The sequence below is a fragment of the Lygodium microphyllum genome, chromosome 15, assembly GCF_053477565.2.
Source record: "Lygodium microphyllum isolate KBCC chromosome 15, Lygodium_microphyllum_v1.1.10, whole genome shotgun sequence".
Lineage (NCBI taxonomy): Eukaryota > Viridiplantae > Streptophyta > Polypodiopsida > Schizaeales > Lygodiaceae > Lygodium > Lygodium microphyllum.
The window spans coordinates 8,030,253-8,174,431 of record NC_141149.1 but is presented as its reverse complement, the minus strand read 5'-3'; positions in this window follow the sequence as shown (position 1 = coordinate 8,174,431).

Sequence of the window (144,179 nt, the reverse complement as noted above, 5' to 3'; positions counted from 1 at the left end):
AAATAGTCCCAAAAGCTCAAAGAGCATAGACCTCATGCTCAATGGCTGTAAGCATCCAAAGACGCTCCCACTAGCACAAAAGTCATAAATATCAAGCAACAAAGCTCGGACAAAGCATGTACAAGCACCAGTGATAAGTGTCCAAGATCAAGCATCAATGGTACATCCTAGACATGTAGGCGGTAGAGCATTCATATGTAGCATGCATAAGCATGTAAGAAATCAAGTACATCCCAAGATACAACTCTGGCAAGCCAATAAATAGCTCAAGTAAGCTCTGGGAATCCAAGGTCAAGCCAAGACTGAGCTCCAGTAGCAATAGGCTCCAAACAATGTAACTAGCATGTAGTAATGGCATAGGCTAAGCATGTGAAGACCGGTCAGACATAAGCAACATAGATGCCATAAGTACATCCAAGATGGAGCATCCAAATTTTTTGCAAAGCAATCTCAAAAACCAAGCTCTATGTCTAGCCCCAAGTGTCAATACATCACCACATATGCTCGAAACATAGCCCGAAAAGCATAGGCATAAGTATACATGAGTAAAATGACTTTAGCTCAACTATGTATAGTAGTGATTTACTGTTCAAAACTGAGAATTTCAACACCAAAATCAGCTCCAAATGGGTACCAAACGATAGGCATGCATTCTCCTAACATCCGGCTATCAAATGGGACCAACCGGGCATCAAATGACAATGCCAAACAAGATGTAGCATCAAATGTCAGTGTAACACTGTCATAAACTGCATGTGGACTATTATGAGAGTCCCAAAACAGTGTTAAATCATTCCAAATGCTATGCCAACACATCAACCATCAAAATCAAGCATCAAAGCATGTTCATATGCCCAAAATGGAGCCTTTCCAAGTGCCAATGGAGGGGGGAGAGCTGTTGTTGTGATTGTCAATGTTGAAGACACATATGGGAGGGCCGCGTGATTGCGCCAATTGTAAATGTTGGTCCTAGGGTTGCAAAAAATGGTGGCCAAGCTTCGAAGGGGTACGGTTAAAGCCAAGGAAGGCCTCAAATAAGCTCCAGCAAGGGGAGAGCAGCCCACATATGAAATGAGAGCTGGGAGTGTAATGGCTGCCCTGTTTCAAAAGGGCTGAAAACTGAGGTAAGCCCTATAAAGAGTGAAGTAATACCTCTATGTGAATGCCTTGAGGGTGCCCAAAGGGGCCGGGAAGGTGCTCGGGAAGTCGAGGAGTGACGAGAGCTCAAAGGAGTCGTATATGGCTACCGAGAAGGAGACCCAATGCGAATGGGGAGTTGATGGGAAGCTCAAAATGCCACGAACCAAGCTCAAGAGTCGGGAAGCTGAGCTCTAATACCAGTTGAAAGGTGAGAAGGATCAAAGCTTGCACTCAAGAGCTATGGCAGGAAAGCAAGAGCAAGAAAGAGAGAGACAAGAAATGGAAACTCCAACAGTCACAATGTGTGACGGGGCCTTCCTTTATTTAAACTATCACTAAAAGAATAAATAATAAAGTGACGGTGAACGGGCACCCGCCACCTGCAATGTGTAGTGGCGGTGACTGTCAGTGTAGTAATACACGGGCGGCTAAGTGGAGGCGCCTTTACCCCCAACAAAATATCCTTGTCTGTGAATTTTTCTTGAATAAAACATAACCATTTTCTATTCAATCTGTAAATAATCCCTTTATATTACACCCTTTTGTATGTAAAAAATGTATAAAATTTGTATTTTAAAAATACGCTATTTTGAATCCACATGATGCACATATATATTCATGAGTAACTTACCCAAGAAAATCATCCCACCTGAAAGAACCACACATCCCAAATTATTTAAATCACTCTCTATACAACCTATTAAATTAGATTTTCTTTATGTAGAGGCCCAAAGTAAGGCCAAATAGGCTACATATTGCCAATGACCTTTGCCAATTCAATCTTTTACCCTTTAGGTACACAAATAAATTATTAACAAGGGAATGTCTATGACATGCCCACTTAGAGACATCCCCAACATCATGATTTGGTGGTCCATCAAGATGATTTTCTAGGTGACGCTACTTGTGTTGGTACTCTTTTGAATAACATGACGTTTGCTACCTAGACTCTCTCGAATCCACTTGACAACAAAAGGTCTTAGTCGTTATCATGAGTATCGACCTTAATTTTGAGCTCTAAGTAAACTAAGGTCTTATATTCAGATTAACTAATGTTGGTCTTCAAACATCTTCTTGTGCTAGATTGTCCGAACTGAAGTTGACTCATATCGAGTGAGAAATGAGGGGATTATGGTTACGTCAATCTCTTCGTTCCTCTAAAACGATATGGAATCAAGGTTCTAACTGATTCTAAGTGGTCAATATTCCCTATACTATAATACATCAAAACATAGAGAAACTCTTGGTTTACCGAGACTACATTGCCTTAGGGTGGATTCGTCAGGAATCTTGCCCTCCCACTTCTCTTAGTTGAATAGTTTAATTGTCTACTTACTTAACACATTTAAGCTGTACAAATAAAATTACCTTCCTCAATTAGTCCTTTATCAGAGTATTTATTTATGTAATTTAAGTCACAACACACAAACAATGAAAACAATCCATTGAAATACAAATTTTTCATTTATAGAGAATTTTATACAAGTGTTTGCCTTATTCAGATGGAAGAATGACCCAAAGGCCTTTATTTTACCAATATTTATGTCCCGAACTAGTACCAGGACCCTCAAGAAGTCCATCCTGAGTCATTCAAGGGTTTGACCATTCCTAGATCCTAAGAGTTTACTGGTTCAAGTCCCCCTCTAGCACTCTCAACTCCTCCTATCCACCAAGGATCCCCTATGGAGTGACCTCTTGCCACCACCATGTTTGGTCTAACCTCTCTAGAGGTAGTAAAAACCAATTCCCCTTTACTGAAGGGATCCATATCAAAATTCTATTTTTTATAATTTTCATAATTTATAAATTCCAAAAACAACATTGTTGATGCAATTCTAAATTAAAAATGTATTTTGATGCACATTGTTTATATGTAGCTAAAGAACACTTTAATTCAAAGCATTGCAAGTGGTGAAATTTATCCTACATTTCCAAAATTAAAATCTAAATTAATAGTTCCACTTTATTCTATCATTCCTTTCTTGTCAAATTATCATTTTAAACTATTTTTTAAGCTACAGATTCTTCCTCAAATATTGAGAGACCTGTTATTTATATTCCTAATCCTTGTAATAAATGAGCATTAACATATGGAAGAACTTGGGTTTGTGTTGCGTGCGACTGTGTGTTGTCCACATTTGCCACCACATTCATAACTCCCACACTCCCCACTCCAGAGTATCATCTCTTCAAGGTCATCACAAATAAGGTCCTTGTACACTAACCTTTCGAGGTTCATCAGTCTTGAAGATATCGTTGGAAACCTTGAGCATCTAGGTGGATTCCTTGTGAGATATGGAGACTTTGTAGAAGAGAGAAGGAATTGTTTCGAAATCCTAGAGGCAAGAGGGTGCACGAAGTTTCTACAAGACAGAGTGGTGCTCTCTTACATAATAGTTGTCGATGATGATGGTCTCCTATCATTATTCCCATTTCTTTACTATTCCCGCTCTTTCTCTTTTATCTTTCTTCTCCTCCTACTATTCTTCTCTCTTACTTTTCTTTTTCTTTCCTCCTACCTTCTCCTTCTTTTCTCTTCATCTCACTCCTATCTTCTTCTTCTCTCTAAGAAGTAAAAATGGGTCCGCAAAGTTAAAAAAACTAGCATTTTCCTAAGCCTTTTGGATAAGGCTTGTTAGCCTTAGCTTCGGGTAAGTCTCTCATGAATATATGTGTGCATCACGTGGGTTCAAAATAATGTATTTTTAAAATACCATTTTTATACATTTTTTACATACAAATGGGTGTAATATAAAGGGATTATTTACAGATTGAATAGAAAATGGTTACATTTTATTCAAGAAAATTTCACAAATAAGGATATTTATAAATAGGCCTTGAACGTATTTGATATAGAGGATATACATATAGTAACTTCCCTGAGGCCTTAGCTAAGGCTAATAGTGGTATTATTATCACATACTTGATTGGGTAATTTCTTCGAGCAAATGGGTGAACGCATGATTGGTTCAATTCCATTAATAAGTGATTGATAATTATATAGATCACTTGAGCAGATAGTCGAGATAAGATCAAAATGGATGTTGTAATCGATGCTGGCATGATCAATCAGTAGTTCGACAGTTGCTTTTTTCCCTTCCCAAAGCACTAAGGTTTAAATCTTTTATTTACCTCATCCTCTTAAGCCCCCTTCAAATGTAGTTTTTTGGGAATATTACATCATTTTTCCCTTAGAGGGTTTGAGATGTTCTCACCTCAAAATTATGAAATATGTTGAATTGTAGGATTTGTGGGTTAGGACCCATCATGATTCTATTGCGCTACTTTGACTACATACAATATTAAAAATTCAAAGGAATATAATTATTACAAGGATAAGGTAAAATAGCCATTGCAAGGTAGTTCTTATTACAAGTGTAGGCCTTATTGCATCTCATGAGGTTCTTTCTAATATTTCTTATCATCTTCAAAGTTTTGAGTAGCTTTAGTCATTCATCACAAAAGAAACTAGGGATGTTGTCTACATAGAGTATCTTCATCCATCCAAGTGGCATCCTTTTCAAGATAGTCCTTCCACTAGATGAGATATTCTTTGAGGATTATGGTTTTAAGTATGTGTTCCATTACATCAATTATTCTATAACATTGAAGTGTAGGGACTTCTTGGCTTGGCATTACAACCTGCTGATCATCAAGAACATAATTAAGATTGGGCACATGACCTTTTAGTAGGCTAACATGAAATACATTTTGAGCTTTCAAGTGTTCAAGAAGTTGTAACTTGTAAGGATTGAGTCCGAGACACTTGAGAATTTTGTATGGCCCACAATATTCTTGGGCTTAACTTCTTGAATCACCCCAAGGATAAAGAACTCTTTTTAGGAGGGACATGAACAAAACCCATACCTCATTTCTTGAAGACCCATTCTCATCTTCCTAGATTAGCTTATGCTTTTTGCCAATCCTTGGAAGCCATAATATCTTGTTTGATAGCCATATCTTGTTTATCCATCTCTACCAATATCTTCTTGGAAGCTTCTACCTTTAGGATAGGGTCAGAAACATTCAATGGGGTAAGGCATTCTTACCCATACAAAGCTTAGAATGGCATCATTTGAATGCTTTGGTGATAGGATGCATTGTAGGAAAACTCTACCAAAGGTAGATATTGTATCTACCACTTAGGTTTCCTAAAATAGTAAGCTCTAAGTATGTCTTCAATGGCTTGGTCAACCCATCCAAGTTTTCCATTAGTTTATGGATGATAATCAATGCTAAAACAAAGTTAGGTATCTAAAGCCTTGTAATTGTTTTTAACTGTCATAAGGTGAGAAACCTTAGTTAACATATCCCCACAATCACTAGGATTGAATTGTATCCTCCTTGGACACAAGGTAATCCCACTACAAAATCCATGTTGATAAATTCCCACTTCATTTGTGGGATGTGGTTGTAGCTTTCTTGGCATCTTAATGCCTTTACCCATTGGCAACTCAGGCATTCAATGACATATTTAAGCATATTTCCTTTGATATTTTCCCTATGGAAGCTTCTTCTTATAGCGTTAAGAGTCTTTGCATAGCCTGGATACCTTGAGAGAAAGGGAAATCATGGCCTTCCCAAAGTATCTTCTTCTTGAGATCTTGACTCCTTTAGAGTGCACAGTCTTGTCTAGAAGTAGAAAACTCCTCCCTTTGTAGAGAAGTTTAGATACTTGAATTTGTACTTAGGATTTATCTCCTTGGATAGGATCTCTTTTATCATTTATTCATGCCTTGGATCTTTACATGTTTCTTCTTTGGTCATTTCTATGATCGGGTTATTGGGCATTGATACCATTCCTACTAGCGATCTTTCCTTAGAGGGTTCCTCTAAGATAAGGGCATTGAGAAATGATTTGTAGCTTAGGGCATCCACAATGGCATTCTCCTTACCCATATGTACTTTCTCTCAAAGGCACACTCTTGCAAGACTTGAATCCATCATTGTTGCCTCATTTTTAGGTCTTTGGTTTAGTGAAGATCCATTTGAGACTCTTATAGTTGGTGACTAAAGTGAGCTTGTTGCCAAGCAAATGGTATCTCCAAAGTTTGAGAGCATGAATTATAGCAAGTAGCTCTAGATCATGGGCAACGTAATTCTTCCCATGATTCTTTGGCTTCCTACAAGAATAGGCAATCAGATTGCTTTCTTGTATGAGTACATAACCTAATGCAAGAGAGCTTGCATTAGTGACAACTTTGAATTCTTGGTTCGAGTCACGTAGTTTCAAGATAGGATTTGTGATCAAGCTTTTTTAGGTTTTTCAAAGCTAGATTGTTCTGTGTGGCCACACAATAGCAGTCTACTTCTTGAATAAATCAATTAATGATGTGGCAATCAAGGCATAGTCCTTGACAAAAATCTTGTATCATCTTGTCAAGCCCAAAAAACTTCAGACTTCCTTAACCATTGTTGGGGGTTACCATTCTTGCATATCTTTAACATTGATAGGAACTACCACAATCCCTTCGTTAGAGACTATAAATCCAAGATACTCATGCTATGTCTTAAAGAAGGCACATTTCTTCTTCTTGGCATAAAGCTTGTGAATGCTCATTGTTTCAAAGACAACTCATACTTGGGTCTCATGATTCTCAACTTTCTTTGAGTAGGTTAGGTGATGGGACCTAAACTGGGCTGGCACTGGCTCATGCACTAGCTGGACCTCTATCATGTGCTCAACAACCCCATGGCCTCGCAGCCAGGAGCGTTGATGACACATACATCATTTTCCTAAACATCTTGCGTTTGTATCACGTCTCGTAGTCCAACTCTAACCTAATTAACACTCCTCAGAGGGAGTCCCAGCACATTGCCAAATGGTACGAAGTACAAGCATAAGAGGTCCTCCCACGGCGGCTGACTGCCGCTACCTCACTGCGACTCTCTTACACCTTGGGAATTGGCCCCTCGATGCGTCGCTAAACATATATAACACTATATCGCACATAGTTCCACTCAAGGTACCAATTGATCGTATCTAGGAATGTACCATTTTCCTCACTTTCTTTCCCCTAGGACCCACGTCTACCTACAGCTTGGGATATCCTGTCTCTCACTCAACACGGGTCGTGTTCCTCTAGAAAGCAATTGCCATGCATCCAAGAGGTATTGTCTGATACCTTTTATCATTTTATACTTCATGCAAATTGTGAATGTCCATGTGCTCAAACAATTAAGAAAATCAGCATTTGTGCTTAGTGCAAAAGCATTCTTTCAATGAATTTAACTATCGCTCGTATACGGCGTTGCATGAACCTAGCACCGAGAAACCCTCATGCTATTAGGTTCTTAATCTAAATTAACCACCGCTCTATATGATATGTATAAAAACCAGAAATCTTTTCATCATTCCATTCAGTATTTAAACACTTTTCATACACTCTATCCCCCCACCCGTTTAGGTTGTGCATTATTGATCGGTTTAGGGTTCATTTCCATGTTTTTTGTTGTACGAAAAGCAATAAAAACTCACTAGAACATAAAAGTAAGGCTGAACTGAGGCTAAACCTCATACTTCAGACCCCCCATACATCCACAAACATGAATCTTATTTTTCCCTAATTTTTGGCACTCAAAATCCATTTTTTTCCTATTTTTTTCCCATTTCCCCTATTTTTCTTGTATTTTTTACAATATTAAATGACTGAAAATATAAAGTGAGTTGTGGGCTATGGTCTTTAGGTTCATTTGCAGTAAAAACACAAGTTTAGTTGGTCTGTCTTATTATATTTTTCATTTATATCTCAAAAACACCCAATTTCCCCATATTTCACGTGTTTTACGGGTTTTATACTATTAATTTCATCCACAACACTTATGATTTTTTAATTTTCTGGTTTAAAACAGTTGGAAGACATTGCAAACAACATTATAATGCATAATCATCCCATGGGAACAAATATTCATGAAGCAAATTGCATAAAAACACCATTTCCTTTGTAAAAATGAGATTACTGTTCTTTGCGGGTTGCGGGTTTGTACTTGCCATATCTCGGGACTGATTTCCAGCCATCATTAATGCTCATGACAGTCCACAATCAGCAAATCTTCCATCTTCTTACACCACAAGGCAATCCTGTCTTCATTGGACAAGCATCCATCATCCATTCTTCTTCTTCCTCTTCACCACATGAATCTGCCTTTAGGGGAGAGAGAGGGAGGAGAGAGAAATACTGAAATCAGAATTCTTCACAGAGACCACCATTTCTCGGGCGAGAGGCGGTGATAGAGTCAGCATCCAGGGGGGATTGAAGCCCGATGATCATTGATGTGGGTTGTATTGAGGCTGAAGATTGCCTCCTCCTCTCCCTAGCGCATTTTTCGGCGCCTGTTGATGGCACCTTCTTCTCCTTCATCTCACGTTTTTTTTCATGCCCTCTTGTCAAATGGCATAAAATATTGGGCTCCCAAGAGGCACTTGCCCATTTGGCCACTCTAATGTCCACCTCTTCGCATCTTGACCGATTTCTTGGCCATTTCCCTGTCCGGACTCGAAATTGAGCTCTGAAAAATCCTGGGTGTCCGGCTTGGCATACCGCATTGGCCAGTAGCTCTTGTCAACCCGCAGGACTGTCTGAAAAATTATGAAAAATCAACGAGTATCGCTCGGGCACCTTTAAAGCACTTTGGCGCTTAAAATCGTCCTAGATCGAGCCGCCGCCTTCGACGTTGAATATTTTTTCCTTGATATTCATAATTTTTAGCTATTTTTAAGCACTTCTCGGGACCAAAATTCCGCTCTCATTGGTGACCACGGGATAGGGCGACTCAGCCTGTCGAATCCACGAACATATCTACACATAAACAACCAAAGGAAGCATCAAGCTGATACAAAACAAATATGCAATAAAACACAGCACAATGCTCACCCCACCCTCTGACAAAACCAACGCATGACATCCACAAGGAGTAGGCCTAGCATGATCTGATAGAAGATCTGAAGCTAGACACTAACCAACTGCTCCAACACGGCCAAACTAAAAGGAACTGTCAAAGAGGTTGCCCTAAGTGGTGGTCTGAACTACCTACCTAACTAAGGACAACACAACTAGGAGCTCCTCCTAGGCGAGGACTCCTATACCCTGATCAAGAAGTATTTTCTTGTAACACATCTCTTCTTTTAAGGTTTTTATTGCATACTTGGGCATGTAAAAGGGAGGGAGCTAAGTGTAGTGACCCAAGGAGAACAGGGCATCGGCCTCAGGACCTGTCTCGGTACCTAAGAACCTACCAAGCCCTCGCAAGGCGACACTTAATCCTTTTTTGACGCTCACTTTTATTTTCGATCCAACCTTCCTTCATTTTTTTTTCCAGCAAGATGCCACCCCTAGGAAGACAAGGCATCGGCCCTGGGTCTAACTCGTCCCGAGGAACCTACCAAGCCTTTGCAAAGCAATGATCAGCTGCTTATAAATTTTTGTTTCTTTTCTTTTATTTGATAGAGGTTAGAACCCCTTTTTACACACCTTTGTATCTATATTTATTATCTTGTCAGATATTCAGGGTTTTTTCTCCTTTATCATCATTATTTTTCTTCTGGTAGACTTCTCTAACTTCCTCACAACTAACAAGAACTCCTAGAACGGCTGCCTAGCAGGCTAGCAAAACAAGGTCACTAGAACTCCCTTCTAAAACAGGTCTTCCAATGCCTGACAATATCTTGACAGGAGGCAATGACTACTCAGACCTCCCTCAAACATACTAAATCGAAACCTCGGAACTTCATGCCTTGGACATCGGTCCCCAACAACAAACGAAAAACCCCTTTAACAAGTACACAAACACATATAGCATAAAAACCATAGTACTCATAAAGGAAAGATATCACCTGGATAGGGCCACGAGAAGCTTCCACGCAACAAAAGGCTCCTTCCAAGCTCTTCTTCAAACCTGTCTAGCATAGAACTCAAACAAGAAAACATTAACTACACCTGCACTAAACAGTCAACTGGCCTGCTTGGCCTAATGAAATAAAACACTTCACTACCAAACTGAATCGGCCCTCTTGGCCTAAGGAGATCAAACAGAATAACACCTACACATCCTTCCCTGGAAAAATCCAGATATACAATAATAAGCTCCTTTCCAAGGAGGAAAACCAGGCTCGTAGCCCTAAACTAAATGCATGAGGCTATGACCCATCCCTCCTGTATAGATAGCAAGAGGCGTACGCATAATATGATATCTAATCAACCTATGGGTCCCATATAATAACGGTAAATTGGTCTCGGCTACTCTTTGCATCACCCATATCAACCATCGTCTGCCATATATTGCATGTTCTAATAACATACCCCACAAGCGACCGGGTCCTATTTCATCATTGATCACAATATCCAAACTAGGACCACAATTAAAGAAGAGGTCTTCTTCATAAGCAAGATTTGCCAATGAGTCCGCAAACTGATTCCAGTAATGTGGAATTAGCTGAAAAGATACTCTCTCAAATTCCTCTAGTAGGGTCATCGCAGTCTGATGATACATACAAAGAATGGGATTCCGCACTGTGTATGTCCCATCTAGCTGATTCAGGATCAACTGGGAATCCCCTTTTACTAACAATCGATGAGTACCACCTTGTTTGGCAATATACAGTCCCATAATCAAGGCTTTATACTCTGCCATATTGTTAGTGAATCCTACCCCGAGATAAGTAGCTAACTTCATCGTAACTCTTCGTCGGGGGTCTCGGTTTACTACTCCAATACTCCCTTTTTTATTAGGGCCCCTGGACGCTCCATCAAAATATAGTGTATACATCCACAATGGGCTTACACAACCGGCCATCACGAACTCCTCTATTCATAATTGTGGTAATCAAAGTTTAGCATGTTGAGAGGATGAACTGACGACTGCATCCCACCTTCTTCATTGAAGTCAACAGGGATACTCGTCAATAGTCGTAGGCACTGATGGCAGAAGACTTTGATCTCCCACACAAAGGTTCCATCTTCTTGCTCAATCACTTTATATCCTTTGCTCCACCAGATGAGTTTTCCCTGATGGTATCTTTTCTCCTGATATGGGTGCTCCAAATAAGGGATTAACTGACCCATCAACCAGCTTTAAGCTCTTCCGCAGGTCTCAGATCATTCCTAGCATGGACCTGCAATGCATTTCTTTGTATTAGCAAACTTAGAAATAGTAAGGCTTAATCTTATTAAGATTAACCTTAGTCTTAAACTCTACTCCCTGTAAATCAGCTAATAGGGCTGTAGACCTGTTCTTTCCTAACCTGACGATCTTGTGGGGACCATCCCATTTAGGTTCCCATTTCCCTGGGAACAGCTCCCTATGCGCATCATAATATAAAACCAGTTGTACTTTCTTAAAGGTGTACTTCTTCACTTTCAGGTCATGCAACTGTTTCATGTGACATTTAGCCACCTCTTGATGTAATAGACTTTGTAACTTAAGTTCATCTAGGTGTGCTAAGGTCGTAAATCGCTCTAATAGGGCGTCTTCACTACCCCCAGAATGGTTTATTGCGAACCTAATGGTCGGCAACTCAATTTCTAAGGGTAAAACACACTCCTCACCATAAACTAGTTTGAACGGCGTGTGGCCAGTGGCGCTTGAACGTGGTATTATATGCCCATACTCCCACATACAGCTTCTTATCCCAGTCTTGTTTCTTTTCAGATACGACTTTCGATAGGATACCCACAAGCTGCTTGTTGGTACTTTCAACCTGCCCATTTGTCTGCGGATTATAAGGGGTCGTTTTATTGTGCTTGATTTGCCAAGCCTCAGTCAAGCTTTTGATCACCTTATTCAAGAAATGGGTTCCACGGTTCGACACTAATTCTTTCGGGGGACCAAAATGGCATATTATCTGCTCTAAAAGGAAACTAGCAGTTTCTTTAGCATCATCTTTCCTTGTTGCACGTGCTTTTGACCACTTTGTGAAGTAGTCAGTTGCTACAATAACATACCTCTTTTGCGCAGTCGACGACGGAGTAATAGGACCCACAAAGTCTATTCCCCACTTCTCAAATGGAAGTATCACCATAATAGGGGTGAGTGGTCTTTTCCTATTCTCTCGACTATCATGTCGTTGACAAATATCGCATCTCTTAACATACGCAAATGCATCCTGGAAGATGGCAGGCCACCAATATCCTACTCTTAAAGCCTTTTATGCTGTAAGCTGTCCAGCAAAATGACCTCCGCAAGAGGAATCATGGCACTCTTCCAAAATGAATGGCACCTCGTCAAGCATCACACATCGGCGATAGATGTCATCAACCCCTTGCCGATATAATGTACCTACGATCAAGGCAAACTTTAATGCCTACTGCTTAATTTTCCTTGTCTCAGCTTTAGATAGTTCGGATCCAGCCTCTCCTGTCGATAAATAATGCGTTATTGCAGCGTACGAGGAGGGAATAGATGCCGTATCTATTTTAAATAACAACTCCATGTCACTACCTTCAGCCACAGATTCTTTTGGCTCCCCAAAGTCCACAAGACATTCCACGATGCCTTGCAACCTTGGTGGCTTACTCCTAATTTCATAATCAAACTCTTGCAAAGTGATTAACCACTTCGCTAGACGATCAGGCGGTTGCAGCTTATTCATTAATAATCGAAGACCCTTCGCTTTCGTATAAAGCACAAATTTCTCATAGAGAATATAATGCCGGAATTTCTTGGTCCCAAAGACCATTGCCAGACACAAGCTCTCCATGTAGGTATAATTGATCTCTAAAATGCCCAATTTTCGACTAGCAAAGGCTATTGGATGATACCACTTTTCCTCCCAAATTTGGGCTAAATAGCAACTGGTACTGTGCATGGTGGCTGCTGAAAATATATAGAACACCTCACCTCTTTTAGAGGCTTTTAAAACGGGAGCTTTTACTAGCTCCTGCTTCACATCCTCGAATGCTACCTTACAAGGGTCACTCCATACAAACAAACAGCTAAAGGACAATAGATTTGTAAGCGGCAACATTCTTTCTGCCAAGCCATTTATGAATCTACAGTAATAACCAACCGAAGACAGAAAGCTATGAACTTCTTTCGAAGTGCGTGGTGGACCCATGGCAACTATGACTTTGACTTTCTTGGGATCTGTCGCAATTCCTACCGAATTGACCACATGGCCCAGCAATAGCCCATAAGGTACACCAAAAACACACTTCCGTGGCTTTAGAGCGATACAAAATTGTCTGTAGTGCTCAAAGCATTTTCTTAAAATGATCAACTGCCTTTCTCTCATAGTGGCCGCCCCTAAGTCATCAATAAACACCTTCAACTCTTCAGGGGATATGTCACCGAATGTCTTATCTGTTGTTTGTTGCCACGAACCAGGCGCATTGCATAAATCAAAGGCCATCACATGGTACGCAAAAGTACCAAAGACAATAATAAAAGTTGTTTTCAACTTGTCTTCTTCTGCAATTGCCATCTGGTTATATCCTGCAAAGCAATCCATAAACGAATATATCTCCCTACCCCTAATTGATCCAAAATTTGGTCAATAAATGGCAACGGGTAGTAGTTCTTAATTGTCTACTTATTCAGCTCTCTAAAATCCACACATAATCGAATCTGATTATTTTTATTCTTCCTAATCACAACTGGTGAACACCATTCTGTGTATTGCACAGGAAAAATCAAACCCGCTTTTCGAAGCTTCTGTAACTCTTCAAAGAGCCCGTCCCTCAGTTTGAAAGGCATACGCCTTACTTTCTGTCGTACAAGGGGGCTTCCTTCCTTCAACGGAATTGTATGGACGGCAAGACTAGGAGGAATGCCCCTCAACTCATCATAACTCTAGGCAAAGATATCACGGAACTCTTGAATCAAGGACACATAGTCCTCCCTTTCTGCTGAACTGAACATAGAACCTAATTTGATTGGTCGCCACTCATCTGGCGTGCGAAGGTCTAGCTCGATAACATCTGCATCTCTTATACGATCTTGGGCCTCTATCGGCTCGTTCAAACTGATCTGATAGATGTCTTCCGTGGTGGATCCCTCTTTGGACTCATCACTCGATGATGTCTCACTGGCAGATAAATTCTCTAATGTCTCCAATTCTGTGGAAGATGGAGGAGCTCTCTCACTTTGCGGGGAATCAGGATAGGCATCAATCACCACACGCTGAGCACCTCTGCCGAATATCAGCTGATCGGCAGGTATATCCACTTGGCAGTCCGCTTGCAAGATCCAAAGTCGTCCAAGTAATACTTGGTAACTTGGATGCCCTGCAAAACGAATTACCCTAAAGTCCAATAGGCATTCTACATTTGCAACAGTGACATGGACCTTAGTAATGCAGCCTTCCGGCTATCTCAAACTATCATCCGCCATTCTGAGAATTGTGGAGGTATCTTTCTGGATCGAAAGACCCAACCTTTCCATTAGTTCAGAACTCATAATGTTAACAGATGATCCCGTGTCGACAATGGCATAATCTACTAACATTCCATCGACATAGGCTACAACCCTTGGGCAATGCTTCTCAGCATGCTCGAACCAGTCATCACCAACTCGCGCAATACCCAAAGGTTCTACGATATACCCGGTATGCAGGATCTTTCTAAATTCCTTGTGTACTCCTAGAGAAAGCTTAATAAGCTGTAAAAGATTCACATTCGGCTTGACTTCGCAAAGAGAGCTCGCCAAATGGAATTCACAATAGTTCAACAAAGTTCGCTTTTCATGCCAAACCATCCGCTCTTTAGGTCACTGAACCGGCTTTATTGCCTCTTTTTTAACTTTCACCTTCTTCCTCGGTGGTTCCTTATCCTTCTTAGCATCAACTTTACTCTCCACAGGCTTCAGAGGTCCCCCTTCCATGGCAGGATCCAGAACTTGCGTTCCTTTGTCACCCTTTTTAGGGTTCCCGTCGAGACTGGCTTATCCTTGTTGGCCTCTCTACCCTTTTGACCTCTTGTAAGGACAGCTCGCAGATTAGAGGTTTCAGCGTCATTAACGTGCACAGCCTCAATCAAACTAACCCCACTACCACTAGGCAGCTCCTCCACTGTAGTCTTTGGTCGTTGGAGTATTTGTTTAGGCATGTCTTCTCGCTGGGAATCATTTCCTTGCGCACCATGATTAACAGGCCCTGGTTGCCAACTACCTCGCTGGAGGGAACTAATCTTACTCGAGAAAGTGGCTGCTAAATGGCCGGATTTTCCACAGATGCCGCACTTGACATTTGGGCAATTTCTTGGATAGTGTTGCCCACCACACCATTTGCAGCTAAACCTCGAAGGTGCACCCTAATCTGGGTATCTACTTCCTATCAAATTTTGTTTTTTTAAAAGAAAGTTGACATCAACGGCTATTTGTCGATACTGCTCCGTAATCATGTCGGTATAATGCTTCATCATGTCCTTAACCTCGCCAAGAACATTGGAAGCACTCGACTCGTAGCCTTGATCATTACCTTATCATTCCATCAGCCTAACCATTCGATTAGGCACTAGTTGTTGAACCACAGGCATGGTATTAGGATTAACCACCTGGCTTCCACCATTTGGAGCCATTTGACTGCCTGTAGGCATCGACATGCTAGGGGGAGCTAGTAATAAAGGCACATTCTGCATCATGTTCCCTCTCCCATTAGGATTAGCCATTGCTATCCCTTGGCTACCACTGCCATTAGCCATCGCCATATTATTTCCCAATGCTAGATCCATATTCGAATTGCCACGAGAGGCATAGGCTACTTGTAGTCGGGATTCCACTTCTTGTGCTCGTGTAATGGCAGTATCTATATCCCCCAAAGGGACACTACTCAGCTGCAATTGAATATTAAAGTCCAAGCCATGCAGAAAATATTGCAATTGGGCAGCTGCGGGGATAGGAATAGAGGTGTCCAATTTATGAAAAACCTCTTTTAGTTTCTTCGCATAAGTACGAATATCCTCGTGTGGTTCTTGGCGGGTCACGTTAAGTATACGCAACCAATATTGCCCACCCCTTTCAGGGGCAAACTCCCTTCGAAAAGCTCCATAAAATGCATCAATATTCAATATGGTTCCGGCTTCTAAACCATGATACCATATGGCAGCTCTTCCTTTGAGAGTCATGTTGAAGAACATCATTAAATGTCCTTCTTCTTGGATGCGATAGTTAAACATCACCTTTTGAAACTCCCTGATGTGGAGTTCCGCATCTTCCTCAACTAGCCCATTAAAAATGGGTAGCGGGTAACCTAGAGCTAGCAAATCCGTCATTCCCGCAGGAATTGCAATAGGCTGCGCCATGACGGAAATTGGATTTGCACTAGGAATAGGAGACGGTGAGGTTACACCTCCCGCACTTGATGTCGACTGCCTTATGGAAGGAAGGGAAGCACTAGAGCTTCCACCTTCTCCTAACTTACTGCTTGTGGCACCAAGCCCACTAGATCCACTCCCTCGTAAGGGTTCAGTACCACTACGCTTAGGGGAATATCTCCTAAAAATTTCAGCACGTCGTCGCCTAGCTCTTTCGTCTCTCTCTTGCTTTTGGATTTCGACTAGACGATGCTTATCGATGAATAACGGATCAATCTCAAAATCCTCTGGCATAAATTGCTAACTGGTCCCTAGACAACCAGGATTCGAGGACCGCCACTTCTAAGTGGCTCCCGGCAAACGCACCACTGATGGGACCTAAACTGGGCTGGCACTGGCTCATGCACTAGTCGGACCTCTATCATGCACTCAACAACCCCACGGCCTCACGGCAAGGAGCGTTGATGACACATATATCACTTTCCTAAACATCTTGCGTTTGTATCACGTCTCGTAGTCCAACTCTAACCCAATTAACACTCCTCAGAGGGAGTCCCAGCACATTGCCAAATGGCACGAAGTACAAGCATAGGAGGTCCTCCCACGGTTGACTGCTGCTACCTCACTGCAACTCTCCTACACCTTGGGGATTGGCCCCTCGATGCGTCGCTAAACATATATAACACTATATCGCACATAGTTCCACTCAAGGTACCAATTGATCGTATCCAGGAATGTGCCATTTTCCTCACTTTCTTTCCCCTAGGACCCACGTCTACCTACAGCTTGGGATATCCTGTCTCTCACTCAACGTGGGTCGTGTTCCTCTAGAAAGCAATTGCCATGCATCCAGGAGGTATTGTCTGATACATTTTATCATTTTATGCTTCATGCGAATTGTGAATGTCCATATGCTCAAACAATTAAGAAAATCAGCATTTGTGCTTAGTGCAAAAGCATTCTTTCAATGAATTTAACTATCCCTCGTATATGGCGTTGCATGAACCTAGCACCGAGAAACCCTCGTGCTACTAGGTTCTTAATCTAAATTAACGACCGGTCTATATGATATGTATAAAAACCAGCAAGCTTTTCATCATTCCATTCAGCATTTAAACACTTTTCATACACTCTACCCCCTCACCCGTTTAGGTTGTGCATTATTGATCGATTTAGGGTTCATTTCTATGTTTTTTGTTGTATGAAAAGCAATTAAAACTCACTGGAACATAAAGGTAGGGCTGAACTGAGGCTAAACCTCATACTTCAGACCCCCCATACATCCACAAACATGAATCTTATTTTTTCCTAATTGTCGGCACTCAAAATCCATTTTTCCCCTATTTTTTTCCCATTTTCCCTATTTTTCTTGGATTTTTTGCAATATTAAATGACTAAAAATACAAAGTGAGTTGTGGGCTGTAGGCTTTAGGTTCATTTGCAGCAAAAACATAAGTTTAGTTGGTCTGTCTTATTCTATTTTCCATTTATATCTCAAAAACACCCAATTTCTCCATATTTCACGTGTTTTACGGGTTTACACTATTAATTTCATCCACAACACTTATGATTTTCTGATTTTCTAGTTTCAAATAGTTGAAAGACATTGCAAACAACATTATAATGCATAATCATCCCATGGGAACAAATATTCATGAAGCAAATTGCATAAAAACACCATTTCCTTTGTAAAAATGAGATTACCGTTCTTTGCGGGTTGCGGGTTGCAGGTTTGTACTTGCCATATCTCGGGACTGATTTCCAGCCACCATTAATGCTCATGACAGTCCACAATCAGCAATCTTCCATCTTCTTATACCATGGAGCAATCCGGTCTTCATTGGACAAGCATCCATCATCCATTCTTCTTCTTCCTCTTCACCACATGAATCTGCCTTTAGGGGAGAGAGAGGGAGGAGAGAGAAAGACTGAAATCAGAATTCTTCACAGAGACCACCATTTCTCGGGCGAGAGGCGGCGATAGAGTCAGCATCCAGGGGGGGTTGAAGCCCCATGATCATTGATGTGGGTTGTATTGAGGCTAAAGATTGCCTCCTCTCCCTAGCGCATTTTTCTACGCCTGTTGATGGCACCTTCTTCTCCTTCATCTCACGTTTTTTTTCATGCCCTCTTGTCAAATGGCATAAAATGTTGGGCTCCCAAGAGGCACTTGCCCATTTGGCCACTCTAATGTCCACCTCTTCGCATCTTGACAGGTTTCTTGGCCATTTCCCTGTCCGGACTAGAAATTGAGCTCTGAAAAATCCTGGGCGTCTCGCTTGGCATCCCACATTGGCCAGTAGCTCTTGTCAACCCGCATGATTGTCTGAAAAATTATGAAAAATCAACGAGTATCGCTCGGGCGCCTTTAAAGCACTTTGGCGCTTAAAATCGTCCTAGATCGAGCTGCCGCCTTCGACATTGAATATTTTCCCTTTATATTCATATTTTTTAGCTATTTTAAAGCACTTCTCGGCACCAAAATTCCGCTCTCATTAGGATACCATCGAAGAAGACAAGTATAAAGTTGTCAAGGTAGGGGAAAAAAATGTTTTGCATTAGCCTATTAAAGGGTTGTAGGTGCATTGGTTAATCCAAAAGACATCACGACGATGAATTCGTAATGGTTGTACCTTGTGTTAAATGTAGTTTTTGGAATGTTTTCTTCTTTGATTCTTATCTAATAATATCCTTATCTTAGATCAATTTTTGAAAATATATTTGTACCTTGGATATGGTCAAGTAATTTCCAAAGTGGAAATGTGTTCTTGTTGAGAGTGGAAAAAGACTGAATTTTTGACTGATTTTTGTTGTTTTTGAGGACTGAATGATTGATTTTTGATGGATTTAGAGTGATGTATGGTTGTTAAAGGAAGTGTTTGAGAGTGTTTTGGATGATATTGATTATGTTTTGGAAGTTCATGATGATTTTTAGTGGAGATATGAAGCTCTGTGATGTTCTGATAGGTTCTGTTAAGGTTCTGATTAGTTCTAATATCTTTTGTAAAGCCTCTATCTCTGCTCTGTCTCTGTTCTGTATCTGCTCTGGTCCTGTACTGTACTGTTCTGTAGATATTTTGTAAGTGTTTTGTAGAAATTATGTGTGACTTTGGGAAAGTTTTCTAACTTTTGGAAAGGATGAATCTAAGTTCAAAAGAGCTAAAACAAATGGAAGAAGCAGCTGCTGATGAAGACTGAAGAGAAGACTGGAGTGACAGTGACAGTAGTGAGCTATGAAGAGACACTGTAGTGGCTCTGGTACCTCTTCACATCAAACATACCTCTTGGGAGGTGTATCCACGACCTAAGGACTATTGAGAGTTATTATTAAGTATTGTAGTGAGAAGATGATGTATTATTGTGTGTGTGTGTGTGTGTGTGTGAGAGAGAGAGAGAGAGAGAGAGAGAGAGAGAGATAGTCAATTTCTATCAAAACAGTGTATTTGTATATGAGAGATTGAGAGAGAAAACTATGAAGACATTGAAGATGAATACTATGTGATTGATTTCCATTCAAAATGGTGTATTATTTTATGTTCTTTGTTCTATTGATGGATTCTATGAAGATGTTGAAGATTATGGTTGATTCTTGTAACATTTCCCCCCCGTGCTCCCCCCCTTAGAGAAGTTTTTTTCAAAAAATAAAAATAAAAAATTCCTCCCTCTCTCTTCCTGCCGTTTGCATGGTGGGGAGAGAGAGAGAGAGAGAGGGTGAGTAATGGGGGAAAGGGGCCATGCAGCCCCAGGTGGGTGGCGGCAGACAGCCGACCCCTCCCCCCAACCCTATAAAGGGGAGAAGCTCCCCCCCCTCCCGGGCAACTGTCAGAGCGCCCCCCCCTCTACGTCATCCTCCTCCTTGCAACAGTGGCAGTGGCCTCCCTATGAAACCTCCCCCTCCTCCCTCCTTCAGAGGCAGTGGCCCCCTCCTCTAGCCCAAGCGTAGGCGCCCCCCCTCCAGCTCGTCGTTCGACATAGGCCCCCATCTCCTATGCAGGTGGCCCTTCCCCTTGCTGGCGAATTACCACCCCCCTTCATTGTTCGATCAAGTAGTCCCCCTTTTTCAGAGGAAAGGGGGGGAAGTTTGAGCTGGGCCTACGAGAGGCTTGTGTAGAGCTGCGATCAGAGGGCGGCACCCTGTGCGTGTGTGAGCTGGGCTTGGGAAAGGCTCGCGAGGAGCTGCAATCAGAGGGCGGCACCCTGCACATGTGGATCGAGCACATTGAGGCTTTCCAGAAAGAAGGAGAAGAAGAGGGAGAGAGAGAGAAGGAAAGAAGAGAGAAGAAGTGAGGAGGGAGAAGAGAGGAGAAGGAGAAGGGAGAGAAGGGAGAAGAGAGGAGAAGGGAGAGAAGGAGAAGGAGGAGAAGAAGAAGGAGGGGAAGAGGGAGAGAGAGAGAAGGTGAAGAAGGAGAAGAAGAGGGAGAGAGAGAAGGAGAGAAGAGAGAAGAAGTGAGGAGGGAGAAGAGAGGAGAAGGGAGAGAAGGAGAAGGAGGAGAAGAAGAAGGAGGAGAAGAGGGAGAGAGAGAAGGTGAAGAAGGAGAAGAAGAGGGAGAGAGAGAAGGAAAGAAGAGAGAAGAAGTGAGGAGGGAGAAGAGAGGAGAAGGGAGAGAAGGAGAAGGAGGAGAAGAAGGAGGGGAAGAGAGAGAAGGTGAAGAAGGAGAAGAAGAGGGAGAGAGAGAAGGAGAGAAGAGAGAAGAAGTGAGGAGGGAGAAGAGAGGAGAAGGGAGAGAAGGAGAAGGAGGAGGAGGGGAAGAGGGAGAGAAAAGAGAAGTAGAAGGAGAAGAAGAGGGAGAGAGAGAATGAGTGAAGAGAGAATAAAAATAGGCAATAGAAAAAGGAGTAAGAAAGAAGAAGAAGAGAGTAGGAGAGTAGAAGAAGAAGAGAGGGAGAAAGAAAAGAGGAGAGGAGAAGAAGAAGAAGAAGAGAGAGAAAGGGAGTAACCGCCATAAGTCACCCAAACCATTCTCTCAGCAACAAACCCCATCCAGCGGTCTTTCCCAACCAAACATATCTACCGAAACCCGTCAGGACTGCCCAATCTCCGCAAGGCGAATGGCTCCCAAGAAGAAAGTCGTGGAAAGCCAAGCCACCAGTAATGCTGGAGGGATGAGCGGAACGACCAACGCAGCACACACGAATTAGGCCCAAGTTCTAAGTGTTAAAAAAATTAATTTAAGATCTTACATTCATTTAAGGAAACATGAGAGTAGACTTACATGATAGGATATTGATAAGCTTGCATATATGAAATAATGAGAAATGGATTTTGGCATAAGTTTACACACATGAAATGATAGGGTTTTTTCAATATTTCACATAGAATAATAGGCTTCCACCCAATCTAGTACATGAACGGTTATCTAGGATTCATGGTTCGCGCCCGTGATTACAATAGACACATGAAATGATAGCTCTCGTTCTTAGCATGCAAATGCACAAATGCATGGAAATTTAGGGTTTCATATACTTAAGCCACACAAATACGTACATATTAAGATTAAAAAAGTCATCAACTAAATGTGAAGGGAGTTAAGGATCGTAGATTGTGTCAGTTTCTTAAACGACCCTTGTGCACGGAAGATGAGTTTGATGGCGAAATTCTGCATAGCATCGCACTAAGAGAGGATGGAAAGAATGTATGACAAGTCTTACAATATATTTAATGTGTTTTAAAAATTACCAGGTATGTTAAAAGACGTGCAAGAAATCGAGGATTCACAACTTAGAACCCTAGGATAAAACCCAATGGGAAGAGAGATTCAAAAGAAGCTGAGTGATTAAACACACGTGCTTGTGAGTTGTTTTTAATTATCTTGTCTTAAATTATTGCAAGTGGATATCCTCCTAGTTTAAGCTAGGCTAGTAAGCTGACTCTAAATGGAATGTTGATCAAGGTTTATGCTTGGTTGTTTTAAAAATGATATTTCTAAGTGAATTGGCTGGTTGCCTTGGTAAGAGGAGATCCTACTAAGGACAAGTGGTTTATAAGAAAAGTGATTGCTTGATGAAGAAAATGATATTTTCTTGATTGAAAATGAAAAGGATGTTTTTCCTAGAAATTGTTTCTATGATGGTTGCTTCAACTGTGGTTGATTTCCCTAAGGAATAATTAAGGAAGGATGACGCTAGCTACCCCCGCGAACCACCAAACCCTAACCAAGGGGGTTGTGATTCTGCACCAGGAATGTGGACCAAACCCACTGCGAGAGGTCTCTCCATAGAAATTACTTGGCGTAGGAGGACGCTTGGGTGCCAGTGGGGGTTCTGGCTATAAATCCCAATACCTCCGGGCCCTACACAAGTGTTCTATGTGACTCGAGATGGGGTCTCAAGGCCTTGATACAAGTTACAAGGCAAAATCTAAACCTTCAGGTGTTGTGCCGAAAACTGCGGGCTGCATCCTACTCAGGCCCATACTACTTTTTGACTTACGTAGGTCACTTGCTGGTCACATTAGTCCATAACTTCAGGTCCCTCATGAACCTAGTGGACTTTTGGCATTTTTCTTGAGTTCTAACCATATTTTTGCACTTGAATCAATATGATTTATCCTACAGATTGTCAATTACTTCTAGCTGACCAAGTTTTAGGTTCCCATAGACTTATTTTTTAATTAATATATATGGTACAGCTAAACATTATATGCTAAATACAAAAGAACTTATGTAACTAGGTTGGTTATTGGGTAACAATGACTGAATTTTGTATGTAAATTCCTCATATAACTCCCAGTGAAGTACTTTTGTGTTCATAAGAATTCCATGATTTATATTATGAACAATAAACTCTTTGACAACATGGGATGTTTGGTGCACTAAAAATCTTATGTTTGTCCAATTAGCAACCCACTGGAAGTTGGTAGACAGAGTGTTTATCACAACATACACTGTTGAAACCCTCGGAAGCGGGCATTATTATAATGGCACAACAATGATCTTAAGAAGAATGAGTTTTGATACTTTTAGAATGGAATATCTCCCTCTCAGTAGTGGTTTGAAAGCCGAATTCAAAGATGTTGAAAAGAAGGAAGTAGAAGAGATCTTGGCCAAAGAATTCCCCAGAGACTGAAGCCATCTCTGATGCTATCCTGTTGAGTACAGACCCACTGGTTGGAGCCAAGCCCTTGATGAATGATGCAATCAAGAGGCAAGCGTTAGAACGAGTCTAGAGGTACGTAAGAAGAGAGAAGGCAAAAATTAAGGCTGAGAACGAGCTCACATCAGAAGCCTCCTTTGACGCCCTAAAAGCACTCTTAACAGAAGTCACCATGGCGACTCAATGTCCCCTTCCTAGTCAGATTTGTCCTGGAAATATTGATGATAGGTCAACAAATGTAGTCCCCTGCCAGTTTTTAAGGGAGAGTACAATGAAGACCTTGATCTTCATGTAGCAGAATTCATGGTAGCATGTGTGGCTAACAATGCGAGAACCCTTGAGCATTGGTTAGCAATATTCCCTTCCACTTTCAAGGGCGCGACATTTCAGTGGTATGAGAGACAAGCAGCAATAACTTTTGGCACTTGGGATGACCTAAAGTTAGCATTTCTCATTAAATTCAGACGTGAAGGTTTTGAAGAGCGGATGCAAGAGGAGTTCATGAACCTAAGTTAGTCCTTTGGAGAAAGAGTAGAAGCTTATGTCTCACGAATGGAATCCATCCTCAAGAGATGGACTAACCATCATTTGGACAAAGGTATCCAGAAAGGAGTTTTTCTCAGAGGCCTACAACAAGAAGTTCGCAAGTTTGTGGAATTGAGAAGACTAGTCAATCTGCAAGCTGCAGTGGAACGTGCAAGATTGTATGATGAAGTTGAAGTAAGGCTGTCAATGACTCCAAAAAGAGGAGTCTTACCTCCTCCCATGCCAGGAATGGTATACCCACCAAATGCAGTTCCAGGGACAGTTCCCTATCCCTATCCCTAGATACAAACAATGCCGTAGTATAATGCACCTAATCCACTGTGGTCACCATAGATGATAGTGCCTGAAATGATGGTTCAACCACAACAACAGTGGCCTCAAACAGTTCCTCCAATGGCAACTCAACAACAGTGGAACCCTACCAACTGGAATCAACAACCCCAAGTCTCAGCAAGAGCTCTGAATCAGAACCAAAACAGAGAATCTTTTGGATCGACCGAACCAGTGTATGCAGTAATTACATAAGCTTCCCGAAACCCTACTATATGTACTTCAGGAGGTGAAAATCTGAAGGACTACTTATCCAACTCAGTTGCAAGTATCAAGAAAGAGCTTATGGATGTGATCACAAAACAGCTATAGACGTTGAAGGTGAATACCTCCAATATATCCAACCCTATGGGAGCTGGAAGAGATGTGATGCGCTCTAATACATGGTGTGGAAAGTGTCATCAAGCGGGACATTTAGCCACCGAATGTACCTGAAAACCAACCATTCCTGGAGCCTTCTGTTCCTACTGTTTGCAGAAGAACCATACAGAGGATATTTGCTCTCTGAAAGAGATGCACAAACGAAGATAGAAGCATGAAAATGCACGATTCAACTTGCTAGAATCCAAAATGACAACACAGGATATTGGACCAAAGCCTAGGAAGTTTGGTCCTAATTTTGGTCCAAGGAGGTTCCCCTCTCAAAGTTACAGAGGACGACAGTCTAGCGGTGGTTAGAGATCAGAAGTGAAATGTTACAGGTGTGGAGAAAAGGGTTATATCTCCCCGAATTGTCCAAACCCTGGATAATCTGTGGATTACAAGTCCTTATGCAGCCGATGCAAAGGAGAAGGCCACACTGCAAAGGACTGTCCAAGTCCAACCCCTATAAAGGCCAATGCCACTGATAGCCAACAGAAGATACAAGAGCCTGCCTCCAATTTGGTAGAGTTGGAAGTTGCCGTTGTCACAGGCGCTAAGAAGAAGGGACCATTTGTGCAAGAAGAGAATAATTCTCCTGTCAAGACTATGAAGTTCAACCTACCAACAGAGGGACAAAGCAGTACAGAACAGAACAATCTAGTACAGAGCACTGTAGTGCTACAGAGAGTCACTGAGAGTCCATAGGGTTAGAGGTCCAGGAGATAGATGATGCAAAATCACCTCTAGAAATAGAGGAAGTATCAATGCTTCCATTAGTAGAAGAAAAAGAAAAGATGAAACTGGGTATAGCCCCATTTCCCAGCACGCTGGAGAAGCCTGTGGATCCTATCAAAGATTATGATTTGGTAAAAGACCTAGACACTTTTAAACCAAATTTAACATTCAGACAGTTACTGATATTATCTCCCAGCTGTCGAAAGAAATTCAAAAGCATCTTGACAAGAATATGTGGACTAACGATAGCTCCTTCAATAGCGATCAACACCAATAAGGCCCCATAGCCTGTAAAGGAAGTAGATGTGGCTAACGCCTTCCTAGATCCTGGAACCCCAAAGATTAGTGTATGGATAGAAGGATGCTTTATTTCACATGCATTGATTGATGGAGGCTCATTAGTAAACATAATTATAGATGTGACAATGAAGGACTTAGGGTTGCAAGGAATTCAACCTACACAGTGGCTTATCACATTGGCATACCAAAGCAGAATTAAACCGTTGGGCATCCTCCCATATGTAAAAACAACCCTTGCAGGAAAAGATTACCGGGGCTGACATACTTGGTGGTCAAACCAAATTCTTATGGGACCTTATATCCTCTGTTGTTGGGAAGACCTTGGCTTTTTGAAGCAAGAGCCAGGATGAACTGGTTTAAAGGAACCCTGACCCTAGGCAGAGGGCCCAACGAAGTGGTTTTGAAGTTCTATGGATCGCAAAAAGGCAATGGATCCGCATCCATTGAAGTCATAACAGATTCCTCCAACGAGGTAACAGATGGTACATCAGGAGATGAAGAGGCTGTTAAACAGATCTTTCCCAAGAAAACAAAGGCACAATCCCTAACCGTGGGCACTATAAGCCAACTACCAAGGGAGGTAAAGTCCTTGTCCATGGGAGAATACCTCCTGCCTCAACTTGAATTAACTTCTGAAATCACCTCTAACAGTGAAATAGAAGCATGGATGTACTGTTCTCCCTGTTATAATAACAGATACAGAGACACTCACAGAAGCAGTAACAAAGACAGAACAGTCACAGAGCAGATATAGAGCAGAGACAGAACTAGAGACAATCACAAAAACAAAGATAGAAGCAGAAGCAGAAGCATATGCAAAGGTAGAAGATCTATTCTTCTCCTACAGAGCCTCTACAGAAGTAGAGACAGAGCCTCCAGAGGAAGAGGATGAAAATGATGAGGAAGAAAATAAAGTAGGTTGCGAAAGTACAGATGAAGAATTTCCTCTGATAGCGGATGATCTTGTTGATGCCTCTACAGAGATCTCAGAGGCCGAAGATCTCAGGGTGCTGGATGGAATGACCATGGTTCCATTTGGGTTGGCCAATGGACCACAAAGTATGCAGAATCTATATAAGTAATGGATTAAAAGCATAAAAATTAAGTTCACCAATGGCTCCTGTCACCCTGACCATTCAGTCCAGAGAAAAGATGATGATGATGCCCCTTGTCAACAGAAGCCAGAGCTATCAAAGCCACGGCCTCTAGAAGGTCCGTGCTATGTGAAATTCTTGGACACATCCTTTGAAGATGAATCCCTAAGTCCAGAAGAAATTACCACTCCCACAGAAGCATACCCTTCCAGCAATCTAAACAAACAAGTGAGTCATCTGTTCAAAAGGAGGACTCTGGTTCTAGCGGAACATCAGACGAGGACACTACTCCCTTGAAAGAGTCGGATCTCTATCCAGAAGCAATTCGTGGGACATTCATCCATGAAGTGGAAGGTGAAAGACAATTAAAATTCTTAGATACTGACGGTATTGAACGTCACCTGAAAGTGGGTCTCAATCTTCCAGAAGAGGAACTAGTGGTCCTGCGAGACTTATTAAAGGAGAACTTAGATATATTTGCTTGGTCATATAAATATTTAAAGGAGATTTATCCCACAATATGCCAACATCACATTGACCTAGAGCTCGATGCCAAACCTGTGAGGCAAAGACAAAGGCGTATGAATCCTAATTATTCTACTTTGGTGAAGGCTGAATTATTGAAGTTTCTTGAAGTGGAATTCATTTATCCCATGGCTAACAATGAATGGGTTTCGCCCATTGTGGTTGTACCCAAAAAGAATGGAAAACTTAGAATATGTGTGTACTTTCGAAAGATCAATTCGAAGACGAAGAAGGATCATTTCCCTATCCCTTTTACAGACCAACTGTTGGACACAGTGGCAGGTCATGAGCTGTATTCCCTCTTGGATGGATTCAACAGAAATAACCAAGTCCAAATTGTAGAAGAGGACCAATCCAAAACAACCTTCACCATAGAATGGGAGACCTATGCCTACAGAGTGATGCCATTTGAGCTCTATAATGCTCCTGCCACTTTCCAAGAGTAATGATGGCTGCCTTCCAGAATCATTTGCATGATTTCATTAAGGTGTATCTTGATGACTTTTGTGTCTATAGTTTGATCCGAGAGCACTCGGGACACCTAGAGCAATGTTTTGACAGATGCCGAGAGTATGGGATTTCTCTCAACCCCGACAAATGTATCTTTGACATCTCATCAAGAGTTCTTTTGGGCCATATTGTTTCCGCACAAGGGATTGCAACAGACCGTTGAAGATTGAGAAGATTTCAGTCTTGGCAGCACCAACAAACCTCAAGCAATTGACAGGATTTATTGGCCATGTGGGCTACTACAGAAGATTTATTGCACATTTTGCAACCAAGGCAGCCCCTCTGCACAAGCTCCTAAGGAAAGATGTGAATTTTCTTTGGACTAATGACTGTGAAGAAGCCTTTAATACCCTAAAATAGTGCCTTATCCAAGCACCTATCTTACAGCCTCCTAACTGGACGAAGGAGTTCCATGTGCACAAAGATGCATCGGTTGAAGGGCTAGGTGATGTTCTATATTAAAAGGCCCCTCTAAATTAGATCAACCAATATATTATGCAATCCGGAAGGTCACTGATAGGGAATAGAACTATACAGTGATAGAGCTTGAGTGCTTGGCAATGGTGTTTGCACTAGAGAAGTTTCAACACTATCTAGTGTCAACGCATTTCAAGTTCTACGTGGATCATGAAGCCCTGTCCTTCCTGATGAACAAAGAAGATGTTAAAGGACGACTGATGAGATGGTTACTCCTATTCCAAGAGTTCAACTTCGAAGTGGTCGCTAAGCTTGGCTGTTCTCATGTCCTAGCTAATCATCTATCACGGATCCCTCCAAACAAAAGAAGAGGAATATGATGATCTTGACCTTCCTGATGCTTCCTTGTTTCTAGTTGAAACAGTTACTCCCTAGTATGCAGACATAGCCAACCTCCTGGCAACTCAATAGTATCCTCCTGGCATCTCAAGCCATGAGAAGAAGAAGCTTCTGTTAGAATCAGCCCTCTACACCTTGCTAGGCGGTACACTGTACAAGAGAGGCAAAGATGAAGTGCTGTGAATATGTGTTGCAGGGGATGAAATCTGTACAGTATTGAAAGCATGCCATGACAAACCATGTGGTGGACACTTTGCAGGAGAAGCGATAGCTAGGAAGGCTCTGTTAGCAGGATACTGGTGGTCGACCCTCCACAAGGATGCATATGACTATTGTAAGAGATGTGATGCTTATCAGCAAATGGAGAAACCCACCAAAAAAAGTGCCATGCCACTACAACCTATTCTTCCCCTAAGGCCGTTCGAGAAGTGGGGGATTGATTTTGTGGGTCCCATTGATCCACCTATCAGACGAAAGCAGAACAGATACATCTTAGTATGTATGGATTATGTCACAAAGTGGTGTGAAGCTAAAGCCCTGAAGTGGGATGATGGTAACAGCGTAGCCCTGTTCATGTACAAGAATATTATCACCTGTTTTGGCAGTCCCCTCGAGCTGGTAAGTGATAGAGGTACTCATTTTCTTAACAAAATCATGGAGGAGTTGATAGAGCTGTATAAGATCTGCCATCGTAAGTCCACTCCCTATTACCCTAGAGCCAATGGCCAAGTTGAAGTCACCAATCGCATCGTCTGCTGGATATTGACAAGAATGATTGCCGTACATCGTCTCGATTGGGACGATCGACTTACAGAGGCCCTCTGGGGCATACAGAACCTCCCATAAGGCAGCTACAGGACAGACCCCTTTCCAGCTAGTGTATGGTACAGAAGCCATCTTCCTTGTTGAGCTGGAATTGTCCTCTTTGTGAGTGGCAGTTAAAGAACGCTTGGCAGATGCCGAGTCACTGCAATGCCATCTCCTGTACTTGGAATGCTTGGATGAGATACGGTAGATGGCCCTACAGTGTATGGAAACCACTCAGGTGCAACGCAAGGCCTATCATGACAATTTCATCAAGTATAAGGAGTTCAAAGAAGGTGATCTTGTCCTAGCCTATGATTCAAGGTTTGGAAAGTTTCCTGGCAAGCTTCAACAACGGTGGATGGTCCCATACAAGGTATTTGCTGTCAATCCTAACAGCTCTGTTTAGATGCAGACCGTTGATGCCTCTGATGATGATCCTTTCCTAATCAATGGCTATCGTCTGAAAAAGTACTTTCCTCCCTCGGGATCTTGACAATCATAGTCGACCTCTTTTGGGCATCGCACTGCCCTTCTCTTCCTGCTTCTGATAGCCCTTATGATTCTCCTCATGAGGGGTTTCGTTCTGCTAACCCCTCGCAGATACATCTCAACCCAACCTTATTTTCTTCTCGTCTGATCCAACAACGGTGGCGAGATTGGTCTTGACACATGGTATATTCTCTTTCTTAACGAAAAAAAAAGAAAAAGAAAAAAAATAGACAAAACTGTCATGGGAGAAAAGGAAGAAATTCATTGTCATAACAGGTCTCGTTCCAAGAAAAGGTGGAAACACCCTTGGACGGGAAGCTGACTGTGGAAAAGGTGGTAACACCCCGCAGTTCAGGATAGCTCACTCACCAGCAGCAAACCTTTTCAGCAAGTCATTTGAAGCCACCTCCCTTGGTGCACTATCTCTGCAATATCAGTTCGTCTATCCTTTCTAACAGACGACCTTTCTTACAAATCATTGAAGTATGCGACTTGTTGGTGGCTGCCTCCCTAGGTACGCCTCATCCTCAAGATCCTAATGATAACAACAGCTGGCATGATTTTCATCACCAATCCCCTGAGTGATGCGAGCTTTCATCCTAACATGATGGGGATGTGAGCATGGGCTATCCTCTGTATCTATCAGTGAGTGTGAGATAGAGGGTGGGGTGAGTGACCAGTCTTTTCCTTCAAATCAAATGAGAGGTGAGATGTGTGAAAGGAGTATTGCACGCATGGGTTGGGCCTCTCAATGCACAATGCACGATCTGTTCCTATGCACTGCACCATAAGGCTCTCTGGCCTTCCTTCTTGCATTGTATGCCGGCACAGGGTAGGATGCACAGTTGCACCATCAAAAGTGCACAAGGCATACAACCTCTGCACAAGTGACGGTGAGGATTACATCAATGGGGTTTAGGAATGGGCTACCCTTTATATCTTTCAACAGAGCGTGAGACAGAGGGTGGGTTGAGTGTGATTGGTATTTCTTCAATCAATTATCGAGAGGTGAGGATTAAGGGATGTTACGACCATTGGAGTCAGGTACTTTTATGTTTCCCTATGCACCCATGAGATGGGTCTCTGCCATCAGCACAGGACACATCACTCTATTCTGTACACTGCACTACAAGGCTCCTTGGCCTTCCTGCTTGCACCTATGCCAAATGGGTTGGATGCACTGATGCACCATCAATTGTGCACCCTGGCATACTCTCTCTGCACCATTCCCTTGTCGATTCCTAAACCGGGTGTAAGCTATGGGTTTCATCATTATTTCCTCGACTGATGTTAGTAATGGGTCGAGTGACTTTCATCATTATTTCCTCGACTGATGTTAGTAATGGGTCGAGTGACTGCTCTTTCATTCGATCGTGAGTTGAGTGCATATCCCTCATCATCGACGAATTTCTTGCGATTCCTTCAATCAACTCCCTTCCTGGGTGCTGTCGTGTGGTCCCTGCCATGAAGGATGTTGGATGTGTGCTGTGAAGACACTTGGGTACCTCCTGCACAGCCGACAATGATACAAGACGCAACCTTCATAGTCGACATTACTCCTTGGCAATATGGGCCAAGTTCTTCTAACACTACATCTTCTGTTTCTCAATGACGGTCATGTCCTAACTGTGAAGACGTTCGTGGTTGGTTTGATGTGTGGTACTAGGTCCTTGTTGTTCGGTTTACCCTTCCTACTAAGGTTTCAAGTGTGGGGACGCATCCCTGCGTGTCTATGTTGCATACCCCTATGCTATACCTTGCTATGATCATGCATCTATTCCATGACTTCATTTTACCCTAATGGGGTAAAATTCCCCACTCCGTTCTATTTCACCCTGTCCTCGAGGTTGTTCCTTGACCGTTTGCCTTTATCCTTTGTTTTGCAATTTTTTCATGTGAACGCACCCTACGTTCACTGATAATCACATCCAACCTTACAGTCGTGTTCCTCCCTTTCTGCCCATTTTTCCTTTTTACCAACCCCTATTTCGACAGACGGCTCTAAAGTTATTAAATTTTGAAGCAATTCCCGTAAATTTGTTATTTTCCATGTGAATGTGTCTTTATTACTTCGGAACCCTCATCTAATGTGCTCATCATGTCCTACCCATTCCCCCTGATATTTTTCCTTTTTACTCCATGTCATTCTGATGCACAGTTTATTCGTTATTAATTTTTGTAGGTTTTCGGGCCCTTTTCGTGCCTAATTTTCACATTTTCCCATGTGAACATGCCCTATTCTCATCAGAATTCCCGTTTCATTTGACAGGTGTGTCCCACCAGCCTTTCCCCCACTTTTTCCTTTTTCCTCCCCCCTCTCCCGACTACTGGATTTTTAGTTATTAATTTTTCAGAGTGTTTTTGGGTGTGTTTTTCCCATGTGAACCCCTCCTAATTTCCCCCAACCTAAGTTTTGATGCATCAGCCCTATGAATCCCTTTCTTCTGGACAGTTTTCCTTTTTACTACCCTCTATTTCATTGCACGGTTTTTTCCATATTAATTTCAGAGTCCATTTTTGGGTATGATTTTGGTATTTTTTCCATATGAACGCGCTCTATATTGATCAGAACAGTGTTTTGCCACGATAGCTTGTTGGATACATTATTTGGCACATTTTTTATTCTTTCTGCACTTCATTCTGATGTGCGGATTTTTCAGTATTAATACACGTACGTGTTTTCGGGTCTATTTTTGCGTTTTTTCCATGTGAATATCTTGATTTGGCTCCGAAACCCATGTCATATTTTTCTATCCTCTTCCCCTCGTCTCCGAGCACATTTCTCATTTTTACGATTTTTCGATCTGACGTGCGGTTTGAGTTTTATTAAAATTTCTTCCTTTTTACCGTGTGGCCGCGTTTCTCGTGTCTCGGTGAACGCCCTTGTTTTTTGTTTTATGTACCTCAGGACGCCCCCGTGGCCTTTGTGACTTGCACGTCGCCGTCTCCGCTCCATCTGATCCTGTCGTTGCAAAAATTTTTTACCTTGGCCCCATGCATGTATGCGGGACGGGGGTGCACTCATTTTTCCTAACCATAATTTTAAAACAAAAAAAAACAAAAAAGAATTAAAAAAAACAAACAAATAATCAGAACAATTAACAACTCCAAACAAATCCCAACACAAATAACACATTTATTATTATTAAAAAAACCATAACCAACACACCAAAATATAACAAAAACAAAAACTAAATAATAATAATCTACTTAAACACAAAAAAAAAACACACAAACAAAAACAAAACACAAAACATTTAAAAAAAACATACACACCCCCCAAAGAAAAAAAAAACAACACGAAATTACCAACCACATAAAAATACACATCACACATAATTCAAAATAATTATTATTTTAAACCAAAAACCATTAAAAAGAAAAACAAACAACAGAAAAAAAGAAAAAAACGAAAAAAAGAAAAAAACAACCGTCGTACCTGTTCTCCTGGCACGCCCGTGATCTCCTTCGACTCCTTCCCTCCTGCGCCATCTCATCTCCCTCGACCCTCTCCCTCTTCGCGCCCCCCCCCCCCCCCTGAGCCCGCCTTCGCTTCCTCGACCCTCTCCCTCTTCATGTCCCCCCCGCTCGCCTTTGCCTCCTCGACTCCCTCCCTCTTCGTGCCCCGCCGTCCGCCTTCCCCTCCTCTACCCTACGCCCGTCTCGCCCCCTACTCGCCTCCTGCGCTCTTCTCCTGCGCTCCTCCACCACCTCCCCTCCTTCTCCTCGTCGCCCCTCCTGTGGGCCGCCTGCCCACCTGCCTATCTTTGCCGCCCCCCCCCCCCCCACTATTTTACCCCCCCCTTCTAGATTTGGTCCAACCCTCCTTGGGTCCCCCACCCCACCCTACCCCACCTAATCCCGGTTCCACTAACCCTACCCCACCTAGCCCCGGTTCCACTAACCCTATCCCACCTAACCCCGGTTCCACTAACCCTACCCCCCTACCCGTGGGCACTCTAACCCTACCCTACCTAACCATGGTTACCCCTCCCCTAGCCCCCCTTCCCACCCACACCCCTCTCTACTTGCAGAAACCCTCCCCTCTCCCTCCCATGTTCCCACGTTGTGCAGCTCTTACGGTGTGCGTGTGTGTACGGATGTGGCTAGTGGGCATTCATGCGTGAGGACGCGCCTTCGACTAATTCGTGAGGTGGTGTGTTGCAGTTAGTCACTCACACGCAGTCATTTTTTGCTGTTCACATGCAGCTCGAGTACCGACTTTTAATTTCAAAACCCGAAACACACAACACATAAAAATAAACATAAAACACCAACAAACTTCAAAAATTCATTAAAATTCATTTAAAATCCAAATAAATTGCAAAAAAAGTCCTAATTTTTTTCCAACATTGCTCCAATCCTTTGCAATATTTTCTAAAGTGGAAATTCAAGAAAATAAATTGCAAAAAATTCAAAACTTCAAAATTCTGTCAAAAATACATGTAAAATGAGAAAAATTCATTAAAATTTGGTAAAAATTCAAAAATATTTTCAAAAAATTTCACAAATACCCTTGCCCCTTTTGCCAACAATTTCTCAATTGAAAATGCTTCCATAAATGGCTAAAGTATTATTTGAAGCCAAAACCCTACTTTTAATACTTCACCTCATGAATATTCATTTTAAATTCCAAAAATCAACTGAAAAATCATGGATAAATTTCAACACATTGTTGACACTTGTTGGATTGCTAAAATTTCACCCTTACACTTCACAACATATTCATGTGTCCTATATCCCGTTTTAATCATTTAAAAAAAAGAGAAAGTAAAAGAATTAAAAAAAACCAAAAAATATACACAATACAAACACACCTAGCTTACAATTTTAAAAAAACAAAAATAAAAAAAGTAAAAATAGAAATAAAACAAACACACTAAGGTGCTTTATTTTTTTCAAGTTAGTGGTTTTTTCTTTTTTGATTGGATTCCTTGCCTTTGGGACTACTCAGTGTGCTCTCAGTATTTTGCATACACACCCCTACCAAGTATTTATTTTTTTGTGCTTTATTCATTTTGATCATCCCTTAACCACAGTAAATTGTTAAAATGAAATTTATTCACCCACTTTTTTATGCACGCTCGCGCTAAATACACATTTTTCTAATAATTTAAAATCAACCGACCGTTCACTTTGCATGCGCTATATGCACTTGAGAGGCACTTTATTTTTTAATAAAAAATAAACCAGTCATCACAAAAAAGCACGCGTTAGCAAAAAAGTGCTCCACATCACCATTAATTTCTAATTAATGAATTTGCATTTAGAGATCCCAGTCTAGGTATCGCAATCGGAGTTTTGTTTAAACACCATTTCACCCTAATAATTTGTAATTAAAATTTTAAGAAGGAACTGTCATTTTCTTATTAAGGTTTATAACCTAATAAAATTTCACCCATTATTAATAATTTCTTAAAATGAACCCTTTATTAAATCATTCCCCTCACTGCACTTTTTTTTTCCTTTTTTTGAATAGCCACGCTTCGTGGGATGGGCACGTAAAGTCCTCTTAGTTGAAGTTGTTGGTCAAAGTTACGGTTAGGTCGTGAGTATGTTTTTAAGGTATTATGGTTTACTTATGTGATACGATTACGGGTACGGTTTGTAGTTTTTTCTCTTTTTTGCCTGATACGGGGTCTTGGGTGCCTACTTGTTGCATCACATGAAGTTTTCGGTCGCGTATGAGTAGAGGTCATGTCAATTTTTTTCTAGGGTGTGGGTTGTTTGGGGTGGTCAATTGGTTAGTTACGTCTATGTGTGTACTTCTTTTGATCGATTTCTTTTTTATAGTTATTTGGTTGTTTTGCAGGCATTCTTTGTGATTGTCTATGTTTGTGGTGTGTGTTTTCCATATGAATGGCGCCCCACGCTCCTCCTCCTATCTAGTATGTCCTGTTGATCAGTAGGGATTATTCTTCCCTACTGCCTTTTGAGCCTATAGCAAAAGTAGGACTTGCAACTTTCGTGGCTGCTGCACTCCCTTTAATTCTAGACGATCCATCCCTATGTGGTGAATTTTTTGCACCATATAGTAAGAAATCGGGCCTGGTTCGTGGTGCTTCCATGGTATTGACACCCCGAAGGTTAGGGAAGGCTTTGTCTCTTCCCTATGAAGAAGAACCCTTTGTTACAGCCAGACAATTATTCTCCAATGATGAGATTCTCAAGCTATTACAGAAGTAGATCAAAGAGGTTCTGGATGTTAACACTTCAGGAGTGTCTTTTTCCATGATCACTAATCCTCTCTGGAAGTTAGTCTGCCAATTCCTCCAATACAGGTTTATGCCTGCCAAAACACTAAGGAGTACTTACGTGCTTACGAAGATGGACCAACATTTTGTCAAAGTGACCCGAGGGAATGTCACAAATGTCACTTATGGTTCCTATTTATATGCTTTCTTGACATACTTAGGCCTTAAGAGGGTGTGCTACCACCTCCTCCATCTGATCCAGTTTCTCCCCCTCCACCTTCAGAGGATTCAGAACCTATTGACATGGAGGATCTTGATTTCCCTCCTCCATTGGTCATTTAGCAGAAGTGCTTGAAGCGTGTGGTAGATAAAACTCTCTCAATCAGTCCTTCAGTCACAGTTCCTGCTACTTTTGGCAGTGACCTCCCTGCCTACCTCACATGCAACAATTTATTCAGGGCACATCGAGAGGGTTCTTTGGAAATATCAGTCCCTTCCTTGAACAGTTTAGTGTCAAGAGATACTATTCCATTCCTTTGTAATGATATCCAGAGTTCGATTGAGCTCTCAATGACAGCTTGTGTTCGACAGTTATATGCTTCTTTCTATGAAGAATTGATGCAGTCCAAAGACCAGTTGCATAAGGCAACTGTAGAGTTAGCCTCTGCTAAAGACACTCTTGCTGATCTATTTAAGAAGATGGAGCAGCAAACACAAATGATTGAGACCCAGAGAGAAGAAATATCTTCTTTGAAGATTCAATTAACAAAAGCTCTGTCTCAGTGGTGCACAGATCGGACGTCGTATGTGCGTGTAGTGAGCGTCAGAAGGTCCCCAAGAACAAAAAAACTCTACTTTTTACACAAAAACCAATGAAGAAATCTTGCATGACATGAACAAGAGACCAATTGGGTGCAATCTCCCCCCATGCCTTGTGTGAGCGCTCCACAAAGCATGCATTTTATATATTATTCATCTTCAAGCTCAAATAATAGCCCAATTTACAAAATAACACGCTTTAGCTTTTGAGTTTGCTTTTGTGCCAATAAAGAATTAAAGTGAATGGGCGCCCAAGAAGTCAGGCGGTACCCAAATACAATGTCCAATACAAGTATTTAAATCGTGTGCCCATGCGCATACAAAAATAATAAATAAATATCAAGCGCTTTAATAAATAAGGGCAACAAGATATAAGCACTATGCCTAAGATATGCGCACATCAACAATTGACGATAATTTGAATACACACTATCCTCCAATGCTTCCCACTGCCACTGCTGCTTGCTCTACACATCAACTGAAGCATTCACATTTGTTAGAAAAATAATATAATTAAACCGATAAAAGTGAATACCTAGCAATCTTCAGCTACATAAATAAATTGGTTAGAAATCAATCCTAACCTTAATTTATTACGAGTGCGCACTCTAAACTCATAAACGTTTATTAATTTAAATATGTATTTTGCGAAATCACCCGCTATAGAATTATCCATGTACACATAAAATTAACAAAGCACCCGAAAAGGATAGGCGTCCCCATCAACTTTTCGCACAAAGAATCCACTTTATGTATGAGCCTTGGTAATAAAATTTTACAGAATCCACCGCAAAACCTCACGGAATCCACCGTGGCACGGAATCCACCATGGAATATGCCTCCTGACATCATACCCTCAAAGTGGGATAGCAATTGACCTTAATTGCTATTAGCTCAATGTGGAGCTAGCAGTGTGGGGAAAGCATTTAGGTCTCTAGGGTGCATCCATTGGGCCTATTCAACAGGATGGTTTTTAAACTTGACCAAATATCTAGAATATCTACGGCCAGTTCTAGTGGGGTCAGAAAGTCAGTATCTATAATAGTTTCAGGCTCAAGGATTTCAGTTTCATCTTCTAGCAAAGGAGGGTTTTCATAGATAGGGTGTACAGGTAGTTAGCCTCTAAAAGGTCGTAATAAACTGATATGGAAAGTGTGGATTTTTCAATGTTGTGGTAATTCTAGTTTAAATGCATTGTCATTGATTTGTGTATGATCTTGAATGGTCCATAAAATCTAGGTGCTAATTTCACTACTGGGTGCTTATCTACACTTTGTAATCTTCGTTTTTCTATTCGTAACCAAACATAATCATCAACTTTAAAATTCATAGCCTATCTTTTCTTATTTGCTTGTTTTGTATATAATTGCTAGGCTTTGGCAATCATATATTTAACTTTATAAAAAATAGTAGCATGCATGTTAGCAATATCATCAATAGTTTGAATTTTGTTTGATAATGATGCAACAGGTGTAGGCAATCGATATCCATAAATAACTTCAAATGGTGCTTTCTTTGTAGCTGTATATGGTGTATTATTATATGCAAAATGAAGTAAATGTAGATATGTATCCCATGTGTGTGGTTTTGAAATGGTGTAAGCACGCAAAAGATCTAAAATAGTACTGTTAGTAGCTTTTGTTTGACCGTTTGTTTCAGGATGAAATGCAGATGAAAAATCAATCTTTGTTCCTAAGTTATTGCAGAATCTAGAATCATGATCAGAAATAATAACTTTTGATAAACCATGGTTAGTGAAAACAGTTTTCAAAAACATTTGAGCAGCTTGAGATGCAGTTAAAGTTTTCTTGCATGGAATAAAATATGCTTGTTTGCTAAACCTACCTACAACAGTCTAAATCATATCATGATTAGCTTTAGTGCTAGGTAAACCAGTGATAAAATCCATTGAAATCTGTTCCCATGGTCGTGATGGAATAGATAATGGCATTAGTAAACCATATAGTTTACCATGGTGTCTTTTAACTCGTTGACAAATTAAACATTCAAATACAAAGTTAGATACATCAGTGTCCATATGTGGCCAATAAAAATCTTCAATCAATATACGCAAAGTAGATATAATTCCTCTATGACCTTGATATGGAGGACAATGAATTTCATGCAAAACAAATGATCGAAATGGAACAGTCACACATAATCTTTTTTCATAAAACATGAATCCATTAGTATAAGACAGTGAATCAATAGGAATCCAATTATTTGCAACTAGTTTATTCCAATTAGCTTGAAAAGTAGAATCCTGATGATAAGTATCTTTCATAGGGATAAGGGAATCAAATGATATCACAGAAATATTTTGAATTGTCGGTCTTCTACTCGAAGCATCAGCTACAACATTCTCTTTTCCAGATTGATATTGTATAAGGGGATGAAAACTTTGAATAAAAGCAACCCATTTAATGTGTTGGTCAGATATTTGTGGTTGACTAAGGAGATGTCTAATGCTTTGTTGGTCAGTTTTGATCATAAATTTAGATCCCATTAAATAATGTTTCCATTGACGTAAGGCTTATACTACAGCTAGCAATTCCTTGTCATAGGTAGAATATTTAAGTTCAGATGGTTTGAGTTTACAGTTAGAGTAGGCTATGGGATGAGAATCTTGCATAAGGACGGCTCCTATTCCAGATCCACTAGCGTCAGTAACTACTAAGAAGAATGGTCTATTGAAATCAGATAGTTGTAATACAGGAGCATGAGTTAAAGCATGTTTCAATAAATCAAAGGATTTTTGTTGATTATTAGACAAGTTATACATAATACCCTTCTTTAAAAGTCTTGTTAAAGGTAATGCAAGTAATGAGAAATTCCTCACAAATTTTTTGTAAAAGATAGCAAGACCTAGAAAAGAACATAATTCATGCACATTTTTGGATATGGGCCAATTTAAAATTGCTTCTATCTTTTTAGGGTCGACTTTAATACCTTCTGATGAAATAATATGTCCTAGATATTCAATTTCTGTTTGGAAGAATTCACTCTTTTTGGGATTAGCATATAATTGATTGTCTTTTAACAACTTAAAAACTAAAGACAAATGTTCATAATGCTTATTCTCATTTTTACTGAAAACTAATATGTCATCAAAGAAAACTATGACATAATGCTGATGTTTCAGAAATATGCGATTCATCATACGACTAAATGTGGCTGGTGCATTAGTTAAACCAAAAGATATAACTAGAAATTCATAGTGTCCAAATTGTGTTCTAAATGCAGTTTTGAATATATCAGATTTGTCCAATCTCACTTGATGATATCTAGATTTAAGATCTATCTTACTGAATATGGCAGATCCTTGTAGCTTATCCATAAGATCATCTACCCTAGGAATCGGATATCTATTCTTAACAGTAATTTTATTTAGGCCACGATAATCAATGCACATGCGATAAGTATTATTTTTCTTCTTCACTAATAAGACAGGTGCACCAAATGGAGAACTACTAGGTCTAATTAATCCTCTGTTAAGTAATTCTTCTATTTGATTTTGAATTTCTTTCTATTCAATTTGGTTGTGTCTATATGGTGCTTTACATGGTGGTTGTGTTCTGGGAATTAAATCTATTTTGTGATCTTCAGGACGTAAAGATGGTAGTCCAGGTGGTAAATCAACAGCAAAACAATCTTGAAATTGGGCAAGAACTTGTGTATGCCTAGGATGCATCTGTTTTTCTTTAGCTTGAATTTCATTCACCCATATTAAATAAGATTTGCTATTTTTACGTAATGCATGTTTAGCCTGAGTATGAGTAAGCAATGAAAATTTATTGGAAGCGTGCATACCATGCAATGTGATTTGTTTTCCTTGAAAATAAATTTTAATTGAATGCGTAGAATAATCTATATCAGGATTGTATTGATGACGCCAAGGCATTCCTAAGATAATGTCACTAGACTGTAAAGGTACAACTAAGAAATTTCTTCATTTAGTATATTCACCAATTTTAATTTCTAAATTATGCATCTCCTGTGTTCCATTATATATCATTCCTAGGAATGTAGCCTTGATGCGATAATGTGTAGAAACAGTGTGTAAATTCAATTCTTTGACTAATTTTGCTAAGATAAAGTCATGTGTGCTCCCATCATCATGTAAAATAGTTTTTTCTTTACCATGCACAAAACATTTCATTGTTAATAAAGAATGGGGAGTTGGCATACCTGGCAAAGTATCCGAAGTAGTACCAATGTCGTCATCATCTTCCGTAAAGTCCGGCATTTCCTCACGTTCTTCTTATTCTATTGCTCCCAGATAATTGATATGTACAGATGGCTTTTTGGATTGGCAATTGGCTACTAGATATCCAGGTTAATGGCATTTGTAACAAACTATGGGTTTTGCTTTAGATACATTATTGGTAATGGCAAGAAGTTTAGGAATGTTGGGATTTGACTGTGGGGATGGCTTAGGGTTTGGATTGGTGTTTGATGGCAAGGTAGGTGGTCGTGTCCAAGATTTACGGAATGAAGATAGAAGAAAACGACTTTGATTGAATCTTCAAAAATTTGAATTGAATTGTTTGGAACCAAAGTTACCATTAGTTGGGAATTGTTGTGGTTACTTGTCTCGTCTGCGAATCTTGTCTTCAGTGTCATGGGCCAAGGAAATTGCATCTTCAAGGGTTGTTGGCTTGAATATATTGACTTCCGCATAGAAATTTCCAAGTAGGCCAAACATAAACTTGCGTTTATGAGTTGCTTCAGGTACATCTTCGAGTATTCGTAGTTGTAGTAGAGCATTCCAGAAACGTTCAGTGTATTGGGAAATAGGTTCGCGACCTCCTTGTTGTAGAAGATCCCATTGCTTGATGGCTTTTTCATGGAATTGAGGAGGAAGGAAATTCTGCAAAAATTTCTCCCAAGTAGTGGAACAATCAACGCTCTTGCGGACCACAGTCCACCATAAGGATGCTCGATCAACTAAATGGTTTATTGACACATTTAATTTTATCTTTCTCAACATATGTCTCTTCATGGAAGTAATCATCAAATTTACTGATAAAAGCAAGTACAGTCTTTCCATCACGTGATCCATTGAAAGTATGAAATTTGAAGTTTCTTTTACTTATCTTTGTTTCTTTGCGAATGGATTGGGCTTCAAGTGTTGCATCGATGGTATGTCGTATAAGATCTTTGGGTTGCGATCCATCTTGGTCGGTGGTAGATCGTTGCAAATTGGCCAACTGAACTTGCAAAGCTTGTCGGGCTCTTCGTTCTTCTTCAAGCTGCATCAAAATCAAATCCAACTTTTGCTCCATCATTGGTTCGGATAAATCACCTTCAAAGATCATCCATGTTTTGTTCAGTCATCTTGCAAAATTCCAAAAGACCTCACACTCTCAAAATCTTATTAGCGGGATGAGCGTAGCTCAAAGGTGGGTATACAAGGCTTGTATAGTTTGTTTGGCTTTTGTAGTATCTCTCCTTTATGATTGCGGAATTCGTTGTCACAACCGTCTTCCAAGAGAATAGTGTTGCGTATAGACTGCATATGAACTTCTATTCTTGGCTGAAACTAGTTCAGCAAGTCTGCACGTGTGAACAGGGACTTCCAGAGAGCAATAGACTGATTCGTGTGCTTCTGAGTACAAAGTGCCTCTAAGGTAGTTTTTGAGGAAGTCTTTAATGACCTTTGTGACTTGTATTGCTTAGAAGACTTGGAGTATTACAAATCTTTAGTGATTGAAACTAATCATGATTTTGAGGTGAAAAAATTCATGTTGTAAAGCTTTTAAATAAGCTTATTGTTAAGCTTAATAGGCTTAGTCTTAAAGCTTTGAAAGCTTGAGCTATGGAAGATTTCCTTATTTGTATCACGACAACTTGATGAAGGAAGTATCCGCGTGGTCCTCCGCCTACAGAGGCTGGTCTCTCGCGATCAGAGGATGCAGAATGGGGTTCTTGACTGCCAGGAATACGCTGGTATTGACCGTTCGCGAAGAGACTGACTGTAGAGCTCGATCATTCTAGGAGCTCTGCCTTCGCGCGAGATGGTAATTGATTGGAAGCTCTCGATCTCAGCTTCGCTCTAATACCACTGGTGCACAGATCGAACGCCGTATGCACGCGTAGTGAGCGTCAGAAGGTCCCCAAGAACAAAAGAACTCTACTTTTTACACAAAAACCAATGAAGAAAGCTTGCACGACATGAACAAGATACCAATTGGGTGCAATCTCCCCCCATGCCTTGTGTGAGTGCTCCACAAAGCACGTATTTTATATATTATTCATCTTCAAGCTCAAATAATAGTCCAATTATTCAAGCTCAAATATATTATTCATCTTCAAGCTCAAATAATAGTTTAATTTACAAAATAGCACACTTTAGCTTTTGAGTTTGCTTTTGTGCCAATAAAGAATTAAAGCTAATGGGCGCCCAAGAAGTCAAGTGGTACCTAAATACAATGTCCAATACAAGTATTTAAATCGTGTGTCCATGCACATACAAAAATAATAAATAAATATCAAGCGCTTTAATAAATAAGCGCAACAAGATATAGACGCTATGCCTAAGATATGCGCCCATCAACAATTGACAATAATTTGAATACACGCTATCCTCCAATGCTTCCCACTACCACCACTGCTTGCTCTACACATCAATTGAAGCATTCACATTTGTTAGAAAAATAATACAATTAAACTGAAAAAGGTGAATACCTAGCAATCTTTAACTACATAAATAAATTGGTTAGAAATCAATCCTAACCTTAATTTATTACGAGTGCGCACTCTAAACTCATAAATGTTTATTAATTTAAATATGTATTTTGCGGAATCACCCGCTATGGAATCACCCATGTACACATAAAATTAACAAAACTCCCGAAAAGGATAGGCGTCCCCATCGACTTTTCTCACAAAGAATCCACTTTATGTATGAGCCCCGGTAATAAAATTTTACAGAATCCACCGCAAAACCTTACGGAATCCACAGTGGCACAGAATCCACTGTGGAATATGCCTCCTGGCATCAGTCAGAGGTCACTAGAGTCTCGGAGGAGAAAGAGAGAATGTCCACAGAAGCTCAAGAGTTTCAAACTCTTTTACATGTGAAATTGTCAGCTTTGCAGACTGCTCATAATACATTGGAATCACAAGCTTCCTAGATTAAGTAGTTGCAAGACCAACTGGCACAGTCACGATCCATTCCTCCAAAATCCAATGTCCCTATGATTCCTTCTGTATCTCAGCAGGACTTGACAGTTCTCCAGAGACATGCCACATTATGTCCGTTGTTTCAAGATAAAGTGGAAAGATTGCAGTCCAGGATGGATTTGTTATGGTCTACATTTGAGCACTTTCAGGAGTATGTTCTTCCAGACCATTCCTTTTTTGTCCACTATCAGTTGTTGCGGAAGTTGGCCTTCTATATGAAGCTTTCAATGATGGATCTTCTCTTCCAGAGGATGGTTGGAGTGGGGCTTGGCCTTTTGATTTGCTGACAGAAGTTTTTCGTACGGTCTTTGAAGATTCTGTGACGATGGATACCATGTTGCTATCTTACATGTATCTACGAGGTGAACTGTTGATTTCAAATGATGTAGATTTAGCTTGGTATGTGGGGGATGTGGTTTTGCAAGCTATTTTATATGTCAACTATTTGGAGTTGAGGATAGATGACATGTTCTAGTGCTATTCTTCTAAAGTGGCTACTTGCCCTGACACTTCATGGCATTCAATGATTGATTCTGTGGTCCTGAATCAACGTCAGAATATAGCTTCTACTTATGTGCACAACACTAACCAACTGAGGGTGGATCTCCTAGCTTATCTTTCTAAGAACCATCCATTTGATTCATCCTTCTTTGATGCCTACCATAAATGATCTGTTTTAGGTCCCTCTATTCCTAGCCTATTATACTATCAACAAATGGCCCATCGCTATGATACTTATCTTTCCCTTTATCAAACCAACTCAGCAACTATCTTACCTCTCCTTTTACAACCTCAGGGTTTTCCTCAAATTCCTATCTTTACCTATTGTTCTTTTTTTTGAAGATCGAGTTTTTTCCCCTTCTCTGCCATGCCCTTCTCCATCTATCCATATACCTTGTACTTTTCCTACTTATCAATTGACACCTTTCCTAACTCATTCACTTAAATTTTCAGCCACTCCTTCTTTAGCTTATTCATCATTTTATGATTTTTCCTATCCATCTCTTCATCCTCTTTTACTTATTCCACTTCCATCTCCTGCCACTTCTATTTCTCAACCCCCTCAGTTGGTTAGTGGGTATGAAGGATTTGATCAATAGATTCCGAGAAGAAGAGGATGGAGCTCAACTGATTCTCTCACAGGACCACAGATTAACTGGCCATTAATTCCAAGGGACTGGACCACTCCTAGTCAAGCATACCAGAATTACCACCATTTTGCTCACAAATATTCACAATCTCTAGATCCTTCAGTGAGATTGACAGCTCATTTTGCTTGTACTTAGCATATATGCATAGGCATTCCCATAACTATCAAAAGGCCATTCCAAAGCTTTGTATGAATGTCAATATGAACATTGATTTCCAACATTTGGATGTCCTATATTTTCATGCCCTATGTCTATCTAGCAGATACCTTGTTTTGCTAGACAAGATGTGCTGCCTTCAATTCTTTCAAAATCCTCCTAAGACATTTGTGGATGAGTCCTTCTCCATGGATCGTTTTTGTAATCACCAAGCCTTTAAAAGGGATCACCTTCATTGATGCCTTTGCAATGTATTTTTGATGTTTCTTAATGATATATATCTCTTTTTGAAGGTGTCATTCAGATAGTTTTTTTGTGTTTAGTGTTTGTGTTGTGGGTTAATTTTATGTCATGAGATCGTGATGGTTGCCTATTCAATTTGCTTTCAAGAGATACATTTTTGGAGAATTGCAGTGATGGTGATGTTGGTTGGATAGTTTGAGATGATGAAGAAGAGCCTCTTATATCCTTTACAAATTTGTTATGACTTTCAATTGATTATTAGATGTGTTAATAAATAACGGAGTTTTCCTTTAGAAGTACTTTTTTGGAGATACAGGTGATAAGTTGGGGTTGTGCTTTGGCGAGATTGTTGAAGATACTACAGAAGATAAAATTGAGCTCTTTAATGAACTTATATTCTTCTTTTCCTTAGGTCGCGAGGACACTTCCTTTCTAAGTGTGGGGATATGTTGAGAGTGGAAAAAGACTAAATTTTGATTGATTTTTGTTGTTTTTGAGGTTTGAATGATTGATTTTTGATGGATTTAGAGTGATGTATGGTTGTTAAAGGAAGTGTTTAAGAGTGTTTTGGATGATATTGATTATGTTTTGGAAGTTCATGATGATTTTTAGTGGAGATATGAAGCTTTGTGATGTTCTGATTGGTTCTGATTGGTTCTAATACCTTCTGCAGAGCCTCTGTCTCTGCTCTGTCTCTATTCTGTATCTGCTCTGGTATTGTACTATACTGTTCTATACATCTTCTGTAAGTGTTTTGTAGAAAGTATGTGTGAATTTGGGAAAGTTTTCTACATTTTGAAAAGGATGAATCTAACTTCAAAAGAGCTAAAAGAAATGGAAAAATCAGCTGCTAAGGACTAAAGAGAAGACTGGAGTGACAGTGATAGTAGTGAGCTATGAAGAGACATTGTAGTGGCTCTGGTGCCTCTTCACATCAGACATACCTCTTGGGAGGTGGATCCACGACCTAAGAAGGACTATTGAGAGTTATTATTAAGTACTGTAGTGAGGAGATGATGTATTATTAAGAGAGAGAGAGAGAGAGAGAGAGAGAGAGAGAGAGAGAGAGAGCCAAAGATAGTCAATTTCTATCAAAACAGTGTATCTGTATATGAGAGATTGAGAGAGAAAACTATGAAGACATTGAAGATGAATACTATGTGATTGATTTCCATTTAAAAATGGTGTATTCTTTTATATTCTTTGTTCTATTGATGGATTCTATGAAGATGTTGAAGATTATGGTTGATTCTATCAAATCTGTGGGAGATATCTACTATGATGCTGCGTGAAGAATTGTTGTTTTCCTATTTTGGTTATCAAAAGAATGAAATAAAAGCTTGTTGATGTTACAAGATAGATTTTCTTGCAGTAGAATCCCCTTTTCCTTGGTGTTCCTCTTGGGAATCCAGTTCTTGCTTCTCACTTAGTTTAGTCCATGGTAGTCGATACAGAGATGAAGGGCTCCATCCTTCTTGTTTTGGAATAGTAGTAGGGCTTCCTATTGTGAAATACTTGGTCTGATGTATCCTTGGTCCAAAAGTTACTTGAATTATTCTTTCAACTCAATGGCTTCTGGAATAGATGTACGATAGGGTCTTTTGTACTACAACAACTCCTAGTATTAGCTTAATCTCATGATCAATTTCTCTTGTGGGAGAAGTTCTATCAACTCTTTTAAAGACATCTTTGTATTCTTTTAACTAGGATGGTTCTTCTTGAGCTTCCTTTCCTTGTTCTGTTTTATCAAGTTTGATTGGGTAGATAGGCAATCCTTTTCTTAGCCCTTTCAAAAATTGAGAAGCTTTTGCTAGTTGGATTCTAGGGTTTTCGGCTTCTCCTTGAGTGGTTCCTAACTCTCCTTTTTTATCTTGGAATGTGATTTGACCTTCCTTACAATGAATATGAGCATCATTGGGAATTAGCCAATCCATTTCTAGTAAACACTCGTAAGCCCCTAGATTCATAACTCTGAACCCCCTGTTGAAAAGGTTGCCCCCTAAGTTAAATTCCACACTTCTAGTCTATTGAGTAGAAGTTTCCTCTTTTCCATTTGCTAATTTTATTAATAACTTAGATGCAGGTACAATGTATATTCCTAGCCTTTTTACACACATCAGTGAGATAAGTGAGTGGCCACTTCCACATTCAATCAAAACCTTAAAGGCTTTACCTTGATATTTTACGAGTGTTTGAACCAGCAAGAATTGGAAATTGGGGCTCTTCTTGTTGAGAGCTACATGTATTGTTACTCTTTCCATGTCTGCTTCTAAAGTGGGGTCTTCACCTTCATCTACTCCTTTGTCCCCTCTCTTGAAGGCTAATATGATAACTTTTCATTTTTTTATTAAAATTTCTTGATTATAGCCATGAAAGTGTCCTTGATGGATTGCTTAGACTAACTTTGGGTATTATCTTTTGAAATGGTTAGGTTCCTTGCAATGGAAACACCTTGGTGTCTCTTTGTTGCCAATTGCACGTACAAAGTTTTCAACTACACTTGTCTTGGCCTTCTTCCTTTGACTAGTTTGGTACTATCCTTGGATCCTTTTGACATATCCATGTAGTCCTTTGTATGGATAACTTTTCCCCAAAATTTGCCCCTCTCAGATATTGTCTATAGCTCTTGGATAATGGGTCTTTCTCAAGTGCATCTATAAGTTGGATGGGTGCATTGTTTTGAGATGGGTATCCAATGGGGGGTTTAGTCAATGACAAAACTAACATATGCTGGTGATATGTATGGGTTAGGCATACTTCAAAAGGGATATAAATTCAAAATACTAGGCTTCCAATATCAATCCAAATTTCTTGAAACTAAAAAAATTATTTATCTTTAAGGTCCGGGATATTGATGGGAGGTATCACCCATGTATAACTTCCTTCAATTTTTTCCAAGTAATGGTTACTTCCAAAACCCCTTAGTCCTTACTTCCACCAAAGTCAAGCTTCACTTTTCAACTTTATCTTAGCTATCATTGCCTAATTTGGAGGAGTCCTACCTGCAACAATGAAGTAATTTCTATAGATTCAATCAAAATTTTTGCTTCCAAATCAATATCCTTTTCTTTAACGTCAAACTTAGATAGTTTGATTTGGTTGAGAATGAATTTTTTCTCTTGTGCTTTAGCTAAGGTAAACATATCCATGGAAGGTGTAATATCCTAGGACTATTAACATTTGCATAATAAGATATACATTTTATATGGTTGCAATTTTTGTCTCTCTTTAAGGTTTTCAATAATTGAATCCACAAATGTTAAATTTATAGCATAAATCTAGTACGAAAGTACATGGTCTTACAAGGAATTCAAGACTCTTTTATTATTCACGATTACAATAGTGCTAACTTGATTTTTTATTACATCAAGTAGAGATAATTGGGATCAAGCTAGGAAGATATTTAGTTACAACCGTTCTAATTGTGAAGTTCACATACATCCATAATTTTGTAGGTTGGAGGCTCATCAAATATATTTAGAAATTAGTATTTATGGAAAATATTTGGAAAACCATATTTACAATAATTATTGCGGCATGAGAACCCTAAAATGAAAACATGCTCAACTCGAAGAATGTGGAGCACTTGGTCATAAAGATAACAATTTTAGCGAATCTGTTTTTTGCCTATATTGAGGATGGGATTGAGGCATGATTCCTCAAAGACAAATAGCTTAACTAGTTTAAGGTCTTCCATCCACTTCATTCTTTTGAGGTTGTTTTGAAGATGGGCATGTTGATTGGCATTGATGAAGTAATTGACTTTGCTCCACATCCTTCAATGCTCCCCATACAATGGAGAGGAATTATATATATGCTCCAAGATTCTCATGAAGCGATCTTGCCAATCAAAATCAAGGGAATGCATCATGGAGGTAAACATCTCTCAAAACACCAAGAATTTTTATCAATCTTTGTTATTTTGAAAGAGACTCTAATGATTATTAAAGAGTGAATTATATTTGCATCGAATTTTTTCTTAAACAAGATTGCAAATAAATATTCAATGCATTGATTCAGTTTTCGCTCCTATGATACCATGTATGATGTGCCCACTCTAAGATATTTACAAAGCATGGTTTACTGGTCCATCAAGATGACTTTCTAGGCGACACTACTTGGTACTCTTTCAAATAACACAAGGTTTGCTACCTAGACTCTCTCAAGTCTACTTTGTAGTGGAAGGTTTTAGTCATTCCCATGAGAATTGATCTAAAATTTGGATTCTAAGTAAACTAAGGTCTCCTATTTATATTAAGTAGCATCGATATTCAAACATCTACTTGTTCTACATTGTTCGAATCGAAGCTCACTCGTATCACACTTGGTTCAAGGAGAGTGAGAAATGAGAGAGAACATGGTTGTGTCTATCATGGACAAGCAAGAGTACATATTAATTCTTGCTTATGCTATATGAATCCATACCCCATGCGATTGTGTGAAGACCCTTGCCATGTTATCATAGAACCTTCTAGAAGGTATGCCATTTCATCATCTACATCATCAATGATGTCATCATGGAACATTTTAGAAGATCTTTAGCCACCCTCCAACACTTTAAAAGGAGGGGTTCTCCATCAAGCTTCTCGGTCTTGTCAATGCCAAAGTCTTGGGAGCTCAAGGAGTCAAGGCCTCCAAGTAAGTAACTTTGAAGTCTAGTTCTAGTTCTTCTCTAGTCATGGTATCTAGTCTTGTCTTGTCTTCCATTTATACTCTTGTTGTCTTGTTAGTTTGTAATCTTGTAGTATGAGATCTTGTCTAGTACTATCTTGTATCTTGTTCATCCTTGTCGATGGAGATCTTGTAATTTTAATATCTTGTATCCATGACCACGATCCCAAGTTGTGGGATCCTTCATATTCTATCGAGTCTTATTGTCTATACCTACAGTCTCAAGTTGTGGGATTTTTCATATCTTGTTATCATTATACCTTGTGCCCCTACATGGGATTATCTTGTAATCAAAATCCTTGTAACAAATCTTGCATCTAGTCTAGTCCCTCAAGCAGAGTTTAGTGCTCCCGTAACAGTTTTGCAACACTACTTTCTAGCCCTACTGAGCACCATGGAGGTGACCCTTGAAGGAATTGTGGCCTTCCTTTAAGACCTCCAACAACAAATTCAAAACTTGAATGAACGACAAGTAAAAATTAAAATAGAATACCCTATGCATCTAATCCATGTGCGCTTCAAGAGATGCAAGACCAAATTCAAGAATTAGAACAATAGAGGAAGTGATCACATGATTTCGCATGTTTATCAATCCCCACCAACAAGAGAACCCAAGATTAGCATGCTAAAGAAGTTCAATGGTGACTGTTCGAAGTTCAGGGGATTCATGTAACAAGTAAATTAAAGCTCTATATTTTCATGCAACCAGATAAATATCCAGATGATGCTTCCAAGGTGAGATTAATTGGGAATTTTCTTTGTGGTTAAGCTTTATCATGGTTCACCCCAATCTTGGAAAAGAATATGTCAGTACTTCATAACTATGAGGCATTTCTTCGCAAGCTCACTTCCGCATTTGGAGATGCAGAAATTGTGGTTGAGTAGTAGAAACAAAACTTTGGAAGCTATGACTAGCCCTGCCTTTGCTTACACATCTGAATTGTGGTCGAGTAGTAGAAACAAAACTTTGGAAGCTATGACTAGCCCTGCCTTTGCTTACACATCTGAATTTAGGCAATTAATCTATGACCTCACTTGGCATGAGGAGTATTTTACTAGCCAATTTAGATGAGGCCTTCGAGATGACATTAAGGATTTCATGCTCACTATGCTGCTTGAGGCAAAAACACTCAATGATTATATCATGCAAGTCATCTAATGTGATAATAGATTGTTCAAGAGGAAGCAAGAAAAACGAGAAGAATTAATGCCTTGTTAATAGAACCCAACCCCAATTAGAGACCCAACCAGAGAAGAAACCAAGCCTGAACCAATGTAAATAGATGATACCAAATTCCATCTCTTGATCCCACAAGAAAAGCAAAGACAAAGAGAGAATCATCCATGCCTATACTGTGGAAACCCTAGATACATCACCCTAAATTGACCAAATAAGAGGGAAAGAACCCCAAGAGTTGTTGCAACCATCCTTGAGCAGGAAAACAAGGATGTCCAATTGTAAATGAGACCTACAATCGGACTTTGATATAAGAAAGGGTCTCTTGATCGCCAACCACACCCATGGAAACTTTCATTGGCATAGTCTAGATGAACCTACCAAGAAAGACCCTTTCCCTCAAAGCCCTGGTCAAGTCTAGGGCCCCTGTGTTCAAAGAGAGAGAGAGACATGGAAACAACATATCCATGAGCCTTCAGGCTCTCAAAGTCTTTTCTTCATATACACACATTACTAAAAAGCACACAATACAATGTAAAGTAACCTAGTCTTAATGTTGACTAGACTGACTAACTCTAGTTAGGTCACCTACTAACACAAACCCGACTTATTCACTGTAGTCACATGGAGACAGCACACACATAGCTGTCACAGATGTCGGTTACACACCAAGACAATCTGACAGGTGGAGCTTGATTTCTAACACTCCCCCTCAAGCTCAAACCAAAAACTCAAACCATCTGCATCACTCCAAGTAGCTGTCTAAAGTGAGTGAACTTATCTTTACCAAGTGATTTGGTAAAGATGTCTGCTACCTGGTCTTCAGTCTTCACATGCTCCAAGTAAATCTGATCTGCTAAAACCATTTCCCTGATGAGATGGTAGTGAACCTCAATGTGTTTCGATCTTGCATGATATACAAGATTGCTTGCTAACACGACATTGCTCAAATTGTCATAGTACAGCTTGACTTTGCTGTCCAAGTGTACTCCCAAGTCATTCAGCAACTTTTGTAACCACTTAGCTTCATAGGCTGCTAAGGTCGCACCACAATACTCTGCTTTCGTATTGGACAATGCAACTGTAGGCTGTTTCTTACTCTGCCACAACTGATCATGCTACTACCCAATCCAAATGCATAGCCGCTGGTTGACCTCCTATCATACATGCAACCAGCCCAGTCAGCATCAGTGTACCCCATCAAGTCAAGGGGTTTTCCATCTGCATAAAACAACCCATGATTTGTGGTACTCTTTACATATCTCAGAATTCTCCTGACCACATCGAAGTGTGGTTTGCGAGGCTTCTGTATGAACTGATTGATCAGCCCCACAGCATAACTAAAGTCAAGTCTAGTGATCATGAGATAGATCAAGCTGCCTACCATCTGTCTGTACATAGTAACATTCTCAATCTCTATCCCAACATCAATCTGCAGCTTGACATTCTACTCTAAAGGCGTATCCATAGGCTTCCAATCAGCCATACCATATTTCTGTAACATGTCATGAGCATACTGCTTCTATAGCAGCCATATGCCTTGAGGTGTAGAGACAACCTCAATCCCCAAAAAATATTTCAGCTCTTCAAGGTCCTTGACCTTAAACTCAGCTTGTAAACATGTCTTTATTTCAGCAATCCCATTTTCATCATCTCCTGTAATGATTAAGTCATCAACATAGACAACTAGGAAAACATAGCCACTATCTGTCTTCTTCACAAACAGACTATGATCAGCATCTCCCAATCGGAAACCATGTTGCTGCAAATAATTGCTGATGCGAGCATTCCATGCTCTGGGTGCCTATTTCAGCCCATATAATGCCTTTTTCAGCCGACATACATGTGCTGGAAATTCTGGAAGCACATAGCCTTCAGGCTATTCCATGTAAACCTCTTCCTGTAATTCTCCATTGAGAAAGGCATTATTTACGTCCATCTGCCATAGTTTCCAGCCTCTAGCTGTTGCTGCCAAAGCAATCACAGTTCTAACTGTAGCCATCTTTGCTATAGGGTTGAAAGTCTCCTCATAATCAAGACCATACTGCTGTGCATACCCTTTTGCAACTAGCCTGGCCTTGTATCTTTCCAATGATCCATCTGATTTACATTTCACCTTATACACCCACTTGCATCCAATAGGTGTTTTGCCCTCAGGAAACTGTACCAAATCCCATGTACCATTTTCAGCCAAAGCTGAATATTCCTCATCCACAGCAATACGCCAATTCTCATCTGCAAACAACTGCCTCATCAAACTTACTTGGTTCTCTAAAACCTGTTACTTTCGTCATATAAGCATAATGACAGGCTGAATATCTAGTGTAAGTATACTTGTCAACAGGTCGTCTGACCCTCTCTGATCTCCTGAGCTGTGGCTCACTGTGAGCTTGCCTCTCATGAGGCGGCACATAATGGCTCTGCCTAGCACCTGGCATCATAACAGACGGAATCCCCAATTCACTGTCTAAGCTGTCACTGCTAGATGAATCATAATCTGCAGTGAGTGGACCTGCTACATCTTCAAAAACCTTTTCTTTTCCCTTATCTATTCTCCCCCTCACTGACATATCCGTGTCAGTGGATGTAGTAGTGCGACTTCGCAATCGTCCTGTCCAAGGACTCACTGTAGATGATACATCACCTATCTGACCACTCATGGAAGTACTCTCTGCATGAGTATTTTCAGTATGACTCATATTGGGTGAGCCATCAGTAGGCACTGCAACATGATTCCCATACTAGGATGCTAACTCATCAAATACCACATCTCTGCTTATGAGTGTCTCATGCGAAGAAGGTACATAACACTTATAAGCTTTCTGTTCCTGTGCATATCCTATAAACACACTTTTCACTGCCTTAGGATCCAATTTCTTCCTCTTCTCATCCGGTATATGCACATACGCAATGCTTCCAAATACCTTCAAGTGCGAAATATCAGGTTTATGACCATACAGCTGCTCATACGGAGTGACATCATGAATCCCTGCTGTAGGGGTTTGATTCAGCACATAGGCAGCAGTCATCACTGCTTCAGTCCAATAACCATTTGGCAGACATTTTTCATTCAGCATAGCTCTAGCTGACTCAATCAAAACCTTGTTTTTCCTCTCTGCAACATCGTTTTGCTACGGTGTATAACTACATGTGAGCTGTCTTCTGATCCCATATTTAGCAAGATACCTGTCAAAGTAATTTGAGACATATTCACCTCCTCCATCTAATCTAAAAAACATGATATGTAACAGCCCAATTCATTTTCAGCATGCTTCTTGAAGTCTTTGAATGCATCAAACACATCATCCTTATGCTTCAAAATATAAAGTCAAGTGTACCTACTGAAATCATCAATGAATGAGACATAATACCGTGCATCGCCAAAAGAAGCATTATGTGAAGGACCCCAGACATCGAAGTGCACCAAATGTAAAGGCCTAGTGCTATTTTTTTACATGTCTCATGAAAGGAAATCGTGCCTGCTTCCCAAACTGACATGCAAGGCATACATGACCAAAATCATCATACTTGAATTTAGGTAATCCAAGTACTACTTCCTTCTACTGCATAGATTTCAGCTTTTGTACATTGACATGTCCAATCCGCTTGTGCCAAATCTCTACATCCCGAATGGCACTCTCATCATGAGCAAACATGGCTGCCTTAAGTCCCGGAATGGTTGCATCCAATGTAAACATCCTGCCATCCCTTCTGCCCTTGGCAATTAACTTGCAGCCATTTCCATACTCCTCAATGAAACACACATCTTTGTTAAACCTCACTTGCAAATTCTGTTCTGCCATTTGACCCACAGACAACAGATTCTTTGTTATGGTCGATACATGTAACACATCATGCAGGTCTTTCTTCTTGCCATCAGGCATCATAAGAGGAACAATCCCTTTATGCTTTATGTCATGTTGGGTGTCATCCCCAGTACATACATGACCATGTGTACCTGCAACCATCTCATCAAATCACTCTCCATGCGGTGTCATGTGGTTTGATGCTCCAGAGTCAATGTACCATCTGTCATCTCTATCATGTCTCGATGCATTTCTAGATACATGCTGCATGGCAAAGAGTCTATCAATTGGCTCATCATGAGCACCACTGGAAGATGCATAGTGCCCATGCTGTCTGCCCTTTGCCTTCATATCTCCCTGCTTATTGTAACAATCCTTTGCAATATGCCCATACCGGCCACAATAATGGTAATAGTTGTCCCTGTTGGACTGATCAGATGACTGCCATGAACCAGATTCAACACCTCTACCTCGGGGTGATCTCCCCCTGCCTCTAAACCCGCCAGATCCACGTTGGCCTTGTGTATTTGCACCATGCCAATTACTATGCTACTGCTGCTGTCCATAAGCATTACGAGTGTCACCATGACCTCGAAATGAACCACGACCTCTAGATCCTCTGCCACGCTGGCTAGAGTATAACACAGTGTCTCTACTCTGAGATGCACTGGAACCTATATTCAAACCAAGTTTGACTTCCTCATGCAGCAACAAGGCAACTAGCTCTTCCCAGCTAGGGGGCTCTTCTCTGACAGAAATGGAAGTGTCAAAAGCTTTGTACTCTTTTCCTATGACATTCAAGGCAACAACAATCATATCATCTTCTAATACACTTGAGCCAATGGTGGCAAGTTGATCAGCTATGGTCTTAATCTCCGTGGTATACACCTGGATGCTCTTGCCATTCCTAGACATGTTGTTGAACTGCTGTTTCAACTGGATCTTCCTTGCATGTGTCATGGTTCCATAATTTTTCATCAGTATGTCCCAAGCATCCTTCGGAGTCTCACATCTAGTGATTTGAATTACCATAGCATCAGATATACATAGAGAAAACCAATGCAGCACCTTGTATGTTCTTTCATTCCATAGCTCGTAAGCTCTTTTCTGTTCATTAGTTGGATTCTGTGCAGGCAACTCAGGAGCAGCCTCATCTCCTGTACATAGATCCCAATAACCTTTGCCAACTAGAAAGTTTTTCATTCTGAATTTCCATAATGCAAAGTTCTTGTTGTCCAACTTCTCTCCAACTATCTGAGTGATATTGTCAGTCCCATGTGCATTAGCCATGATGCAATAGACTGTCTCTCAAGTGCCTAACTCCCTGCAGACCAATAAGTATGACTGACCAAGTTTAGTCAATAACAGTTTATGACAGTTTTTTACACTAAATTGCAGGAAAAAACAGGGTATTTTAGCCCACTGACACCTCACAAACAACCCACAAACAAGTGGTCTCAACTGTAGGTATAATTGTCAATACATAAGCTATGTGTTTGCTTCAGCTTAAGCTTCTGTAACCTCACTGCCAGGATACATAGATGCAGTCTGAAAATTGTAAACTGTGAGTAACCAGCAGCAATTTCAAGTCCAAAACTGAGTGGTAATCATGTCATACATGTTCCAAAACCTCCCAGATAGCTGCTAGTACATTTGGCAATCAAGACATGAGTATAGAGGCACAGAACAGTGCATAACCAACACATACAAGTGTCAACAAATTTAGTTACAGGTTGCAGTCAACCAAAATTCAGCATAACAAGCTCCAAGCAGCTCCAAAATGCCTTCCAATCATGTCATACATTTACTTTGTAGTGGCAAGTTCAATACATGAGCATCTGAGTAGACATAGACAACTTGTCTTCATTGACCAATGGCATAAACTTCATGAACTGTTTGTAATTAACCAAGACAGTGTGATTGCATTTACTTCAGCTTCAGGATTCAGTTTTCAATGATGCTCATTACTTGCTTCAATCCTCCATACATTCAGCATGTATAGGTCAGTTCATATAGATGATAGAACCCCCAAGATGATCTGTATTGCTTCAGTAATACACAATGCTTGTCATTGACTGTGTATGATAGTTTTCAGCCACTAACATACTTCAGATCTGAGTGATTTCAGTGAGAAACTTCAGCTCAAATGCATTACACCCGGTACATATGGTTTCTTGACATACATCTTGGCTCTAGTGATGCTTCTGGGTATGTATGAGTGCTTCAAGCTCATGCTAGACAAGTAATGCTTTGTGTGGCTGTATACAACAGGCCACTGTTTATGATAGACCTGTGATCTCTATTTTCGGCTCATAAGTGAGCTCTCACATAAGCATTCACACCTTGTACTCTTCAAGTACTTTCCACTAGTCTCTGTCAGGCATTTAGCCACTTCACATCACTTGCATATGATGTTTCTAGCCATGATGATGTCTGCAGAAACAAGCGCAGTTTGCACAGATCTGTCCTCTGCTCCAGCAGCTCGATTTGATGATGGTGATGATGATGGAGCACACACTAGTGCTTAATACCCCCTTCACAAGACTCTAAACAAGCCACAAATTGTAGCTTGAACCATAGAGTAGGCAATCACCCAATGCCTACCTTCCATCACAATGACAACTTGTTTTATCTTTGAGAACTTTTGATCTTCCACTCCTGCAAGTCTTCTTGACTTCCTCCTACTCTAGAGAGCTCAACCTGGCAAGGCTCTGATACCATGTTCAAAGAGAGAGAGAGATAGGGAAACACCATATCCATGAGCCTTCAGGCTCTCAAAGTCTTTTCTTCATATCCACACATTACTGAAAAGCACACAATACAATGTAAAGTAACCTAGTCTTAGTGTTGACTAGACTGACTAACTCTAGTCAAGTCACCTACTAACACAAACCCGACTTATTCATTGTAGTCACATGGAGACAACACACACCTAGCTGTCACAGATGTCGGTTACACACCAAGACAAACTAACGCGTGAATATGATTTCTAACACCCTGCATATTTCATTGATGATGGTTTTGTGAATAGATACCAAAGTATAGTACTCCAAAAGATCAATCCTATAATAGCCGAAGTTTTGGATGGAAGACATCTAGCATCTAAAAAATTTACCAAGGAAACCAAATCACTCACGGTAACTCTTGGCAATCACAAATCTCATGTATGCTTTAATGTCATATCCCATCCTACAAATCCAATCATCCTTGGGATGACTTGTCTAAAGAAACACAACCCAAAAATTGATTGGGTTAAGCAAAAGATTTCACATTGTGAAAATCAAGGAAAGTCAGTATATCTTGGAGCCAAAGCCTTTATGCACACAGAAAGGCAGGAATCAACCTACATGATATATCATATATCAGCTCAAGAATCTAGTAAGGATGAGTCAGTCAATATCAAGAATTCCAAGATGTCTTTGAAAAATAGAATGCAAAATCTTGCCCAAACCTAGATCATATGATTCTGCTATAGAACTCCATGAGGGGGCTCGACCACCTTTTGGACCCATCTACAATCTGAACTAGCTAAACTATGCAAGAACATTGATGAGAACTTAGCCAAGGGGTTCATTAGGCACTCGAAGTCTCCTACTACAGCCCCAATTCTATTCATGAAGAAGAAAGACATGCCACTTTGAATGTATGTAGATTATCGAGGACTCAACAAGATAATAGTCAAGAATCGATACCCTTTGCCGTTGATACCAGAGCTCTTGGAACACCTTGGAAAAGCCAACATTTTCACAAAGATTGATCTACGAGGGGCTTGCAATCTTGTACAAAGTAGAGAAGGAGATAAATGGAAAATAGCCTTCTGCACAAGGTATGGTCACTTTGAGTATGTTTCCATGCCATCATTCAGTCTCACCAATGCTCCTACAATGTTTCAACATATGATGAATGATATCTTCCTAGAGCATCTAGATGATTTTGTAGTTATATACTTGGATGATATCTTGATATTCCCAAAAGATCCAAAGGAGCATGAGCACCATGTAAAATTAGTTTTGGAAAAGCTCAAATAAAAATTACTATATGCAAAACTTGAGAAGTGTTTTTTCCATCAGATAGAAGAGGAAATCTTGGGGTCAATGTCTCCCAAAGAGAAATCTTCATGGACCCCAAGAAGATCAAGACTATTCTTGAGTGGCAGACACCCATATGTATCTATGATGTCCAATGTTTTCTTGACTTTGACAACTTCTATAAGATATTTATCAAACATTACTCAAAGATAGTCACACCACTCACCAGACTCATAGGAAACTCAAAGTTCTCATGGACCCCAAAAGCTAAGAAGGCCTTCCAGACCCTGAACACCGCTTTCACCACACTGCCCCAATCCTAGTCCACCCAGATCCTACCAAGCCATTTTTCTTGGAGACCAATGCATCAGACTATAACTTAGAAGTTATCTTGTCCCAGCATGGAGATGATAGTCATATGCATCCAATGGCATTCCACTCAAGGAAGTTCTCCCCTTTAGAGATAAATTATGAGATCCATGACAAAGAATTCCTTGCCATTATAGATGCCTTTTATACTTGGTGTCATCATGTAGAGGGTGCAGCCATAAATTTATCCTCTATACAGATGAGAAAAATCTAGAATATTTTATGGCAATTTGCATCCTCAATCAAAGATAATCCCATTGGATTAGCTTTTTATCTAGATTTGACTTTGTCATCACCTATCATCCAGGAGGCCAACAATGCCAATAAGAAGTTTTATCAAGAAGATTCTATTTGTCACCTAAGAAGGGAGACAAAGCTTTTGATCAACAATGAGAAATACTACTCAAGCCAGAGTACCCTAGCTAGTAGCCATCTCCAATTATCACTAAGATGACCCTACCTTGATCTAGTTAATCCATGAAGCCCTAATGCATAATGATTTGGCCAACAATGCCAAGAGAAAAATCAAGAGAAAAAGAAAATAAAGTTTGTAAGTTTCAAGAAACAAATGGATTTTTATACTATAAGGATCTACTTTACATCCCTTTAGGAAAGCCGAGACTCCAAGTACTCCAACAATGCCATGACATCCTAGCAACAGGAGACTTTGGAGTTAATAAGACCTTAGAGCTTATTTCAAGAGATTTTTGGTGGCCCTAGATGTGGAAAGAAGTTAAGGAATATATAAAGTCATGTGATACCTACAACAAGGCCAAGGTATCTCATCACAAACCACATGGCCTCCTACAACCCTTGCTTATTTTAGCACGATCTTGGTATTCTCTAGCCATAGATTTCATAACAAATCTTCCCAAATAAGACAAATATGACTCTATTTTGTTGTGGTAGATAGGTTCATAAAAATGGCACATTTCATCCCTACCATCAAGACCATCAAACGAGGGCAGCTCTACCACTAGACTCTTCCTCAAATATTTTTAGATTACATGGACTCCTGAGATGATATCATTCGGGTTCCCAATGTTAGTTTGTGCTGGAAATTCCATAGGCAGGCAAGAGTAGTAGGAGCAGCTCATTAGTAGGTGATAAGTGTAGGAGGAATGCCACATGGTAGGCACTGTCATCCAGTCGCGCAAGCAGTCGGCCAGTTTTTTACAACAATCGAATAGTAGTCAATTGCATTTAATGTAGCTCGCCTACATTATTTTTTGTGTTTTTCTTGGCCTATTTATAGGCCCTGATTTTACTAGTCTTTCTCAATTGGTTTTCATAGATTTTAAGTTGTAGACCCTAGAGAGATTACTCTTAGGGCTTACGGAGACTGAGATCTTTGAGAAGGAGACATATGAAGATATTCTCTCTACACCCATGTATATTTTTGCATCCTTATACCACATTTCTCACTACAGATTTTGTGTATTTCACTGTCTTTCTCTCTCTCTCTCTCTCTCCTCTCTCTATTCACTCTTTATCTTGGCCATTCACTTCTATATTCCTTCACTTTGACATGGTATCAAAGCATTGAAGGAACCCATCTGAAGAGGAGATTTCAGTGCGACACAAGGTTGTGTTTTCAGCATTCAAGTGCAACCAGGAGGACTATGCATTAGAACAAGACTGAGGAAAGCTTGGGCATGCAAGAAATAAGAAGATTTACTGAAGCTACTAGTTTTTGCTATTAGAGAAGAAAGATGGTTGCATTTTGGGCCTTCAAGTGCAGATTTTACATTTTCACCACCTCCGATGGGTGAAGAAAGAGTGAGATGAGTGAATAAGAGCCCTATCAAGTTGTATTTTCATAGTTAGAGGAGGCTGCTTTTTGTGTTTTGTGAAGGCATTGTAGATGAAGATGTCTTTTGAAGCCGAGACAAAAGTGATCATGGACTGGAAGATGTCCATCTTACTGACTCTTCCATAAGATCAAAAGTTCAATGGGAGAATTACCACATCTAGTGAGTCATGATGCTTGCCATTCTAGTGTCCTATGATCTGGCAGAGCTTGTTGTAGAGGTCCAAACTCTCTTTTAGTGATAAGGTGGAGTTGGCAAAGACTTAGGCACATTAGGATAAACTCAATTCTTGCATTTGCTCATTTTTATTTCTCTCATATACTATAGCTATTATCTCTCATATTAAGCATTTGGCGGTGACTTGGGAAATATGGATAGAGCTTATCAAATGTATAATTGGATGACCGTCATGAACCAAGTTCCTTTGGAAGTGCAGATGCAGACCATGAGTGTCAACAAGTCATCTTCTATATGCGGGAGCATATCAACAAGCTAAGGCAGCTTCAGATACAGATTTAAAATGCAAGGAAGGTGATCGCTTTTGAAGACATGGTGATAAATCTTCTGTCACAATTACTGCCCTCTTTCAGTTGTTTTTATTCTACCTTGATTACTTTAGGGAGGTCTGAGACTCTTCGGTGGGAAGAGTTGGTTTCTATGGTCTTGTACTAAGAGGAGAAATTGAAAGGTACCAATGCTTTGACATCTAAGGCCTTGGTTGGTTAATCCTCTTAGAAGAAGAGGAAGGACCAAAAGAAGAAGAAGAAGGACAAAGAAAAGAAGTCTACTTGTCACATTTGTGGAAAAATAGGTCAATAGAAGAAGGATTGTTGCGACAAGGAGAAGAAGGAGAAGGAAAAATCTTCAAAGGATTCCAGAGTGGTGGTAGCTCCCTCATTAGCTACTTTCCTCCACTTAGAGGTGGTTGAAGATTCAACCATGATAGCTTTTGATGCTACATTGATGACCCCATTCACTCAAGAGTGGATTATTGTGATAGTGATGCCTCTTAGCACATGACTCCTTCTTCTGCAAGTGTTTCTCATGCAACCTTTGCATGGTCAGATTCTCATTGGTGATAGTTCATCTATTTCTATCCAAGGATGGGGAAACATGCATCTTATTCCAGATGGATGTGGTGATGCCTATACATTTGAGGTACTTTATGCGCTAGCCTTGGGGTACCATCTACTTTCGGTACACAAGATTTGTGCCCTTGACCTTTTGGCCAAATTTGATGAGGATTCTTTTTTAATTCTTGATCGTGGATCGAGATAAGTTCTTTCTTCAGGTTATGAGAAGAATGGAGTCTACAAGTTGCAATCTTCTTTTGCCTTAACTTCTCTTCTTCTTATCTCCCAAACTCAGTCTGAGCTTTGGTATGCTTGGTTTGGCTACCTCAATTATGATTACCTTTGAAAGAAGTCAAAGGGACATCTTGTTTGAGGCTTGTGTGATATTGTGGTGAGCAACCTTGTGTATCTTCACCATCCTTGGAGCTTGTTTCTATCGATCTTTGTGGATTGATGAGGATGAGTCCCTTCAAGGGAGCTTGTATTTCATGCTAATTGTGGATGACTATAGCAAGATGACATGGGCTTATTCTTGATGGTGAAGTTGGAGGATGTCTCCAACTTTAAGGATTGGTTGCTCTTTTGAGGAGAATTGCTTGGGCTAAAACTGAAAGACCTTACAACCAAATAAGGGCAGAGATTTTGCTTCTAATGAGTTTGCTCATTTTTGTGTAGATCATGGTATTCACCAAGAGTTTGCCAATACAAACACCCCCTCAAGAGAATGGCATCTTGGAGTGAAAGAATCATAGTGTGATAGAGATGGCCCATATCATGATGGAGCATCATCAAACACTTTAGTGTCTATGGGCTAAGGATGTGGCTACCACAATTCACATCCTTAATCATTCCCCTATTACCGCTATTGTTGGTGTGACTCCGTATGAGGCATACTTTAGGTCTAAGCCAAACATTTCTTATTTCAAGGTCTCTAGGTGTAATGCCTATGTTCACATCCCGAAGACACAATTTCATAAATTTGAAGTAGCTTACAAAAGATAGGTGTTTATGGGTTATAGCTCAAAGTCTCAAGGCTATCCATTGAATGAATCTATTAAGTGGAATGTCTACACGATCTGTGATGTTCGGTCCCAATTCATATCTAGTTTTTGGAAGAGCCTTTGCAACCTCCTTGGAGTCTAAGTTTTCCATAGCCAATCATCCAGAGACTAATGGTCAAATAGAATGCATAAATCAAGTCTTGAAACAATATATCCACTACACAATCAACTACTATTAGAATGATTGATTTGAGCTCTTTCCCTTTACAAAGTTTTCTTATAATAATAGTATCCATGCATCTACCAAGTAAACTCCTTTCTTTGCAAACTATGGCCAGCATCTAAGAATGGATGTACATCTCTCCAATCAAGTAAAGAACCCTATCTCTTGAGATAAAGCTCAACACCTAGCAGATATACACAAAGAACTCAAGAAACAAATTCAAAAGGCTTAGAATTAGTACAAGCACTATGTAGACTAGCATAGTCATACAAAGTTGGTGATAAATCATGGTTACTCATGCATAACCTCTAGACAACAAGGCCCTCCACCAAGCTAGACCACCAAAGATTTAACCCTTCACTATCATAGCCCAAATCAACCCAATTTCTTACTGATTCTAGCTCCCCCAACACCATGAAGATCCACCCAGCCTTCCATGTTTCCTTGCTTAATCCATTCCATACCTCACCACTGAGGGGGAGAGATGTAATCCCCTACCACCTATCTAGATTGAAGATGATGAAGATTTCAAGGATCTTGAGGTCGATTGGAATACCTTATTCATTGGAAAGGATATGATATCAATGATATTCGGACTTGGGAACCTACAAAATATCTCCAAAGAGCGCCTCTCAAAGTTAGACAATTTCACAATAGGAATCCAATGAAACTTGGACCAAACCACCAAGCCAATCCATGTGGAACTCGTCACTAGAGGAGGGGGTGATGTCATAGATATGCCATGATCAAGACTATAGATTAGTTCTTGCTCATGCCATGTGAATCCACACCCCATGCAAACACACCCTTAACAAGACATCCTTAAGCCAACCATGAGAACACTCCCTTGCCATGTCATCATAGAACCTTCTAGAAGGTATGCCATACCATCACCTCCATCATCAATGATGTTATCATATGTAACTTTCTAGAAGATCTTTATTTTCACTCCAATACTTATAGAAGGAGGGGCTCACCATAAAGCTCCTCAATCTTGCCAATGCCAATCTTGGGAGCTCAAGGAGTCGATACCTCCAAGTAAGTAACTTTGAATTCTAGTTCTAGTTCTTGTCTAGTCATGGTATCTAATCTTGTCTTATCTTCTATTATATTCATGTTGTCTTGTCACTTTGTAATCTCGTAATACAAGATCTTGTCTATTATTATCTTGTATCTTGTTCATCACCTTTGAGGGAGATCTTGTAATTTTGATATCTTGTATCCATACCTGTGGTCCCACATTGTGGGACTTTTTGAATCTTATTAAGTTATCATTGTATCTTGTGCCCCTACATGGGATTATCTTGTAATCAGAATTCTTGTATAACAAATCTTGCATCTAGTCTAGTTTCTCAAACACAGTCTAGTGCTCCCGTAGCAATGCCAATCTTTTTGCCCATAGGGAAAAGTCTCGCTCTGTTCCCCTAAAATGATAGAGAGCGAAGGTTTCAACTAATTCTATGTTGTCAATATCCCCTATACTATAACACATCAAAATGTAGAGAAACTCTTGACTTATCGAGACTACCCTCATTGGGGAGGATTTGTCAAGAATCTCACCCTCCCGCTTCTCTCAGTGGGATAGTTTCAATTGTATATTTATCTAATACATTTAAGTTATATAGATAAAATTGGTTTCCTTAATTAGTCCTTTTAGCCACACTTCTCATTCATGTAACTTAAGTCTTAATAGACAAACAATGAAAACAATCCTTTGAAATACAAAATTTTTATTTATAGAGAATCTTGTACAAGTGTTCACCTTCCACTCATATGGAAGAACAATCCAAAGGCCTTTATTTTACCAAGATTTCCAACCCCTAACTAGTTTTGGGCCCCTAGGAAGTCCATCCTGAGTTACGCATGGGTTGGAATAGTTCCTAGGAGCCAAGAGTTTATTGGTCAAAGCCCCTCTAGCACCCTCAACTCCTCTTATCCAAGGATCCTCTATAGAGTGACCTTTCACCATCGGGATCAGTCCGAATTCTTTGAGGTAGAAAAAACCAATCCCCCTTTTGTTGGTGAAAGGATCCGTAGCTAGCATTGGGAGAGGTCTATCATGCTTTGCTTTTTTCATGTTGTAAATTTGGTATAATAGGGTTTTGACTAATTCAATCAAACTTCTTAAGTGCATCATGTAGACTTGTATGCTTTTTTTGCAACCAGCAATATTTCTACACAAAATACGAAGGTAATTAGAGTAAGGTTTTAACTTAGTAGCAATTCTTTCAAACTTGGTTATATCCCCTCCTTGAATTTTTCCTAATTTTCCTTTGGATTTTTCTAGGTTCCCTTTGAGATCTTGATCCCAATTAGTCCTCTTCATTGGATCTTTCCTTGAATTTTATTAAATTTTTCAACGTGTTTTGAACTTTTCTTGCAATATTTATCGACCTTAACCTTTGTTAAAGATTGGCCAATTGATCTTATTATGAGTCTTGATTGTTTCTCTATACTTCTATGTATTGGAATATGGTTAAATTTTGTCTTAATTTGTGGGAACTAAGTTGGAACCTTGGAATATTTATTTCCACATTAGAAGCTATGTAAGTCAACAATGTAGGTATTTTTCCTATGAGTTTTAGGCTTCTATTTTCTCAAAGAAAAATTACATTAGTTTTTGGATTATTTATGAACTAGGGTTCATACTCTAATTTATTATGTTGTCAAAGCAAGTCAATTGGAATATAGTAGGATTCTAAGGGCTATGTATACAATTTAATAATTTCAAATGAACTAATAATAGTGGAATTTTCTCTATTAAAAAATGTGCTTCTACTCAACAAATTTAATGACCTACTTTTAACTAACTTAATTCACTTTTTTCTATTTTTACATGATTTGTAAATGCTAAAGAAAAATATATCTCTATGTTTACATAATTTGTAAATGCCAAAAATATATTTCTCTATTTTTAAATAATTTTTAAATGCCAAGAAAATTATTATTGATGTAATCACTTAGCTTCTAATTTATTATGGATTTTTCTAATGGACCTTTTTAAAGTAAAAATTGATTCATTTTGATACATTTTGTTTATCTACAACTAAAGAAGATTTTAATTCAATGCATTGTGATATCATGAAATTTATCCTAATCTTTAAAAATTAAAATCTAAATTAATAGATTCACTTTATTCTATCATTCCTTTCTTGTTGAATTCTCATTTTTTCCTATTTGTTAAGCTATATATTCTTCATCAAACATTGAAAGACCTTTTATTTATATTCCTAATTCTTGTAATAAATGAGCATTAACCTACAAAAGAACCTAGATTTGTGTTGTGTGCAATGATGTGTTGTCCACATCTCGGGGAAGTTACTATATGTATATCCTTTACATCACGTGTGTTCAAGGCCTATTTATAAATATCCTTATCTGTGAATTTTTCATGAATAAAACATAGACTTTTTCTATTCAATATATAAATAACCCCCTTATATTATACCCTTCTATATGTAAAAAATGTATAAAAATGATATTTTAAAAATACCTTATTTTGAACCTACATGATGCACACATATATTCATGAATAACTTACCCGAGCTCCACGTTTGGGACCACATTTGTAACTTCCATACTTCCTGCTCTAGAGTATCATCTCTTGGGGCTATCACAAATAAGGTCATCATATCCTAACCCTCTAAGCTTCGTCGATCTTGAAGATATGGTTGGAAACACTAGAAGAAAGAGGGGGTGTTAGAGACACATAAAAAAATGAAGGGCGTTGCTTATGCAAAGAATTTTTTAATTTTAATTTTAATTTTTAGTACACATTATCTAAGTGAAATTCAAAGTGTCATATAAGCGATGCGATCTTACATCGCAAATGAAGTCGCTTAAACGGTGAGTAATTGCCACATGTTTAATGACATTTGCAATATGGATGTCGTCAATTAAGCAACAACGTCGCTTAAGAGACATTGTGAAAATTTAAATTTCTTCAGGGGTTGGGTTAATTCCTAACCCGAGAGAGAGAGAGAGAGAGCCCGAGCCCTACCCTCTTACCCCTCCCCCACACATACACACTCACACACATATCCACCCATACACTCTTCCCCCTTTCTCCCCCCTTCCACCCCACACACACACACACATACACATTGAGAGAGAGAGAGAGCGAGGGGTACTCTCCCCTCCCCCCCACACACATACATTGAGAGAGAGAGAGAGAGAGAGAGAGAGAGAGAGAGAGAGAGAGAGAGAGATTTTCTCACTCGGACCATGCCCCACGTCTAACAAGCGTCGCCTCGAATACGTCACTCCGCAATCACCTCTGACGAGCACCTTAGAGACATTCCATGTAAGTGTCTTCTCACAAGAACATTACAACATACTATGGTTGAACACCCTAGGATCCATAACCTGATACCAATTGGAGAGAGAGAGAGAGAGAGAGAGAAGAGATAAGATAAGGTAATATCTATTAATGTCTCTAAAAGGCCAGAATGGCCTATAAGACCATAAGCAATAAAACCCATAACTAATACAACTGGTCATCATCTCTCATTAGAGAAGAAGAGATAGAGATAAATGTCTAGGTCTACATGGTGTTAAAAGATGCAGATCTAGAGCACGACAAAAGCTATGGTGGATGAAATATGAAGACCAAACTCATGATGACATGGACAAGTAGAGACAAATAGTTACACAAGTGAATTAGGTTCCAAGATGGAAGCTTGGAATCATAAACACAATCTTGCGTGGGACTAACAAGGACAAGGCACTTAACTAAAAGTACAAAGTATCATGACATTGTATTCATTCATATGAAAGTGATAGTCACATACAATGCTTTTATAGAGGTTGGGTTGTTCCACTCTCCTCATTGTGCATATGGGATTCAGTAGAACTCTTCCTGGAGCATACATCATTTGTCTATTTCTCAACACCTCCCCTCAAATGATGAGTTCCTACCCTTTCTGGCTTTTTCCCCCCTTGCATGTAAACATGGACCAAGAGACTAGCTCTTTGGAAACCTAGTCAAGTTAAGGCTTGAAACTTTACATCTTGGTAGGGTTTGTTACATAAGTAGATCCACTATGGGAACAAATTCTTTAGAACAATCTGTCAAAGTTGTTGATAGTAGCGGAAGCATCTTCTTCTTCTCCTTCATACATGAATTAGTTTTGGTGGTGGTCATTTTGCATTTGTTGTGCTCTTCTCTTATGGAAACATTCACTGGTAATATGGCCAGTCACAATAATGACATGTCATCTGACTTTTTTTTTCAGTGTTGAATCCTAGACCTCTTCCTTTGGATCCAGTAGCTCCTTTAGTGTATAGGAGATTTTCCCTTGATCTAGTCTCTTTTATATCTTTGCTTTTAAATTTGCTTTCTCCATCAAGCAGTGAGTGTTCAATGTCTTTGAGTGAGAGACTAGGAACATTGCTTAGGGTGGACACAAGGTTTACATATGGATCCTTATTTATATTTGCAAGCAGTATGGCTATTGCTTCATCTTCATCAATATTCTTCTTAAGAGTTGCAAGCTATGTTTTTAGTCTCTTGAACTTGTTAACGTGTGCGGTCATAGAAGCATTGTCTTTGATATCTAGTTTATAAAACTGTATGAGTAATTTTACCTTTGAATTCTTTGCTTGGGTACCAAACATCCTATCAAGTTCCTCCCAAGCAGTTCTAGCATCTCTAATGCTAGAGATATGATGTACCACATCATCACTTAGTCCCCAGGCAATGATGCCTAGTGCCTTGTTAATCATCTTCTTCCATTCTTTGGTTTTGAGCTAGTCTTCTTCAATGAACCCATCTTCATCATCTTCCTTCTTGCCATCTGCATCATCTTCAAATAGGTCCCACAAGTCCTTTCACATAAGGTGATACATGGTCTTCTCCTTCTAGGCATGAAAACCTCCATTGAATTTAGCTATTTGCTCAAGCTCTTCCATGTTGATAAGCTTCAATTAACTAGAAAAAAGTTTGTATTTTAATGTGTCAAGAGACACATTAAGATCCGTGTCAAATTGACAATAGTTGAGCATTAATGGATACTAGTTGGTACTTGATCTATTTTCTCTCACGAACTTTGTGGATGACTTCTGAGCTTCCTCGGGCAGTTCCAAAACTGTAATGAGCTTCAAAGAGTGTTGCTCCACTGATTAAAATCACTATTGACAACTTCAATGAGAAGAAATAGTGAAAAATGTCAAACTTTGAAGCTTTGGCCCATTGGGATGGCAATTAGGGTTTCACTGATTGTGATGGATAGAGGGAAATTTTTGGGAAACCCTTTTAGCTTGAGAATTCCCACTTGGGGGGCTTCAAATTTCCCCAAAGATTTGGAGGATTGCGTGTTGTGCTGGTCGTTGGATCAAGTCAATTCTCTGCCTATGAATTCTGCACTTGTTTCATGTTTTCTTGCAATGCCTGGTCCTATAGAGCATAATGTTGACTTCTGATGTGATGGGAAGAAGTGTCTTCAATCAAGGAACAACTCTCTTGAAGAGAGCTAGGGATGAGATGCCTTAGTTAGCTCACACAACTTTCTCCAAGGTCAGTAGGTATAGCATTCTACAGACATAGTCAGGACAACAAGCACTAGTTTGGGATATAGTTTCCCAATGTCAATGATTGATGTACCAGGAAGAAGCTCTAGAAGTAGAAAATCACTTATTCATAAGGAAGCTTGGTAAGATTTGGCCGGTAGAGAGATATATGAGAGCTTCAAGTAGGCAGGGTATTGTTAGCTATCGCTGTCACAAGATTAAGTGGAGAAGGAGTGGGAGATGAGGTCCTGGACATTGATCTCAAGCTGAGCTAGGTGAGAGAAAAATGGAGTTGTGCCTTGCTCAACTGTGCTTTGATACCATGTTAAAAGATGCGGATCTAGAGCATGACAAAAGCTATGGCGGATGAAAGATGAAGACCAAAATCATGATGACATGGACAAGTAGAGACAAACTATTACACAACTGAAATAGGTTCCAAGTTGGAAGCTTCGACTCATAAACACAATCTTGTGTGGGACTAACAAGGCACGTAGCTGAAATCACAAAGCATCATGACATTGTATTCATTCATATGAAAGTGATAGTCAAATACAATGCTTTATAGAAGTTGGGTTGTTACACTCTCTTCACTGTGCATATGGGATTTAGTGTAGCTCTTCCTGGAGCATACATCATTTGTCGATTTCTCAACACATGGTGAATTGGGATGAGAGGTATGAGAAGTATGGAGAACTGAAAAAACTGAAAAAAATTTGAAAAAACTAGTTTTACAAAAATTAAAAGAGTGTAAAGTATCTCCTCCTAAGTCTATGGAATCCACCAAGACTCTGCAAGCTACCTCTGACTGCGTCAGCACACCAATTTGCATGTGTGACAAGAAATTGTGTTGCAAATGTGACACATATGGGCATGCCTATGTCAACAAGCAGGTACTCCAGGGTGTCATTCTTTGCATAATGCTGTAGCTCTGTCAACTATGATGCTGCCTGATAATGTCCCTCAATGACGTCTATCAGTAGGAGATGTAGTGTTTGGGGTGGCAGCGGCTGGGGGTTCGCTACACTGAAAAAGTCTGTAACTGCTCTCTAGAGGGGTGGATGAGGTTGGGGTTGCCTCCTATCCTGTAATAATACTACTTTGCACTGCAGGAGCTCCAATAAGAAAAGACTTAAACATTTTTGGTCCTCATAGTCCATCACCCGTCTTAATGGTCCAAAGCCCTCCTAAAAGAGGCAATGATAGTGGCCTCGGATATCATAGTATATAGTACATTTGCAAATGTAGTGCTCTCTTGCATTTCTGGCTCCCATCCATAAAGCTGGCAAATCCTCTCATTGGTTGCAATATGGCTCCATCGACCTATCTCAATCAACAACTAATATGATGAGGTGCGAATCTGTCCAGTAACAACTAAGAGTCCATGGGAGAGTTTAGCATCCATGTATCTCGGCCTCACTATGAAACCATTGTCAAGAATCATGTGGTGAGGGGACTTGCTTGAGCTGCTGCGCCAAACACACACTGTATACACAAGAGGAAGCTCACTCAAGAACACAAGAAGAGAGATGGAGGCCAAAACGTTTTCTTTCTGGTTTATTCTTCTTCTTCCACACACTATACAATGTACACAAAGTATAGATAAGATACAACATAAAGGAAAGTGGCCTTCTAAGTCAAACAGTGTATAATCGACTACACTAATCGACTGGCGTTATATCTTTGCCAGCTGTAGGTAGGTGTAACAAACTAAATATAATAAGTGATAAGTCAGTGACCATGTGAGTATTATAATGACCACCAACGTGCTAAGTGTAGACGTGCAGACTCATCTAGCCAGGAGGCCCGTCATCAATGTCCACACGTGTTGAGCTTGCCATCTCAACACTCCCCCTCAAGCTCAACTCTATCTCTGTAACTCCAAGTAACCTTTGAAACTTTCGAAGCTTCTCTACACCCAATGACTTTGTGAAAATGTCAGCTATGTGATCCTGTGTGCTGACATATACCAAGTCAATCTCTCCTGCAACAAGTACCTTCTCTCTCACAAAGTGGTAGTGCACCTCCATGTGTTTTGTCCTAGCATGGAACATTGGATTCCTAGCTAGCTGTATGCTACAACTAGACCATCTCTCTGCATGTCCAAATCACCTAATAACTTTTGCAGCCATACCACCTCATATGCTGCCATAACAGCACCTCTATACTCAGCCTCTGTACTCGATAAAACAACTGTAGGTTGCTTTTTGTTGCTCCATATAACTACTGCACTACCAAGGCAAAACATGAATCCACTCGTAGATCTTCTGTCTGACATGGTACCAACCCAATCTGCATCTGTGTATCCAAAGACTTGTACGTCCTTACCTGCCTCATAAAAAAGTCCATAATGTAAAGTGGACTTCACATATCTCAATATACGTCTAACTGCATCCAAATGAGGCTTTCTAGGCATCTGCATAAACTGACTGACAAGGCCAACAGCATAGCTCAAGTCTGGCCTTGTGATAGTCATGTAAATAAAACTCCCTATTATCTTCCTGAACATAGTAGGGTCTTGTATCTTATCCCCAACATAACACTTAACTTCACATTTTGCTCCAATGGTACTAAAAGAGGCTTAGATGCTATCATAACATACTTGGATAACATATCCAAGCCACATTGCCTTTGAGATAGCCATATACCATCATCACATATGATCACCTCAATACCAAGAAAGTATCTTAGCTCACCTAAATCTTTCATCTCAAACTAATTCTTCAAGAAGTCCTTAACTTCAGCAATCCCATTGTCACTATCACCTGTAATAATCAAGTCATCCACATAGATGACTATGATGACCAAACCAACATCTCCCTTTCTCACATAAAGTGAGTGATCAGCATCAGAAATACAAAATCCAATATTGACAAGATACTCTCCAATCTTGTCAGACTATGCTCTAGGTGCTTGCTTCAACCCATAGAGCACCTTTTTAACCTGCACACATGTGTGGGATGCTCTAAATCCTCATAACCTGCTGGCTGCTCCATATACACTTCTTCTTGCAATTCACCATGCAAGAAGGCATTCTTAACATCCATTTGCTGCAACCTCCAAGCTTTGGCTGCTGCCAAGGCAATCACACATCTAACAATTGCTATGCTAGCAACTAGACTGAATGTCTCTTCATAATATATGCCATATGTTTGAGCATAGCCTTTTGCAACCAGCCTAGCTTTATAAATGCTAACTGAACCATCTGCATTATGCTTGACTTTGTAAACCCATTTACAGCCAATAGCTTTCTTATCCTTAGGTAAGGGTACCAAATTCCAAGTCTTATTGGCTTCTAATGCAGCCATCTCCTCATCCATTGCTGCATCCCAATGAGCATAACCAATATCGTCCTCAAAACAAGTGGGCTCAACATCCTCAACTAGTTTCACCATATAAGCATAATGATGAGCTGCATAACCTTGAAAACCAAATCTTTTAACATGGTATTTGACCCTGCTAGATCTACGTACCACCGGATCACTCAATGGAGCCTTTACATTACTATGAGCTCTTTGTACAGCTAGTGTCCTGACCGAAGGAATGCCAAGCTCATCATCCAAATTCTCCAAACCACTAGAATCTCCATCAAATCCCAAATGACAGGTAGATGCATCATTACCATCCAGCACTTTCTTCTTTCCTTTATCCTTCCCTGCAACACTTATAGATCTACCTGAAGATGTGGGGCTACTCCTTAGTCTCCCAGACCAAGGGCTCACTATAGGTATAGTGCCAAATGATGTTTCTGGTCCACTAAGACTTTGTGATTCTTGTTTTTCTTTCTACACATACCTATCTTGATCATTATCATAATCTAATACATCACTAGTAGGTGCATATCAGCTACCCATCTCATCAAAGATAACATCCCTGCTCACTCTGAACTCACCTGTGACAGGGTTATAACAGCGATACCCTTTCTGCTCTAAAGAGCACCCGATAAAAATACATTTTTCAACCTTTGGATCAAGCTTCTTCCGTAGCTCATCTGGCATCTTGCTAGATTTTTGACCTTTTTGTCTTCTTTGTGCATTGCAAACTACTTCATGGTACTCTTCAACAAATTTTTCCATACACTATGAGTTGTGAATAACAAATGTGGACAAGTTCCTACGTTCCTCGTATGAGGCCTTGAAAGGAACGCCCTTACCACATAATACCTCATCTAATATAGTAGCATCATCCACTATCCATCGACGAGGAGCATCCTCATCAACACGCTCAAGGTACTCGAAAAATTAGTACATGCACTCTCTGAGCAACCATCCCTCCGATATTGAGCCATCTGGAGGGGCTCTCTGGTGAACAAGCCCCTTCATGACTCCCATGAACCTCTCTACCCGAAACATCCAAACGAGTGCTTACAATACCTGCAATCTGTATCTCATCCACCAAATGGATTAGTAGTGGACTTGAATGTCAAAAAAAGAAGTTGGTAGCTCCTTCTCCATCAGGCAAATGAGCTCAATGCATTCTCTTTTCTTTTGCGCTATTGACAACACATCTATCTCCTTAGATGTGATCCATCTGAAAAATTAGATGAATACTAAGTGAAATCCCATTCCAACCATAGATATAGCATGTGCAAAGTGAAGACATATCTTGCGAGCTTCCCCAAGCAATAGATAACATCGCAAACACCATTCATCAAACAACCATCGATGACAAGAGGGGGGACATGCTACATACGTCCATTTTACAATACACTCAGATGACTTCTCAAGAGAACAACGAGCTGCGGACCAAAAAAAGTAAGAGTTACCTTGATGAAATTATGCCAATCATGTGTTTTCAAGTTGGAAAGACTCGTGTCATCCACAGTAAATATGTTTTGCAATGATGCACCATATCCTATGGGTGTTTTAATAGACCATATCCCGTTCAAATCTTCGTGGGGGTTAACACCCATGTTGCATGTGCATACTCTTATCTTCCTGCCTCTTCATCAACTCGAGGCCATAAAACACGCTTGCAATTTTACTCCTTTAAGTCTTTTCTAGCTTACTCTATGTCCTTCAAACCAACGAGCTGTTTCCATAAAGAGTGTCCTGTTAGATATGATCAATGCCCCACCCTCATTAGGTGCTACCAATGATCCATGGTGCTCAAAGTTGTAAGGCCCCCATTATGAGGAGAAGCCAAGTGTGAGCCCGGACATTAGTGGAGTCCTGACTTGTATATCAGATGAGGTGACCATTGTGGGTCTAATCTTTGGGTTAGACGGAGTGGTTAAGCTGGTAGCAACTCAGGCGCATTGCATCGAGTTGCGGTGTAAGGGAGTTAAAAGGGGCCCCTATTGTGGGGTTCGGGGGCCGCAGAAGCAGTCCCCCCTGGCGGGGGTCCGGGGGTAGCGCCCCCGGCCTGATGGTAAAGGGAATATTCCCTGGCCGACTAGTGGAGGCTCATATGGTAGGTTCGACCTAACGACCTTCGCGGGCTATAAAAGCTAAACCCCTTCGTAGCCATCACTCACTCATCTTTCACCCAGTCAGAGTTGTTGTTCCAGCTAGCCTTAAGCTCTTCACCTATCTTCTGTCTAGATTTCCATCTAAGCTTCACACAGTGGAAGTGCACGGGTGGACAGAGCCATCTTTGTATCAGTTGTTTGGAGTTAAAGAATTTACTGATTCTCCTCTTATCTGTTGTGTACTCTCTATCTCTTTCTCAGATTTTGTTCGCTGCGCCGTGTAATATTTTACATGGTATCAGAGCCCAGGGGGCTCTAGAGATCGGAGAGCGTGCAAGAGGCAAAGGCTTCAACACCAAAGAGAAACTATGTCGACTCCGGGAAGCGGTTCTCGTGCATCAGGAAGCAATGTAGGAGGTGGTGTTGCTGTACCGGCTATTCAAACACTGAGGATTGGTCCACCAACCTTCAGCAAAGGCAAGTTAGATGGTACAAACTACACCTTGTGGAAGTTCAAAATTACAAGTATCCTTGATTCTTATGAGCTTTTGGAGACTATGCTGGGGACTGACGCAGAACCACAGCCTACCCCGACCCATCAAATCCTAGTGTGATGATTCCTCCGAATGTAGATCTTCTACGAGCTTGGAAACAAAGGAATGCAGATGCATTGTGTGCCTTAGTTACAAGCTGTTCTGACAGTGTTTTGACTTTGATTCAGCATACAACCAAAGCGTCAGAGGCTTGGAATGTACTAAGGAGTCAGTATGAAACACGAAACCAAACAAGGATTCAAAACTTGGAGAATCAACTAGCAGCAGAGAAGTTTGCTGAAGGAGAGACGGTTGAAGCATTCATCACTCGGATTAAGAATCTGCGCGACCAGATGGCTGGTGCTGGGATACAAAAGACTAGCGAAGAGCTAGCTCGGAGGTGTCTTCGGATTTGTCCACAAAAGTTTGATGGACTAGTAACTGCCCTTAATACTCAGGTGAGACCTCAAGCTTTGACTTTTGAGGAGTTTTGTGCATTATTAATGGAGGAGGAGTTGAGGCTGAAAGCGCAAGAAGGAAGCAACAATGGAGATGCTGCATTCTCTGCCAATGCAAAAGGCAAAGGTGTTTCCTCCACCAAAAATGATGGTGACAAAAAGAAAAAGGGCGGCAAGAAGAAGTTTCAAGGAGAGTGCTTCTACTGCAAGAAGAAAGGACATGCAATTGTAGATTGTCGTGTCAAGAAGGCAGATGAAAAGAATGGTACCCTTAAAAGTAAAGGGAAAGAGACAGCCAATACGGCTGAAGTAGAGTTGGAATTATTCATGGTGACCATTGAGGAAGTGTGCTCCTCGGCGCAAGAAGAATCTACCACTGACTCATGGGTGTTGGATAGTGGGGCCTCCCGTCACATGACCAACAAGAAAGGTCTATACAGTTCTATGCAGCCTCTACAAGAATCCATCACTGTGACGGTTGGAAATGATGCTAAATGCCCTGCTGCAGGCACAGGTACTATTTCTTTTGTTGCTGCAAATGGTGAAGTCAAAAAGCTTTCAAATGTGTTGTTTGTTCCCGAAATCAGGAGAAATCTCTTATCAGTTGCTGCCATAACTGATCTTGGTCATGAAGTGAGGTTCAAAAAGACAAGTGCAAAAATTATTGATAGTGCTAGCACAATTATTGGCAAAGGAGAAAGAAGGAACAACATGTATGAGCTAAGTGCTCTTATAGCCACTGCTGGAATGGGCACAAGCAAGCTTTGGCATGAAAGGTTTGGACACATCGGATTTGCAGTATTGAAGGAGATGCAAAAGCAAGGTATGGTTGCTCACCTACCTACAATAACTGAATTGAAGGAACCATGTGAAGCTTGTTTGATGGGCAAGCAACAGAGAAAGGCATTTCCACAAGAAAGCAAGAATAGAGCACATGCTCCTCTAGAGTTGGTGCATGCTGACTTGTGTGGTAAGATGCCTACACAGGCCTTGGGGGGATCTTCTTATTTTATGTTGATTGTCAACGACTACAGTAGGAAGATGTGGGTGTACTTCCTTCGTGATAAGGCTCAAGCTTTTGGTAAGTTTAAAGAATGGCTAATACTTGTTGAGAATGAAACATGGAAAAGTGTGAAGAAATTTAGAACAGATGGTGGTGGTGAGTTCAACTCAAAGGAGTTTGAAGGCTTTTGCAAGAGCAAAGGGATCAAGCGTCAATTGACGACGCCTCACACACCTCAGCAAAACGCTGTTGTGAAACGTAGGAATCGCACCATTGTGGAGATGGCAAGATGCATGCTAAAGGGCAAGGGATTGCCTAACCATTTTTGGGCTGAAGCTATTAATACTGCAGTCTACATTCTAAATCGAAGCTATACAAAGGCTCTCAAGGGAAAAACACCTCATGAGGCTTACACTGGTAAGAAACCATCTGTCTCACATTTCAGAATTTTTGGATGTGAATGTTATGCACATGTTCCAGATGAGAAGAGAAACAAGTTACAACCAAAAAGCAGAAAATGTATCTTCTTGGGTTATAGTGATGAGCAGAAGGCTTACAAATTATATGACCAAGAGGCAAAGAAGATCATCGCGAGCTGTGATGTGGTGTTCAAGGAGGAGCCGCATATAGTGGAGGAGGAGAAGGCAAGTTCTTCCACTTTATCATCAAGCGAAGAAGTAGTCCACTATGAACCTGTCCCGAGAGCTATCCCTATCCTTAAGGAGGAGGAAGCATCATCTTCAGATGATGAGGAAAAAGTTCACCAACCTAACATCACCCCACCGGAAAAGCCATTGCCGTGCTGGGTGAAGCAGCTCTATGACCACAATAATCCTATGCATGCATCTATTGAGGAGAAGGCAAACGGACCAAGGAGGTCTCAGAGAATAGAGGAGCAAAGGAAGGCTTCTACTCACATAGTCAATATGGCCTTGATGGTTGAGATTATGAGAGAAGTAAAGGAGCCAACTGACTTAGAAGAAGCACTTGCAGATCCATCATGGAAGGCTACTATGAAGGCGGAGTATGACAGCATAATGAAGAATGACACTTGGGAGCTAGTGGATCGACCAGCAAAGCGGAAGGTTATTGGCACCAAGTGGATCTGGAAGGTAAAGTACAAGGCTGATGGTACCTTAGAAAAGTACAAAGCTAGACTGGCTGCCCAAGGATTTTCACAAGTTGAAGGGTTTGATTTTCAAGAGTCATTTGCCCCAACTGCCAGAATGACCACTATTCGCATGGTACTTGCAGTGGCTGCCCATGAGAAGTGGCCAGTGTACCAAATGGATGTTAAGTCAGCGTTCTTAAATGGTGACCTCAAGGAGGAGGTGTACGTGGCTCAGCCACCAGGGTTTGAGGCCCCCCATTCTGAGAACAAAGTGTGTAAACTGAAGAAGGCATTGTATGGGCTGAAACAAGCCCCCAGAGCATGGTACCAGCGGATAGATAGGTTCTTTTTAAACCTAAACTTCAAAAGATGTGCCTCAGATGCTAACTTGTATGTTTACAGGGATGGTAAAAAGTCTGTAGTGATTGTCCTATATGTGGACGACCTTCTTATTACAGGTGACTATGAAGATATGATCAACCAAACTCGAAAGGCTTTGAGTTCTGAGTTTGAAATGACAGACTTGGGCTTGTTGCACTATTGTTTGGGGATTGAAGTCTGGCAAGAGCCAGGAAAGATCTTCATCTCTCAGAAGAAGTATGCATGGGAGATCTTGAAGGCATTTGGCATGACCGAGTGCAAGGAGATAGCTACACCTATGGAGGTGAATGTAAAGTTATCCGTTGAGGATACATCAGCACTAGCAGACAACAGACATTGGGAGGTATAGGAGGTTGGTCGGCATTCTGATCTACTTGTGCAACACCAGACCATATATCAGTTTTGTTGTTGGTGTTTTGAGCAGGTTCTCAAACAAACCTCATGAGAGTCATTGGAAGGCTGGGATGCGGGTGCTCAGATACTTGAAGAAAACTCTTGACTATGGTATCACATACAGTTTCAGAACTTCTCTTGTGGGGAACTGTGACTCAGATTGGGCAGGAGACATTGATTCCAGGAAGTCAGTTTCTGGTTATTGTTTCTCTTTGGGTTCAGGAATTTTCTCTTGGATTAGTAAGAAGCAACCAACAGTGGCATTGTCTTCTACCGAAGCAGAGTACAAGGCAGGTTGTTTTGCTGCATGTGAGGCTGTATGGTTGAGAAGGATTCTATGGCATATGGGAGTGCAGGATGAAGAACCAACTGTGCTAAGATGTGACAATCAGAGTTGCATCGCCATTGCCAAAAATCCAGTGTTTCATGCATGCACCAAACATATAGAGATCCAGTATCACTATGTGCGTGATTTGATGGAGGATGGGATAGTGGAATTGGTCTACTTTCCAACAGAGGAGAATGGAGCAGATATCTTCACCAAAGCACTTATGAAGGATCTGCTTCAAGTTCATCTTCAGAGACTCGGCATTGGGCCGAGGAGATAGTTCACCTATGGGTGGACATTGAGGGGGGGTGTTAGATATGATCAATGCCCCACCCTCATTAGGTGCTACCAATGATCCATGGTGCTCAAAGTTGTAAGGCCCCCATTATGAGGAGAAGCCAAGTGTGAGCCCGGACATTGGTGGAGTCCTGACTTGTATATCAGATGAGGTGACCATTGTGGGTCTAATCTTTGGGTTAGACGGAGTGGTTAAGTTGGTAGCAACTCAGGCGTATTGCATCGAGTTGCGGTGTAAGGGAGTTAAAAGGGGCCCCTATTGTGGGGTCCGGGGGCAGCGCCCCCGGCCTGATGGTAAAGGGAATATTCCCTGGAATATTCCCTGGCCGACTAGTGGAGGCTCATATGGTAGGTCGACCTAACGACCTTCGCGGGCTATAAAAGCTAAACCCCTTCGCAGCCATCACTCACTCATCTTTCACCCAGTCAGAGTTGTTGTTCCAGCTAGCCTTAAGCTCTTCACCTATCTTCTGTCTAGATCGCCATCTAAGCTTCACACAGTGGAAGCGCACGGGTGGACAGAGCCATCTTTGTATCAGTTGTTTGGAGTTAAAGAATTTATTGATTCTTCTCTTATCTGTTGTGTACTCTCTATCTCTTTTTGAGATTCTGTTCGCTGCGCCGTGTAATATTTTACATGTCCTATGTTCTTAAATACATGCATAGGATCAAGAAGATGACAAATCTTCAGATCCTTCCAATACTCTAGACGAAACCATATAGAGATAGAGGGAGCTAGAGAACTTCGTCCTCAACCATGTTCATCATCTTCATTGCTTGCAAGCTCTGATTGTGAATCGATGATAGGTTCTTCCGTCCACTTTTTGTACCAATCTATAGGCATCATCGGTATTTTGTATTGGACATCAACCACTCTCAACCTTTCCATTGAAGTGTCTAGCTTGTGTCTTTCGATGTAGGGAGTGATCTTTAGGCATGCCGAAGATATATGTTCTTGTTGAGATGCTTACTATATGTAGATTTCAACCAATCACCGCATAGGGAACAAGCTTTATAACCCTTGGTTGAACACCATGCATCCATAACAAAACATTTAGCATGAGCATGAAAGATTAAATTGAAATGAAAATACTCCCACATGTGCTACTCAAATCACAATTGAATACCTGAACAAAATCCATATCCAAGAAATTAGTTTATAGTCCATGCTAGAATTCCACGAACTTGAAACCTTCTTTTATCATCTTGTTTTGTCACGTCAAGCACGTCTATGCTCTCCATAACTCTAGGAGATCATCAGTAAGAAGAGCCAAATAAATATTAAGGTATTTGACTTGACATTTTCTTGGGATTATAAGGGACAAAATTAGGTGTTGTTTCTTTAAAAAAATAAATGGTTGCAAGTTGTAGTTCAGAAGAACTACTAGCCAAGTGGACCATTTACTTAAACGTGTGGAGAAAGGATTCACACCATCCAATCCAACGCCCATCTTAATGTGTCATGGCTCTTGTTCAAATTCTGGCCACTTTGAATTGATATGCTTGAAGACAAGCTAGTCTAAGGGAATTCGCATAATCCCATCCACACTTACATTCTTTGCTCCCTAATCCATAAGTCTTGCTAACTCTAGGGTCCTATATATATGTTGTATACAAGGGGGAGCCAATGGAAAATATCAAAGCACCTTACGAGGGATCTTTCTGCTTGCATCTTTGTAACGTGATGTTTCACATTTTAGGCATTTCTCCTCGTTCTTGTATTCACCTCTATATAAAATACATTCATTGGGACATGCATGAATCATGTAGTAGTCCAATCCAAGCTTGGTGATCATCTTCTTTGCCTCGTCTCTTGATGTAGAAAGGACATTGTTTGTAGGTGAAAACTTTTGTGATAGTAGCATGCAACATTTCAAGCACACACAACTCTTAGATTTTGTTAAATAATACACTCACATTGACATGGGAGAAGTAGCTTACTTTAATAGTGCTAAAACGGATGCATTACTCCAAGAACAACGACTTTGGAGGTTCAAGATAAGTAAATTCGAACTTAATCATGATAATTTTGAGCCTTCATTGATTTGTTGAAGTGCTTTAGCTCTAAGAAAGTGTAACGTGTCTGCTCGTATGCTTGTGGGACATGTCTTAGTAGCCCATCGGGAAGAGAGTCTAGAAAGCGCCGCCTGGCACTTGCAAGGAATGTCACAAGGTTTGCGATCTAGGTCTTCCCGAGTCTCCTCCGCGAGGAAGTATCTGGCCTCTTAGTGGGAACGGCCTGATACTTCCGCGCAGGGCTGACTCAAGAAGACCTAGATTGCAAACCCTATGACATTCCTTGCGAGTGCCAGGCAGCACTTTCTAGACTCTCTTACCGATGGGCTGCTAAGACGTGTCCCACAAGCGGATGAGAGGACACGTTATAGTTGGTATCAGAGCAAAACTTCATGATGATACATGATTGGTTAATGTTCGGTTCATAGACATATCCTAACTAGAAATAACTTGAGTCATATAGCTTGATTGTCAGGCACCTTCTGCACCCACGAATGCTGACATGCAAGAGAAGAAATTTCTTCTCAAGCAATTTAAGGCACCCGAGTTTGATGGAGAACGGTTAAACGTCACAGTAGAAGCGGAGATATGGATTGAGACGATGGATGACTATTTCTCTACTTCGAAAACTACCTCCACGAATCAAGCAATGATTGGAAAACTGAAGTTAGTTGACTAGGCTCGGTTATGGTGGAAGCAATGGTGCAAACATCAAGGTATTTTTGAAGCTGATGTTACGTGGACTCAGTTAAAAGATGCTGTATGCGAATGATACCTTCCGCCAACCTACCAAACCTTGAAGATGAATGAATTCTTCAATTTCAAGCAGCTGGAATTAACCTTGGAAGCTTATTACTCAAAGTTTGTAATCCTACTAAAATATGTGCCACCTATGGATATTGCACAGAAAGTACCCAAGTTTTGCCATGGCCTGAACACTCCTCTGAACCACCATCTTGAAGCAATGTGTCCAACAGACTTGCAAGACGCATTACTTCGAGCGAATCCAATTGTCCAAGAACTTAAATCGGGCAATTGTAGCAAAGATGACTATGGAGATCATGATAAGAGATGCCATACGTGCGGAGAGATAGGGCACATCCATAGGAGATGTCCCTACCATCAATGCTTCCATTGTAATGAGCTAGGAACATCCAAGCAAACTGCCCTGATCTAAGTCCAAAAGACATTGAGCCTCTAAGAAAACAAAGCTACATAGGTGCAGTCTATGGATATATAGATGAATCAGATGAAAACAAGATCTAGAGCCTAGTAAACCTTATTAGCATGACTAAAATTCCTAGAAGCTTAATCGACATGTAACACAATTGAGAATAAATCCTACTCTTGTACCTATGGTTAATTTGAATAATATGAGTGTACTACTTGAAACATTCAGAGTAGCGCAGTGGATGCATGGTGGGTCTTAACCCACAGGTCATAAGCCACAATAGTGCTTGTCTTCCCTAGGTCTTCTTGAGATGAGGACATCTAGATTCCTCTAAGAGGGAGAAGATGTAATATTCCCCTCCCCCCCCCCTCCCAATGCTTCCCCCGTGCCTCCCCCCCAGTGGGTTGAAATGAAACCCCCCTTCAAAAAATTTTGAAATTTTTTGAAATTTTTTTACTCTCCCTCTCTCTCCCCCTACCATGTGCATGGCGGGGAGAGAGAGGGAGAGAGAGAGAGTAAGTAATAAGAGGGGGGAATGCAACCCCCCAGGTGGGAGGGGTGGCGGCCACTAGACGGCCGTCTCCCCCCCCCCCCCCCATACCACCTCCCTCCCTCCCCCATTATAAAGGGGATCAGCAACTCCCCCTCTCCTACTCGTCGTCAGTCCGTAGAGCCCCCCCCCCCTCCCTCGGCTAGAAAACAACCCCCTCCCCCCCGCGGCCTCTAGTAGGCGCCATCCCCCTTGGCCGTGACAGAAGGGGGGGAGAGAGAGAGAGAGGGAGAGGGAGAGAGAGAGAGAGAGAGAGAGAGAGAGAGAGAGAGAGAGAGAGAGAGAGAGAGAGAGAGAGAGAGAGAGAGAGAGAGAGAGAGAGAGAGAGAGTAGAATAGGAAGAGAGAGAAGGAGAAGAAGAGGGAGAGAGAGAATGAGAAGAAGAGAAGAAGAAGAAGAAGAGGGAGAGAGAGAGAAGAAGAAGAAGAGAAGAAGGAGAAGAAGAGAAGAAGAAGAAGAAGGAAGAGAGAGAAGGAGAAGAGGGAGAGAGAGAAGGAGAAGAAGAGAAGAAGAGAAGAAGAAGAGGGCTGTGTTTGAGGAGCCATTTTCAACAAGACTCATCCATTGCCACACCCATGAAGGGACCTCCTTTCAGCCACCCCCTCATCTGCAAAGGTCACCTTAATCATGGCCTTTCCTTTCCCAAGCCTATCATCTTGAAGGTCCTTTAAGGTCAAGACTATCCAAATTTTGTGTGGTGAATGGCTCCCAAAGGGAGAGTAATGGGAAGTGTAAGTGCCAAAGCTACCAATGGTACCGGTAATGTAGGAAAGGCGAGCAGAGCGACCAACGCAACAAATGTCCCTACGATCATGAATCAAACCCAGGTCCTTTTGATATCCTAGGCTTTATGATTAATTTTGGTTAAGCATATTCTGTATCATTTCAAGAAGAAATAAAGGGGTAGTTACATGCATGGAACAAGAATGAGCCTTAGGATTTTTGTTTACTCCAAGTGATAGGTCACATGCATGAAATGGTAGAGCATGGAGTTTGCATAAGTTTATATGCATAGAATGATAGCTTTTACACACATGGAATTTCACAAAAATTTATAGTTTTTAAACCAATTCAATGCATGAATAGTCATTTAGAATTCATGCTTCGCAATTGTGATTAAAATAAACACATGAAATGTTAGTTTCCGTTCATAGGATGCAATTGCACCGATGGATAGGAACCTAGACTTTCATATACGCAAGTCACATGAGATCTGATGCATTAGGAATAAGTATTCGTTGCTAGTATGAAGAGAGTTAAAGGTCGTTTAGGATGTACTAATATATTAAACACACCATGTGCATGATGGGTAAGTTTGATTGGAGAATTCTGCATAGTACCGAACTAAGAGAGATGGAAGGGACGCATGCATCTAGACTTTATCCTGAAGGCCTAGATGAAAATTCTTGTGTTGCCAAGTGTTTTAACGGAACCTGGTTAGAGGGAGATGAGTAAAGAACTAGAAGAAAAAAGACCCTTGGTTGGGTTGTGAATAAGTCTTGTCCGTTGCCTTGGTTGACTTGTTAATGCTTTGAGTTAGGGTTAAGATACCATAAGGTAAAACCCAAGGGGAAGAGCAAGTCAAGATAAGTTAACTTACCAAGAACATTTTCTTGCATAATCTTATTTGAGATTATTGGGATCTTGCCAAGTCGCGAACGATCCAGGATCGGATGTTGGGAGCATCTGGAAAAAAGGAATCACGCCTTAGCAGTTGGTCATCCAAACGGCCTTCGAAATGATCGTGATTGTAGACTTAGGTACATTGTTTGAACTTATTTGCTCAAGGAACTAATTCAAGGCAAAACACTTAATGCTTCAGGTTAAAAGCCTGGAGGGAGAGGCAGGATCAGTTACCTTTGACTATTTGCTTGGCCCTATCCAAGGGGGTCGTTAGCCATGCTGGGTATATGGACCTAACTCACCATGAGAGGTCTCTCCGTGGGTGTTGCTTGGAGCGGGATGATGCTTGGGTGATAGGGGAGGCTCTGGCTATAGATTCCTTGCCTCCGAATCCCACATAAGAGGCCAATGTGACTCGAGATGGGATCTTGAGGCCCGTGTACTAGTCTACGGACGGCGGAACTTGGAGCAGCAATCCTGTAGATTGCTAGGATAGCCTTCTAACATGATATTTAATGTATTCCGAGATACGGATTATTTCTGCGGAGGTAGAAAGAGACACTTAATTCTCCTGTATGGGAGGGAGACAAACATTAACATGAAGATAAGTTAAGGAACTGTTTGATCTTGTTTTATCTTGTCTTTGTGTCCGTGCCCTAAATTATGTAAAGGAACTTGTGATTAATGGGTTAATTAATGAAGTTGTTTTTATATGTCAAACATAATGTGCTGTAGGTAATTAGATAACTAAAACAACCCCCAAGGAAAGCCATGTGGATGAGACCCCGATGGGTCTATCTTAGGGAAGGGTGGTCTCGGTTAGCGAAGAGCTCTCCTCAAAGGAAATGTTAACGAGAAATGTTAGGAAAAGTCGGACTATGACCTTAGACAATGTTGGTTAGAACCCTGATTCATACGGTTTTAGGGGACCGGAATGGGACTATGCCCCACGGGCAGAGAGGTCGGGTGATGTATCCCTCTCGTTTCCCATTACCTTTGAACCAAGTGCGGTATGAGTCTGCTTTGGTCAAGTTGTATCTGTACAAAGTGAAGCAGTTGTAGACTGATGCTAGAAGGATATTAGAAAGACCCAACTACGAGGAACTCAGACTTCAGGTCGATCCTAGTGGAAACGGTCAGATACTTCCGTGCGGGGCAGACTTGGGAAGACCTAGATTTCAAACCGTGTGACATTCCTTGCGAGTGCGAGGCGGCGCTTTCTAGACTCTCTTCCCGATGGGTTGCTAAGATGTGTCCCACAAGCGGACGAGTGGACACGTTACAGAAAGCTTTCATTCTCACCTGCTTCACCTTCTTCATACAAATAATTGATAAAATCGTCCATGTCATCGTTGTTGAAGTCTTCGTGTGCTTTTCTGAAATTCGTGTCATAAAGTTTCTTCAAACTATCATTACTTTTTGGATCACTCTTGCGAAGGAGTCTCATGTACTCATTTGGCATTTGAGAGGTGCCATGAGAGGGTAGATGCACATCATTTCTATATCATAAGCCGGAACCTATCACATCATTCTCTATATTCATCATTAAGCAAGGAGACAATCTAATTAAACAAGGATCTCGTTATTATCAAATATAATGTAAAGATTGAGGAAATTGGAAAAAACAAAGAACACAATTCATGCTTCCATATATAGAGAGTTGAATGAGTATAGATTTTTTTTTTTGTAAATATAGTGTGGCTAACTATATTACTTCATAAAAAATTAAATACAACAAAGTGCTCATACTCGACAGACTAGCTTTTGCATCCAAAGAAAAGTAATGTTGTATTCATGTATCTTAGAAATGAGTATACATGGAAAGGGATGATCCAAGGAAAAGGACAGTCCTAAGAGAAGTAAATCATCTAAACTTCAATCCAAAGGTGGAGATGCTCTTGCAAGTCTGTGAAATCCATAGTTCGCCAATAGTTCATCACTGGCACGCAATGATCTAATGGCATTGAAAATAATATATCTTGGAACATCTCTACTCATGTATCGTAGTTCATGACCATTTTCACCTTCCGTAAATGTGCAATTGATTCTTGCACTTCTTCCTGGATTACTATTAATTAGACCTTTTATGTTTCCTTGTGTGTATGGTCTCCCATCTACATAAATTCTCTATTCTTAAGCATGAATGATGCCTCTATTTGAAAGAGAGGTTGCATTGAGGCATATACCATAAGTGCTCATGCTCAAAGTATACCGCACTAGTTGGTGCCATGGACCCCATCCATATATGGATTCGCAAAAGCACATAAGTGTCACCTAAGAATCGAGTGGAACTTGTGTTGAGATGGCAAGCTCAACACATGCAGACATTGATGATGGACCGCCTAGCTAGATGATTCGACACATCTACACTTAGCACATTGGTGTTCATTATGATACTCACATGGCCATTGACTTATCACTTATTATATTTAGTTTTTTACACCTACCTACAAGTAGCAAAGATATAACACCAGTCAATTGGTGTAGTCGATTATGCACTATTTGACTTAGTAGACCACTTTCCTTTATGTTGTATCTTATCTATACTTTGTGTACATTGTATAGTGTGTGGAAAAAGAAGAAAAAATCAGAAAGAAAACGTTTTTTCCTCCATCTATGTTCTTGTGTTCTTGAGTGAGCTTTCTCTTATGTACATAGTGTGTGTTCGGTGCAGCAGCTCAAGAAACTCCCTTCACATGCTATTCTTGACATGGTATCAGAGTCGCACTACTGAGAGAGACTGATGTTGAAGGCTAAAGTGAAGGAGAAGAAGCAAGGTTTCGAGCTAGCAATCAATGGGTAAGAAGCTCTCCCATTCTTCCACACTCTCTCTTGGATACTACTTGTGGAGGCACCAGAAGCAGGGTAGAGTGAAAATCTTAGATTTTTGTGAGATTTTGTGTGCAAGCAGAGCACTGTATATTTTGTAGAAACGCCCTTTATGGTTTTGTCACAGTTCTTTTTGACATCTGAGGCCGTTTCAGGTCCCGTTTTTGAGCCACAAAGTTGCATACAACAATTTCAAGGTACACTATGATTTTCACTGTATTGACCAAAAGTGGGTGCACATGTTATAGATTTTGAATCTATAATTTTTTAGGTGTTTTCTAGGAAGTAAATATAATGTTCATATGCAAATAAGTTGCAGATTACATGTACTATTGAGCAATTAGTGAAAAAGTTTGCTTGGTGTATTGTTGTGCACTTATTGTGAAAGGCTGCAGAAGACTAGCTTGATGTGTTGTGTCCTTTTTTGTGATAATGGCAAACAATAGTGGAAATCCCATTATTGAGAAGCTCGACAAGAACAACTACCCTTCATGGAAGTTTTGTGTGACAAACTTTCTCATTGGAAAGGGCCTTTATGAGTTTATTTTAGGGGAAGAAAAGGAGCTAGAGTTGGGTATCCCTCCGATTGCAAATGAATTAAAGGCATGGAAAGAGTGGAATGCAAAAGACAAAAAGGTTATGTACTGGATATCTGGAGTCATTGATAATACTATGCTGGGACATATCAGGAATGTAAAAACTTCACATGCAGCTTGGACAATTTTTGAGAACATGTTTTCACAAAGGCACAAAAGATTCAACTCAAGCAAGAGTTAAATATATTAAAGAAAGGAAAAATGTCTATCAATGAGTATATGTTGAAGGTGAGGAGCATTGCAGATGCTTTAGCAGTGATTGATGCAATGCATGATGATGATGATGATTTGGTTTCATCCACTTTGAGTGGAATCAATAATGAGAAGGCATGGAAATCATTTGTTACTTCAGTATACATACGGAAGCCATTTTCATATTTTGATGAGTTGGTCTCTCTCATGATTACAGAGAAGAGATCAATATGCGGGGTGACTCATCTGAAAGAAATGGTGAACAAGTCCAAGCATTTTACTCAAGTTCAAGAAGGGGACGGGGTGGATCCTCTTCGAGAGGCCGTGGTATGGGACGTGCTGGCGATAACTAGCAAAATAGGTTCAATCAACAATTTGGTGAAATGCAAGTTTTAGGAGGTCGAGGAAACTTTAGAGGCAGGGGGAGCTCTAGAGGAAGAGGTGGATGGTAGAATAGAGGTTCTAGAAATTTTGCTATTGTTTGCCATTATTGTGGCAAGACATGTCATATTGCATCCCATTGTTATGCTAAAAAGGATGATATTCACAGTGGTAAATTGTAGCAAGGAAACTATGCATCGTCTTCACGATAGAATGAAGACAAAAATAAGCGCTTGTTTGTTATGCAACATATGACAAATGTAGTTACAAGAAAGGGGACACATGATGATGTATGGTATGTCAATTCATGTGCATCTAATCATATGATCGTTCATGTTGAATGGTTTGGAGAGATGCATGACTTACAAAATCCAGGTTATGTGCAAATAGGTGATGATTCATGCCACCCAATTTCACACATTGGAAAGGTTTACTTATCCTTGCATGATGGCCAGACAAAGAGTCTGATAGATGTATTACATGTGGCATCAATCACAAAGAATCTAGTGTCTATTGGCCAAATGGTAGAGCATGGGTTATAGGTCCGATTCAATGCAAAATGTTATTTTGTAGAAGACTTTAATGATAAGCGTAGGTTGGTCATAAAAGGAAGTAGAGTTGGCCACACGTTTACTTTAGATGCTAGAATTTCTACAATGGATGTTGCTATGTATGCTAAAGGAAAAGGAGTAGTTGCAGATACTGAAATATGGCATAAACGTATTGGACATGCAAATGTGTAAACACTAAAATTAATGCAGTCCAGAGGATTGGTTACAGGGTTTTCTTCTATTAGAGTTGCAGAATTGCATAAAGTCTGTGAAGCATGCCAGTTTGGTAAGCAGGCAAGACAACCCTTCTCGCATGAGAAAGAAGTGAGCAGAAATATACTTGATATAGTGCATAGAGATGTTTGGGAGACCTACACAGAATGTATCTCTTGGGGCACCAAATACTTTGTCACATTTATTGATGACAGTTCAAGGAAGCTATGGGTATATTTAATGAAGAAAAAGAGTGATGTATTTGAGCACTTCAAATCTTTCAAGGCAGCTGTTGAAATAGAAACAAGCTTGAAAGTGAAGTGCTTGAGATCAAATGGAGGGGGAGAGTACCTCTCTAATGAGTTTAGTGGCATCTTGAAGACTCAAGGGATAAAGAGGCATTTTACTTGTAGGTATACCCCATAGCAAAATGGGGTTGTAGAAAGAAAAATTATGTATATTACAGAAGTTGCATGGGCATTGATGGCTGAAAAGAATATGCCAAAATTTTTTTGGTCTAAAGCTATCCATACTGCTATCTATATTATGAACAGAACCCCCACTGTTGATGCAGTTCATGGGATGACTCCTGAAGAATGCTTTACTGGCAAGAAGCCTGGCATATCACACTTGAAGGTATTTGGATGTGTTGCATATGTCCATGTGCCAGATGAGCTATGAAAGAAGCTTGATCCAAAGGCTGAAAAATGCATTTTTATTGGATACTCTTTAGAGAAGAAATGTATCGTTGTTATAACCCTATCTCACAGGTGAGTTCAGAGTGAGCATGGATGTTGTTTTTGATGAGATGAACAATTGGTATGCACCTGCTAGTGATGTATTAGATGATGATAATGATAATGATAGCTATGTGCAAAAAGAAAAGCAAGAATCACGGAGTCTTAGTGGACCAGAAACATCATCTGGTACTACACCTACAGTGAGCCCTTGGTCTAGGAGACTAAGGAGTAGCCCTACATCTTCAGGTGTATCTATAAGTATTGCAAGCAAAAACAAAGGAAAGAAGAAAGTGATGGATGGTAATGATGTATCTACTAGTCATTTGGGATTCAATGGATATTCTAGTGGTTTACAAAGTTTGGATGATGAGCTTGGCATTCCTTCAGTTAGGACACCAGGTGTACAGAGAACTCATAGTAATATAAAGGCTCCATTGAGTGATCTAGTGGTAAGTAGGTCTAGCAGGGTCAGAAACACTGTTAAATTTTTTTTCTTTGAAGGTTATGCAGCTCACCATTATGCTTATATGGTGAAACTAGTTGAGGATGTTGAGCCCACTTGTTTTGAGGATGTTGTTGGTCATGCTCATTGGGATGCATCAATGGATGAGGAGATGGCTGCATTGGAAGCCAATAAGACTTGGGATTCGGTACCCTTGCCTAAGGGTAAGAAAGCTATTGGTTGTAAGTGGGATTACAAATTCAAGCATAATGTAGATGGTTTAGTTAGTAGGTATATAGCTAGGCTGGTTATTGCAAAAGGCTATGCTCAAACATATGGCATAGATTATGAAGAGGCATTTAGTCCAGTTGCTAGGATGGCAACTGTTAGGTATGCGATTGCCTTGGCAGCAACCAAAGGTTGGAATTTGTAGAAAATGGATGTTAAGAATGCCTTCTTTCATGGTGAATTGCAAGAAGAAGTGTATATGGAGCAGCCAGGAGGTTATGAGGATTTAGAGCATTCCGCATATGTGTGCAGGTTAAAGAAGGTGCTCTATGGGTTGAAGCAAGCACCTAGAGCATGGTCTGACAAGATTGGAGAGTATTTTGTCAATATTGGATTTTTTATTTATGATGCTGATCACTCACTTTATGTGAGAAAGGGAGATGCAGGTTTGGTCATCATAGTCATCTATGTGGATGACTTGATTATTACAGGTGACAGTGACAATGGGATTGCTGAAGTTAAGGACTTCTTGAAGAAGAAGTTTGAGATGAAGGATTTGGGTGAGTTGAGATACTTTCTTGGTATTGATATGTGAAGTCCACTTTACATTATGGACTTTTTTATGAGGGAGGTAAGGATGTACAAGTCTTTGGATACACAGATGCAGATTGGACTGGTAGCATGTCAGACAGAAGATCTACTAGTGGATTCATGTTTTCCCTTGGTAATGCAGTAGTTACATGGAGCAGCAAAAAGAAACCTACAATTGCTTTATTGATTACGGAGGCTGAGTATAGAGGCGTTGCTATGGCAACATGTGAGATGGCATGGCTACAAAAGTGATTAGGTGATTTGGATGTGTAGAGAGATGGTCCAGTTGTCATTCATTGTGATAACATGAGCAACATATAGTTAGCTAGGAATCCAGTGTTTCATGCTGGGACAAAACACATTGAGGTGCACTACCACTTTGTGAGAGAGAAGGTACTTACAGGAGAGATTGACTTGGTATATGTCAGCACATAGAATCAAATAGCTAACATTTTCACAAAGGCATTGGGTGCAGAGAAGCTTCAAAAGTTTCAAAGCTTACTTGGAGTTGCAGAGATAGAGTTGAGCTTGAGGGGGAGTGTTGAGATGGTAAGCTCAACACATGCGAACATTGATGATGGGCCTCTTGGCTAGATGAGTCTACATGTCTACACTTAGCACGTTGGTGGTCATTATGATACTCACATAGCCACTAACTTATCACTTATTATATTTAGTTTGTTACACCTACCTATAGCTAGCAAAGATATAGCACCAGTCAATTAGTGTAGTCGGTTATGCACTGTTTGACTTAGTAGGTCACTTTCCTTTATGTTGTATCTTATCTATACTTTGTGTACATTGTATAGTGTGTGGAAGAAGAAGAAAAAATTAGCAAGAAAAAGTTTTGGCCTCCATCTCTGTTCTTGTGTTCTTGAGTGAGGTTCCTCTTGTGTATACAGTGTGTGTTTGGCACAACAGCTTAAGCAAGTCCCTCCACCACAGAATTCTTGACAACTTGTAGGTCTTGTGCAATGAAGAGGCCACATAGCGAGCACCCCAAAAGCTAAAAGTCTCTCCATCTCTAGGAAGTGATCCTCCTTGCCATCCTCCATAGAGCCTATTAAGAGAGAGGGAGAGAAAGTGTAGAGGAACAGAGAGCTCAGTCATACTCTCTACCTTCCATTCATTATTCTATTATCCTTATTAACTTACTAAAGAGTAAGTTATACATATCAACTAACCCAACTTATTGAATGTCCAACACAAATATAGATGGACATAACTAAGACACTATTGGCATCACACACAGGATAATGAGCTTGAAGTCTCAACACTCCCCCTCAAGCTCAAGACAAAACATGTATACCAAGTAGCTACCGGAATCGACTGAACTTATCTTTACCCAAAGACTTGGTTAAGATATCTGCAACATGTTCATCAGTCTGCACATGCATAAGATTTACTTTCCCTACAAGAGCCATCTCTCTGATAAAATGGTAGTGTATCTCAATGTGTTTAGTCTTGGCATGATAAATTGGATTTGTTGCTAGTAGTACACTACTAAGATTGTCACAAAAAAAGGTCAATGGAGCATCCACCTATATGTCTAAATAAGCCATAAGCTTGAACAACCATGCAATCTCACATATTGTTAATGTAGCATCCCTTTACTTTGCCTCGGTGCTAAACAATGCAACTATTGGTTGCTTCTTACTGCTCCAACTAATCATCCCACTTCCAAATCCAAAGGCATAACCACTTGTAGATCTACAGTCATATGAGCATCCTACCCAATCTGCATCCATGTATCCAACTAGTGTCTAGGGCTCATCTTTCACATAAAACAACCCATAATCTATAGTGGACTTTACATATTTCATGATCTTCCTAACAAATCCAAGTGTGTTTTTCTAGGCTTTTTCATGAACTCACTTATGAGCCCAACTACATAACTCAAGTCCGATCTAGTGATAATCAAGTAGATTAGTCTACCAACCATCTACCTGTACATAGTCACATCATTAATTTCAGCTCCAGTGCTAATGTCCAACTTGACATTCTGAACAAGAGGTGTATCCAGTGGTTTACATTCAACCATGCCACATTTATTCAGCATGTTTATGGCATAGTGTTTCTGCATTAGCCATAAACCATTTTCAGCTTTGATCACCTCAATACCCAAGAAATACTTTAGTTTACCTAAGTCTTTCATGTTAAATTCAGATTTCAACATCTACATAACATGCCGTATCCCCAAGTCATCATCACCTGTTATTATCAAGTCATCAACATAGATGACTAGCACTACCATGCCTTTGCTTGTCTTTTTTGTAAACAGAGTGTGATCAGCCTTTCCAACAGTAAATCCCAAACTCTACAAGTAAATACTGATCCTTGCATGCCAGACTCTCAGATCCTGATTTAGCCCATCCAACACTTTTCTTATCTTACATACATAATGCTAAATATCAGGGTGTACATACCCTTTAGACAGATCCATATAAACATCCTCTTCTAAGTCACCATTGAGGAAAGCATTCTTCACGTCAATCTGTTGTAATTTCCAACCTTTAGCAGCAGCGAATGCGATCATTGTTCTTATGGTTGCCATCTTGGCAATAGGGCTGAATTTTTCCTCATAGTCTAACCCATACTATTGGGCATATCTCTTTGTGACCAGCTTGGCTTTGTACCTCTCTACACTGCCATCCGTCTTGTATTTAATCTTGTAGACCCATTTGCAACCAATGGCCTTCTTTCCTTTTGGTAGTGGCACAAGATTCCAAGTACGATTTTTAGCCAAAGCATCTATATTCTTATCCATCATTGTGCACCAATATTTATCCATCATTACTTGATCAAATGTAGCAGGCTCTTTGACCTCTATCACCTTTTTCATATAAGCAAAATGCTTCCTAGAAAAAACACTATAAGTCAACCTATCCACAGGGTACCTGACTCTCTGTGATCATCTAAGCTGTGGTGCACTACTCGATTCCCCTCTCCCATGAGGCGGAATATACCTACTCTGCCTAGTGCCAAGCGTATACATTGTCGAAATACCAAGCTCACTATTTAGACTATCAGCTGAGTCATAATGTGAAGTCATCCTACCTGGTGTCATCATACCAGATGCATCATCAAAAGCTTTTTATTTCCCTTTTCTATCCATCACATCATATCTCTCCCTCACTGACATACTGGTGTTAAAGGACAATGAGCCAGAGCTCCGTAATTTCCATGTCCATGGATATACTGTCGGACGGCTAGGACCTATCGAAGTAGTACTTTGCTATGAATCAATTGTAGATACATGTGTAGAATGCATATTTGATGGCACTGCAGAGCCGATGATGCATACCAAGAGGCCATCTCATCAAAGATGAAATCTCTGCTCACTAATGTATCTTATGTAGAGGGATCATAGCATTTGTATGCCTTCTTCTCTTGCAAATATCCAATAAAGATACACTTATGTGCTTTTGGATCTACCTTTTTCCTTTTCTCATCAGGTATATGCACATAAGCAAGACAGCCAAATACTTCATGTGACTAACATCAGGCTTGTAGCCATATAGTTTCTCAAATGGTGTCATCTCATAAATACCTACAGTGGGAGTCATGTGACTAACATCATGCTTGTAGCCATATAGTTTCTCAAATGGTGTCATCTCATAAATACCTATAGTGGGAGTCTTGTTCTAGATATACATGGCTATCATAACAGCCTCAACCCAATAATGGAGCGGCATAAACTTCTCATCCATCATTGCCCAAGTAGCTTCCATCAATACCATGTTCTTTCGTTCAGTTGCCCCATTCTACAGTGTAGCTGCAGGTAAGCTACTTATCAGTTGGTGTGTATACTAGAGCAGACTCAGCAACAACAAATCCAAATATTACAACAACAACAACAAAGGCAAGACGAAGAGAAGATTGATTCCACAACGATCAAGGCCCTAGAGGAAGTTGGATGAGAATTAAAACAATTTAATGGTCAAAATGTCTCTGTTTTCATTCGCTTGTATGTTGAGAAAATGCTCTTCTTTGGTTTACTGCAACATGCATGAAGTTGCTATTTTGCCAGACTAGCCAAGCATGGTCTCCAAGAAAGAATCCATGGTCTTTTTCAGCAAGATGTGGATTGGGCTGCATTCAAAAAATCCCTACGCGAAGAATTCTTCTAAGAAGACTCTGGCCAATGGTATAGCATTATTCCACCATTCTTTACAACTAAATCTTCTAAGAAGACTCTGGTCCATAGGTCACAAAATGGTATAGCATTAAGTACAATAAGAACAAGAAAAGGTATTGCTATAAATCAACATACATCAACAAAAATCAAAGGTTTATCTATGAAAGAAGGGTGGTCAACTAGAAGCTAGCATGCTCATTGCATTGCTCAAGTTCTAGTTCATTTCCTTGAAGAAGATTATGAAGAAGATTCAGCCAATATTTGAGCACAATGAAGAAGAAAGAGACTTGGTCTAATGAAGAGTTCAAGCATATTAAGAGGAACACTTATGGCTTCTTTCTTAAAAATGGGCATCTATGGAAGCATACAAAGAAGAAGAAAGGAGCACCTGTCCGAGTTCTAGTTAATAAAAGGTTGCAACTATAGGTAATGAAGTTTTTTCATGAAAGCTTGTGGACTGGCCATTGAGGTATATGGGAAACCTTTATTATATTCAAAGAAAAATACTAGTGGTGGTAGAATATGTATTGAGATATAGAGCATTTTGTTGAAACGTATTATGTATGTCAGATGTATTCTATGGTCAAGCATTGAGATGGGTTACAACTGACTTATCCCTTGTCTATACATTATAGATGTGTTATTGATCTTCTAATCATACCTACAGGGATATGGAATATGCAGTATTTAGTGCTTGCAAGAGAATATCTAACCAATCAAGTTGAAGATGAAGATTTAACAACCAAGATCACTCAAGCTGTTTGTCACTTTTTGCTTGAAGAAGTATTTTGCAGATATGGTTGTGTTGGCAAGGTAACTACAGATAGAGGAGAGTTGGATGCCAATGAGGCATGCAACTTCTTTGCTCAATTGGGTATCAAGTTGGCTTTGACATGAGCCTAATCCTAAAGGCAATGGAAAGAGTGAGAGAGGACATCAACCTATTCTCAAAGCTCTAGCAAAGTCTTGTAGAGGAAAGATCAAAGAATGGCCTAAAATGCTACCTTTTGCATTATGGGCTAACCGGACTACTCATAGTACAGTGAGACTGGCTATATGCCAGCTGAACTTATGCATGGACAACAACCAATTATGCCAATTGAAGAATCTATTCTCACATGGAGTATTCTACCTTGGGAGGAAGGCACCAGTAGAGAAGAGTTGTTGACTTTGTGCATATGGTAGGTAGAAAGAAGGCCTAAAGATGTTCAAGCAACTATTAAGAAGTTAAAAACAACAAGACTAAAAAACAAAAGAAGATTTGATAGGCAACATCGACTTCAGCCAAGAGTATCCAAGAAAATGACTGGGTGCTTGTCTATGACAGCAGCCTAGATAATCAATACAGTGCTTCTAGGAAGATGGTAAAGCGTTAGTTTGGCCTACATGTGGTAAAGATCGTTCATGACAATGCCACATATTCATTGGCTAAATTGGATGGGATCAGCATAAATATACCTGTATGGAAAAAGAATCAAGCTCTTCAAATGAAGAGAAAGTTCAACATATGAGTTAGAAGACTTGGATATAATTCAAGAGCATGAAGACATAGAGGAAGAAGAAGAGGCAAAAGATGAAAACATTGACATGGCAGAAGATGCTTCCTCTGACACTGCAAATCCGTAAGACTTTGGCACATGTCAGAGGATGTGTAGGTTAGGAGGGGGTGGATGTCGTGCCGCTACGCACACACCATGTAAGAAAATCTAGAGTGTGGCTTTCTTATTGATTTAGAGAGCCAATGCCATTTTAGACATTAGTGTTAGTGTCTGTGGTTCAAAATTATTAGATTTTTGTACAAGTTTTAGCCAATTTTTTATATTTTAGATATTATCTCTTTCAAAAATCCTTAAAACTGTAGAAAACTTCTAGATTATGATAATATGTAAAAGAAAGCATGTAGCTTTTAGCTATTTTGAGAGGATTTTATGTAAAAAGAAAGATTAGCGAAATCGCGCGACGTGCGATCACTGTTTTCACGTAGTGAACATCACTCTGAAGTGAGAGATGAAGAGGGAGTGGTCTGGCAGAATTTTGGCCAGGTGTATTGGTCTTTTACTTCCCTTTCAAAGCCAATGGAAGCATAAGATTGGCGATCTAAGCAGCATAGAGGAAGGTATTATTTTATATACGTTTTTGTCAATTAGAGTTTTATCTTCTCATAATGCAAAAATAAGTTGACATGCTTCATCTCTGTTAGTATTCTTCTACATTTTCTATTTCTTTTTGTGAATATTCTTCTACGTCTTCTATTTCTTCGAACCCTTCTCTTCCATCTACTCCTCTCCTTGAATCTCCCTTTACCCTGCTGTCTCTTACCCTCGCGGTGGACTTTCGACACCAAATGCTTTGACACCATGTTAGGGGAAGTTTATGCTATCATCAGAGGTGAATTCTAGAATATATTTGGGCTCATTTGGGACTGATATCTTCAGTCATATTCAAAGAATTAGCTACATCATTGTTCTTTTAATTCATTTCTTACTCTACAAAAGACATCTTGTCAAAATATGCAAGTATTATGTGCCCCTATGGCAGGGCAATGTTTGTAGATCATTCATAGATGCTTTGAGTTGAATTAAGAGGAGCTTTTTCTCTTATTTCTTGGCTTTGGTAACTTATCCTTATCAAGAACTCAATTTGAAGCCCTCTTGAAGCAAGTCTCTTTGCCCTACAAGCCTTGTAATTGACTCATAAGCTTTTGTTCCTAATAGTCTACATTGAATGCAATCATGCAAAGTTGATTCATGCTATGGCATCATGTATGAATGATGGGATACATAGTTGTTTATGATACATGACAGCATATTGTACTTGATTTTATAATTTGTGATTGCTCTTACAGTCAAGAAAACAATCTTGATTTGAGTTAGAACTTATGAGATAATACTCTTGTGATCTTTGCTAAGAACATGCAGTTGGAAGCTCTATTAACATCTTCAAGAACTTTGCTTGAAACCTTCAACCCTTCTCTTATCTCTACCATCTCCAAAGTCTAAGCTCTTGAACCCCCATACATTCTTTTCTCTCAAACCCTTGTGATTGATCGTGAAGTACCTCTTAAACCTTTAAACATTCACTATAATATACTTATCTCTTGAAGACACATCTCCATCCATCTTGTCCAATTTTCTTGCCAAACCCCTGTGGTGACCTTCAACCCTATGCACTGCGACAATGTGCATAGCGATGTTTGGGCATCACATATGTGATGCTAGTCAATGTTGTTGAACCCCCCCTCCCCCCTTGTAGTGAAATCTCAATGGACTAGTTGGATCCCTTGCAAGATGGAGACTTTGTAGAGAGAAGGAGTCACTCTACAGATGCTAGAAGCAAGATGGTAGAAAAAGTTTTGCAAGCCAGAGTGGTGCTCTCTTACATGGTGGTTGTTAGTGATGATGGTCTCCTCTTGTTCTTCTCTTCCCTTGCTACTCACTCTCTTCCTCTTTTATATTTCTCCCTCTCCTATTATTCTTCTCTCTTACTTTTCTTCTTCTTTCCTCCTACCTTCTCCTTCTTTTCTCTTCCTCTCACTTCACCTATCTTCTTCTTCTTCTTCTTCTCACACACACACATACACACACACACATACACACACACACAACACAATGGGTATGCATAGTAAAAAAAACTAGTCTTTGCCTAAGGATTTATAGCCTTAGTGAAGGCTAATAATAGTATTATTATCATATACTTAATTGGGTGATTTCTTCAAGTGAATGGGTGAAGGCATGATAGCTTTGATTCCATCAATGAGTGACTGATGATTACATAGATCAATCAAGTAGATAGTTGAGATAGGATCGAGGTAGACATTGTGATCGATGGTGGCATGATTAGTTAGCAATTCGATGGATGATTCCCCCCCCCCCCCCCTTTTCCCAAAACACTTTGTAAAGATTTTATTTACCTCATCCTTGTTAGAATATCAAGCTCTTTCATGTGTGTTTGACCGGAAACAGCTAGTCTGGCTAGATCAGTTAGGTACATTAAATAAGTGGGTTCTACTTCTGGTGTGAATGGTCTTTATGACATTCGGCTGTATATGCACTAAAGTGTGTTTTGAATGAATGATGAGAAGAATGAGAGAGGAAGCATGTTGCTTCACTCTGTGTGTTGCTCTCTATTTGCATCCATGAAAGCTAACATGGTATCAGAGCCTCATCCATGAGGCTGTGGGAGAATGGGCATGACCACTTGCAGTGCAGAGAAGATGAAGTAAGAAATGAAGAAGAAGCTGGACACCTGCAAATGAAGCCATAGTCAAAGGGAAGATATGTATAAATGTCTGTATGCATACGACTGACAGGATGTTATCAAGGCTTGAAGGAAGGGTTGAAGAGCTTGATTTGAATCATGCTATGGAGTAGATTATGACTAGCATTGGAAGCAACAAATAGTGGAAAACATATATGAAAATCAGCGCCTATAAAATAGCGTGAACTGTCTAAAAATCTGTGCCTGTTTTGATGGTCAACGTGATGAAGCATTCACCTATATGCTTGACATCAATGGTGGCATTTCACTTGGTGATTGAAGTATAGTGAGCACTGATTAGTGCTTGGCATCTCCCATACCAGAAGCAGCAGTAAAAACGTCAGTATATTCAGTGTGCAGGCCACATGACTCCTAGGAAAATGCGCCTGATATATGGACAAATTGGTAGCACCATACCTCCTCAAGACAATACACAAAGGGCATGTTGGTTTAAGGCTATTGAGACTATGCAATAAGTCACTGCTATGGGCAGCATTAGCAGCCCCATGTTCAGCCTGCATATAGATATGGACTGTATGTAAGGTTGAGCCAGATTTGTAGTATACTAGCAGACAGTTCTTGTCATTAAATAGTAGAGTTGGCATACACAAACTTTATGGGATGCCTTACATTCATCATGGTTGGAATGAAATGCCTTTGAAGAGTTAAACTCTCAGATTTGTAGAGAGTTAACTGGTTGAAAACAATTTTCAATCTTATGACACTTTGCATTTTGAAGTTGAGAGCCTATAGATGCTTACTTGGTCACAGTAAATGCTAGGTGGGTCTTCATAAATGCAAAGTACTTGTGAAGTACCGAGAGCATTGAATGCTCAAATTTGGACTGATTTCAGGCTAAATAGAAACTTTCATTTGTGCTCTTTGACTATGGGATGGTTACAAACAGTTGATGCAACTCCCGACTTGCCTCTTCCAGGACGGGTTTGACTCCTTGAAGACGGGTTGTCATTGGCTAACCGAATGCTCATGTATTAAGTTTGTCATCAAGCGATGAATGGATGGAATGTATTTACAGTTCTTAGACCGAAAAACACTGAGATTGAATGTCTTTGGCTAATTGAAATCTGTAGCCAGATTACTATGTTTTTGTACTTGCAGTACATGTATAAAGTGACAGATAGACTTGTTTGGAACCTCGTATGCAGAGGTCAACACGTGGACTGCTGCAGGTGTATTTTTGGATCATATACACTCATTTTTGGACTACAAAGAAGCTGCTGGTCACTCAAGGTTTATGCCTACAATCTGCATGTCTGATCATAAACAATTTGCTTGAATACATGATGGCTTTGCATTGATTGCAGTCCATACACACAGGTTGAAATATCTTAGTGATTGCCAAGTGTCAGTGGGAGTATGTACCAGTGTTTTTCAGATTGAAATACTGCGTGTCTGAGCAGAGAATAACCAGAAAACTGTCATAAACAGCCAAGGGCTGAAGTTAGTCAAGTTGACTTATTGGTTTGTAGGTAGTCAAGCAGTGTCTATAACATGGCAAATCCTGATGGAACTGATAATGTAACCCAGATTGTGGGAGAAAAGCTTGATAACAACAATTATGCAATATGGAAGTTTCGCATGGAGAACTTTCTGATAGGCAAAGGATACTGGGACTTAGTGATAGGTGTTGAGGCTGAACCTGAAGTTCCAGAAAGGAATCCTACAGCTGATCAAAGACGAGCGCATCGAGCTTGGACGGAAAGAGCTCATAGGGTTTTACATTGGTTGTCATTATGTATCTCGGATGCTATGGTGATGCAGATCATGAACTGTAAATCCCCAGTAGATGCATGGAATATATTGGTCAAATACTATGGCACAACCATAAGTGCCAGGAAGATACAATTGAAGCAGAAATTCAATAACATGGAGAGGAAGAACAGATCCATACAATATTATGTCACAGAGGTTAAGACCATAGCAGATCAACTGGCATCTATTGGTTCACAGGTTGAAGATGAGGATATGGTTGCAGTGACCTTGAATGGCTTGGGTCCTGAGTACAAGTCTTTTGACACTTCAATGTCTGTGCAGGCTGAAATGCCTGACTTTAATGAGTTGGTTGCATTATTGATTCATGAAGAGGTGAAGCTTGGCTTAGCTACAGGGTCAAGCAGTTCAAAGAGTAAGGATGCAATTTTTTACTTAAATCAGCACAGCGGTGGCAGCTGTGGCAAGGGTTATGGATCTAGCAAAGGAGGCCAACAGAATGCATCCTATGGTAATAGCAATCAGCAGTCATCAAATGCAAGAGGTGGTGGAAATTTTCGAGGCAGGGGGAGATCTAACTCCCGTGGCAGAGGTTCATGGCAGCAAGAGTGTCAGTCAGACAATCCAAATAAGGATAAGGATTGTCATTACTGCGGAAAGTATGGGTATATTGCAAAGAATTGCTAGAAGAAGCAGGGAAACCAGAAAGGTAAATAGCATGGACACTATGCTACGTCCAGTAAGGCAGATGACTCTGGTGATAGAATGTTTGCCATGCAATATGTCAAAGATAAGACTGCTGAACAATCATCTGATGATGCAGTGTGGTACATTGATTCAGGGGCATCGAACCACATGACCCCTCACGGTAACTGGTTCACTCATATGGTGGCTTAAAAGAATGGATATGTATGCACAGGTGATGACACGCAGCATAGCATTGAGCATAAAGGCAAAGTGCCTCTTGTGGTTCATGATGGCAGGAAGAAAAATTTGCATGATGTCTTCCATGTCCCTTTAATTACGAAAAACTTGTTGTCTGTCGGGTCAAATGACGGAGCAAAACTTGCAGGTTAGATTCAATAAGCATGGCTGCTTTATTGAAGATTTTGGCAATGGCTACAAGTTGATAGCTCGTGGTCACAGGAATGGCAGAATGTTTACTCTTGATACTTCTTTGCCAGAGCTGAATTCAGCTATGTTTGCCCATGGTTCTGGCACTGTTAGGGATTTGGAAATATGGCACAAGAGAGTGGGACATGTCAATTTGCACAGGCTGCAAATTATGCAAAAGAAACAGCTGGCTACAGGTTTACCCAAGTTCCAATATTCAGATATTGGTCATGTATATGAGGCTTGCCAGTTCGGTAAGAAGTCACGATTGCCGTTTGTCACAGGCATGTAAGACAGAGTACACGTCCATTGCAGTTAGTGCACTCTGATGTTTGGGGGCCAGCTCATAATGTATCTATGGGAGGTTCCAGATATTGTGTATCTTTCATTGACGACTACAATCGCTATACCTGGATTTACATATTGAAAACAAAAGATGAGGTCTTTGCTATTTTTCAACAATTTAAAGCACAGGTTGAGAAGGAGTTTGAATGCTATATCTCTTGCTTGAGATCTGATAGTGGTGGGGAGTATATATCAAATGAATTTGATGATTTCTTGGCTGAAAATGGCATTCATAGGCAACTCACCTGCAGCTATACTTCGCAGCAGAACGGAGTAGCTGAAAGGAAGAATAGGGTTCTGATGGAAGCTGCTAGGGCCATGATGAAGGAAAAGCATATGCCGCTTTATTATTGGGCAGAGGCTGTTACGACAACCATAACATTCTGAACAGGACTCCCACTGCAAGTATTCATGAGATGACACCATTTGAGAAGCTATATGGCTATAAGCCGGATGTAAGTCACATGAAAGTCTTTGGCTGTCTTGCTTATGTGCATATCCTAGATGAGAAAAGGAAGAAGTTGGATCCAAAAGCGCATAAGTGTGTTTTCATTGGGTATTCGCAGGAGAAGAAGGCATACAAATGCTATGATCCCTCTACCAGGGCAACTTTGGTGAGTAGGGATGTCATCTTTGATGAGATGGACTCTTGGTATGGATCACTAGTTGCAGTGCCATCGGATATGCCTTTCATTCATGTATCTACAGTTGATTTGCAGCAGAGCACTACTATGACAGGATCTAGTACTCAGACAGTATCCCCATGGACAAGGAGATTGAGGAGCTCACCGTCCACTGACACCTGTATGTCAGTGAGGGGGAGACATGATGTCTTGGACAACAAAGGAAAAGAGAAAGCTACTAAGGATGCATCTGGTATGATGACACCTAGTAGAATGACTTCTGGCTATGAGTCTGCTGATACTTTGGACAGCAAACTTGGTATTCCGACTGTCTATACGCCTGGCACAAGGCACAATAGGTATATTCCACCTCATGAGAGAGGGGAATCGAGTAGTGCACCACAAATTAGACACTCGCAGAGGGTCAGATACCCTATTGACAGGTTGACATACAGTGGCTACTTCGCAAAGCATTATGCTTACATGACAAAAGTGATGGAGGTCAAAGAACCAAGTACATATACTGAAGCAGTGAAAGATGAGAATTGGTGTGTAGCCATGGATGAAGAAATGAATGCCTTGGCTGAAAATAAGACATGGGATTTGGTGCCACTGCTTGAAGGGAAAGTCCATTGGCTGCAAATGGGTCTACAAAATCAAATGCAAGTCAGATGGCAGTGTGGATGTCAAGATTGTGGGAGAGAAGGAAGGAGTCTCACTTGTAGCTTTCTTGCTTGCACAATGGGGGAATACACACAAAGGTGGAGGCTGAAAACAGTTTTCCTCTTCTTAGTTGTGTAAGCCAAAAAGAACTCTCATACAAAGAAATAGAAGAACCCTATATATGGGTCTTAAACCAAACTCAACTAACTAAGGTGATATACTAACTGAGCCACGAACTAGAGTAGATAAGGATAGCTGTCATGTAGCTATTATTCATGGGCGGTGTACCAACCGCGTCTGCAAACAACTGACAAGTCGGTGACATAAATACACAACGGTCACCCTGGCGTATCACGAGTGGAGCTCGATATCTCAACACTCCCCCTTGAGCTCAATTCCAATTCCTGCACACCAAGCAGGTCTCTGAACTTGCACAGCTTCTCTGCGCCCAATGCCTTCATGAATATGTCAGCTACTTGATCCTCTGTGCTGACATAAACTAGATCAATAAGACCTAGTAAAACCCTCTCTCGCACATAGTGATAATGCACCTCAATGTGCTTTGTTCTAGCATGATACATTGGGTTATTTGCCAAGTGTATACTACTCATGTTGTCACAATAAATGACAACTGGCCCATCTGTAGATTGATGCATATCATAAAGTAGCTCATGCAACCAAGCTACCTCACATGCAGCCATTGCTGCACCCCTGTACTCAGCCTCTGTGCTCAATAAGGCAACTGTAGGCTGTTTCTTGCTGCTCCAAGTGACTGCAGCACTCCCAAAAGAGAACACATATCCACTGGTAGATCGTCTATCAGAAATACTACCAGCCCAATCAGCATCAGTGTATCCATGCAACTGTATCTAAACCCCAGTCTCATAAATTAGTCCATACTGCAATGTGGACTTCACATACCTGAGTATGCGTCTAGCCGCATCCAAATGTGGTTTCCTTGGAGCCTGCATAAACTGACTTACCAATCCAACAACATAGCTCAAATCTGGCCTAGTAATAGTCATATAAATCAAACTTCCTACTATGCGTCTGTACATAGTAGGGTCTTCTAGAAGCCCACCTGTATCTGTGCTCAGCTTCACATTCTGCTCCAAAGGAACTGAAATAGGCTTACAGCCTGTCATCCCATATTTGGATAGCATGTCCAATCCATACTGCCTCTACAAGAGCTGTATCCCACTTGGTGATCTAATCACCTCAATACCCAAGAAATAACGTAGCTCTCCCAAATCCTTCATCTCAAACTTCTGCTTCAATAGCATTTTCACATGAAGGATATCTTCATCACTGTCACTTGTCATAATCAAATCATCAACATAAATAACAAGTAGCATAATACCTTTCACTGTTTTTCTCACATAAAGTGAGAAATCTGCCTTGGAAATCTGAAAGCCAATAGTGACAAGATACTGTCCTATCTTGTCAGACCATGCTCTAGGTGCTTGCTTCAAGCCATACAAGGCTTTCTTCAACCTGCAAACAAACTCACGATGAACATCATGCACATAACCTGGTGGCTGCTCCATATAGACCTCTTCTTGCAAATCACCATGCAAGAAGGCATTCTTTACATCCATCTGACGTAAAGACCATCCCTTTGATGCCGCCATAGCAATGACTGCTCTTACGGTTGCCATCCTTACAACCGGACTGAATGTTTCTTCATAGTCAATGCCATATGTTTGTGCATACCCCTTGACTACTAATCTTTCCTTGTATCTGTTCACAAAACCATCTGCATTGTGCTTCACCTTATAAACCCACTTACAGCCAATTGCATTTTTACCTTTAGGCAAAGGTACCAATTCCCATGTAGCATTTGCTTCCAAGGCATCCATTTCTTCATCCATGGCTTTCTCCCATTTTTCTTTTCCCATGGCTTGCTCAAAAGAAGTGGGTTTTGGTTCCTGTATCACTTTGACCATATATGCATAGTGAATGGCTGTAAATCCATCATATTTCAGCCTATCCATAGGATACCTAGCTCTCGTGGACCTGCACAAAGTAGGTTCAGGTGCTCTCAAAACATCCTTGGTCTTCCTTACTCCAGGTGTAACAATAGAAGGAATACCCAACTCATCATCAATGCTCTGTTCTGAGCCACTGGATTCACCATCCACATGAGAGTGACCTGCATTCACATCAAACATGGGCTGATTAACCTTCTCTTTTCCTTTTCGTGATACCTGCATGCCACTATCTGCATTGCTTTGAGAAGATTCTCCTGATCTCAATCTGCCTGTCCATGGCGAAGAATGTGAACCGCTGCTAGAGGACGCTCCAGGTCCACTAATATTTTGTGACTGCTGCTGTGAATTCTGTGCAGTATTACCATTTTGTGCATCTACATCATCAATCACATTTGCTAGTTTATACCAGCTACTCATCTCATCAAAAACAACATCTCTGCTCACTGTAAACTTACGAGTAGAAGGGTTATAGCATCTATACCCTTTTTGCTGCAGAGAGTAACCAATAAAGATGCACTTCTCAGCTTTTGGGTCCAACTTGGATCTCAACTCATCTGGCACATGTACATAGGCAATGTAACAAAAAAATTTCAAATGAGAAATATCTGGTTTCCTACCAGTATACCTCTCCTCTGGAGTCATTCCATGTATTACTGCAGTGGGAGTCCTGTTCATTATGTAGACTGCTGTAGCAACTGCTTCAGCCCAATAAAAATCTGGCAAGTCTTTTTCATTGAGCATGGCACGAGATACCTCTCCAATATGCCTGTTTTTCCTTTCTGCAATTCCATTTTGTTGTGGGGTATGATTGCATGAATAATGCTGCTTTATGCCATGCTCCTACAAGAACTTTGCAAACTCATTTGAGAGGTACTCTCCCCCTCCATCTGACCTTAGGCATTTTATCTGCAGGCCTGTTTCTTTTTCAACCATAGCTTTAAGAGTTTTGAAATGCCCAAAAACTTCACTTTTCTTTTTCATAAAATACACCCAAACTTTTCTGCTATAGTCATAAATAAAAGTGACAAAATAATGATAGCCTCCAAGACATGCAGCTTTACTAGTCCACACATCAGAGTGGATTAATTCCAATGGCTTCTCACTCTCTTCAACATGTCTAGGAAATGGTTTCCTTGTCTGTTTTCCAAACTGACAGGCTTCACATACCTTATCCATTTCTATAACCTTGAATTTGGGAAATCCTGCAACAATATTTTGGGCCTGCATTGATTTAAGTCGCTGTACATTAACATGACCAATGTGTTTATGCCAGATATCAATATCTGCAACTACACCGGTCCCATGTGCAAACATTGCTGCACTCAATTCAGACATGTCTGCATCCAATGTAAACATTCTGCCCTTCTTCTTTCCTTTTGCTATCAAGCGACCTTTATTTTTTATATCCTCAACAAAGCATCCATGAGGATTAAATCTGACCTGCAAGCCCTGCTCAACCATTTGACCAACAGAAACCAGATTCTTGGTGATATTCGGGACATGAAATACATCGGACAGGTATTTCTTTTTCCCATCCTGCATAGACAAAGGAATTTTTCCAATCTGCACAATAGGATGTGCAGTATCATCACCAGTCTCCACAAATCCTGGTTTTTCCATTTTCCTTGCATCCTCTATCCATTCTGCATGACCTATCATGTGGTTTGATGCACCTGAGTCAACATACCATACATCATTGCTTTCTTCTGCACTTGTCATAGAATTGTTCATGTGCTGCACCATAAACAAATGCTCATTTCTGTCATCACCCTGTCTACTAGAAGATGCATAATTCCCTTGTTGCAGTTTTTCATTCATGATGTCATTCTGCTTTTTATAGCAGTCTTTAGCCATATGACCCATTTTACCACAGTAGTAGCATTCAACATTACTGTTTGCATTTTGGCCTCTTTGCCATCCACCATGACCTCTTTGGCTCCCCCTGCCTCTAGAGTTACCACGTCCTCCTCCATAGGACTGGTTTTCTTGAGTTTGCTGCATATTCTGATTTCTACCACGGCCTCCAAATCAGCCTCCTCTACCTCTGCCTCTACCTCTTCCAGCATTTGAGTAGAAGACAACTTCTTTTGAAGTTCCTCCTGAAGAAGATGCACCACCATTTCTCTACTCCTCAGAAATTAGAAGAGCAATCAACTCCTCAAAATCAGGAAATCTTTCACGGACAGAAATGGATGTTCGGAACTGTGCATAATCCTTTCCTAGACCATTCAAGGTTACTGAGACTAAATCATCATCTTCCACTGGCGACCCAATGGAAGCAAGTGCATCTGCAATCTTCTTCACCTTCATGTGGTAGTCATTGATGCTCATACTTTCTCTTTGCACATTGTGCAACTCTTGCTTGAGCTGCATTTTCCTGGCTTGCATATTTGTGCTATACATTTTTGACAAAGTATCCCATGCCTCCTTTGGCGTACTTGCATCTTGAATATACACAATCATAGAGTCTGAAATGCTGATAGAGAGCCAGTACATAACTTTCCTAGCTCTCTCATGCCATGCTTTAAATGCCTGCATTTGCTGTTGATTGGGAACATTAGGAAGAACTGGTTCTTCTTCATTTCCTGCAACAAATTCCCAATATCCTTTTCCCATAAGGAAATTCGTCATTCTAAACTTCCATGCTTGGAAGTTGTTCTTGTCAAGCTTTTCAGTGACAATCTGTGAAAGAGAATCAAATGCCGTTACAGAACACTACAAAAAATTCTGTCACTGCAAAAAACATAGCTTCACCCTCACAAGGGAAAATCTGCAAAACTGGCGAAAGTGGTATTTAACCACACAGTCACTTCCTAGTGACAATTTTGCATCAACAGGCAACAGGGATGATTTTGTAACTCCCAATGTCTCGACGCACAAGCATACGATGCAATTTCTATAGTAACTTTTCACCGACCTGTAGAACAGTGGCTGCATAGCATAAAACTGGGCCTTTTCCTGAGTGCGTGCAGAAAACTTCCGCCTCCAAAACAGGCCCCGAAATGGCCTCAAATTAAAAAAACAAGGTCGCGAGGGTCTAAAGCCTTCTCCCGCAACATATACTGCCCTCTTGCTTCACCGCGAAGGGCATCTCAGTTCCTGAGACAATGCACTCCTACACTTTCCGACTGTGCTACCTGCAGAGATCTGCTCCCAAAACAGAAAATGAAAGCAACACTGCTCCTCTTACCAGAACACTGCGCGCTTGGCTTGCTTTCTTGAGCTCCTTACCACGAACAAGGCTCTGATACCATGTCAAGATTGTGGGAGAGAAGAAAGGAGTTCCAGTTGTAGCTTTCTTGCTTGCACAATGGGGGAATATACACAAAGGTGGAGGCTGAAAACAGTTTTCCTCTTCTTAGTTGTGTAAGCCAAAAAGAACTCTCATACAAAGAAATAGAAGGACCCTATATATGGGTCTTAAACCAAACTCAACTAACTAAGGTGACATACTAACTGAGCAACGAACTAGAGTAGATAAGGATAGCTATCATGTAGCTATTATTCATGGGCGGTGTACCAACCGCGTCTGCAACTAACAAGTCGGTGACATAAATACACAACGGTCACCTTGGCGTATCACGAGTGGAGTTCGATATCTCAACAGTGGAGAGATACAAAGCTAGGCTGGTCACAAAGGGGTATGCCCAAGAATATGGACTTGATTATGAGAAAACATTCAGCCCTGTTGCCAAGATGGCAACCATATGCACTGTGATTGCCTTGGCTGCTGCTAAAGGCTGGAAATTGCAGCAGATGGACGTTAAGAATCCATTTCTTAACGGTGACCTAGTAGAGGATGTCTATATGGTTCAGCCGGAAGGGTCTATATGGTTCAGCCGGAAGGGTATGTTCACCCTGATTTTCAGCATTATGTATGCAGGCTGAAAAAGGCGTTGTACGGGCTGAAGCAGGCTCCGAGAGCTTGGCATGCTAGGATCAGTAACTACTTGCAGAGATTGGGTTTTACTATTGGCAAGGCTGATCACAACCTATTTACAAAGAAGACTGATAGTGGCTTGGTAGTGCTGGTCATATACGTTGATGATTTGATAATCACTGGTGATGATGACTTGGGCATACAACATGTAATGAAGATGCTAAAATCTGAATTTGACATGAAAGACCTAGGAGAACTGAAGTATTTCTTGGGCATTGAGGTAGTTCCAGGTGACAATGGGTTATGGCTAATGCAGAAGCACTATGCCATGGAGATGCTGAAGAAGTATGGCATGGCTGAATGCAAACTACTGGATACACCTCTTTATCAGAATGTCAAGCTAGACATGAACACTGGGGTTGAAGTAGAGGATGTGACTATGTACAGGCAGATGGTTGGCAGCTTGATTTACTTGACCATCACTAGGCCTGACTTGAGCTATGCTGTAGGGCTCATAAGCTAGTTTATGCAGAAGGCTAGAAAGCCGCACTTGGATGCAGTTAGACGCATTATGAGATATGTTAAGTCCACTATAGAGTATGGGATGTTCTATGTCAGAGATAAGTCCTTGATATTGATTGGATACACGGATGCAGATTGGGCAGGTTGCTCATATGACCGTAGATCTATGAGTGGATATGCATTTGGATTTGGTAGCGGCATGATTAGCTGGAGCAGCAAGAAGTAGCCTACAGTTGCTTTGTCGAGTACTGAGGCATAGTACAAGGGTGACGCATTGGCAGCATGCGAGATTTCATGGCTGCTCAAGCTTATGGCTGATTTGGACATACAGGTAGATGCTCCAGTGAAGTTACTATGTGATAATCTGAGTAGTGTACTCCTGGCTATGAATCCAGTCTATCATGCCAGGATGAAACACATAGAGGTACACTACCATTTCATCAGAGAGATGGTTCTTGTAGGACGAGTTGATCTTATGCATGTAAAGACAGATGAACAGGTTGCAGATATCTTTACCAAGTCCTTGGGTAAATATAAGTTTTGTGGTTTTAGACAGTTGCTTGGAGTACAGATGTTGTCTTGAGCTTGAGGGGGAGTGTTAGAATATCAAGCTCTTTCATGTGTGTTTGACCGACATGAGCTGCCGACATGAGCTGGACACAGCTAGTCTGGCTAGATCAGTTAGGTACATTAAATAAGTCGATTCTACTTCTGGTGTGAATGGTCTTTATGACCTTAGGTTGTATATGCACTAAAGTGTGTGTTGAATGAATGATGAGAAGAATGAGAGAGGAAGCATGTTGCTTCACTCTTTATGTTGCTCTCTATCTGCATCCATGAAAGTTAACAATCCTCTTAGGCTCCCTTCACACTTAGGTTTTTCAAGGATATTACAATGTCCCAAAAGTTTTTGTCCACCAAAAAGGATCAATCCAATTATCTCACCATCAATAGCCAAGTTAGCCAACAATGAGAGCATTAGATGTGTTACCAAGGCAAATAGTAAGGGACCAAAAGGGCATCCTTGGCAAAGTGAATGAGAAATAGAAATATCCTCAGTCATACCCCCCTTAAGTGTGATTCATGCCACTGCATCAATGTGATAGTACAATAAGATGTGTCATTTGAGGCACAAAACCCATAGCACACATTAAATGTTTAAGAATTTACCAACTAACATGGTGAAAAATATTTTGAATATACAGTTGAGTTGTAACAACTTGCTAGCATGAGGCTTTTTCATAATCTATCCCCAATTGAATATTTAGAAAGTTATGCATGATATTGAATCCCTTGATGAAACCATATTGTCATGAATGAATCATCTGTAGGGAAACTAAGCATGAGAGCCTCATCATCCACAACCTATATATACTTTGTGCACTCCTAAAGCAACCATCCCTCTTCTATAGACCCTTTGGGCTTTGCTCTTTGGCGCATAAATCCCTTTAGAACTACCATATTTTATCTCTAAATCGAGGTTTTGTACACCTAAAAGCTTCAACATATCAACAAATATCTTTATTGTCTCTTATCAATTAATCATTCATGCACCGTAAAGATAAACTTATGCATAAATTACAACTCACATACTTGGACTCAATAAATATAATATTAAGTGCTCCTTTTTAATATAGATTAATGATGATATGTTTTGATCCATAAGAACAATTGGGCATATTGACCATCTACTTGATTGCATTGAGAATGGGTTGATTATGTCAAATCTTGTTACTCCTCTTTGAAGTAATGAATGCATTAGAAGAAAGGCCAACAAAATAAGAAGAAAACCTACTGTGCAATCATAAGGTAGACTCATGCTCAAGTAGCATCAATGTCATGTGCTAAAAGGACTACAAGGACCAATTTGTTGTCATTGATTTTCAAGCCATGGTAGCTAAGGCATTCAAGATATGAATCATTTTGGTAGGCGTAGATGTCTAAGAGGGAAAAGGGAGACCATTTCACCACTTAACTTTGGCTGATGGCATGGCCCTCTGGAAATCTGTAAATCAAGTCTTGCAACTCAATACGCTTGATCTAACTTTTCTATGTAATTCTATTGTTTGCTCAATTTGAGCATTACAAGTCTTGCAAAATCATCCTGCCATTCTTGCTACAACTATAAATGGTTTCAATTTACTCACTATCATTCTTACTACAACTCGAGTGCACTTTAGTATTTTGGCATCATTGACCTCATCAAAATCTTTTTCTAATGGGTGTATATATGAAAATTGATCCATCAAGCTATAGTGAAGTTATGAAAGGAGGTAAGCATTGCACTGATATACATTTCTACATTGACCTCTTCATTAGGTACTTTATTCAAGGTTACTCCTTCAAGTATGTTACTCAAGATTACTAAACACAATATATATGCAAGTTTTTAGTGGTAATGAAACATGCATGTGTATGATTCTCACAAAAAATAAAGGAGTTCCTAGAACATGTGTCATGTTAATAATAATGCTAAAATTCCATGTTAGATATCTATATCATTCTCCTGCAAATTTTGAAAATGGTTAGCTAAAATATTAGAGAAAAACCAAAATATGATGATATAGGTGGCCATAATGATATTTTAAACCATCCCCAATATTGTCATTGGTCATGTTTTTAATGGCTTCCCATCAAGGTTCACCCTTATTTTTTATTTTTCTGAAACCACTCACATGAGCTCCACTTTGAATGGATATGAGATGTGGATGTCAAAAAAAGAAGTTGGTAGCTCCTTCTCCATCAGGCAAAGGAGCTCAATGCATTCTCTTTTCTTTTGCACTATTGACAACACATCTATCTCCTTAGATGTGATCCATTTGAAAAAATAGAATCTATAGGGGGATCCTTGGGCAGGAGGAGTTGAGGGTGCTAGGGGGCTCTAGCTAATAAACTCTTAGACTCCTAGGAATCGTCCAAACCTGTACATGACTCAAGATGGACTTATTGAGGGCCTCAATACTAGTTAGAGGTGGAAATCTTGGTAAAATAAAGACCTTTGGCCTGTTCTTTCATATGGACAGAAGGTAAACACTTGTATAAGATTTCTCTATTAAATAAAGAAGCGGTTTTTTCAAAGGTTTATTTTCATTGTTTATGTGTTGTGACTTAAGTTACATGAACGAATACTATGATTAAAAGGGATTAATGAAGAAAGTTGCTTTTATGTGTATACCTTAAATGTGTTACCATCCAATCCAGTGCCCATCCTAATGTGTCATGGTTCTTATTCAAATTCTGGTCACTTTTAATTGATATTCTTGAAAGCAAGATAGATCGAGGGAATTCACATAATCACATCTGTACTTACATTCTTTTCTCCCCAATCCATAAGCAATTCTAACTCTGGGGTCCAAAACATATGTTGTATACGGGGAGCCAATGGAAAATGTCGAAGCACCTTACGAGGGATCTTTCTGCTTGCATCTTTGTAACATGATGTTTCACATTTTGGGCATCTCTCCTCATTCTTGTATTCACCTCTATATAAAATAATGATCATTGGGACATGCATCAATCTTGTTGTAGTCCAGTCCAAGCTTGGTGATCATCTTCTTTGCCTCGTCTCTTGACATAGGAAGGACATTGTTTGTAGGTAAAACCTTTTGTGATAACAACATTTCAAGCACACGCAACTCTTAGATTTTGTTAAATAACACACTCGCATTGGCATGGGAGAAGTAGCTTACTTTAATAGTGCTAAAACAGATGCATTACTCCAAGCATAACAACTTTGGAGGTTCAAGATAAGTAAAGTCGCACTTAATCGTGACAATTTTGAGCCTTCATAGATTTGTTGAAGTACTTCAGCTCTAAGAAAGCTTTCATCCTCACTTGCTTCACCTTCTTCATACCAATCATTAATAAACTCGTCCATGTCATCATGGTTGAAGTCTTTGTGCGCTTTTCCAAAATCTATGTCATAAAATTTCTTCAAACTGTAATAACTTTTTGGATCACTCTTGCAAAGGAGTCTCATGTACTCATTTGGCATTCGAGAGGTGCCATGAGAGGGTAGACGCACATCATTCTCTATATTCATCATTAAGCAAGGAGACAATCTAATTAAACAAGGATCCCATTATTATCAAATATAGATGTAAAGATTGAGGAAGCTTGAAAAAACAAAGAACACAATTCATGCTTTCATATATAGAGATTTGAATGAGTATAGATTTTATTTTTTTTCAAATAAAGTGTGGCTAACTATATTACTTCAGAAAAAACTAAATACAACAAAGTGCTCATACTCGACATACTAGCTTTTGCATCCAAGAGAAAAGTAATGTTGTATTCATGTATCTTAGGAATGAGTATACATGGAAAGGGATGATCCAAGGAAAAGGACTATCCTAAGAGAAGTAAATCATCTAAACTTCAATCCAAAGGTGGAGATGCTCTTGCAAGTATGTGAAATCCATAGTTCACTAATAGTTCATCACCGACACGCAATGATCTAATGGCACTGACAAGAATATGGAACATCTCTACTCATGTATCCTAGTTCATGACCATTTTCACATTCCACAAATGTGCCATTGTTTCTTGCACTTCCTCGTTGACTGCTATTAATTAGACCTTTTATGTTTCCTTGTGTGTATGGTCTCCCATCTACATAAAGTCTCTATCCTTAAGCATGAGTGATGCCTCTATTTGAAAGAGAGGCAGCATTGAGGCACATACCATAAGTGCTCATGCTCAAAGTATACCACACTAGTTGGTGCCATGGATTCCGTCCATATATAGGTCACCTCTGAATAGGGTGGAACTTGTCGGTCTTGTGCAATGAGGAGGTCACATCCTCCATCCAGAATACTAGAAGGAGCTATCACGTAGAGAGCACCCCAAAAGCTAAAAGTCTCTCCATCTCTAGGAAGTGATCCTCCTTACCATCTTCGTAGAGGCTATTAAGAGAGAGAAAGAGAAAGTGTAGAGGAACGGAGAGCTCAATCATACTCTCTATCTTCCATTCATTATTCCATTATCCTTCTCCACCTAAAGAGTAAGTTATACACATTGACTAACCTGACTTATTGAATTTCCAACACAAATTAGATGGACACAGCTAAGACATTGTCGGTCACACACAAGATAATGAGCTTGAAGTCTCAATACTCCCCCTCAAGCTCAAGACAAAACATATACACCAAGTGGCTATTGGAATTGAGTGAACTTATCTTTACCCAAAGACTTGGTAAAGATATCTACAACCTGTTCATCAGTCTTCACATGCAAAAGATTTACTTTCCCTACAAGAACCATCTCTCTGATAAAATGGCAGTGTACCTCAATGTGTTTGGTCTTGGCATGATTAACTAGATTTGTTTCCAGTAGTACACTACTAAGATTGTCACAAAACAAGGTCATTGGAGCATCCATCTATATGTCCAAATCAGCCATAATCTTGAGCAGCCATGCAATCTCACATGCTGCCAATGCAGCACCCCTGTACTCTGCCTTAGTGCTAGAAAATGTAGCCATTTGTTGCTTCTTGCTACTCCAACTGATCATCCCACTTCAAAATCCAAGGACATAACCACTTGTAGATCTACGGTCATATGAGCATCCTGCCCCATTTGTATCCATGTATCCAACCAGTGTCAAGGCTCTATCTTTCACATAAAATAGCCCATAATCTATAGTGGACTTTGCATATCTCATAATCCACCTAACAACATCCAAGTGTGATTTTTTGGGCTTCGGCATGAACTGACTTATGAGCCCAACTGCATAACTCAAGTCCCAGCCTAGTGATAATCAAGTTCATCAGACTACCAACCATCTGCATTTACATAGTTACATCATCAATTTCACCTCCACTGCTAATGTCCAACTTGACATTCTAATCAAGAGGTGTATCTAGTGGTTTACATTCAACAATGCCATATTTATTCAGCATTTTTATGGCATAGTGCTTCTACATTAGCCATAAACCATTTTCAGCTTTGATCACCTCAATACCCAAGAAATACTTTAGTTCACCTAAGTCTTTCATGTCAAATTCAGATTTCAGCATCTACATAACATGATGTATCCCCAAGTCACCATCACCTGTGATTATAAAGTCATCAACATAGATTACCAGCACTACCAAGCCTTTGCTTGTCTTTTTTGTAAACAGAGTGTGATCAGCCTTTCCAACAGTAAATCCCAAACTTTGCAAGTAATTATTGATCCTTGCATGCCAGGCTCTTAGAGCTTGCTTTATCCCATCCAACACTTTTCTTAGCTTACATACATAATGCTAAATATCAAGGTGTACATACCCTTCGGACAAATCCATATAAACATCCTCTTATAAGTCACCATTGAGGAAAGCATTCTTCACGTCAATCTGTTGTAATTTCTAACCTTTAGCAGTAGCCAATGAGATCACTATTCTTATGGTTGCCATCTTGGCAATAGGGCTGAATTTTTACTCATAGTCTAACCCATACTACTGGGCATATCCCTTTGTGACCAGCCTATCTTTATACCTCTCTACACTACCATCCGTCTTGTATTTACTCTTATAAACCCATTTTCAACCAATGGTCTTCTTTCCTTTTGGTAGTGGCTTAAGATCCCAAGTACTATTTGCAGCCAAAGCATCTATATTCTTAGGATGGTACATTCCGCCTCATGGAAGAGGGGAATCGAGTAGTGCACTATAGCTTAGATGATTGCCCATAATCTATAGTGGACTTTGCATATCTTATAATCCACCTAACAACATCCAAGTGTGGTTTTTTGGGCTTTGGCATGAACTGACTTATGAGCCCAACTGCATAACTCAAGTCCCAGCCTAGTGATAATCAAGTTGATCAGACTACCAACCATCTGCATGTACATAGTCACATCATCAATTTCAACTCCAGTGCTAATTTCACCTCTTGATCAGAATGTCAAGTTGGACATTAGCACTGGAGGTGAAATTGATGATGTGACTATGTACATGTAGATGGTTGGTAGTCTGTTCAACTTGATTATCACTAGGCTGGGACTTGAGTTATGCAGTTGGGCTCATAAGTCAGTTCATGCCGAAGCTCAAAAAACCCACTTGGATGTTGTTAAGTGGATTATGAGATATGCAAAGTCCACTATAGATTATGGGCTATCATCTAAGCTGTAGTGCACCACTCAATTCCCCTCTCCCATGAGGCGAAATGTACCTACTCTGCCTAGTGCCAGGTGTATACAATGTCGAAATACCAAGCTCACTATCTAGACTATCATTTGAGTCATAACCTGAAGTCATCCTACCTGGTGTCATCAAACCAAATGCATCATTAGAAGCTTTTTCTTTCCCTTTGCTATCCATCACATCATATCTCTCCCTCACTGACATACTAGTTTTAAAGGACACTGAGCTAGAGCTTTGTAATCTCCCTGTCCATGGAGATACCATTGGACTGCTAGGACCTGTCAAAGCAGTATCTTGCTATGAATCAATTGTAGATACATGTGTAGAATGCATATTTGATGGCACTGCAGAGTAGGTGATGCATACCAAGAGGCCATCTCATCAAAGATGAAATCTCTGCTCACTATCTCGAGTAGAGGGATCATAGTATTTGTATGCCTTCTTCTCTTGCAAATATCCAATAAAGACACACTTCTATGCTTTCGAATCCAGCTTTTTCCTTTTGTCATTAGGTATATGAACACAAGCAAGACAGCCAAATACTTTCGTGTGACTGTCATCAAGCTTGTAGCCATATAGTTTCTAAAATGGTGTCATCTCATGAATACCTATAGTGGGAGTCTTGTTCAAGATATACATAGCTCTCATAATAGCCTCAGCCCAATAATAGAGCGGCATACTCTTCTCATTCATCATTGCCCGAGCAACTTCCATCAATACCATGTTCTTTCATTCAACTATCCCAATCTACTGAGGAGTGTAGATGTAGGTAAGCACACATACCCCACAATATCCCATAAACATACCTATAGCATCAATGGCATGATTCAAGCCTGACATGTACCAAATGGATATCAGTATGTTTCAACCTTGAGTGATAACTGTCATACATTCAAATTGCAGATTTCAGCTTGCAATTTCAAATCTATAAATTCACTCCAAAACTAAGTTCTTAATCCATTTTAATCATGCCCAAGTGTACACGGGTATTACCCAGACGTTCACCCAGCATTCTAGATAGTCAAATCCATCATTCCAAGGCATTTATGGATCAAACGGTGCCTTGTATTGGTGCTAGAAATTCTAGGATAGATTTTAGCATGTTAGAGCTTTTCAAAGTTGAGAATTTAACATCCCAAACCAATGCTTAAATGCATGAGAGATAGCCCATATACTTTGCCAAGCATAACCAACCAAAGCTAATGGCATGATCACTTATCAGTCATGGCATCTTCTGCAGGTATGCCATTCATCAACAATGGGCTACCTTAATCATTGCCAATGCAAAGAGAGCATCAATAACATTTCAATCCAAGATTTGTGACCTTCAGGCCTTCTTGATTCATTCCATGTTGCTGCTCAGTATCTCAATAAGATACCTTCTTGATTCATTCCCTGTTGCTGCTCAGTATCTCAATAAGATACCTTCTTGATTTGACTTACTGAAATTGTCTTCAAGGTTCATCTGGTTATTATCCAAAGTATTCAGCCAAATATATTTAGAGTGTTGTAAAGTGCTACTCTATAGTAGCCAATGAATAGTATCAGCCATAGTCATCACGTATTCAACTAAAGACTGTGCCCTGTGATGTCCACGTTGACCACAACTATGCTAATTTAGCATGGCTTTAAAGCTCTTCATGCTCTCCCTTAAAAAACAAGCACAAGCTAAAAAACTCATCACGTGAGCTATTTCTTGTATTCTTCAAGCCAATGCTCACTTATGAAGGCTCTAACTTACACATTTTAATCCTTTGAATGGCTCCATGATGCAAAACCAATCTTCTAAAAGGCTTGGTCATGGCTACTCTATCCTAACGTCTTTGCTACTCGTTTAAAGTACCTTGGTCACACAGCACACAGGCAAAGCTCCATTGCAAGCCATTAATCCCATCATATGCTACCTCAATAGGTCTTGTAGAGCAATTTCATTTGACCAAGTCCATAGAGATTCCTGGAGCACAATGGCTCTGATACCATGTTAAGAGAGAGGGAGAGAAAGTGTAGAGGAATAGAGAGCTCAATCATACTCTCTATCTTCCATTCATTATTTCATTATTCTTCTCCACTTACTAAAGAGTAAGTTATACACTAGGTTTCACTAACCAAGACTAACTCTGGTTAGGTCACACTGACTAACCGAACTTATTGAATGTCCAACACATGTACAGTTGGACACTGTCAATTACACACAAGATAATAAGCTTGAACACTGTCATCTCTCTGAAAATGGTGGGGAATATGTGTCCAAATCTTTTCACAACTTTCATGACAGCAAATGGATTAAAAGGGAGCTTACTACCCCTCATTATCCACCCCAAAATGGTGATGCAGAGTGTATGAATAGGACCATTCAAGACAAGGTCTACAATGTTGTCACATGCTGCTTTACCCCATGGATTTTGAGTAGAGGCTGTTACGACAACCATACACTTGATTAATCAATCACCAAACAAGTCTTTAGGGGCGGAGTCTCTCAAGAAGAGTAGTTGGGCAAGACACCTTCGTATGCTCACTTAAGAGTATATGATTGCAAGGCATTTGTGCACATTTGCAAGGAAGAATGTAGCAAACTTGAGCCAAAGTCCTATAAATGTATTTTCCTAGGATATGATGATGAATGTGAGATGGAGTATTGATTATGGGATCTCGAGAAAAGAAAATTAGTATGCAACAATGATGTTATCTTCACGGAAGATCGCATGCACAAACAGCCCGAAAGAATAGAGAAGGTCATAAGGGTTGTATTTTCAGAGGATGTACCAATATGATAGCAAAGAATGCATGTTAGACAATAGCAAATACCTATTGTAAAAGTCCCTATGAAAATACAGGGAATGATGCTCAAAATGATCACCAGGATTTTGCCCATGATGTCCCACAAATTCAGCAAGAACATGTGCCTTTGGAACAACTTGAACTAGCTATACAATATGCTGAACTTATAGAATAGGAAGCTATTAATGCAAATTTTCATGCTAAACAACCAAAAAATCTTGACCATTGGGTCTGTAGGCCCACCAGAGTGCCAAAACATCCAAATAGATTTGTTCTTGGTGTAAACTATGTGGATGATTGTCATGTTAATAGAATGTGATGAACCATCTGTTAACATCCTATAGGTCGACCGAAGTGAAAAAATAGCTAGATAGATTTGTTATGGTGTAAACTATGTGGTTGATTATGTCTTGTTAACAGATTGTGGTGAACCATCATGCTTCCAAGAAGCAATGGATATATAGGATAGTAAGAAATGACACAAAGCAATGCTATCAGAGATGGAATCCCTCATGAAGAATGGCACTTGGGATTTGGTACATTTGCCAAAAGGACAAAAAGTGCTACCTTGCAAATGGGTTTACAAAATAAAAGTCACTTCTGGTTCTTTGTCAAAGTACAAGGCACGTGTTACAATATAGGCATGGGAATACACCCTAAACAAGGATTATATGAAAGCAGATGGATGTGAATGGCCTTAAGGGGCACGAAAAACCCTAACCCTAGCTTGGCAGAGGCTATATAAACAGCCTATGGGTCACTATCAAATGAGAGATAGAGTGTATCCAAGTTGTACTTTGAGCAACTTAGTAAGCAAGATTTTGTTCTTGTACTTTGAGCTCTCATCTCCCTCTTGTGCACATTCTTCTTGTTGCAACTCTGATTTTCCACATGGTATCAGAGCCTCCTCTGATCCTTTCATCTTCCTCTAAACTCAACCTCACTAAGTGCACAAGAAAATATTCATTATCTCATCTTGGACCTTCAACCTCCATAGCCAACTTGACCTCTTGACCTTGGAGGAGCTGGGAAAGCCAAAGGAGAGCATTTTAGCTCCTAGCTTCAACTGAGAACTTCTTCCCTAACACAAGATTCTTATTCATGGCACATTAAACTCAGGGATTAGTCGACATGAAGGGCAGCATTGCCCAGTTCTTGAAAACTGCACAATTTTGGGCAGTGTGATGTTCTAGGGCATGGCATGGTCTACAAGCGGTGCAATCTTCCTAGCCACCATATGGTTTTCAAAGTCCCTCCCCCCCAGTGAGCTATCTCCCTCTAAGAGGGTTTGGTGAAATTCTTCCTGTGGTGGCTGCAATCAACCAAACCCTAACTATCTGTTTCCTGGCAGCCATAGCCAGGAAGCTTCAAGCTTTTTCATTCTTCAAACTTTTCAATGTTTGAGCACTAACAATGATTCTAATCATTGATTGATCTTCTCCAAAGTTAGTTGAAGGTTTGAAAGCTCCATTTCAAAGTTCTTACACTCAGTGGATCTCTTTAATTTAGCAAACAATCCACATCTTACATCTCAAGTGGCATAAACCTTGAGATGAGTGCTTGTAAGCGCTAATGTTGCATTTTACAATCATGTTGCTAGCTGGATGACTAACTCAATATGGGTTTTTAATCAGAAAATTAAATCCATCAAAGTGCCTTCCTGCTTGGTTGTAAGGCTATGTGCACAACTATAAACACATAGACCATATCCCAATATTAGTCTACTGGTACATCAAAGATATGAGTGTTATTGTACTCTCCTTTGATTCATCCAAGAGCATAGAATTGATCGATAAGTCGTGCTCCACCAAGAACTCCTGTAATAGGCCACATTATTGGGAAGAGCCTGAAGTCCAGTCAAAGCTCACCTCGTTGAAACCTAGAAAAACAATAAAGCCTAAATCAAAAGTTGTTCAAAGAATAGGACCTTCTAAATCCTATCTTGAGATATTGCATATGTATGATTTCCAACCATTTTCAACTTGTTAAGGGCTCAATCATCAACCCCTAATTTACTCCCATCTTACTTTTAACATAAATCTGTTATGAACCTCTCCCCCATACTGAATACAAAAAATAACAATCTTCCTCTCTCAATACATCCATTGCGACACTATTGCACCACTTAAAACAAAATAGATACTCATTTCTCAAAAACAAAAAAATAGGGAAATAAGAAAAAACTGTGTAATCACTGAAATTTGTTCTGATATTCATGGCCAGAAAGCTTCCCTTACAGCAACACAAACTTCTCTCGCTTACAGTTATCATCAGATACCTTTGTACATCGACAGAAAAAACCCCTTACAAGTGTTCTTTCGCAAAAGACACACACCCTTTGATATCTGATTCCTTACAAAGGCTTAAAAACATTAACTCTACTAATAACAAGACCCCTAATGTGTACTTAGTACCAGGCATTAACACTGGCACACCCAGTGGCTACTATTTTCCAAAAATAGTTGACTTGAACCCACAAAATCCCTTGTTTGTCCAACAATGATGATTGGATTGCGAAAGTTATCCAAAACACATTGCTGAAATCAGCTTTCCTATTTCTTTTCATCAATAACCACCACTGGCTAGGTCTGCTCTTCAGCTTGTTGTACTCCCTCATCCAGCTTGGTTTCCTCAACACTAGTGCCTTGTATGTCCTTCTCTGGAATCACATCAGGTGCACACTGAACCTCCTCTGTAGTAATAACAGGTTGAGGCACTTCTCTTTCCAATACAGTCCCTTCCACAAGCAAAAGTTGTTGCCCAACGTGTATATTAACAACCTCCTCCTTTTCTGACATAAGTGTCCAATGATGTGTCAACAAAACAGGCTCTGTTTGCTAATTCTGTTCTGTCTCCATCTGATCAAGAAAATTTAACTCCTTGGGAATTATCCAACAGCATTTGTTGAATATCCAGCCATTCTTCACATTCCAATAAACCAGGAATATGATGAAAGAACCCCTGGTGCCTTCCCACAAATTGCAAAATAGTTTTAAACTTATTGTGCACATCTGCATCTTCATTTACAAATTTCTTTGAATGATCAGTAAAAACATATTTCTTCTCAGACTTTTCTTGCAACACCTTAAGTTACTCCTGCAAAACTTCTACATTCAGTTTTTCAACAGCTACTCTCTGTTTCAAAACTGAAATTGAGCTTTTCAATGCATTAGTAAGCAATTTCAAATTTCTATCCTCCTCTGACTCCTGTTTCAAAAGAAACATTTGATACGGTTTTTACATTACGACCAACATTCTTTTCTGAATAGATTGCCAAATCTATTCCCTTGTTTCCACAACCTCATTCATTAACTCATTCAAATCAGATTTTGACAGAAAAACTGCCTCCACATCAAGCTCATCTGTATCCATAGAATGTCTGAGCTGATTCTCTACATTTTCAAGTACTTTGACCCTGTCAGTCAAAACACCACACTGAGCTACCAAATTTGCATTCTGTTTGCTCAAAATGTTCAATTCAGTTGTAAATGTTAGTTTCAATTCTTCAATCCATCCTGTAATGGTCTCTATTTTCATTGTAGCATCAGCTAATTCCTTATTTAGCACAACTATCTGTTCCTCTTTAGCTTTGACTTCCTTCATGAACAGATCCCTCAAATGATTAACATCTTCAAGAAATCTATCATAGGTAAGTGTCTTCATTCTCTCATCCTGGTACATTGACACTAATGCAGTATTGGAGTCCTTTAATGCCTTGATAGTACTGTGCAGATGTAAGGCAAATTGTTGCTGTCTTTGCAGAAAGACAATAGTATCATTCAGACCTCTGACAACAACTGAAAATCTTAAAGGAGATTGAGATCCATGATCAGAACTCCCAATGACACGCACTAATTATTTATGTTCAAAATCATCTATCTGCTCAGGTAAAACAGGCTCAGAAATATCCACTTTCTTTGAACTCCTGGGCCTGTTCAACTTAATAGAAATCTTCTTAATAGGCGCAGAGGAGGACTTCCCCTGCCTACTAATTGGTCTCTGCAACAGATTTCGTGTCAAATCTGCATCCCATAAAGTATCCTCCTGTTTCTGATCTTAGCCTTCCTTCTGTTCCTCTTTAATTCTAGGATGACTAGAATTGACCCCTAATATTTGGTGCAGTTTTACTCTTCTTGGTAGGAGGTTTACTATCATCTGGCATAGGAAAAGAGATAGATTTTTTGGATTTACATGTCCCTGGTTTCCCTGTTCTTCCTAAATTGCTTTGTGAAAGTGCCAAACTCAGTGAAATTGGCCTAGCATAATCAAATATAAACCCCAAATATGCAGGGATTTTTTAAGTCCCTAACTGCTTCCTCTTATCCATTCCATGGACCTCCAGCACAAATCTGTTATATAATATTTGAGCCCAATTGAATAAAACACCATGTTCTGCTTGCAGCTATCAATCCAAAAGTGTCCTTACACATGTAATCGAGCTTGACCAAAAGCAAGATTCTCTCCATAAACCAAGTTAACTGTAACCTTCTGTTCGTTGTTTTTGCCTTCTTGATCACAAAATAGCCTTGTGTTTGTTGAGATATCGAGCTCCACTCGTGATATGCCAGGGTGACCGTTGTGCATTTATGTCACCGACTTGTCAGTTGTAGATGCGGTTGGTACACCGCCCATGAATAATAGCTAGATGACAACTATCCTTATCTACTCTAGTTCATGGCTCAGTTAGTATGCCACCTTAGTTAGTTGTCTTTGGTTTGAGACCCATATATAGGGTTCTTCTATTTCTTTGTATGAGACTTCTTTTTGGCTTACACAACTAAGAAGAGGAAAACTGTTTTCAGCCTCCACCTTTGTGTGTATTCCCCCATTGTGCAAGCAAGAAAGCTACAAGTGAGACTCCTTCCTTCTCTCCCACAATCTTGACATGGTATCAAAGCCTTGTTTGTGGTAAGGAGCTCAAGAAAGCAAGCCAAGCTCGCGGTGTTCTGGTAACAGGAGCAGTGTTGCTTTCATTTTCTGTTTTGGGAGCAGATCTCTGCTGGTAGCACAATTGGAAATTGCAAGAGTGCATTGTCTCAGGTTGAGACGCCCTTCACGGTGAAGTAAGAGGGTAGTATATGCTGTGGGCAAGGGCTTTAGCCCTTGGCGACCCTGTTTTTTTTATTTGAGGCCATTTCGATGCCTGTTTTGGAGGCGGAAGTTTCCTGCATGCACTCAGGAAAAGGCCCAGTTTTATGCTGTGCAGCCACTGTTCTACAGGTCGGTGAAAAGTTACTATAGAAATTGCATCGTATACCTGTGCGCAGAGACATTGGGAGTTACAGAATCATCCTTGTTGCCTGTTGATGCAAAATCGTCACTAGGAAGTGACTGTGTGGTTAAATACCACTTTCGTCAGTTTTGCAGATTTGCCCTTGTGAGGCTGAAGTTGTGTTCTCTGTAGTGACAGAATTTTTTGCAGTATTTTGTAATGGCGTCTGATTCTCTTTCACAGATTGTAATTGAAAAGTTTGACAAGAACAATTTCCAAGCATGGAAGTTTAGAATGACGAATTTCCTTATGGGAAAAGGATATTGGGAATTTGTTGCAAGAAATGAAGAAGAACCAGTTCTTCCTGATGTTCCCAATCAACAACAAATGTAGGCATTCAAAGCATGGCATGAGAGAGCCATGAAAGTTATGTACTGGCTATCTATCAGTATTTCAGACTCTATGATTGTGCATATTCAGGATGCAAGTACGCTGTCAAAGGGTTTCGAAAGCAATGTCGCAACTTCAGAGGTCCTTGATAAATTTCAGGATAGAAGATCAATCAAGCGAGACATTTACAACACTATTCAACGTCAACAGCTTCAGCTTCATAAAGGAAACAAATTTGATTTATAAACTGGCTGCTCAAAAACTGAAGTCCTTCACGTCCCTTTTATATGCCCTCAACTTTTTTTACAGTCTCCTTTGGTAGAACTCTTTTCAAACAGCACTCCCTCTCTGAATAAATCTGCTGAATCAGAACAAGAGTGCAAGCCACTATTCACATATTTGAACAATGGACACGAGAGGAGAAAGCCCTCATGCACAATGCGAGAATTGGGAAGTCCTGGCAGGTCTTCATGAGCCAAGATTGTAAGAAAATTAATGAATCTGCATATTGATCTTCTACATAGACCTCTTTCAGAAACCTGAACTTTATGTATGAGGAATAAATCTCAAGTTTTGGTCACAAAAAGGAGTTCAGCAAGGAACTAATAGCCATAGTTTTAAATGAGTTACATGCAAACTGCATTTGACGAGGTCCAGGCATCCAATTTTGGTTGCTCAGTTACATCCGGTTGCTCTACTGCCAAGGCATTTTCCTGTCAACTCAATAATAGCTTTCTTTGCATCCTAATGGCTTCTAAAAGATACAAAACTATCTGACATTCACAATAGTACACAAAGGATTATTTTCAGGTGCATCTTTAAAAGCTGGTTCTGTATCCTATTGCATTTCATTAGTTCTAGAAACTGTATTTGATAGTAAGGAGGGAACATCAACATCCAAATTCATAGAATTGTTTGCAGCTGTGGCCTGGTTGCATTATGCAAGGATTCTTAATGCTCCTGTTTGCACCATGAAGGATTCTGCAACCTTATGTACAGATGGAGGTCAGATAGAGCAGGAAATTCAGGGCCTCTGATGTGAATTCTCAATCTGGATCTCGGAAGAGGATTGAGGAAATGTATAAGAGATACAACTAAGGCAACGTGGTAAATACTGGAGTAGAGTGTGCTACAGGAGATTGAATGTGCTCTGCTATTGTGTCAATAAAGCCTCCTTTATCCTCCTTTCAGTCTCTCTGCACAGAGACAACCTCATGTTCCTTTTGCAACAGATTGAGTCCTTCGATTCTCGTCTTCACAATAGCTTTGCCCTCTTCATCAGCCTTCAGCAGCTCCAGATGTCCTCCTTTTTCTTATCCTCTTCAGACTTCATGATCATTATCGGTCACCTTCTTTTGCTTTCCTGATGCCTTCTGTGTTAACTCTCTGACCTCCTCGATGTCGTCCACTCATTCCTTCATCCTCTCATCCTTCTATCTTTCTGGTCGTAACCTTTCACATTATCAATTCCTTCCCTTCCGTTGCGTCATCCCTGTCAACACAACGATTTCGTTCCCTTCAGTCTGAACCCTGAATTGTCACCCCGAGCTCGAACTTCTTCCGCTTCTCCGATGAATTCCCTATTGGTTCTTCCTCTCAGAATCAGAAAAGCAGCCCCTCCCATGAATCTCCCGACTGTTATTGGCTGAAATTTTTTCTCTGATCCGTCCCAGTCTGCCGAGATAAACATTCCCCTCTATCTCCATTGAATTCGCGTCGTTCCTGTCCTCCTCACTGATTGCTTCCAAAGGTCTTCCCCTCTTTCAAAAATAGTGTTCTTTTTCTTTCCCCCCAAAAAAGCTCTTTTAAATATAGTTCTCTTTTGCTTTCTTCCCCAGCACCCTAGTTAATACAACCACTAGCATCTCACACATAAAAAAAAAACTGAGAACTTTGTACCAAGACTGCACCACCACTTTGCCTGACTTCATCTATGAAAGCAAAGCACTCATCAAAGTGCTCCTCCATGTTAACATCCTCACTATCAAGCACACTGATTTGCTTGTACTTGAAATCTGAAGGATAACGCGGCTCGATCATGTTTGCAATTGTAAGGATGTGTCATTTCTAATCTTAGCAATTCCTCTTTATTGTAAGCTGCTCCAATCGATCCAACGTACAACCCCTCAATGATTTTGCAGTGCAGACTATCATCTCTCCTATATTTGGTTACCAGATAATCCTGCAAGATCCTCTCCATTCTATGTTTGTAAATGACCTCCATCATATCACTCAATATATATCATTTGTTGGCAAAGCATTCACATTCATTTCTTGTCACCACTATGGCCACCAACCATGAATCATTGCTCAACTTGATTTGTTGATGTGAATGTATCTAAGATATTTGTCCTGCAGCCTACTATGGCGGAGATGGCTCCCCGTTTGATTCCGTGATGATGACAAACTTTTCGTATGCCCGGATACAGTGAACCACTGCTTAACATAGACTCACCACTATGCCTCCAAACTCCTCCCCACTATACTCATACGCAGAAAATAAATGTAAACACAACAACTAAGTATGTACAAAGTATCAAATCACACACACAACTTTTGGGTGGTTTTCACACCTCGGATGCGCAGCAGTACAACATCCACCCCCTCTGATCCTGCGCATCCTCCGGATGCGCCAACTACCCATGATCGTTATCATCAAGATCCACAAATAGATCAATCTCTTCATTATACATTTCCGGTATATCAACAAGATTATCTGTCATATCATTTGTCTCTTCCATTGGAGTTTCTTCTCGTTGTTCTTCTCTTGCAAATTCTTCCAATGCATAATCTTCATCATCTCTTTTCTTGAAAATCTTGATTCTTTTTCCAGCAATAGGCACTCTAAGCACTATCCCATCCAATTGTGTCAGCTCATATATTGCATTATCAAAGATATGTCTGACTATGTACGGCCCAAACCATCTTTTCACCATCTTTTGAAGTGCAGTATGCTGATTTTCAAGGCTGCTATCAAAGACCAATACCCAATCTCCCTCTTCTATTGCTCTAGGCCGCAAGCGATGCCTGCTGCCAAACCTGTCCTTATTTCTTAGTCTAGCAACCTTCAACCTGTCAATAGCTAGCCGAATATCCTCTGGTCTCCTCTCCAACTGTCAAATCTGAAGAGCTAAGAGCTCTTCTCTCGTCAAATCCTCCTGCCAAGGTAAAACTGACCAAGTCAAAGCACAAGTCTCAATCGGCATAATAAGTTTCTGACCATACATCAACTCTGCAGGCATATATCCTGTGGTAACACTGTGAGTCGTACGATCATCCCATAAAGCAACTGGTAGAAGTCTCGGCCATTCTCCAATCCGTCCTCTGCATACTTTGGCTAATGCTTTCACTATCGGCGAATGCCCTCTTTCACTCTTCCCATTTCCCTCTGGATTATATGTTTTAGTTAGAGCCAACTTGATTCCTAGCTGAGAGAAAAACTCCCTAGCTTCATCTGCATCCAATTCACCACGATCCGCAGTGATCTTACCCACACAACCATACCTGTAGAAAATTTCTTCCAATAAGAACTTACACACTGCTCTAGTGGTCTTCGTTCTCAAAGATCTGCCCTCAACATGATTGGTAAGATCCTCTCTAGCCAAAACAATATACCTCATCTGCCATAGACCCATAGGCATGGTAACCAAGTCAACTACCCACTTATAATGAATGCATAGCGGATAGGTCGGATGAAGCTCATCTCGATGACGCACTATCGAATACATTTGGCAGTCTCTGCAAGTCTCAACAAAGTGAGAAACATCTCTGTACATGCCTTTCCACCAATATTTCTCCTTGATTTTCTCATAAGTAGCCCACACTCCTCTATGACCAGCCCAAGGACTCTCATGAAACTCCCTCATCACCTGTAACTGTATCCCTCTATCGCAGACAACCCGCAAAGGTAATCCGCCTCTTTTCTTTGGATGCTTTCAAAGAAATCCGTCCTTGAGAAAATAACCATAGGCTTTCCTTCTGATCTTCTTGAACTCTTCATCTATCCATTCATCTCTTTTGCTTAGTATACTAAGGTACCTGCCAATCTGCAACCAATCTCCAACATAGAGTTCTTCTATGAAAGCCACAATATCATAGACATGACAAACATGATCAACCATAGTGGCTGAAATTTCTGCATCATCCTCTTCTGCAAGTAGAGTCTCCTCATCATCATATCTGGCTCTAGACAACATACCTGCCACTGGATTATCCTTCCCTGCTATGTGTTTAAATTCCAGATTTAATGACTTGATGTATGCAATCCATCTTAGCATAGCTACATCCGGAGTAGAGCAACTCGTGATCATACCAATCAATGGCAAGCAATCTGTCTCTACCACAACTAAAGCTCCAATAAAGTACTCCTTGTCACATTTGAGAGCCGTAACAATCCCCAATAACTCCCTCTTGATTTGAGGATATCTCCTCTGTCTCTCGTTTAGGACTTTCGCCCCAAACCAAATGGCATACCTATTTCCATCTGCATCATCTTGACCCACAGCCCAACCTATGCCAATTGGACTAGTGCCAATTATCAATACAATAGGCCTTCCACAATTATAATCCGCTTTCCTGAGAGTAGGAGCATTCTGCAATAACTTCTTCAATTTCCGCATAGCTCTAGTGTGGCTCTCATCCCAATAGAATTTCTACCCCTTTCGAAGCAGCTGATATAAACAATCTGCTATGTGTGCAAAATGAGGTATCCAAATCATATAAAACACACAAGCTCCAATGAATCTCCGTACCTCTGAAGTGGTAGAACAATACTCCGCAATCTTGCCTATAGCATTCACCTTATCAGGTGAGGGTTTCCTGCCATAATACCCACACATATGTCCAACAATGACAACCTCATTCACTCCAAAAATAGATTTTTGCCTTGAAAGTGTCAAGTTCACTTCTTCTAACCTAGCCAAAATCTTCTCACATGCTGAAATATGATCAGCCACAAAGTATCTGCATCCCTGATCATTTAGACTCTCATTTTTCTCTTCTTCTGCACACCCCTTAATGGGCACATCATCCAAGAAAGGCATAGTAAGCTGAGGTATGTAATCTCGAAGGACCTTATGCATGGTATTCATCATATGCGCAATAGAATTAGTGGCACCTTGAGGCAAGGTACACATCGTGACAAGCCCAATAGGAGTTCTCATGGTGGTTATGTCCCTGCTTTCCAAAGCTAGCTGAAACTGATCATATCCTGAATACAAATCACCTAAAGAATAGATGGCACGTCCAGCAAATGCTTCTGCAAACTCATCCACAACTGGACCTATACCAACATTCTTGATAGTAACTCTGTTCACTGGCTGCATATCCTGAATAAATCGGAGAGTACCATTCTTCTTTGGAATTGTAAACCACCTGTTTGAGTATGGTGCAGATGAAGGCTCAAGGATTCCCATCCTGATTTTCTCATTCAATAAATCAATCAGCTTTGGCAGGTGTGCCTTAGGCACTGGAATAGGTCGGAGATTCCATGGAATATGAGGAATAGTAAAAATGACCATAGGAGCAACAATATCACGATTCACACATCCAATCTCATGCGGGAAAAAAGCAAATCCCCTTCCATGTCGCTCAAGCATCTCCTGAAAGCATTGCTTCTCTATGGGTAGCAAGAAATCACCATTTCCAATTTTCAATTTAGCAAGAGTCTCTGCTGAAAATTTATGACCAATATGCTCCGGATTCCTCAAAATTGGCTGTTTAGCAGCCCTCTCTATTTGCTGATCACTATCATGTGGAAGCGGTACAGCAACCGGCTTCACCTTCTTATCCACAGTTTTGTATTTTGTGTCAACCCTGGCTTCATTATGCTCTTCTGCATTACGTAAATCTTGCTATAAATCAGCAATTCTGCACTTCAATGGCTGAATATCCTCAGCCCTCTGCTCTATGGACTGCATAGAAACAGCCCTAAACTCTGGATGCTGAAATATTTCAGCAGTAAACTCTGTTGGCTGAAAGTTTTCAGTCCTCTGTGTCTCTGAAAGCTGATCATAACCAGCTGGAAACTCTGTTTGCTGAATTTCTTCAGCACTCAACACTCTTTGCTGAGTTACCTCAGCCTCTGACTCAATCTGTGACACAAAATCTGCAATTTCATGAAACATGTCCAAGGACTGCACTAATACATTACTGTGACAACTCTGCATATCAGTTTTCAGCATATCTTTCATCTCTTCCATTGTATCTGCACAAATCATACTGTCATACATCCCATCTATGTGCTCATCATACTCCGAAATTCCTGCATTTTTCAAAATTTTCTCCTTCCTGCATATGTACTGCCTGGCAGCTCTAGGCAACCTAGAAGTCTTCTGATAGCTCATCGAACTATTTGCTAAAATCCCAACAAAATCGGAGGAGAAAACACTGTTGCCAGGAGGCGAGAACTCCAATCTCCTCTGCTTTGTACCACCGTCGTCTCACAAAACGGCGGTACCTAATGAAAACCCGAATCCCTCACAGTGGGCAAAGGTGCATCTCTGAGAGTATCCCTGTTTCTAACATGGTTCACACACAGAGTCATAAACTGAACTGCTCTCATACCATCTTTACTGCGAATCCGTGCATAAGCAGATCCATCATCCATGACCTTTGTTTCCATGCGCATCTCTATGATGAATGGATGTCCAAGAATTATAGGATAAGAGCATGAATCCTGCACAAAGAAATGAAAATCCTCCTCTACATCACCAATAGAAACCCTGACACTAGGACAGGCAGCATACAAATCACCTGCAGTGTTATTGGCAGCTCTCATACGCCACCCATGCTCTATATCCATAGGCCATCTGTTACTCTCATAAACTCCATGAACTATGAGATTAATCTCTGAACCATGATCCACCAATGCAACATAAGGCACCTGTTTCTCTCCAATCTTTATCATCGTCTCTGTAGTTGCCCTAGCCCAATGGCTCCGCGAAAAGTGACTACGCGGTATCAAGACAGGCTCATCAATTTCAGCATAATGCATAGGCTGAACCCTCTTCTCTACCTGCGGAAAAACAGAAGCATTATCAACCATAACCTCATCCAACCCCCCAATCAAAACTCCCTGTGTATCAGTGGTAGGCAATGCATGTCTTTTCCTCTTCAGGACCTCCTGAAACTGATCCTGAAACTCTCTTTTCGAGATGCCCAAAACCTCAGAAATAGTGAAAGTCACCTCACTGCCAAGTATCTTATCATTAAATATTTTCTTCATGTCCGTAGATGTCTCAATATCGGACATCAATCTAAACCCTGGCTGCTTTCTCTCTCTAGGCTCTTGCCTCTTTTCTCTCTTTTGAGCATCTTCCATATGTCGATCTGGCCCTGGTCTTGAAGACGGTCCTACAGTAGGTGGAGTAACAAACTCACCCCCTCTAGTCTTTTTAGCTGCACTTGGATTTTCTTCATCCCTCTTACGCTTCTCCTCAACAAGTACATCTACTCCCTGAGACTTAGCCAAATAAGCATAAATAGAGTACCTGTCATCAGGCGAGTCCCAACATGTCTCTGATCTGATGCTAGAGCCTGCACTAGTCAAAACAGTTTGCTGAATTTTTCCCTTATTTGCAGTCTCCATAGCATAAGTCCATAGTGCTGACTAAGTCTCTGATCCCTTCTCAATCTGGGCTCCATATGCAAAAGCATCACCTCTAGCTGTCACATAAGAAGTACGCGCAGCCATGTCATCCACTAACTTCTTCATTCCACCTTTACCAAAGTTGGTAGCAAGTGGAGCTCCTGTTTCAGTCAACCAAATCTTACCATCTTGTCCCCAATATACCAAATTCTTCCTCCTTGCATCCTGAAAAGATTCACAATCCCTGCAATGCTGATGGTCCATACTATCACACCAAATACATCTCTGATCTCTCCTAGGTGCACTAGGAGCACTCCTAGGTGCAGTAGGAGCACTAGAAGAAGTAGTAGGCGCAGTCGAAGCAAACTGCTCTTTCAACTTTCCCACCAACCCCGCTTTGATTGACTCCAGTGTTAAATCTGTTATGCCTTTGATTATGTCATCAAGAGAGGTAGGCACTGACGGAGTGGATGGTTTTGGAGCAAAAGGTGTAGGCATCGGTCATGGAACAGGAGGAATAGGAGGAGTGGAAACAGTAGGCATTGGCATAGGCCAAGAAACTGGCTGAGGAGGAGAAGAAATAACAGGGATAGAAGCAGGCATAGGAGCAGATGATGGTGTAGGTGTCATGGAACCATTCTGTAGGCGAGTCTTCCATATCCTCCTCTTGGTCAAAGTCGAGATTGCATCCTGAGCATCCTGCCAATCCGTTTTAAGACCCATAGGCTTCGTGCGATCCTCAAGAAGCTCACCAATTCTTCTTGAAGAGCAGGATCTGCAGCTTGCAAGAAAACCTCAACTTTTTCAACATCCAATGCTCTTTGTTCAATGGCATCAAGCTGACTATACCTATCTTCGAATTCTCGAATCAACTCCGAAGCAGCTAGACCTTTGTTTGGCATGTAGACCCCTTCTCGGAATGACCGCTGAGTAGCCATACCAAAGTCCTCAAGGAAATATTCTTCTTTCAAGGCCTTCTTAAAATCTTGCCAATGTGTATTTTGAATAAAAATATCAGTCACTTTCGCCCTCAAGGCGGGTGTGACAAGACGAAGGAAATACTTACTCATAAGTCCAGTTGGAACTCCGAAAAACCCCATCTTGATCTCATATGTCTCAAATATGCTGAAACATTACGGCCGTCAAATAGCTTCTTCTCATTCTCAACTGCTTCAATAGCCTTAGTCGTGTTGTTTGCATTCTCCTGCTCCGAGTAGAGTTGCCTTTGCTGAGACAACTGCTGTTGATGCAATTGTTGCTGCTACTGCATATACAATTGTGTCTGCTGATTTTGGAGCTGCATATACATGGACATGTTCTGCAAAATCTACTTTAGATCCTCTGTCGAAGTACTTGACGCAGCAGTCATTGATGGAGCTGAAGTAGAGGCAGCTGGAATTGTAGAAGAGGCTGAAATAGAGGCTGAAGTATCTCCCATCCTGAAATTTTTGCAACGCTTTCACGTCGGGTTCACCAAAGATGTCGAAGGGTTTCGAAAGCAATGTCGCAACTTCAGAGGTCCTTGATAAATTTCAGGATAGAAGATCAATCAAGCGAGTCATTTACAACACTATTCAACGTCAACAGCTTCAGCTTCATAAAGGAAACAAATTTGATTTATAAACTGGCTACTCAAAAACTGAAGTCCTTCACGTCCCTTTTATATGCCCTCAACTTTTTTTACAGTCTCCTTTGGTAGAACTCTTTTCAAACAGCACTCCCTCTCTGAATAAATATGTTGAATCAGAACAAGAGTGCAAGCCACTATTCACATATTTTAACAATGGACACAAGAGGAGAAAGCCCTCATGCACAATGCGAGAATTGGGAAGTCCTGGCAGGTCTTCATGAGCCAAGATTGTAAGAAAATTAATGAATCTGCATATTGATCTTCTACATAGACCTCTTTCAGAAACCTGAACTTTATGTATGAGGAATAAATCTCAAGTTTTGGTCACAAAAAGGAGTTCAGCAGGGAACTAGTAGCCATAGTTTTAAATGAGTTACATGAAAACTACATTTGATGAGGTCCAAGCGTCCAATTTTGGTTGCTCAGTTACATCCTGTTTCTCTACTGCCAAGGCATTTTCCTGTCAACTTAATAATAGCTTTCTCTGCATCCTAATGGCTTCTGAAAGATACAAAACTATCTGACATTCACAATAGTACACAAAGGATTATTTTCAGGTGCATCTTTAAAAGCTGGTTCTGTATCCTATTGCATTTCATTAGTTCTAGAAACTGTATTTGATAGTAAGGAGGGAACATCAACATCCAAATTCATAGAACTGTTTGCAGCTGTGGCCTGGTTGCATTATGCAAGGATTCTTAATGCTCCTGTTTGCACCACGAAGGATTCTGCAACCTTATGTACAGATGGAGGTCGGATAGAGCAGGAAATTCAGGGCCTCTGATGTGAATTCTCAATCTGGATCTCGGAAGAGGATTGAGGAAATGTATAAGAGATACAACTAAGGCAGTGTGGTAAATACTGGAGTAGAGTGTGCTACAGGAGATTGAATGTGCTCTGCTATTGTGCCAATAAAGCCTCCTTTATCCTCCTTTCAGTCTCTCTGCACAGAGACAACCTCCTGTTCCTTTTGCAATAGATTGAGTCCTTCGATTCTTGTCTTCACAATAGCTTTGCCCTCTTCATTAGCCTTCAATAGCTCCAAATGTCCTCCTTTTTCTCATCCTCTTCAGACTTCTCGATCATTATTGATCACCTTCATTTGCTTTCCTGGTGCCTTCTGTGTTAACTCTCTGACCTCCTCGATGTCATCCACTCATTCCTTCATCCTCTCATCCTTCTGTCTTTTTGGTCGTAACCTTTCACATTATCAATTCCTTTCCTTCCGTTGCATCATCCCTGTCAACACAACGATTTCGTTTCCTTCAGTCTGAACCCTGAATTGTCACCCCGAGCTTCAACTTCTTCCGCTCCTCCGATGAATTCCCTATTGGTTCTTCCTCTCGGAATCAGAAAAGCAGCCCTTCCCATGAATCTCCTGACTATTATTGGCTGAAATTTTTTCTCTGAGCCGTCCCAGTCGCCGAGATAAACATTCCCCTCTATCTCCGTTGAATTCGCGTCGTTCCTGTCCTCCTCACTGATTGCTTCCAAAGGTCTTCCCCTTTTCCTCAGCGCTTTCCCCTCTTTCAAAAATAGTGCTCTTTTTCTTTCCCCCCAAAAAAACTCTTTTAAAAATAGTTTTCTTTTGCTTTCTTCCCCAGCACCCCAGTTAATACAACCACTGGCAGCTCACACATAAAAAAAAAGCTGAGAACTTTGTACCAAGACTGCACCACCACTTTGCCTGACTTCATCTATGAAAGAAAAGCACTCATCAAAGTGCTCCTCCATGTTAACATCCTCACTATCAAGCACACTAATTTGCTTGTACTTGAAATCTGAAGGATAACGCAGCTCGATCGTGTTTGCAATTGTAAGGATGTGTCATTTCTAATCTTAGCAACTCCTCTTTATTGTAAGCTGCTCCAATCGATCCAATGTACGACCCCTCAATGATTTTGCAGTGCAGACTATCATCTCTCCTATATTTGGTTACCAGATAATCCTGCAAGATCCTCTCCATTCTATGTTTGTAAATGACCTCCATCATATCACTCAATATATATCATTTGTTGGCAAAGCATTCACATTCATTTCTTGTCACCACTATGGCCACCAACCATGAATCATTGCTCAACTTGATTTGTTGATGTGAATGTATCTAAGATATTTGTCTTGCACCCTACTATGGCGGAGATGGCTCCCCGTTTGATTCCGTGATGATGACATGCTTTTCGTATGCCCAGATACAGTGAACCACTGCTTAACATAGACTCACCACTATGCCTCCAAACTCCTCTCCACTATACTCATATGCAGAAAATAAATGTAAACACAACAACTAAGTACAAAGTATCAAATCACACACACAACTTTTGGGTGGTTTTTACACCTCGGATGTGCAGCAATATGACATCGCCAAAGGAGGCATGGGATACTTTGTCAAAAATGTATAGCACAAATACGCAAGCCAGGAAAATGCAGCTCAAGTAAGAGTTGCATAATGTGCAAAGAGAAAGTATGAGCATCAATGACTACCACATGAAGGTGAAGAAGATTGCAGATGCACTTGCTTCCATTGGGTCGCCAGTGGAAGATGATGATTTAGTTTCTAGGACCTTGAATGGTCTAGGAAAGGATTATGCACAGTTTCGGACATCCATTTCAGTTCGTGAAAGATTTCCTAATTTTGAGGAGTTGATTGCTCTTCTAATTTCTGAGGAGCAGAGAAATGGTGGTGCATCTTCTTCAGGAGGAACTTCAAAAGAAGCTGTCTTCTACTCAAATATTGGAAGAGGTAGAGGCAGAGGTAGAGGAGGCCGATTTGGAGGCCGTGGTAGAAATCAGAATATGCAACAATCTCAAGAAAACCAGTCCTATGGAGGAAGACGTGGTAACTCTAGAAGCAAGGGGAGCCAAAGAGGTTGTGGTGGATGGCAAAGAGGCCAAAATGCAAACAGTAATGTTGAATGCTACTACTGTGATAAAATGGGTCATATGGCTAAAGACTGCTATAAAAAGCAGAATGACATCATGAATGGGAAATTGCAACAAGGGAATTATGCATCTTCTAGTAGACAGGGTGATGACAGAAATGAACATTTGTTTATGGTGCAGCACATGAACAATTCTGTGACAAGTGCAAAAGAAAGCAAAGATGTGTGGTATGTTGACTTAGGTGCATCAAACCACATGACAGGTCATGCAGAATGGATGGAGGATGCAAGGAAAATGGAAAAACCAGGATTTGTGGAGACTGGTGATGATATTGCACATCCTATTGTGTAGATTGGAAAAATTCATTTGTCTATGTAGGATGGAAAAAAGAAATACATGTTCGATGTATTTTATGTCCCGAATATCACCAAGAATCTGGTTTCTATTGGTCAAATGGTTGAGCAAGGTTTGCAGGTCAGATTTAATCTTGATGGATGCTTTGTTGAGGATATGAAAAATAAAGGTCACTTGATAGCAAAAGGAAAAAAGAAGGGCAGAATGTTTACGTTGGATGCAGACATGTCTGAATTGAGTGCAGCAATGTTTGCACATGGGACCGGTGTAGTTGCAGATATTGATATCTGGCATAACCACATTGGTCATGTTAATGTACAGCGACTTAAATCAATGCAGGCCCAAAATATTGTTGCAGGATTGCCTAAATTCAAGGTTGTAGAAATGCATAAGGTATGTGAAGCCTGCCAATTTGGAAAACAGGCAAGGAAACCATTTCCTAGACATGTTCAAGAGAGTGAGAAGCCATTGGAATTAATCCACTCTGATGTGTGGACTACTAAAGCTGCATCTCTTGGAGGCTGTCATTATTTTGTCACTTTTATTGATGACTATAGCAGAAAAGTTTGGGTGTATTTTATGAAAAAGAAAAGTGAAGTTTTTGGGCATTTCAAAACTCGTAAAGCTATGGTTGAAAAAGAAACAGGCTTGCAAATAAAATACCTAAGGTCAGATGGAGGGGGAGAGTACCTCTCAAATGAGTTTGCAAGGTTCCTGTAGGAGCATGGCATAAAGCAGCAATATTCATGCAGTCATACCCCACAACAAAATGGAATTGCAGAAAGGAAAAACATGCATATTGGAGAGGTATCTCGCGCCATGCTCAATGAAAAAGACTTGCCAGATTTTTACTGGGCTGAAGCACTTGCTACAACAATCTATATAATGAACAAGACTCCCACTACAACAATACATGGGATGACTCCAGAGGAGAGGTATACTGGTAGAAAACCAGATATTTCTCATTTGAAAATTTTTGGTTGCATTGCCTATGTACATGTGCCAAATGAGTTGAGATCCAAGTTGGATCCAAAAGCTGAGAAGTGCATCTTTATTGGTTACTCTCTGCAGTAAAAAGGGTATAGATGCTATAACCCTTCTACTCGTAAGTTTACAGTGAGCAGAGATGTTTTTTTTAATGAGATGAGTAGCTGGTATAAACCAGTAAATGTGATTGATGATGTAGATGCACAAAACGGTAATGATGCACAAAATTCACAACAGCAATCACAAAATATTAGTGGACTTGGAGCGTCCTCTAGAAGTGGTTCACATTCTTCGCCATGGACAAGCGGATTGAGATCATGAGAATCTTCTCAAAACAATGCAAATAGTGGTATTCAGGTATCACGAAAAGGAAAAGAGAAGGTAGATCAGCCCATGTTTGATGTGAATGCAGGTCACTCTTATGTGGATGGTGAATCCAGTGGCTCAGAACAGAGCATTGATGATGAGTTGGGTATTCCTTCTATTGTTACACCTGGAGTAAGGAAGACCAGGGATGTTTTGAGAGCACCTGGGAGTGAACCTAGTTTGCGCAGGTCTACCAGAGCTAGGTATCATGTGGATAGGATGAAATATGATGGATTTACAGCCATTCACTATGCATATATGGTCAAAGTGATATAGGAACCAGAACCCACTTCTTTTGAGCAAGCCATGGGAAAAGAAAAATGGGAGAAATCCATGGATAAAGAAATGGATGCCTTGGAAGCAAATGCTACATGGGAATTGGTACCTTTGCCTAAAGGTAAGAATGCAATTGGCTGTAAGTGGGTTTATAAGGTGAAGCACAATGCAGATGGTTCTCTGAATAGATACAAGGAAAGATTAGTAGTCAAGGGGTATGCACAAACATATGGCATTGATTATGAAGAAACATTCAAGGCTGGCAACCATAAGAGCAGTCATTGCTATGGCTGCATCAAAGGAATGGTCTTTACATCAGATGGATGTAAAGAATGCCTTCTTGCATGGTGATTTGCAAGAAGAGGTATATATGGAGCAGCCACCAGGTTATGTGCATGTTGTTCATCCTGAGTTTGTTTGCAGGTTGAAGAAAGCATTGTATGGCTTGAAGCAAGCACCTAGAGCATGGTCTGACAAGATAGGACAGTATCTTGTCACTATTGGCTTTCAAATTTCCAAGGCAGATTTCTCACTTTATGTGAGAAAAACAGAGAAAGGTATTATGCTACTTGTCATTTATGTTGATGATTTGATTATGACAGGTGACAGTGATGAAGATATCCTTCATGTGAAAATGCTATTGAAGAAAAAGTTTGAGATGAAGGATTTGGGAGAGCTGCGTTATTTCTTGGGCATTGAGGTGATTAGATCACCAAGTGGGATACAGCTCTTGCAGAGGCAGTATGGATTGGACATGCTGTCCAAATATGGGATGACAGGGTGTAAGCCTATTTCAGTTCCTTTGGAGCAGAATGTGAAGCTGAGCACAGATGCAGGTGAGCTTCTGGAAGACCCTACTATGTACAGACGCATAGTAGGAAGTTTGATTTATATGACTATTACTAGGCCAGATTTGAGCTATGTTGTTGGATTGGTAAGTCAGTTTATACAGGCTCCAAGGAAACCGCATTTGGATGCGGCTAGACGCATACTCAGGTATGTGAAGTCCACATTGCAGTATGCACTATTTTATGAGACTGGGATTCAGATACAGTTGCATGGATACACTGATGCTGATTGGGCTGGTAGTATTTCTGATAGACGATCTACCAGTGGATATGTGTTCTCTTTTGGGAGTGCTGCAGTCACTTGGAGCAGCAAGAAACAGCCTACAGTTGCCTTGTCGAGCACAGAGGCCGAGTATAGGGGTGCAGCAATGGCTGCATGTGAGGTAGCTTGGTTGCATAAGCTACTTTATGATATGCATCAACCTACAGATGGGCCAGTTGTCATTTATTGTGATAACATGAGCAGTATACACTTGGCAAATAACCCAGTCTATCATGCTAGAACAAAGCACATTGAGGTGCATTATCACTATATGCGGGAGAGGGTTTTACTAGGTCTTATTGATCTAGTTTATGTCAGCATAGAGGATCAGGTAGCTGACATATTTACGAAGTCATTGGCCACAGAGAAGCTACGCAAGTTCAAAGACCTGCTTGGTATACAGGAATTGGGATTGAGCTCGAGGGGGAGTGTTGAGATATCGAGCTCCACTCATGATATGCCAGGGTGACCGTTGTGCATTTATGTCACCGACTTGTTAGTTGTAGATGCGGTTGGTACACCGCCCATGAATAATAGCTAGATGACAGCTATCCTTATCTACTCTAGTTCGTGGCTCAGTTAGTATTCCACCTTAGTTAGTTGTCTTTGGTTTGAGACCCATATATAGGGTTCTTCTATTTCTTTGTATGAGACTTCTTTTTGGCTTACACAACTAAGAAGAGGAAAACTGTTTTCAGCCTCCACCTTTGTGTGTATTCCCCCATTGTGCAAGCAAGAAAGCTACAAGTGAGACTCCTTCCTTCTCTCCCACAATCTTGATAGTGTTCCCTCTGCAGGGCCAAACTCTGCCACCATCTATTCATCTGATGCTTTTCCCCAATCAAATACACCATCATTTGGCAAACGAAATAATTGAGCTAAAAACTCAGATGTAATTTCCAAGTCACTCTTAGCAACATCTGCAGACTGCAAGTATGTTAGTTGTGTAGGGGCATAAATATTTTGAGAAAATTTCTCGCATTGTCCTCATCATTTAACTTCAATTGCACCAGCAATTCCTACAAAGGACGCATCAAATTCGCAGCAAAATCTTTAGCCGCGCGGGGCTTGATCTCATAAGTGGACAAATCCTCCTCATTGTATTCTGAGTCATCATGTGGCATCTACTGAATAGCCTCTAACCTGTGTGAACGCCGGACCGATTGTTCAACAATCTTCTCTGTGGAAGTATTCTTCTTCCTCATGTTATGAAAAGGACAAGAACATACCACAGAGATAGCAAGGGTAGAACAACAGAATTCAAGTAGCTGGTTTGCATGAAAACGCATCAAGCAGAAAACACACTTGTGCAGAGAGAGATAAACGCAAAAGCTAGGGTAGCCTGGACGTTGAAAGAACAATCTGCAGAACCCTCCCATTTGAACCCTTTGAAAATTCAAAATCTCAAATCAACACATGTATGGATGTGACATCTCACACAAGCACATCTTTCTTTAATAAGTATCTCTTTGGACAAGTCAGTTACTAGAATATTATTAAGCTCACACTTGATTTCTAAATCCTCATTCGCACGTCCACGTCTTCAAAGTGGTTTTCCCAAAAAGTTTTAAACCTGAAGCCATTTACCGTTTTATTCAGCACTTTGCCCTTGAGATCAGCCAATTGAAAAGTCCCTTGGCCTAAATCTTTAAATACTCTATAGGGTCTAGCAAACCTGAGTTTAAGCTTGCTTGGGTGCTTCCCTAACTTGGAGTTGTACATCAAAACCAAATCTCCTTTTTTGAAGAATTTCTTTTTTAAATATTGATTAAGCCATAC